The sequence below is a fragment of the Mya arenaria genome, chromosome 2 (assembly GCF_026914265.1).
Source record: "Mya arenaria isolate MELC-2E11 chromosome 2, ASM2691426v1".
Taxonomy (NCBI): domain Eukaryota; kingdom Metazoa; phylum Mollusca; class Bivalvia; order Myida; family Myidae; genus Mya; species Mya arenaria.
In genome coordinates this window covers 70,145,499-70,249,550 of record NC_069123.1, presented here as the reverse complement: position 1 = coordinate 70,249,550, position 104,052 = coordinate 70,145,499, and the positions used below count along the sequence as shown (strand labels likewise).

At 35.9% G+C, this 104,052-nt stretch overlaps 5 protein-coding genes and 1 non-coding gene across 16 annotated transcripts; 3 read left to right on the top strand and 3 right to left on the bottom strand.

Moving 5' to 3' along the window:
• Nucleotides 1-12,176: 12,176 nt before the first annotated feature.
• Nucleotides 12,177-13,292, bottom strand: LOC128216864 (lactosylceramide 1,3-N-acetyl-beta-D-glucosaminyltransferase A-like). The gene is made up of 2 exons (XM_052923564.1): nucleotides 13,286-13,292; nucleotides 12,177-13,018 (listed from the first exon to the last, which is right to left on the bottom strand). Exons 1-2 carry the CDS (start codon nucleotides 13,290-13,292, stop codon nucleotides 12,183-12,185), a joined length of 843 nt encoding a protein of 280 aa, XP_052779524.1. The 3' UTR covers nucleotides 12,177-12,182.
• A 4,574-nt stretch (nucleotides 13,293-17,866) lies between these two features.
• Nucleotides 17,867-25,164, top strand: LOC128244251 (nucleolar protein 12-like). Its single transcript, XM_052962273.1, has 5 exons — nucleotides 17,867-18,020; nucleotides 18,264-18,369; nucleotides 20,713-20,880; nucleotides 24,460-24,545; nucleotides 24,968-25,164. Exons 1-5 carry the CDS (start codon nucleotides 17,935-17,937, stop codon nucleotides 25,080-25,082), a joined length of 561 nt encoding a protein of 186 aa, XP_052818233.1. The 5' UTR covers nucleotides 17,867-17,934; the 3' UTR covers nucleotides 25,083-25,164.
• A 5,692-nt stretch (nucleotides 25,165-30,856) lies between these two features.
• Nucleotides 30,857-51,640, bottom strand: LOC128203122 (growth factor receptor-bound protein 2-like). 5 transcript variants are annotated; one of them, XM_052904408.1, is made up of 7 exons: nucleotides 51,352-51,640; nucleotides 44,684-44,781; nucleotides 43,747-43,890; nucleotides 41,039-41,210; nucleotides 40,306-40,335; nucleotides 38,109-38,183; nucleotides 30,857-34,767 (listed from the first exon to the last, which is right to left on the bottom strand). In XM_052904408.1, the coding sequence occupies exons 1-7, from the start codon at nucleotides 51,427-51,429 to the stop codon at nucleotides 34,594-34,596; spliced, it is 771 nt and encodes a 256-aa protein (XP_052760368.1). In that variant the 5' UTR covers nucleotides 51,430-51,640; the 3' UTR covers nucleotides 30,857-34,593. The 5 variants fall into 5 exon arrangements, with proteins under 5 accessions (XP_052760368.1, XP_052760375.1, XP_052760389.1 ...); XM_052904415.1 differs by lacking the exon at nucleotides 43,747-43,890 and adding an exon at nucleotides 43,344-43,484 and having other exon boundaries at nucleotides 51,352-51,637; XM_052904429.1 differs by lacking the exon at nucleotides 38,109-38,183.
• A 5,116-nt stretch (nucleotides 51,641-56,756) lies between these two features.
• Nucleotides 56,757-80,103, top strand: LOC128208056 (PDZ and LIM domain protein 7-like). 6 transcript variants are annotated; one of them, XM_052911382.1, is made up of 14 exons: nucleotides 56,757-57,040; nucleotides 59,372-59,523; nucleotides 61,851-61,874; nucleotides 67,997-68,093; nucleotides 68,491-68,600; nucleotides 68,917-69,023; nucleotides 72,630-72,804; nucleotides 73,806-73,988; nucleotides 75,810-75,865; nucleotides 76,118-76,382; nucleotides 76,624-76,810; nucleotides 77,092-77,212; nucleotides 77,735-77,850; nucleotides 78,106-80,103. In XM_052911382.1, the coding sequence occupies exons 1-14, from the start codon at nucleotides 56,930-56,932 to the stop codon at nucleotides 78,181-78,183; spliced, it is 1,782 nt and encodes a 593-aa protein (XP_052767342.1). In that variant the 5' UTR covers nucleotides 56,757-56,929; the 3' UTR covers nucleotides 78,184-80,103. The 6 variants fall into 6 exon arrangements, with proteins under 6 accessions (XP_052767342.1, XP_052767359.1, XP_052767333.1 ...); XM_052911399.1 differs by lacking the exons at nucleotides 61,851-61,874; nucleotides 72,630-72,804 and adding exons at nucleotides 61,353-61,388; nucleotides 73,084-73,120; XM_052911373.1 differs by lacking the exon at nucleotides 61,851-61,874 and adding an exon at nucleotides 61,353-61,388.
• Nucleotides 80,104-83,496: 3,393 nt separating this feature from the next.
• On the bottom strand, nucleotides 83,497-102,174 carry LOC128219129 (PDZ and LIM domain protein Zasp-like). 2 transcript variants are annotated; one of them, XM_052926952.1, is made up of 9 exons: nucleotides 101,954-102,174; nucleotides 94,895-95,046; nucleotides 90,145-90,286; nucleotides 89,125-89,402; nucleotides 88,570-88,814; nucleotides 87,076-87,184; nucleotides 86,785-86,870; nucleotides 86,437-86,536; nucleotides 83,497-86,344 (listed from the first exon to the last, which is right to left on the bottom strand). In XM_052926952.1, the coding sequence occupies exons 1-9, from the start codon at nucleotides 102,071-102,073 to the stop codon at nucleotides 86,341-86,343; spliced, it is 1,236 nt and encodes a 411-aa protein (XP_052782912.1). In that variant the 5' UTR covers nucleotides 102,074-102,174; the 3' UTR covers nucleotides 83,497-86,340. The 2 variants fall into 2 exon arrangements, with proteins under 2 accessions (XP_052782912.1, XP_052782919.1); XM_052926959.1 differs by having other exon boundaries at nucleotides 88,705-88,814; nucleotides 101,954-102,171.
• Nucleotides 102,175-103,018: 844 nt separating this feature from the next.
• Nucleotides 103,019-103,239, top strand: LOC128225296 (small nucleolar RNA U3). Its single transcript, XR_008259648.1, has one exon. It is a non-coding gene; the product is annotated as a small nucleolar RNA U3 (small nucleolar RNA).
• The last annotated feature ends 813 nt before the right edge of the window (nucleotides 103,240-104,052 follow it).

The window sequence follows — 104,052 nt, the reverse complement described above, 5'->3', positions numbered from 1 at the left end:
ATAACGGCTCATAGAAGGTATTCATTAGCCAAAAAAGGTCAACAAAAATGCTTTGTTATAAAGACTAGTATAGAAAACTAGGTCAATTTAAAGAGAAAAAAATACTAGTTAACACTATCGAAGTAATTTGATAATTGTATTATCGTGTCACAGTTTTACAAAAATTGGTTAACTTAAATTACAAGTAATATTGACTGATGTTAATTAATTCAAATTGGAGGCATATTGTATTGTGTAGTAATGCTTCTGTTAGCTATTGAAAAGTATATCTTTTGGAAAGGTTATTTAAAGTGTTTTAATTCAATTCAGCGTATACTACATATAGGGTTGCCACGATACGCCAATACCGTATCGCGATACAAGAGCAGCGTATCGCGATACGTACCGCGATATTTTTATGTATTAATAATATTGTTTCGAATTGGAACATTTTTATTCAAAACAGCAAACTGCTTAAACAATTTATAGATATGATATCATATGCTGACTAGAACATATCTAACTAAAAACAAATGAACCAAACACAACAATAAAACCATCACGGAGTTCAAAACTTCTATATCATTTCACTCTTTAATTAGAAATATGTAAACAATTAACACTAAGACCACACATAGTAATTAGACTGTCTCAAGTCCTTCGTTACTTAGTCACATTTCTGACAGTTGTTCTTACAACAGAGTAACATGTCTACAAGATCTGAAGCTAGGCAAGATCTCTGGGCGGTAACTATATCTCCCGCTGTGCTTATTGTTTATCATAACGTAACTATAATGAAACACAATTATTAACTGTTACGTTTAAAAACAACACTATAAACTGTACGAAAACACAAAATTGATCGGTAACAAATTGATCGGTACGGTGAACGGCGATCCGGAGACATCCAAATTATGAAAAGACCGATAAGTTTTGAAAATTGAATTTTAATGGAAAAAAACCGGTACGCTAATGTTGTACCGCGGTACGATTTTTTTTGGCTTCGTACCGCGATATACCGGTATACCGGTATATCGTGGCAACCCTAACTACATACATTATCATCAATGGATGTTAAGCATGCAAAATTAATCGCAGGAAGATAATGAACCACATGTTGTACGTAGAGTCTATTTTTGTTTTCATTAATTAAACAAGTGATAAATAAATAATTTTTCATCAGTACATGTACATAAACTGCTTTTCTTTGGTTGTCTTTTGTGCGAAGAAAAAAGGTCGACGTCGGCAGAATCGTGATGAAACTGAACAGAACCGGGCATTTATTAGGCATAAACCATAAACGTGTCCATAGCGCCCCCCCCCCCCCCCCCCCCCCAAAAAAAAAAAAAAAAAAAAAAAAAAAAACAAACAAAAAAACAAACAAAAAAACATATAATATAAATTCACAGTAAATATTACAATGTGGTAATGATTTGTTTGATTACATAAAAAGATGTACATAATTACATAAGATTAACTTGCATCTATCAAGATGTAGCATTTTTTTACATTTTCAGTGTCGAAATAAGCATACTTCGCATGTTTTCGAATCAAAGATGTATTCTCAGAGCACTTCACAAACTACATTTTTGCTGAACTAACCAGTGGCGATATTATAAAAGTACACACATATTTTTAATATCAGTTTAAAATGGGCATACACGAATTAAAAGGTGTTCATTTTCAATCATATTCAGATTACAATTGACACATTTTATCATATCTAGGTATATTCCTAAATCGTCCTTTTTCCATATATCCATACCAATTTTGCACATGCTGGTCGTATAAGCATTCTATAACTTTTGACTTAGTAATCAGCATGATATCAAGTTAATTGAATCCAAAATCCAAGATCATTCAACCTTTTTTTAACATTCGAACATTAATCTCGGCCAATACAAAATAATCAGTTCAAGCTGTTCACATGAAACTTGGTTGACATGTTACAAAAACCAATATACACAACGCTGGCTCAGGAAATCCCTTTGATGGTCTGAAAAGGCTAGGCGAATCTCTAACCTTATAGGTTACCCAAAAATCTTTGAAGATATTCGCATGAAACTTAAGTTAGAAGTGACAATAACTTAATGTGTTGTAATGCCCATGTAAACTCGCTCATGTTTGGCGCTAAACATAATTATCCCGGCAATTCACCTGAAAGAACTTACTAGTGAATTATGATTTTTAATCTATGATACCGAAAATGCAGCAAAAAAAAATACAATTGGAAAAACAGTATAAAATAACCCTGGTTGTAGTGGGGACCGAACCAACGCCGGTAAGGCCAAGAACCTCCTTAGAAAGCTATGCTTTATCCACTCACCAACAGAGACTCTTACTCAGCAGATGGGTTGCATCACATGATAATCTCAATCAACCAAGATACAGTATTTTGTTGAATAGCGTTATAAACGTTTTTCAAAATCATTGACTTTAAAGACAACATTTGTTGAAGGGATCCAGTGCTACAGTCCAGCATCGGTCCAGTATTACAGTCCGGCATCGTCCAGTATAACAGCCTGGCATCGGTCCAGTATTACAGTCCAGCATCGATCCAGTATTACAGTCCAGCATTGGTCCAGTATTACAGTCCAGCATCGTTCCAGTATTACAGTCCAGCATCGGTCCAGTATTACAGTCCAGTATCGATCCAGTATTACAGTCCAGCAATGGTCCAGTATTACAGTCCAGCATCGGTCCAGTATTACAGTCCAGCATCGGTCCAGTATTACAGTCCAGCATCGGTCCAGTGTTACAGTCCAGCATTGGTCCAGTATTACAGTCCAACATCGGTCCAGTATTTCAGTCCAGCATTGGTCCAGTAATACAGTCCAGCATCGTTCCAGTATTACAGTCCATCATCGGTCCAGTCATTGGTCCAGTATTACAGTCCAGCATCGGTCCAGTATTACAGTCCAGCATTGGTCTAGTATTACAGTCCAGCATCGGTCCAGTATTACAGTCCAGCATCGGTCCAGTCATCGGTATTACAATCCAGCATTGGTCTAGTATTACAGTCCAGCATCGGTCGAGTATTACAGTCAAGCATTGGTCCAGTATTACAGTTCAGCATCGTTCCAGTATTACAGTCCGGCATCGGTCCAGTCATCGGTCCAGTATTACAGTCCAGCATCGGTCCAGTATTACAGTCCAGCATTGGTCTAGTATTACAGTCCAGCATCGGTCCAGTATTACAGTCCAGCATCGGTCCAGTCATCGGTCCAGCATTACAGTCCGGCATTGGTCTAGTATTACAGTCCAGCATCGGTCGAGTATTACAGTCAAGCATTGGTCCAGTATTACAGTTCAGCATCGTTCCAGTATTACAGTCCGGCATCGGTCCAGTCATCGGTCCAGTATTACAGTCCGGCATCGGTCCAGTATGACAGTCCAGCATCGGTCCAGTATTACAGTCAGGCATCGGTCCAGTATTACAGTCCAGCATCGGTCCAGTCATCGGTCCAGTATAACAGTCCAGCATCGGTCCAGTATTACAGTCCATCATCGGTCCAGTCATTGGTCCAGTATTACAGTCCAGCATCGGTCCAGTATTACAGTCCAGCATTGGTCTAGTATTACAGTCCAGCATCGGTCCAGTATTACAGTCCAGCATCGGTCCAGTCATCGGTCCAGCATTACAGTCCGGCATTGCTCTAGTATTACAGTCCAGCATCGGTCGAGTATTACAGTCAAGCATTGGTCCAGTATTACAGTTCAGCATCGTTCCAGTATTACAGTCCGGCATCGGTCCAGTCATCGGTCCAGTATTACAGTCCGGCATCGGTCCAGTATGACAGTCCAGCATCGGTCCAGTATTACAGTCAGGCATCGGTCCAGTATTACAGTCCAGCATCGGTCCAGTCATCGGTCCAGTATTACAGTCCAGCATCGGTCCAGTATTACAGTCCAGCATCGGTCCAGTATTACAGTCCAGCATCGGTCCAGTCATCGGTCCAGTATTACAATCCAGCATTGGTCTAGTATTACAGTCCAGCATCGGTCGAGTATTACAGTCAAGCATTGGTCCAGTATTACAGTTCAGCATCGTTCCAGTATTACAGTCCGGCATCGGTCCAGTCATCGGTCCAGTATTACAGTCCGGCATCGGTCCAGTATGACAGTCCAGCATCGGTCCAGTATTACAGTCAGGCATCGGTCCAGTATTACAGTCCAGCATCGGTCCAGTCATCGGTCCAGTATTACAGTCCAGCATCGGTCCAGTATTACAGTCCAGCATTGGTCCAGTATTACAGTCCAGCATCGTTCCAGTATTACAGTCCGGCATCGGTCCAGTCATCGGTCCAGCATTACAGTCCGGCATCGGTCCAGTCATCGGTCCAGCATTACAGTCCGGCATTGGTCTAGTATTACAGTCCAGCATCGGTCGAGTATTACAGTCAAGCATTGGTCCAGTATTACAGTTCAGCATCGTTCCAGTATTACAGTCCGGCATCGGTCCAGTATTACAGTCAGGCATCGGTCCAGTATTACAGTCACTGGCATCAGTCGAACGAAAGTTTATTCAATAAAAGGCCGTCTAGCCCATAATACATGTTACAATGCAAATCAAATATAACAAAATACATATATGTCTAGTGCTAAAGACCAGCACCATTCCAGTGCTCCAAGAGAACGGAGCATGCTGTTACCGTGACGGTAATAAATGATGGCATCCAAGAGAACGAAGTATGTTGTTATGGTGACGGTAATAAATGATGGCATCCAAGAGAACGAAGTATGTTGTTATGGTGACGGTAATAAATGATGGCATCCAAGAGAACGAAGAACGTTGTTACGGTGACGGTAATAAATGATGGCATCCAAGAGAACGAAGAACGTTGTTACGGTGACGGGGATAAATGATGGCATCCAAGAGATCGGAGTACGTTGTTACGGTGACGGAGAATAAAAATGATGGCATTCAAGAGAACGGAGTACGTTGTTACGGTGACAGTGATTAATGATGGCATCCAAGAGAACGGAGTACGTTGTTACGGTGACGGAGAATAAAAATGATGGCATTCAAGAGAACGAAGTACGTTGTAACGGTGACGGGGATAAATGATGACATTCAAGAGAACGGAGTACGTTGTTACGGTGACGGGGATAAATGATGGCATCCAAGAGAACGAAGTACGTGTAACCGTGACGGGATTAATGATGGCATCCAAGAGAACGAAGTACGTTGTTATGGTGACGGTAATAAATGATGGCATCCAAGAGAACGAAGTACGTTGTTACCGTGACGGAGATAGTTGATGGCACCCAAGAGAACGAAGTACGTTGTTACCGTGACGGGAATTATTGATGGCATCAAAGAGAATGGAGTACGTTTTACGGTGAAGGTGATTAAAATGATGGAATCCAAGAGAACGAAGAACGTTGTTACGCTGACGGAGATTAAAAATGATGGCATCCAAGAGAACGGAGTACGTTGTTACGTTGACGGAGATTAAAAATGATGGCATACAAGAGAACGGAGTATGTTGTTACGGTGACGGAGAATAAAAATGATGGCATCCAAGAGAAACGGATTACGTTGTTACGGTGACGGGGATAAATGATGGCATACAAGCGAACGGAGTATGTTGCTACGGTGATTAATGATGGCATACAAGAGAATGATGTACGTTGTTACGGTGACGGCAATATATGATGGCATCCAAGAGAATGAAGTTTGTTATTATCGTGACGGTGAAAACTAACAATAAATACGCGCCAACAGAATAATGTTCTTTTCATCATTTAGCCGTATTGGCCTATCCAGCACGTGTTAACGTCTAAAAAAGTACAAAATAACTTTTATTTGTTTGGGATAAAAGGGTTCACAAATAAATTAGATGTATAGAAAGATATCTTGAAGCCAAATCAAGAATGCAATTAAATGCAATTATTTCGAGTTCGCATGCAATGCTATCCCATAAACACTTTTTCAAACAACATTTGATAGCTCCCTCCATTAATTAAAATCACAACTGATGGCGCATTTGCACAGCTATTACACGGAATGCTTTATCATGTGTCTTTTCAGGGACGTTGTGAATTTGTAAACATATAAATCTTTAATGCCCTTTTAGGCGCTTCCAACATATATAAGACAGCTCTCTCACTCACCAAACCTATATGTTCAGCTACCTTATCGACTGCACAGATCTTGTTCACCACTTCAAACAACTACCAAGGGGAAGGATATGTAAGTTTGTTTGTTTGTTTTTGTCTGAAATATGATAATACATTAAACATGAATTTTGATAAGAGATATCGCTCTGAAACTGAAACTGAAACTATAAACATATAAATATGTGTGTGCGTGTGTGTTTGCGTGTGCGTGAGTGTGTGAGTGTGTCATACGAGAAAGTCATGCATGTAAAACTGCAACTTATCCATGAAGACGTCCTAGTTAACTGCAACAACATGCGAACTGTCTTCAAGCCTTTACCATCCTTAAATTGTGTATGTATTTAGTTAATTCATTTTCTTTTCAGAAGATGGCAACAATAGTTGCCCTTGTTTTGTGCCAGTTCTTTGCTGCCTTTAACAGCGCACCAACTACCTCTACCGATATCATGGAGGAATATATGGACAAAGTTCTTATGGTCGATCCGGCAGAAGTTCATAACCCACTTATTAACCACCACACGTTCACTTATCTCCTTGATACGGAACCCTGTTCTGACTCTGTATTTACTCTAGTTTTGGTCAAAACCGCACCGCAACACTTCGTAGAAAGGAAGGAAATAAGAAACACCTGGGGATCGGTTAAGAACCACAAAGGAAGGAACATATTATCACGTTTTATTGTTGGAAAGGATAGATATGCCACCAACGACTTGAATGAAGAACTATTTAAAGAAAGTGCCCAATATGGCGACATTATTCAAGGTGACTTTGTCGACAGTGTTAAGAATCAGACATACAAAAGCATTATGGGGTTGTCTTGGTTGAAACAAAACTGTAAATACGCGCAGTATACTCTTTTCACAAACGACAAAACGTTGGTGGATCCATTCCATTTAATTGAATTCCTTCTCGCACGTGAACAGAACCAAACACAAGACTTTCTGTATTGTTCAACTTTCTACGACCATGGACCGTCTAGAAATCCAGCTGATGAATTCTTTGTAACAAAGAATGACTACCCGTATGACAAATTTCCTCCACACTGTGAGGGTTTTGCTTACATTATATCTTCTGAAACTGCGTCCAAATTGTTAGACGCAACAAAATTGGTATCATATCTTTGGCTAGACGACGTTTATGTAACTGGGTTTTTACCATTAAAGGCAAACATTACCCATACGGATATGGTGAACACTCACAGTTATAATCTCATGCAGCAAGAACATATTGACCACGATATGGACACTTCAATGTTTCTGTTTGCAAAACATAATGCATTAAGAACGAACTGGGGTGAGGCTTGGAGTAGAATTATAGTTAACCATAAAAAGAGGTAGCATGCATCAAGGGAGTTCGCTGTACTATTAAGCATACTGAACCATCCCAACCAGTTTGATGTTGATGCAAAATATTTATGGATAACAAAATACAATGTATAACTTTCTTAATAAATATCTCATACATATTTCATGTCTTTGAAGTGCTTTTAAGGTGTTTATGTAAATAAAACAGACGCTTTCAGAATGTTTTGTTGCTGTACGGTTTTATTGGGACCTAATATATGGAGGTGCTTTTTTCTGGTTCTGACTGTCCGGTTTATTCATTCATGACCACAATATATGTTATGATCTTCTAAAGTAGAGTCACGCATAACAAAAGGCAGGACACATACAAACATACACAAATTTAGCGGTAGCACAAAAGGGTTGTTTCATGGTCTTGGAACGCTCAGCAAAACCATTTTAGGCCAAAAAAAACGGAATTTTTACATCACACCTAGCGAAACACCGTACCACTTGGCGTAACTTTTTGCTTGAGCATTTTGGTCATCTATTTTTCAACGTTTACATCTATCTGAATCGATACTGTGTTTTAGCTCGTTGATAAGATAGCCAAACTATTGTAATAATTAGCGAACACTCCCAAATATTACAATACCTAGCAACCTCTCCTAAATAATGCAACAACTAATGCCCTCTCCCAAATACTGCAACAACTAACGAACGCTCCCAAATATTGCAACAACTAACGACCTCTCCAAAACACTTCATCAATTAACGCCCTCTCCCAAATACTGCATCAACTAACGAACGCTCCAAAATACTGAAACAACTAACGACCTCTCCAAAATACTGCATCATCTAACGCCCTCTCCTTAATACTGCAGCAACTAACGACCTCTCCAAAATATTGCAGTAACTAACGACCTCTTCAAAATATTGCAACAACTAATTACCTCTCCTAATATTGCAACAACTAACGACCTCTCCAAAATATTGCCACAACTTACGACCTCTCCAAAATATTGCCACAACTTACGACCTCTCCAAAATATTGCAACAACTAACGACCTCTCCTAATATTGCCACAACTTACGACCTCTCCAAAATACTGCAAACAACTTACGACCTCTCCAAAATATTGACACAACTAACGACCTCTCCAAAATATTGCAACAACTAACGACCTCTCCAAAATATTTGCAACAACTTACGACCTCTCCAAAGTATTGCAACAACTATCGACCTCTCCCAAATACTGCATCAACTATCGACCTCTCCCAAACACTTTGCATCATTTAATGACTTCTCCCAAATACTGCAACAACCTACAACCTCTCTCCAAAAATGCAACAACTAACGACCTCTCCCCCAAAATGCAACAACTAACGACCTCTCCCAAAAATGCAACATTTAACGAGCTTTTCCAATTACCGCAACACCATCTCTTTTAAATGTTACAACAAATAACAACCCCTCACATATATTGCAATAATTAGCGATCCCTCTTTATTACTGATACAGCTAACGACCTCTCTCAAATGCTGCAACAACTAACAACCTCTCCCAAATACTGCAACAACTTACGACCTCTCCCAAATATTTCAACAACTAACGACTTCTCTTTTGAAGAAATCGGCATTCTCTTTACGAGGTCCAGAATTTTACTGCTACAACTATACTGTTTGACAAATATTGGATTGAAGAAAAAAAAAATTTGAAGACGCGGTATATGTGTATCCTTGGTTACAGTTTACATCTGCAAGTCAATCTTTGCAGCATGCCGTCTTCAGTTTTTAAGTTTTATAATGTTTCTAGAGTTCAACATATTTAACCAACTCATATGATATGCATAATCATGCCTAGAAATCTGCTTCACATGATCAGTATACTTTTTGACTTAAAGTAGTTTCTAATATCCGGAATAACCCCAACATGGACTCGAACTCTATGTTTGCCTTCCTGTTCAGATACAATATATTTGTCATACATATTGTATGTGCCTTTTTGTATCTCGCTATACTGAATAGACACATATTTAAATTAAATATCGATTCGGAAGGATGGAGGTGATATAGAAAACAACAACAGCATAACAGTAAGGTTGTGTGTATAACCGAACCTTATACGTGACGAGTAAATGGTCACACCTGTCAGTAGAACAAATAGATTATGGGTCAAACTATTATCTCAGTTTTGTGGTCAGGACTAGTTGTGTCCATAGAAGTCTCTTAGGCCAGAAGATCAAGGTCATTATCATAAGCACACTCAATTATTAATGCAAGATAATTTCGTACTGGACTAAAATAACTAAGCACTATGACACACCTTATTTCAGAACAATCACATACATAAAACCTTCACGATATACAGAGATTTGATTAATCAAATAACATTTAATGAATATTGACCAATCAATACTAATTTTGCTAACTTTGAAGACGCCTAATAATTATTATATTAGCCTAAGCAGGCAATTTCTTAAGTCCCTTATTGCAGGAACTTGCTGAGCTCAGTTTTTTTCTCTTTATAATTTGCGGTATAATAACTTATTTTAAACATTTTGAGACTTAAAAGTTAACTTATATTTATGATTATTACACTACACTATACATGTACCAATTTTTATATGTCAAATTCAAATTCAATATGTATTTTGGCTAATTGAAATAAGCTACTTATTCCTGTTAAATTAATGAAGTTTCGAGAAATCGGGGCCATATGTTCAAATAAACGCATATGTACATGCGAATTTGATGGCCCATTTAATGGTTATACATTTGAAGTAATACATAATAATAATAATAATAATAAATAAATGTTTTATTTTTCATATAAGTACCATGGTTAAAACGGAAATTATAATATTATATAAAAAAAAAATAAAGAGAAGGAAAAAACGGTTAACGTTAGTATTGGCTAGATTCGAACTCAGGACCTTTTGGTCGCTAAATCTGCAAGTAAGTTCCAGGGGCCAGTTTCACTAAGAAAAATTAGACGAGACTATATTCCCGCCTAAAATCCCTTAAACCAATCAGACTGTTATAATAACAATCCAATCAGGCGGTCGAACATTCTTAGCTAAGTTGCGACATAAGTTCATATGTGGAATCAGGCGGTCCTGTTTACACACGCTATCCAGTAATCAATCCACATATGTCCAGTAGAAAATGATAGGTTCTCATTCGCTAAATTGGGAGGTTTAAATAAAGGGTTAAGCCTGACTTCAATGATCTCAAATCTGTATACACGTGGCAAATGGCCGTACGTCGATTTTTTATGTTGGCCAATGTACAAAAAATATTTAGCAAATTAATGAAACTATGGCAGTAAGGACATGTTCTTTGTTTTATTTCAATTTCCATATAATGAACCTTCTCGATAAGTCGTGGTACTAGAAGTATCTACAAAGCAATCTAATATTGATATATATGTACTAGGAATGTTTGTTGTAGTATATTGTTGTGTGTCGGACGTATTTGTATGGCTTCGGTCCCTGAGGGTTTACACATGATCTTGGTACAAGGTAAGACTATTGGGCTAGTCCCTGTTGTTTTTATTGTTTTAATACAAGTATCTTGAATATAGATACAGACGTTTAGGGTTTTCAATACTCATACAGTACTTGATATCATTAGAACGTTCAAACGCTCTTTTGAATATACTGCTGTGTGTTTGAAAGATTTACCAAAATGGTTAAATTATACCTGTGTTTTGAGCCCATATTGTGTTATATGTACTTGAAAATAAATTCTACCATACGGGCAATATGCAATTATCAATGTATTTTTAGAAATTTAAAAAAACGGGCGAAGATAAAATGCCTGGATGGAACTTCTTTTAATGGTCACCATTATAGCATATCAACGAATTATTAACAGGAACTGGCCATTGGTTTTCCGGTTTTAGATCAAACACCTTGGTCACTTCTTACTACGTGTTCAGATGGGCTACGAACTATTTTTTTTCTCTTGGGTGGACGTAGAAAAGGAACAACGAATATATAAGTAATGTTTTAAATACAGCAGTCAAACACATGCATGTGTGTATGAAACCTAGGCTGTACGAAGGTGTGTATAATCATTGAAAAAGCAACAACCAAACCTACACCAGGACTGAAGGGTTACACGTGTCAGGTTTAACATTAACATTAACTCTGTTTTACGGTCAAGTCTATTAGAATGATAGAAGCCTTTTTACATGGTCACAAACGTCATCATTAGCATACTTCTGGTCGTGATAAAACTATGACCTTTTCTCCAAACATAATTTTATGTAATAATAATAATAATAATAATAATAATAATAATATAGTTACTAGAACAGTAACCGAGGTGAATATCATGATTACAATGCATGAGGTAGTGTTGTCTTCAAGTTTCATTTTTTTCATGCACGCTTCAAGTCAAGCTACTTTGATCGCAATTGGGAAACTAAAACAATAAACCATTTGAACGATAGGATTTTAGATCTGTCTTTCAACTACACAGCTTTGGTTTTAGATTTTTCGTATACGAAATATTCTAATGCATAGAAAATTCTATGAAAAAAGAGGATTTTGTTTCCCGATCGAGAACAGAGAATGAGAAATCCCTTTGTTTCTCGGTCGTGCAATTTCCTCCAATTCTGGTATAAAAATAAGTAAAATTTATATTTCTTGAGTGAAAACATAAATGGACAGTATATTTTTACATGAGAAAAGAAATAACACGAACAAATGTCAGTGTTCGAAGTTACAATCGGGTTAAATAAAAGTGAAACACGGACAAGCACAGAGCACATACAGTGGTGGGCATTTTATCACTTTTTATGAAGAGATTTAATATCATCCCATGCCCTGTCCCAATTTGGCCTCATGCTGTCATATTTAGCAAGCAAAAACAAAGAAGACTGAACTATTTTTGAAAGATTGTCAGTATCTAATAATTTATATGAATGACCACTCTCCATATTCGTGTGTGTTATCCGTGCTTGGATAGCCGCAAGTCCTGTTAGATAGACATCGTCAATCCAGTATATCTTTACGGTTTCTGTTGCTTCATATAGCTTTTTACTGACATCGTAGGACATGATGTACGCAAATCCTTCGCAATAAGGTGGATACTTAGAGTAGGGATATTCAGTCATTGGAACAAACCACTTATCATCAGAGCGTCGTATTGGGCCTTGGTTCCTAAAAGTTGAGCAATAAAGGAAATCCTCGATATCACCATCAGGCGACCTTTGCAACAGGTAGTCCACAAGATGATACGTGTCAATAAGTGTGTCATCGTCAACTTTGAGCACAAACTTTGTGTGGTTGCAAAACTTGTGAACCCAGTCGAGTCCCATCACGGTTTTATATGTTAGGTTTCTGTATGAATCTAAGAAATTACCCTGTATGATATCGACGTATTGCTTACTTTCACTTTCAATGTGTGATTGCAGCTTGTCATCCTCGGTCTGAGCAATAGCAAAGAGAGTCACAACCGTAGCTCCGGAGTGAAATCTAACAGATCCCCATGTGTTCCGTATTTGCATTCTTTCCGAGGGTTTGTCTGGAGCGCTGTTAACCAAAATAACAGCGAGGACATTTCCGTTGCAGGCGTATTTATTGTTCAGAGTATATTCGTACTTGTGTAAATTTACATAGACATCTTGCAAGTCATCTCTCACAGTATCAGAAATATAGTATCGATAACTGTCTCTAGAATTCAATTCCTCGGGAGTCCTCTCCTTCAAGTCAGACTTTGTTTTGTTAGAAATGTTCGGAAGGTTTTCGCGTAAAGCTTACAGCGTCGTCTTTTGCCTGGTCTGTAAAATGTTTTGACTGGAACGTATATTTCCTTTGAAACGAAGCAAAGTTGCTTGATATCCTTTTGATTTTCGCAAGGCTCTTATCTTTTTCTAATTGTCTCAAATGCTCCTCATGTCTTATGTGTCCTTCCCAAGTGAAGTATATTGTTTTTTGTACCAGGAAGATTAGGACCACTGCACACAGTAGCACCCCTACTTTTGGTCTGCAAGACATTGTCAGAGTTCTTCTCACTGAAATAAAATAAAAATCGTCAGTCTTCTACCATAAACATATCTGTTTTAAAATATATTAATGCAAACTTTGAATAAAAGACAAAAACAACCTGTTTACAAGTTCTTTAGATTTTGCAATTCGTCTCATTTGTATAAAAATATTCAGTTTGCAAACCATTTCCGTATATATTCAGGAAACGTGTTTTAAATAATATTTGCAAAGCATGGTTTTACCGTAAGTACTTACATGTCATCTGGAATTAAAGTGTAGACATTCCACAGCACGCAAAACAAGCATATGTCCACTACATCTTAACATACTGGTTGTATATTCCAAAGATATTTATCCATATACTCTGTCTTATCTGAGTGCCAAGTTTCAATGATTCTTACGTAGTTCCATCAGGTCGCTTTTATCATCTGTCGACTAACAACCATCAGGGAGAAGGGGCGGTTACAAATTATCGACATTATAACGGATTGTAGAGTCTATACGCCTAAATCATTGCTTAACCACGACATAACGTTTTGCATTGATTTTACTGCATTAATTAATCTTAAGAAACAGTCTTAATCGATATGCACAATGTATATGCGCTGATAATTTAACTCGAATACGTTAAAATTTAAAGATGCACTATTATTCCCAAATAAGATTTAACATATTTAATAAAATTGTTTTAATTAAAAAAGGATGAACAAATGTCGAAAACAATGGTTCTAAAGACGGATACCAGTTTAATTTGAAAGAATTGTACAGAAAACACGGTATTTCTACCTTATGAAACAATAGTAGATCATAGTAAATCTATTAGCACTCACCAGGCATTTAATATTTTAGCGTTTTCAGCTATTAAATACACGGTTATAATATTGTTATTAGTAGTTAATATTTTTTCCATAAATGCATTATTTAGGAAGTGGTCTAAGAATATCACTCAAAATTTATTTTTTTGTTATACATGTGTATGTATTGATTATGAATAAGAGTGTCACTTTAAAAATAAATGGTAAACACCAAATCATACTATTATTATTATTATTATTATTATTATTATTATTATCATTATTATTATTATTATTATTATTATTATTAGAAATAATAACAACAACAACTACAACAACAAAAGCAACAACAAGAGCAATAATAATAATGATAGATGTTCACATTTAGTACTATCGGAACAATCAAAATTGCATAAAACACTGTAACTTTGGAACAACCCTTTCATTCTGCACCATATCAGGACCAACGAATCGCTGTTAACGGCACCCTGGACAAGGTGATTTCCACACGGGTTGGCTAGAACGCTGTAATGATACCGATCACGCGAATGCCAAATTAAGTATTCATTACAAATAAAAGCTCCACGATTCGAGACCTTCTGATAAAAAATGTATATCTTCTTTACATTCAAAGAAAACAACAACACAACAATACCATATGGACAGAGAAACGATACATACACAACTTATAATATATATGTTTATATGAGGTCATATGGAATATGTATATAACATTAACATTCTACTTTTATATATTGCGTTGTGTTGAAAAAAATATTTTTCAGTAGATTTTATATTTACTTGGCCATAAATACGTTTTGAAGATACATATTTTTTCACAATTACCTTTTAATTGTGTTAAAATAAATAATATAAATTTGTTATCATCTGGAACGGAATACAACTTTTCATTATGCTTTACAAAATAAATTTGTTTTCAAATCGTGTTAGAAAAAGATATACATATATTGATATATATGTAAATGTATTTGTATGACAGAATGAATGAATAACAACGTGTCGTACATACATAATATACACTGCTAACGCCAGTCACAGACCTTGTTACTTGAAAGTAATGCATGATCAATTACATGTGATGTTATTTTGATATGTATGTTTTCTTTTTACAATATATGAAATGCCTATATGTAACAAATAAGTTCTTACAAAATTGTTATATAAGAGTGTTGTACTTTTATGTCATCTGTTTAGTAGACAATATGGAAGTGTAATACACACATTCCATTTGATAAGTGTTCCCTGAAAACAAAATTCAAAATTTCCATTTGAAACGCAATATGTTGACGCATCGCTTGAATCAGGCACCAATTTAAGAGCGTTTACATTGTTATACACGAGATTAAGCTTTTTGTTGTAGCTGCCATCGTCCCGTGCTACTTCCTACCTGAAATGGACATGAATGTGAATATTTCATGGGTTAATTAGGTGGAGTTTTATAATTACACAGAATGCCCTCTCTATAGTCATGAAAAGGACCCAAATAGTTAGCCTATAGTAGAACATGATTTGAGCATTGACGTCTCTATCAACGAATCTATAATTTATCTGTGGTCCAATAACTGTGGCATTCAAGAAGCATTACCTGACGCAAGATATCATTGTATGAAAGGTGACGATGACCTAAGTGCACATGGGTGATTCCAAGATTTCGCGTTAGAAGGAGCAACCATAAATTCAAGAACCAAACAGTACATTTGTAATTTTAAATATGGGCATAGGGGGATGAGGGTCTGGGTGACCTTCACTAATATGTTGGCTAATAACAGTCTGCAATGATGAATTTGGTGTATTTTTCTCCCTCAGATATTGATTTTTATAACTTCTCTGACAATATTAAGACGGGGTGGTGGCCTCCACCACACATACACACAAACACTAAATCCGCTAGTGGTGCAATGTTAACTTAAAATATATTTCTAGACTCGCCCATACCTGGTACTGCTTTATGCACAAACTACGGAAACATGCACCACGATGAAGCTTATAAATATTTTAGTAGGGTGCTTTGTGGAAACGAGGTTGACTGTGTTTACGCAGACACACCCTACACGAGGGTTAGGAGTGTACAATTGAGAGGATTTGTTAATAAGTTGTGATTTTTTGGTCTTTGCGAGATATAAGTTAAGAAAAAAATGCTATTTAATACGGTGTCCCGTTAGGGTCAGCGCGGTTTCGCGCTATCGTTCTAAGGGCGAAATCGCGAAAACACGATACCTTGACGCGAAAACACGATGCGATAAAGCGAAAACACGATAAGAGATCGCGAAAACACGATGCGAAAAATATCGCGTTATCGCGCTATTAATATCGTGTTTTCGCGTTTTCGCCCTACTGACCGCGAAGGCGAAAATACGAAAACACGATGGAGACAAAGCGTAACACACACTGAAACATAGATAACTTTTCTTTTACTACACCATTTTAAATGAAACAAAGGGCAGTCTATGCCTTTGAGGAGTCCCGCATTTGCTTTATTATCGGAGTTTGATATGGTAATAAGTTTCATCAAACATTTCGACAAACCTGTTTCCAAAATCATGTTTTGACAGTACTCCTTCAGACTGTTGTGGAAAGGTTTGTCGAAGTGTTATAAGAAACTAATCAATTCTGGACCGAAGGCAGGGCTCTATAAGCGGCGAAGATTGCGCTTTGTTTCATTAAAAATGGTGAAGATCTTTGTTTAAAATCTTCATTCGAAGCATAAAAAATGCCTTCCGACGTAGCATTATGATGTAATTTATCACGTGGTATACTCACACTGATGTCGGCAGAAATAAATCCACGTTCTGTACATGTAGGCGATGCGTGGACCCTGCAATTTTGGACCGGGCCAATATCTGTCTATATTCTTAAAAATTTATGTCAAAACCCTGCTGGGTTAAAAAAAAAAAATATGCACTTTGTACTGTATAATACAGTACAAAATGCATATTTAAAAAAATACTTTTTCAATATTTTTTCACATATTCGGTATTAGAATTTTTAGTGAGGAATTATAAGATTTTTTTTGATTTAAAAAAAAAAATGTTTTGAGTTTGAAAATCCGGTGCCAGTGGTTCAGATTAGGTTAGTAAAAGAAGTTTGATAACTCCCTTCAATGGCGAGACAGTGTTCATTCTGACTGACAGCCTACATGGTTGAACTGTTTCAGGGTAGGGCAGGCCACTATGTTGGGTGGGAAGTTGTTCCAATGGAAGACAGCTCTTGTGAAGAATGGGATTTTATAGTTGTCTGTGGTAGCAGATACAAATCTGTAAGAGGAGCTGTGATATATATAGTGTTTGGAAGGGTCTGTCATTGCGATAAGGTAGCCCCCAGAGATGGGAATGGCAATATAGTTCATGTGTTATTTTGTACATAATAGAGTGCCTATTATCTATTCTTCTATGATCAAGTTACGCCACTGTTGAGACTGCATCATGTCTGTGACACTTGATCCATAATCATAATTGGCCCATCAGGCACCCATTCATGAGACAGATTCAAGTTGGTAGTTTATAGTGAGTATCAGTGAAAGGACACCAAACTATTCAAGCAGGACCTTTCTGCCGACTGGGCCGTTTGGCCCCATACCGCCCCAGAATAAACAGTTTCCCCCATTTTCTATTTTATTGTACGAAACGAAAAGTAACATAGGGTACCAGTTTACAACAAGACAAAAGATTTGGTTCGAATTGAGTGAGTGCGGATTGTACCTTACTGTACACCACGTGGTTTTGTTTACAAACAAAACATGGGATTCGACAAAAAGAAGAAAAAGTTAAGAAAAAAGAACAGACAGACTAAATCTACGATAGTTTTTGATGAAAAGGCTAGAAAGTGGGTATTTCCAGATTCTTAACTTCACTTTTTCGGACATAAATTTCTTCCCTAATTGTTTTATATGTGAATTGACTAGTACCTGGATAACATCTGTTTTCGGACAGCATAAACAACCTGGTCCCTGCGCATATAATACTATTGCGAACATTTACAGCATTTGCATAATGATTAGAGGATTTTTCTTTTACAGGTACACGTTATTCATTTTAATATTTTTTTACGTTGATTTTGACATTTCAGGGACTATCTGACTGGTTTTAGGAAAAGAAAAGATGAAAGAAGGAAGAAGGCGCAGGAACAAGTTCAAAGAATGATTAAAGAAGATAGAAAACTTTTAAAGCAAAAGGTGATTTCTTTTTTGACAGTAATGTCACAGATTGAAGAAAGCAACGTTTAGGGTTTCCCTGAACCTAGTCCATATAAACAGCCGCTTCAGAGTCTTTGAAGATTTTTTATTTGGCGACTCTACGCGTCCATATCGCACTTGTTGTTTTCCTAGCCAAGAATGACAGGTCCCAGTGCTAAGCATATTTAGCGGAAAGATAACGGGCACCTGCTGGATGGTTTAAAAATGCGATGCTTTATTGACAAAAGTCGATCTGAATTAAACTTATTATTTGTGTTTCATTAAAAACTTTTGTGTAATAAGTAAAAGGTATTGGCTAAAATAATTAAAGTGTTATTCAACAGTAAAGTGTTTAGTATTAAGGAGGTTCAGTTCAAGAATATATTTGACATTGATATGAAATAGTCGACTTGTGGCATTTAGGGAACATAATGAATATCCAAATGTTAAAAAAGTTACCTAAATGCGCATTATTGTGGCTACCCTGAACCAAACATTATGTACCAAGGACCGGGGGTATACTGGGGATAGCCGGGGAAATGGGCCGTGTTTTTATCCCTCCAGTGCCGCGTGCATGCGGTGGTTTTGTCGCGCCCAAAATAACGGGGACTGGTCCCTGGGGTGTGGAGGCATTTGGCAGCGATTTAGCCAGTAGTTTGTTCCAGCAGGATGGGGATTTTACCTTTGGCTGGACTGAAAGCCAAAGTCTCGCTATTCCCCAAACCTTGGAAAGCTATGGTTACAATTGACTGATGCATTAAGTAAACCTGCCATTCACAGCTGCAACCACTCATTTTTAAACCTGGGAGGATAAGGGTGCCAAGTGTGGTGTTCGAACACACAACCGCCGGAACAATAGCACAGTGTTCTTACCAAATAAGTTCACTGAGAGGCTGGTTATTACCCACACACTCTACAACTGCAAATCATTATAAGTAGTAACACTAAATCAGTGAAAGCATGTAACATGCAGGAAATGTCTATAAGTGGTCAAATTCTGTCCATGAAGTTGTTGCCTCTGTACTGCATTAGTTACACAATTATGGCACAAATGGAGGACCACACAAGCACAGCTGCCAATGTTGTTTTTTTGGGTTTTTTTAATGACGTGCATTATTTAGTGAATGCAGTTTCCATCTATTTCATATCTATGTATCAGAACAATTCAGAGACTGAGTGAGTTACAAGGAGATTTTAGTGAATATCTTTGCTATTTAACAAATCTATACTTACCTTGAAGTTTGTTCTTTCACGTGCCCATTGTAAAGCACTGACACATGGGACTCAACTTTCCTGGGTTTTTACTAGTATGAAGTTGTTTGCTACAGAAGACCCTCTCTCATGCCAAGTGCCTTGGGAATTGAGCCTGGGACCTTCCATGCACTTCCACTAGTAGGCACTACAGTATCAGGGTGGTTTATGCATCTAATGGGCCCCAACACACCATAATAAACTTGCTGACAAACTAAAGTCTCTACCAATAAATACTATCTTGAAACTGTGGACTGGTGCCTGAGTTTTAAACAGTTTGAACTTACCCAATAAGTTATGGTGATACTTCTGATCTTTTTGACAATAATAGTTTTTTTTATAATTTTGCTGGTTGCTATTTACATTCATCAAATTAATGATTTTAATCAACATAAAATCTAACACACTAAATTTTGCTTAAAAAACACTGGCATAGTATGTCAAGCCAGAAGACATTTTATCAATGATTAACTTGCGGACTTGTGCTAATTAGAACACTGATTGATTTGTAAAAACAACACCAAATTCCCAATACAATGGGTACTGTATGGGTAGTTTCCCCAAAATACCTCCTTCCAAAAAATGATTATTTTTATTATACCAATGAAATGCTTTAGTGAGGCAGTATATCATGATATGGGCTACAGTTAGTATCCTCATATTATTAAATTAAATAGAGGATAATTGTTTGTTTCAGTGTAAGATCATAATATCTTTCACCAAGTGAGCACCGTGATGTTCACAAGGTTTCTTACACTGAAACAAACAATTTTTTTATATGCCTGAAATTGGCATTAAAGGTAATTTAATTACACATATTTAGAAAAATAGGCCAATTTGTATGTGCACATAATGTAATTTTGGAAATAATGGCGTTGAAATTGTGTCCCAGCCTTGTGTGCGCGGACTTTGATTTGAAACTGAGAACAGACTTAAATTTCAAAAGACAAATATCCAATCGATATTTTCAATGATTGAAGCTATGAAATATCAATTTTATTTCACAGAAAAATCTCTATAAACCACTTGAAAACTTCCTGCAGCTTAAAAACCCCAATCTATTGCAACTAGTTCTTGACTCTTCTTTTACAGATGAAGGAGTTTGAAACGGTGAAGACTCGGTACCAGCAGTTGCCCACAGATCTTGAGCTGATTGCGGAGAGACAAGTGACAGAACTGCCAAACCATACAGTCACCATCACAGACATTTCTGATATTGACCTTGCTGGACATGCTGGAACAAGGCTTGGACTAAACCAGGTAAAATGATTCATGTCAGACATCTCTGATTCAATCTTGCTGGGCATGCTGGCACAAGGCTTGGACTTAACCAGGTAAAATGATTCCTGTCAGACATCTCTGATATTGACCATGCTGGGCATGCTGGCACAAGGCTTGGACTTAACCAGGTAAAATGATTCATGTCAGACATCTCTGATATTGACCATGCTGGGCATGCTGGCACAAGGCTTGGACTTAACCAGGTAAAATGATTCATGTCAGATATCTCTGATATTGACCATGCTGGGCATGCTGGCACAAGGCTTGGACTTAACCAGGTAAAATGATTCATGTCAGACATCTCTGATATTGACCATGCTGGGCATGCTGGCACAAGGCTTGGACTTAACCAGGTAAAATGATTCCTGTCAGACATCTCTGATATTGACCATGCTGGACATGCTGGCACAAGGCTTGGACTAAACCATGTAAAATGATTCCTGTCAGACATCTCTGATATTGACCATGCTGGGCATGCTGGCACAAGGCTTGGACTTAACCAGGTAAAATGATTCATGTCAGACATCTCTGATATTGACCATGCTGGGCATGCTGGCACAAGGCTTGGACTTAACCAGGTAAAATGATTCCTGTCAGACATCTCTGATTCAATCTTGCTGGGCATGCTGGAACAAGGCTTGGACTAAACCAGGTAAAATTATTCCTGTCAGACATCTCTGATTCAATCTTGCTGGGCATGCTGGCACAATGCTTGGACTTAACCAGGTAAAATGATTCATGTCAGACATCTCTGATTCAATCTTGCTGGGCATGCTGGCACAAGGCTTGGACTTAACCAGGTAAAATGATTCCTGTCAGACATCTCTGATTCAATCTTGCTGGGCATGCTGGCACAAGGCTTGGACTAAACCAGGTAAAATGATTCCTGTCAGACATCTCTGATTCAATCTTGCTGGGCATGCTGGCACAAGGCTTGGACTAAACCAGGTAAAATGATTCATGTCAGACATCTCTGATTCAATCTTGCTGGACATGCTGGCACAAGGCTTGGACTAAACCAGGTAAAATGATTCCTGTCAGACATCTCTGATATTGACCATGCTGGGCATGCTGGCACAAGGCTTGGACTTAACCAGGTAAAATGATTCATGTCAGATATCTCTGATATTGACCATGCTGGGCATGCTGGCACAAGGCTTGGACTTAACCAGGTAAAATGATTCATGTCAGACATCTCTGATATTGACCATGCTGGGCATGCTGGCACAAGGCTTGGACTTAACCAGGTAAAATGATTCCTGTCAGACATCTCTGATATTGACCATGCTGGACATGCTGGCACAAGGCTTGGACTAAACCATGTAAAATGATTCCTGTCAGACATCTCTGATATTGACCATGCTGGGCATGCTGGCACAAGGCTTGGACTTAACCAGGTAAAATGATTCATGTCAGACATCTCTGATATTGACCATGCTGGGCATGCTGGCACAAGGCTTGGACTTAACCAGGTAAAATGATTCCTGTCAGACATCTCTGATTCAATCTTGCTGGGCATGCTGGAACAAGGCTTGGACTAAACCAGGTAAAATTATTCCTGTCAGACATCTCTGATTCAATCTTGCTGGGCATGCTGGCACAATGCTTGGACTTAACCAGGTAAAATGATTCATGTCAGACATCTCTGATTCAATCTTGCTGGGCATGCTGGCACAAGGCTTGGACTTAACCAGGTAAAATGATTCCTGTCAGACATCTCTGATTCAATCTTGCTGGGCATGCTGGCACAAGGCTTGGACTAAACCAGGTAAAATGATTCCTGTCAGACATCTCTGATTCAATCTTGCTGGGCATGCTGGCACAAGGCTTGGACTAAACCAGGTAAAATGATTCATGTCAGACATCTCTGATTCAATCTTGCTGGACATGCTGGCACAAGGCTTGGACTAAACCAGGTAAAATGATTCCTGTCAGACATCTCTGATATTGACCATGCTGGGCATGCTGGCACAAGGCTTGGACTTAACCAGGTAAAATGATTCATGTCAGACATCTCTGATATTGACCATGCTGGGCATGCTGGCACAAGGCTTGGACTTAACCATGTAAAATGATTCCTGTCAGACATCTCTGATATTGACCATGCTGGGCATGCTGGCACAAGGCTTGGACTTAACCAGGTAAAATGATTCATGTCAGACATCTCTGATATTGACCATGCTGGGCATGCTGGCACAAGGCTTGGACTTAACCATGTAAAATGATTCCTGTCAGACATCTCTGATTCAATCTTGCTGGGCATGCTGGCACAAGGCTTGGACTAAACCAGGTAAAATGATTCCTGTCAGACATCTCTGATATTGACCATGCTGGGCATGCTGGCACAAGGCTTGGACTAAACCATGTAAAATGATTCCTGTCAGACATCTCTGATATTGACCATGCTGGGCATGCTGGCACAAGGCTTGGACTTAACCATGTAAAATGATTCCTGTCAGACATCTCTGATTCAATCTTGCTGGGCATGCTGGCACAAGGCTTGGACTAAACCAGGTAAAATGATTCCTGTCAGACATCTCTGATATTGACCATGCTGGGCATGCTGGCACAAGGCTTGGACTTAACCAGGTAAAATGATTCTTGTCAGACATCTCTGATTCAATCTTGCTGGACATGCTGGCACAAGGCTTGGACTTAACCAGGTAAAATGATTCCTGTCAGACATCTCTGATTCAATCTTGCTGGACATGCTGGCACAAGGCTTGGACTTAACCAGACTGGACATGCTGGGACAAGGCTTGGACTTAACCAGGCTGGACATGCTGGCACAAGGCTTGGACTTAACCAGGCTGGACATGCTGGCACAAGGCTTGAACTTAACCAGGCTGGACATGCTGGCACAAGGCTTGGACTTAACCAGGCTGGACATGCTGGCACAAGGCTTGGACTTAACCAGGCTGGACATGCTGGCACAAGGCTTGGACTTAATCAGGTGAAATGATTCCTGTCAGACATCTCTGATATTGACCTGGCTGGGCATGCTGGCACAAGGCATGGACTTAATCAGGTAAAATGATTCCTGTCAGACATCTCTGATATTGACCTGGTTGGACATGCTGGCACTAAGCTTGGACTAAACCAGGCTGGACATGCTGGCACAAGGCTCGGACTTAACAAGGGCTGGCACAGGTAAAATAAGTCATGATGCCTTAACCATGTGTTACAAAGTTTTTATTTTTTCCTTGACTTTCATGCTTGCTAAATATACAGTGCCATTTATTTACACTTTTTTCCAAGATCATGATTGTAATAGCAACATGTAAGTCAATATTGGCAACTTGAAACAGTGGTAGCAGTACAATTGGTTGAGTTGCTTATCCCCCAAGACAGTTGAGACAAAAGTTTGCCAAGTACCAGTAGACAGCGCAGTAGCAAACTCACAGAAAGTGAGACTGAGTCTGTGTCTTTTTAAACAAAAATTGTAAAGAAGATTTGAAGCTCGAAACAATTAATCCGAGTCCAGCCTCAGATTTAAACTGTTTGTAACCACTGCCCAAGGCTAATTAATTCAAAGTCTTATTGTAATGGCTGTTTCAGGTGCTTGATTCAGGCAGTGAACACAATGATAGTGAGCCTGAGGAGGAGAAGCCAGTCTCTCTAAATAAACACGACAAGGCTCTCAAGTAAGTAGGGAGTAAAATATTAGTTATGTTATAAGAATAAAGGCAAGGTGAGGCGAAGCATTATGTATCTGTCATTGAGCCATGATGAAATTTTACATAAAGATCACTGTTGATCAAATTGCCCTTTAATAGTGGAGAATCTCAGAAATATGGCAAGTGTAACCAAGTGACCATGTTTTATAAATATTGAACTGGAATGCTTAAGTTTGATTACAGTGTCAATCAACAGTTCAGTCTGCCAGGTTAATGCCATATATGCAGTAAAATGATCTTATATTAAACTTAGATAATTAATGTTGTGTCATACGATCAAAGTGCAGTAGTTCTAAATTGCGGGCAAAAATTGGGATTGTATGTTATTTCTGCTTAAAAAGGCAGTTGTTTCTTTAATACCATAATATGCATGTGTTATATTTTTTCAGGAGCATCAAGACCAAGATTTTCAAAACATCAAAACACGTAAAAAAGAAGTCACAGAAAAAGACGACAAAGACATTGTCTAAGAAGGAAAGGCACAAGAAAACTTTCCAAAATTAACATCCTAGTTTTCAAAATGTTGACATTAAAATCAGTAAAACTTATTTTTCACCTAATTTAAATAAAACGGAAACAACACCTCTGTATGGCCTTGACAATTAAGTCCTTCACCTTTAAAGTCCCATAGCTTTGAAGGCCCTTAAGCGGTGTTTTTTTGTGTATTCAAATGTAAATACTTTTGTGAAAATTTCTTAAAACATATCAAGGTTATAAGTTAAGACTTGAATATAGTTTTCTAAATTTAATTTTAACAACTGTAAATAAAAAAAAAACATCTGCCAGCGGCATTATTCAAAATGGTGGTACTCTTGGTTGGCATTTTAGGACTTTATGCCACAGTGCACACTTAATTGAGAGGGTTTTTAGTACTTTTTGCTATTAGGTAGTTGGATAATGAGAGGCTTTCATGTGGCCCATCTCGGCCGCCTGTTCATTTATGTTTTTACTGAATATGAAAACATGCACTTGTCAAAGCTTTAAGGTACATTGTCGAAACATGTGCTCTGCAGGTCATCTCGGTGGTTCAAGCATTTGGGTCAAGTTTATCATAAATCTTTCAATTGTGTGAGAAGTAATGAAAGGTGTATATAAAATGACTGTCAGACCTGGCAGGTACATGGCTGGATCATGTAGGTGTTGAAAAGTCAAATCAAAGTCCTTCATTCAGTTGAGGAGTTGAGGTTGTTTCCTGAGATCTGTCCAATAGTCACTTTCTTGGCTTTGAACTTCTTAGGTTTTAGGTTTTAATTCAATCATTATTGTTCACATTTTTTTCAAATGAAAATTTAGATATATAATGTAAATAGCATCTAGGAAAGGACTTACAAACTGTTTTGTTTTTATGCCCCCGAAGGTGGGCATATTAAAATCGCACCGTCCGTCCGTCCATCCGTCCGTCCGGCTCTGTTACTTTCCCTTGTATGGACAGATTTTAAAATAACTTGCCACATGTGTTCCACATACCAAGACAACGTGTCGCGTGCAAGACCCGTGTCCCTACCTCAAAGGTCATGGTCACACTTAGTGTTTATTCACAATGGAGTGCTGCATATAAGGACATAGAGTATAGGTTGTCGTGTCCGGGCTGTAACTTTCCCTTGTATGGACAGATTTTAAAATAACTTGCCACATGTGTTCCGCATACCAAGACGACGTGTCGCGTGCAAGACCCGTGTCCCTACCTCAAAGGTCAAGGTCACACTTAGTGTTTATTCACAATGGAGTGCTGTATATGAGGACATAGAGTATGGGTTGTCGTGTCCGGGCTGTAACTTTCTCTTGTATGGACAGATTTTAAAATAACTTGCCACATGTGTTCCACATACCAAGACGACGTGTCGCCTGCAAGACCCGTTTCCTTACCTCCAAGGTCAAGGTCACACATAGTGTTTATTCACAATGGAGTGCTGCATATAAGGACATAGAGTATAGGTTGTCATGTCCGGGCTGTAACTTTCCCTTGTATGGACAGATTTTAAAATAACTTGCTAAATATGTTCCTCATACCAAGACGACGTGTCGCGTGCAAAACCCGTGTCCCTACCTCAAAGATCAAGGTCACACTTAGTGGTTATTCACAATGGAGTGCTGCATATAAGGACATAGAGTATAGGTTGTCGTGTCCGGGCTGTAACTTTCTCTTGTATGGGAAGATTTTAAAATAACTTGCCACATGTGTTCCACATACGAAGACGAACTGTCTCGTGCAAGACCCGTGTCCCTACCTCAAAGGTCAAGGTCACACTTAGTGTTTATTTACAATGGAGTGCTGCATATAAGGACATAGAGTATAGGTTGTCGTGTCCGGGCTGTAACTTTCCCTTGTATGGACAGATTTTAAAATAACTTGCCACATGTATTCCACATACCAAGACAACGTGTCGCGTGCAAGACCCGTGTCCCTGCCTCAAAGGTCAAGGTCACACTTAGTGTTTATTCACAATGGAGTGCTGCATATAAGGACATAGAGTATAGGTTGTCGTGTCCGGGCTGTAACTTTCCCTTGTATGGACAGATTTTAAAATAATTTGCCACATGTGTTCCACATACCAAGATGACGTGTCACGTGCAAGACCCGTGTCCCTACCTCAAAGGTCAAGGTCACACTTAGTGGTTATTCACAATGGAGTGCTGCATATAAGGACATAGAGTATAGGTTGTCGTGTCCGGGCTGTAACTTTCTGTTGTATGGACAGATTTTGAAATAACTTGCCACATGTGTTCCACATACCAAGACGACGTGTCGCGTGCAAGACCCGTGTCCCTGCCTCAAAGGTCAAGGTCACACATAGTGTTTATTCACAATGGAGTGCTGCATATAAGGACATAGAGTACAGGTTGTTGTGTCCGAGCTGTAACTTTCCCATGTATGGAAAGATTTTAATATAACTTGCCACATGTGTTCCACATACCAAGACAACGTGTCGCGTGCAAGACCCGTGTCCCTGCCTCAAAGGTCAAGGTCACACATAGTGTTTATTCACAATAGAGTGCTGCATATAAGGACATAGAGTATAGGTTGTCGTGTCCGGGCTGTAACTTTCCCTTGTATGGACAGATTTTAAAATAACTTGCCACATGTGTTCCACATACCAAGACGACGTGTCGCGTGCAAGACCCGTGTCCCTGCCTCAAAGGTCAAGGTCACACTTAGTGTTTATTCACAATGGAGTGCTGCATATAAGGACATAGAGTATAGGTTGTCGTGTCAGGGCTGTAACTTTCCCTTGTATGGACAGATTTTAAAATCACTTGCTACATGTGTTCCACATACGAAGACGACGTGTCGCGTGCAAGACCCATGTCCCTACCTCTGAGGTGAAAGATACACTAAGTGTTTATTCACAAGGGAATTCTGAATATAAGGACATAACAGTGTAGGTTGTCAAGTATGGGTGGTATTTTTTTATGTTCAGAGGCAATTTAAAATAACTTGCCATATTTATTTGACACGTAAAGGCAAGATCAACTTTTCATGTACTGACCTTGTTCGTAGGTCAATGTCACATTCGGGGGCATTCGTCACATACTGTGACAGCTCTTGTTAATACTGCCCTATTCTAGTTAAACCGTTAATTATGCCTCTCAAATTTCTATCAATATTTGATCACTGTTTCGAGACTAGTTTTCAGTAATTCTGGATCATTTGTTTTATAACTTCCTTTCTTGTATTTTCGCACTGCTGACATGGCATACTTTCAACGCACCGCTTGGTACATTTTTCACAGTGAAAATTTAAAAAGGCAGAAATTGGCAACCATTGTATATAGACAAGGATTCAGCAACTGGATGTGTTGCTTGTTGTGACCACCAATAATTGTTGAGGTAATGTCACAATAGCTGACCTTTATTGATTGTAAAAGCTCAAATGTACTAAAACCGATTTACAGAAAAAATTATAAGAGTCTTAACTGCCTTTGACCAATGGGTGTAACAAAGATATGATACTATGCATAGTCATTCAAAAATAAATGATTGGAAGTGCCTGTAATTCTTGTTCGGTTCAAAATTACCGTTTACCCTAGAATAAATAAGGGTTATGTACCGACCATGACCAGTGTGCAAACTATACACATTGAGTGGTTCAAGTCATTGTTAGAAACACTAGAAATCTGATTGGGACCATGAACCTGTCAAGTTGAAATGTGTGCATCACATGCTTGACCAACAGAATAAATGATATATGGCCTTGACACATACTTTGTTACCAAGCAGTGGTGTTCACCTTGAGAATAGAACATACATTGTTGTGAAATTCCTTCATTGATAACAGTAAAGAGCCCAGACATTACACAGCTAGAACAAAATTTAATTCAATATTGTACTACATTTCCCTACACTTTTATCAGAATGGTTACAATTCAGCACAGCTTAACCATCAATTCCTTGCTGGCTGATAAATATCAATTTTACTTACACTGCAAGGTGGTTATTGAATATTTCCATTGACAGCATGGTACTAGTGTTTTAGCCAGGAATTAAAAAGGGCAGGGTGGGCCAAAAAAAGGGCAGGGTGGGCTAAAATAGGGGCATGGTGCTTTCTTAAATGGGAAAACAATGCGCACAATATAAGCTTTGCATTGTTGTAAAACGATCATGTACCTTATCAAAGCACATGCATGTTCATGCACACATTGTAGTAATATCCCTACTGAATACTCTTAATTCTTTTTTCTTGTTCATTTTCACTTCAGACACTTTCTTTACCATCTCGGGCTGTTGTCACCAGGGCTCTCACAAGGCTGATTTTTTGGGGAAGTCACTTCTCCCACCAGTCAAATTAGGGAGAAGTGGGGAGACGAGATACTTATCTTTAAACCTGAGATAAATATTGTACCATGCCACAAAACTTTAAATTCACATTTACTTTGATTGCTTTTACTAGATGGAATGTTAAAAAAAGTGTTCTTGTTTGGCCTATCAAAAGTGTACTTGTCTATAGTCTCCTTTTTGCAATGTAAAGTTTACCTCCAAAAAAATGTATAAAAAAAAACAAAGACAGTTAAAAAAAAATACCATTACAAAAAATCAGAATGGCCTTATATATGAGCTGTTAAAAACATTTAAGTGCAGGGGGCGAATCTTGTTTTGGTACGATCAGGATAGGGTATGAATGTCACATGCAGCTTTGCTGTTGTTTTCTTGTCTTTGGTTAAATAAATTTTAATATGCTGACATTTTAAAACAAAATGACATTTAAAATCTCTATCCTTCATGAAAAACTCACTAATACTTAATAATAGAACTAGAAAATCGAAAAATAAACTCCGAAAAATGTTATGACAAAATGGCGGTGACTCGCCGAATCTTCTACTTTTAAACATCGTACAAATGAGGAAAATACTGTAAGTAAAAGCTATATAAACCAAATAAAAAAGTTTTGAGATATCAAAACAAATTTTCATTATGAACATTCAACACAAAAACTATCAAATATTGGTCATGAAGTCAAGTATTTGATTTTCTTAGGCTAATAGCGCCACCGTCTGTTTTTCAATGACCGTCTGCTTCAAACGAAACACTGTTCTAAAAAGTGTGCCTTGTTTTTACACTGCAAGTATCAATTGTTTACTAATACTTGACAGCATTTTTCATCCTTTCTTCGCGTTTTCCATCGCAATTTAACAAACTTTTAATCATTTGACCAGTGTCTTCTCTGATTGGTTAAAATGGGACGTTTCAATAATTGGATGATAGACGACCCAATTGTGTGATTAGGAGATTACCGATTATAAATTGCTAAATTAATTAAATTTGTAACAACATCGGCATCAAAGATCGACATTTAGAGGTACAACTTCGATGTCTCAGACAAGGAATAATGTGTCATAATGAACATCAATTAGCACCCTGATTATAAGCGCGAACTACCGTTAATCAGACCCGCGGTGATGACGGTCATGTGCCTTAGAACCGCTGATCTGTGACAGATTAGGAAACGGCGACATTGACCAATGAAATAGTTTTAGGGCGTAACTTTGTGATAAACAACGATCTGAATGGCCAGAAGGGCGCAAGGGGGCGGGAAAAAATATGACAGGGCGTGTAAAAAGGGGCAACGGGGCGGGGTCAAAAAAGGGCAGGGCGGGCCGCCCTTCCATTCCGCTTTAGCTAAAACACTAGGTACAAAACAGTGATGGCACCCGCAACACTCTTCATTGAAACTAAAACCTCATGGTGCACTGTGCTTGTATATAACTTTAATAACTCTGGTTGTAGGTGCAGTAACAACTTATTCAGTAACTCGTTTTTGCTTGTTGAAAATAACACATGACAAGGATGTATTTATATTTTATTGTACACATGGCAGCAATGATCAGAGTATGTACAATGTCAGCATACAAGCTTGTAACAGAACTGTTACTTTCCACATAAGAGAATATAGAGGTTAGCTGGGGAAAAGCTATTTCATTGGTCAAAAATTCAATCATGCAATCATGTAAAATATGCAAGTACTATTTGATGAAAAGCAACACTGTCACAAAAATATTTCATCTCTAAAAATTCTAAACAAAACACCGCTCTAAAATCAACACCAATAAAAACAGTGCGAGTGTTTGTGTGTATATGATAAGTCTGCTGTAAAAAAGCAGGTTATTTCATCTTTAAAAGCAAAGCATTGATTTTAACATGGAAAGGTCACTACATTATACCAAATAATTATATACCAGGAATCTCATGGTGCAAATCTGTGAAAAACTTGACAGAACACTTTTAAATCCCTTCTCAGTATCTGCATAAGTATGTTAAGCTTTCACCAGCAAACTAAATACATTTAACTAGCTCTGGATTTGTTTTTCAATAATTAATCACATCTGTCCCCACAAATCAATGAATATGAGGTTTCCATGGAAGTCATTTACATACCGGTACTATTTACAAGTATACATGAAGGATCCCACTTATCAAGAAAAATGTGACAAAATATCGAAAGATCGCAAATATCAGTTTTATTGTTATGATGTTAGACATAATTTATGTTTCAATTTTAAAATTCAAATGAACTTTATCATATATGATCAGTAAAACCATTTACGGTATCTTGAAATGCAGTTCTTCACTTCCTAGTATGATAGATTTGTTAAAAAAAAATCTTATCAATCCTAGTGTTGGATACACTGGTTGAGAAGTTGGAATCAAAGTGTTAAGCTAACAACGTAATCAAAGTGCAACTTGCAAACGATAGAGATAGGTATTTGGGGGGGGGGGGGGTATACGTCACTAAAAAGGTACTAGTTTATCATATATGTTCTGATTTAAGTTGCTAAAATAAAAACCAGTTTCTTCCTTACAATGTTTTAATTCAAAACCCTGTGTCATGGAAATCTTAGTAATAAAGTTTTTTGTTTTTTTTATTTTATTTAACTTGGAATATTTAGGTGATGCTGATAGGCATATTTTCAAATTAAGCAATCATTTTCTGTATTAAAAACAGTATCAAATAAACATAAAAACTTCCTTTTGTTGCAAAATTTTATGATTATATTATATCGATATAAATCTGTTTGAAAGTATATATACTTGTCAATATATTTAAAAATAACCATAAAAATCTACAATAGATTGACCAATGAATCTACAACATTTTGTTCATGAAATCTACAAAAGCTAGTTTTTGTATATGGTAGACGTACATTATGAATAAGTCAGGTTATGTTATATCCTACACAAATACAGGTCATAAAGAAATCATACATACTTCATGAAGTTCAACTATTATGTTACATCAAATTTTAATATAAAACACACAATCATAACAAGAACACTAACAGAATATTATTAAGCACTTAATCTGTCAATGTAAGACACAACATGACCTTCAACTTTATATCTTAGGAGACCAGCTTTTAGCTAAAAATTGAACTCGGATAGCAACACAATCAAAATTAGGAAAAATGATATAAAGTTTGAAGGTCATATGGATACAAGACAAACAGTCAACTATGCATATTTTTCAATCTCCTTTGATCAATATTTAAACATATTTGAAATAGTCTTATATCTATGTAGACTTTCATTTCTTTAAAGACCCACACTTGCCTGATACTCATTTTTTTTTTACTATTTCTTCACAGCTGCCGAGACAGGAGAAGGTCTCACCCGAAATGAATGCAAAAACAATACCGGTACCCTAATTAAGGACAAGTTACATTCAATCCTCCACACAATTATTTCTTTAGTGAATGTTTTGAAAAATAAGCACAGCCAACTGTTTTGAAATCTGCACAGATGTCCAAGAAAACACAGTACAGATCTTTGCTATCAGACATATCACATCAATGGCTAAATATCATCTAAAATTATGATTGTTTGATTATGTATGTCCAAAAAACATACACTAAAATATTTATGGTTACTTGTTAATGATTTTAAGGAAGTCCTTTCACCAAATACAATGTCAACATAATAATATGTGCCATGGTCAGCAACTAGATTCCTACAGAGGAACACGGGTTCATGAAAAATATAGATATTTATCCATTTGCAAAAAATAGTTGTATATTAATTATTGACATTCATTTTCTTTCTGAAACACACCGCAATCCGAATAAAAAAAATATGTTTAAAAATTAGAAAATGATTGTTCCTCCACAGGATTTATTTTGCTGAGAACATCACCTCTAAACAGGATGGACACAATGAACATTGAATGAATCTAAAGTATTATGCTGCTGATCTAGCCACTGCATGGCTCACATTTATATAATGGTTTTGGAGTCATTAGAAATAAGTTCTAAAGATTATAAAAAATCTTCTCGATTATTATCTGTCTGAGAGCACACTAGATGATTTTAAGAAAACAGGAAATAAACACAACGATTTTTGTGAAACCCTTTCTAGTCAACATATGGAAAACATGATTGTACATTTGTAAAATCATCATCAATTTTGAATGTCTTTGGTAGAAAAGTCATACAATTACATTAAAACAGCTGCGACACATGGTTTTGTGTCTAAGACATGCATCATCCGATTTTCTTATTTCATTTGCTATACAGATTATTTCAGAAAGTAGTGATGAAAAATATTCGAGGGTATATTCAAAATCAACCAAAGGTGTGTACTTAATTTGACATGACATCACAAATAAAGAGGTATAGTGAAACAGCAAACATTATTATGTCATCAATACACAAACTGGCTTATGCTTTTAGTGTTTGATATGACTTGGAATCTTTATAAAGCATAAATTAGAAATGTTTTAGGCTTCAGTTTATATTTTAAACAATCAGGTCATTGGTCATTAAGGATATATGGCTGTTATTGTTTTTGAATCCTAAAGAAAATGATGCGATTTAATATTTTTCATTCAAAGAAAGAAGTTTTTAAGTAATTATTACACATTAAAATAATATTTCATTTACATTTTGTATTAGAGTCTGGAGGCTCAAAATCGTATGTCGCGGCTCAAATATACTATTAAAAGCAAGGATTTTAAAGTTCAATATATGTATTGGAACATATTAGAGTTTCAATAGAACAGTAGGATAGATGAGCTTTATCTGCACACAGAATAACAATGAATATTACTGTGTTGTATTATCCCGTTATACTTGGTATCGGCAAGAGATGGTGAATACAATTAAGTCTCTATCATTTTCACCATCCCTGCTCCTATGGTAACACAGTGCAAATTGAGACTGTCGCATCAAAGAGGTCCTACAGAAAACTGAGCAGCCTAAGAAGAAACCAAAGCCTTACATTAATGGACTCGCTAGGCAAAGGAAGCCATATGGACACCTTCAGTGTCAGCTCTTGTCCAGATCTACAGACATTGGCCCTCCTTGTAGGAAATATCTAGACCTAACAGTTTATAGCAAATTTCAGTAACAAAATAAATTATCTTATTAAGATCACTTAAAAAATCAGTCTGAAAGAAAAAGTCGACCAGGAATCAATCCTTTTGTAATTTTTTCATCACTATTTCATTATAAAATTTTCTTATAGAAAATATATATTTATTACAATAACAATAAAACCAAGTCTTTATGCCTTCTGTGTTAAATAGAATTCACATATCTTTCACATAATTAGCAGGGAAAAGTCCAGCTTCCTTTGTTCGCGCGTTGGTTCCCTTCCACCAGTGTTTATCCACCTCGTCTTCCACCAAAACTTCATCGCCTTTCTTCAGATACACTTCCCCAGGCTCCTGTGGCGTGAAGTCGTACATCGCTGTAACCTTTTTCTGCAACGAAATACACACAAGCATTTATTATAAATGCCTAAGGAAGAAGTCATTAAGTATTGGAAGCAATACAATAGTCCCCTACCAGTTTTAATGGCAGTTAAAAATAATCTGAAATCACTTGCATGAATATGCTTAACATTTTATATCGGTATTTCGACCACAACTGTATTCCCAGCACCTAAACAAGCAGCTGTTTGCTGTAGTTCATAATATGTACAAGCTCCTAGTTGCCCTCTTACCACATACTCAAATTCATAGTACTAGCTTGCATTATCTTTGTGATATCGGAGAATGCAGTTTTACCAGACAGATGAACAGACATTCACACCATTTCTATTGCCATTGCAACCATATAATTGTCCGACCTAACAACTTAATCAATGTGCATAATTTTCTTATTTCCCTCTATCCACATACCAAGTTTCATGAACATAGCTTTAATACTTTTGAGTAATGCGCAAAGCCCACATCCAGCAGTGTTTGACACTTATTTGTTCACAGGGATCCTGAAGGGGACACCAAGAGTAAAATCAAGTATCCTTTCCTGGAAAAAGGTGTACCTTAAATGTTTTCGTCAATTTGTGAAAAAATATGTCCCTTCAAAGTTCTTGTCAAGGTGTGATTTTGTCTATGTGTTTGACCCTTTTCAGGCAGTCGGAGGCAAGTATTTCTCTTTTAGGATTATTTAAGCAAGCTCTAAAGCTGTTACACATAAAAAGAAAAAATATGTAGAAAAAGTGTATAGGGTCACAAAATAAGACTAATCACAGGGATACATACATGATTGTTTCAAGACACTAAATAGAGAATAACATGCTTCTAGCACTTGTTATATGAGTGACTGATATGCTATGGGTATGAATCATGTGTATGAAGTGATTTGAGTGCGAATCGCGTGTATGAAGTGATTTGAGTGCGAATCATGTGAATGAAATGAATTGAGTGCACTCATGTGTATGAAATGAATTGAGTGCGAATCGTGTGTATGAAGTGATTTGAGTGCGAATCGTGTGTATGAAGTGATTTGAGTGCGAATCAGGTGTATGAATTGAATTGAGTGCGAATCATGTGTATGAATTGATTTGAGTGCGAATCGTGTGTATGAATTGATTTGAGTGCGAATCGTGTGTATGAAATGATTTGAGTGCGAATCGTGTGTATGAAATGATTTGAGTGCGAATCGTGTGTATGTAATGATTTGAGTGCGAATCGTGTGTATGTAATGATTTGAGTGCGAATCGTGTGTATGAAGTGATTTGAGTGCGAATCGTGTGTATGTAATGATTTGAGTGCGAATCGTGTGTATGAAATGATTTGAGTGCGAATCGTGTGTATGAAATGATTTGAGTGCGAATCGTGTGTATATAATGATTTGAGTGCGAATCGTGTGTATGAAATGATTTGAGTGCGAATCGTGTGTATGAAATGATTTGAGTGCGAATCGTGTGTATATAATGATTTGAGTGCGAATCATGTGTATGAAATGATTTGAGTGCGAATCATGTGTATGTAATGATTTGAGTGCGAATCATGTGTATGTAATGATTTGAGTGCGAATCATGTGTATCTAATGATTTGAGTGCGAATCATGTGTATGTAATGATTTGAGTGCGAATCATGTGTATATAATGATTTGAGTGCGAATCATGTGTATGTAATGATTTGAGTGCGAATCATGTGTATGAAATGATTTGAGTGCGAATCATGTGTATGTAATGATTTGAGTGCGAATCATGTGTATGAAATGATTTGAGTGCGAATCATGTGTATGTAATGATTTGAGTGCGAATCATGTGTATGTAATGACTTGAGTGCGAATCATGTGTATGTAATGACTTGAGTGCGAATCATGTGTATGTAATGACTTGAGTGCGAATCAGATGTATGAAATGACTTGAGTGCGAATCATGTGTATGAAATGACTTGAGTGCGAATCATGTGTATGAAATGACTTGAGTGCGAATCAGGTGTATGAAATGACTTGAGTGCGAATCATGTGTATGTAATGACTTGAGTGCGAATCATGTGTATGTAATGACTTGAGTGCGAATCATGTGTATGTAATGACTTGAGTGCGAATCATGTGTATGAAATGACTTGAGTGCGAATCAGGTGTATGAAATGATTTGAGTGCAAATTAGGTGAATGAAATGCATAAGTATGCAACAGTTGTTTTTTTTTACATGCACTGGAAACTATTTTGGTTGTTTTAAATTGTAAAAAATCTAGTATATGGTGAATACGCAAACCAATTTCGTCTACGCAGACTGGTTTGGAATCCGTTGTCCAACACACTTGCTCACAGTTAAATATGTTTGTTGCATTATTCAGGGTTCAACACTAACTTTATTTCCAAGGGATCCCTTTGAACATTTCATTGCTACATGTTAGTACATAAAAACAATTATCATGTTAGAACAGCTCTCCAATTCTGTAGCTTAGTACTTTTAAAGCATTCACAATGAAAGCACATCAGTATGAAACAAGAGAATAAAATGCTTTGAGAAGGAATCATGGTTTGAACATTGAACAGTGTTGCATTGTTTGCATTTCTTGGCAATTTCATAAATAATAAAGGGGATTGAGACGTTTAAATCACTGGTGTGTTTTCGGATTTATTTTCGTCCAAATAATAAATATCTAAATTCCCATTGTGTAAAACAAAAATAAACCAAAAGACGACTTGAAAAACCATCAGTGTACACTATAGGACTTCTTGTGCTAACCAATCCAAAAATATGATCATTTTTTGAATTATGAACTGATTTTTGTGACTTTGCTTTTCAATCTTTCTGTTGAAAAATTATGGTGTCCTGTCAGGACACCTGAGATTAAAGGTTCTGAAATTTGGTGTCCTGCGGATCCCAGGACACTGTTAATGTTGAACGCAGCATTTTTATTGTTATGGTATCCAACCCACAAAGATGTGAATTTGAGATGCATGGAGACCCGATATTATTTTGGTATCATTTGAAAGGTTTTGCGATTAAAAAGGAAATTTTAGAAAATTATCGAACAAAAACCAAAAATGTTGGCCTTCGAAGATTGCAAAATGGGTTTTTCCATCAAAATTTGGTTGCAAAAATAAGCTAAATATATCCACTGTATTATTTATATGTAATTTATTCTGCATATTTATAATCAGCAAGCCAATACATTTTTGAATGCTGCCAAATTAATATGAGGTCACCAGATATCACAACTATACATCAGGTTAACGGAGCTATCAGAAAACTAGCTTTTAGTGGGTTGGATTACATAAGTTTTAGTAAAGAAAAACATTTTTTTGGCTTATATAAAACTTTGTGCAAGAAAATTATAGTGTCCCGACAGGATACCTGACTTGGAAGTTCTGGTATTCCTCTTTGAAATTTGGTGTCATCGGGATCCCGGGACCCCGTTAGTGGTGAACGCTGCAATTAAAGTGTTTTCATTGCAATAGAAACCATATTTCTATGTCCGACTAAAAATTCAAATGTCTTACATATTACTCTTTTCAATGCCTTCTATCCAACATTCATGATTGAAGCACACTTATGAATTATGCCAAGATCCACTTCATGTGTGAAATTCACAAGGAGTTTATTGCCATAGCAACAACATGTTTTGTCTACTGAATAAAATAAATTGACCCATATACTACCATTATGCACTCTATCCACTTATTAAATTTCGTGAACAAAGTTTTAATACCTTTGAGTTATGTCTATATCCAGTAACAGTATTTTTGTAACAACCATGTGGTAAGACATATTTTTTGTCAATGAAATCAGTATCAATCTCCTTTATGTCCACTTACAAACTTTATTAACCTAGCATTAATACTTCTTGAGATATTTCAGGATCAAATCAAGAAGTGGTTTTTCACTATTTTTGTTAACATAGCAACCACATTTTTTGTACCGTATCCAACATGGTGCACAATCTCCTTATTGCCCTCTATCCACATTCCACATACCAAGTTTAATGAATGTAGCTTAAATACTTTTTCAGAAATAGCATAATCTGGTTTTTCATGATCAAGGGTAACCGAGGTAAAACGGGTAGGGAACTTTAAAAAAAATAGTGAAGTATACTAAAGCTACCAGTACATGTATGTAAGTGATTCAACAAGAGAACCACAGACGGAAAGCTTGACTGTCTCAATCAGTTTGCAAGTCATGGGTGAATTGAAAGAAACAATCATAGCCCTCTAATCCTATAATCTATCTATATCATAAATTCTCGTTTGGTTATTTACAGTGCTAAACACATGAATGTTGTAATATAATGAGCACATTTTTTATCTATAACATACTGTCAAGAGTTATCAGAAATTTATATAAAGACATTATTTCATGCAATGCCATTGTATTATTATAAATATACTTCAACCAAGCCTAATGGGAAATCCCCATTCAAGTCAAAGGAGGAAGATAATTACTGAATCATGATGCCCTTTAAACATTACAAGTTCAATGCAATATGCAAACACTACCTGTATAAAGAGGGTTGGAAGAAAAATACAAAAATGAGCGACACAAAAGTTCCCCTTTGTTATAATTGCAATCAGAAAAACATGTCTGAACAAGAACTTATAGGAATAATTGTTATTTTTCAGTTGTATGTGTGAGAGAAATTTAATTAATTTCAAATATGACTGCTATATGATTATCATTTATGAACTACATCTGCTTCATTATCATTGTTTATCTACAAGATATGGACTATCTACTGCAATGCTGACTTGAAAATATAAATGAGCGACATTACAGAATCTAATGTTTAGTTTGGTTTAGTTTATTCTGTTTATCCTCCAAATGTGAAGAGAAGTATAGTTTATATACACATACACAAATATATACAATACAATACAAAGTATAGACATAGAAAAATAACAACAAAAGACTTGTCATTTTATAGAGCCATTGGCGCCTATGTTAAATGTTGATGCCCACAGACCCCGTGTAATTTTGGTATCAAAGGCTAGTGCTTGCTGATTTCTATATCAAAAATATATGTCTGAAAATGATTCACAGATCAAGTTATAGCAGAATAAATCTTTACTTTCTATTTCAACTTAAATCAGAGTGGCATGTTGTGCAATATTTCAAGGCCAAAAAAGCTGGTATAGTGTTAACATATTCATTCTCAACACTTAAAACTCCAATGAAATGATATCAAAATAATACCATGCATCAAACATTTACAATATTATACATTGGATAGCATTATGATCCTTCAATCATTAAATACCCCAAAATATGAATTAAATATAATGCTTCCTTGTTTAATGTATATATATCTTTTGCAATGCTGACTTAACCTGACTCTGAAAGTATAAATATATGACATGAAATTATACCATTATGATCATTCATTTAGTTAATACCCTGAAAGTATAGAAATGAAGAATAAAACAACCGCCACACTATGCACATATATCTAGACAGTTAACAGTGAAATAAGGGATGTCCATGCTTGATAACATTCATGCATAATGTCCTTAACAGGTACGGTATGTGAAGTGGTTTCACTAGGAGCAAAAATATTTACCAGACATGATAGCCCTGTACTCTGATCCCCCTAGGTGACAAATGACAAATAAAAACAAAATAAGCAAGGAACTACAACAGATCAAGGTAATTTGAGTGTACACTCACACTAAAGCTGCAGTAAATGAGTGGGAGCTTTTTGTTAGAGCTTTATTTTGGAATATTTTTTTAGATTTTTAAGACTGAAAAAAGCATCCATTATTTTTTTTTCATTACTGTAAAGAATAATTTCAGTTAAAATTTCAATAACTGATTGCAATTCAAGGGCCGTAACTCTCTGGAAAGAATAAAGCAATACAACATGATGAAGATATTATACTAATTAACACTGGGACCATACACTGCTGTTGCTTATGGTTAGACAGTCTACATGGGCAATTTGCTCCGATTTTGACAACTCAGGTTTTACTGGAGATCATGCAGTTAATGGAATTCATCTTAAATATTATAGGCATAAACAATGTAACCAAGTTTTTTTAGGCTGAATAAGAAATGTGGAAAACTTGGTCAATGCTCTGTACACAAAGGACCATAATATTTCCCATGAAATGACGGGCGTTTAAAAAGAGAACAAAATAAAACAGTTGTATTCATGCTATTTCTACATAACTTAAATGCAGAAACAAAGGAAAGATAAATATTCTAGTTAAATAAACACTATGCTTTTCAATCTTTTGAGGCAAAATTAACCTAGATAGTTTGTTAAATATTACATGTAAATAAAGTAAAATCACCTGTGCAGCCAAGTTCTTCATATCCCTTAGTGTTATGCTCTGTCCTCGACTGACTGAGGCTCGCCGATGGTATTCTATTAACTCATTTATGGAGTTAAACTTCACTACCCATAGGAAATATTTGCCAGCTCCATCTCGGAGAATTTTAAAATGTTGAACTCCATCTTGAAATCTGAAAAAAAAAAAAAATTATCAACTGACTTCTTTAGTATAAACTTTTAACATTTATATTTTGTGATAACATCTAAGAGAATTGTCCTACTTAAAATACTCCGGCTAGTATACATGTAGGTCTATGTGAAAGGAGCAAGCGTAAAGGTAGATAATATAATTTCCAGCTTTTAATAAAACATACTAGCATTCAAATTGCCATAAATGGAACATCTCAGTGGTTTCTACAAAATAAAGAACTACATGTAGTGTTGGGAACCATTCTAACATTTACTTTCTATTATCAAATGTTAAATGTTTAATGATCAATTAATAATCATAAATGTTTATGCATGTACAAACATCTCCAAGATTGCATTAAGGATTCGTTAATTTATCATTACATAGTTTCTGAATGGTCTGTTATGTTATGTTACATGAATTCATCTAGCATTTGTAAATTATATAAGAAACACATTGAAGTTAGAGGAAATGTTTTGTTTTGAAAGATTTCAGCGAAACAGAAATGGTCTAAAATCATAAAAAGTCTCCTCTTACAGAACTACCGTCAACAATCGATTATGATGAACTCCCCCAGTTGACAATGACAATGGAAGTCACTGAATACATACCATGTGTGTACTAGCAAAGTGAACATGAGACAGTGTACTAATACATACCATGTGTGTACTAGCACAGTGAACATGAGACACTGAATACATACCATGTGTGTACTAGCACAGTGAACATGAGACACTGAATACATACCATGTGTGTACTAGCACAGTGAACATGAGACAGTATACTAAGTTTCTTGTTTATGTCTTCAAACATTTTTTTTTTCTGCGGTAAAAAAAACAGAATAATCTATTGTTAAGCTTGGTGATTTTTTTCCAGACCATTCTCATTAAGATTTTGTTCTAATAATGCAATTATGAATTAAATACAGTGGAAAACTATCAATAAAAAAACGCCTTAAAGTGTTTCATCTACATGAGATAATGATAAAATTCCTGTACTGTACTGCATTTCAATGCATTTCCTTGTTACTACAGATATTTTTATCTCATTTCCTTTACAGTTTTCAAAACATACTGTACCACACTTGATGTAGACTACTTCATCTAAATATTTATAGTGCATACTTGTGATAAAATATACATGTTTTAGGCTGTGATAACAAACTTCTACTCTGAAAAGAGCTTGTAGTACATTTGTAAGATATAATTGACAATGACACGTAAACTTTTTTTATCGATTAGAAACAAGGAAGAAACTTGCTGCATAAACTTTTCTAAAGTTGCATGTGCAATAGCACAATTGTTCAAATAAATCAATTGCATGAAAAGTGACTACTTAAAGAAGTGGGTGGAGTGGGGTAAAACCAAACTTACAATATCATGATAAATGTAATAGGACATGATTATTCTACAAAATTCATGCAAATAGCTACATATTAGAATACACTGATTTAAATGCAAACATTATGGCAAATTTAATTGTTTCTGTATTCAAACAGTAGAAACATTTAAAAGCTGTGTTAATTATTTCACTACTTCTAATTGTATACAGAATGATGCGCTCTAACTCCCAAATAAGCAGTACCACAATTAATACAATTGTTTTAATTTATTGATGGATGATTTAAAGATGAAAAAATATCGAAAACAGTGGTTCTTATGAAGGATACTGTGTTTAATTTGAAAGAAATGTGCAGAAAACATGGTATTTCTACCTTATGAGACAATTGTTGATCACTGTTAATCTTTTAGGACCCACCAGTCATATAACATCTGTGTGTTTTTCGGTAATTAAATAATTGTTACAATCTTGTTATCAGTTATTAATATTTTCCATAAATGCAACTAAAATTGAGCATGCAGAATGTTTGAAATGTTAGTATTTAATCTTTGATTTTCCATATTATTATACAAATAAACATGTACAGGAAGTTTGTTAAATGTTAATGAGTCAAAATATATCAGACAGGGAATAACATGAAAACAGTCCTTAAACCACTCACACATATAAGCCTCTACTATAGATCACCCCCTGGTTTGCAAGCCTTAATGCAGAGAGAGGAGAGGGAGAGAGAGAGAATGATGTAGGGGGAGGTCTGGCTTCTGTTACCATAGCAACAGGCAGCTGCACTTACTTGACAGAGAGGGAGAACTCCCCGGGCTGACTTTCACAGCCACGAACGAGAAACGCCCCGTCCGGGTGTGCAAATTTCCCACCACTCTTTTCCAAAAGAAAACTCTCTGCATCTTGGCGTTTGATATTCCCTTTAAACCACCTAAATATAGTGATAATGCAAGTAGTCTTTGCAAAAAGATTTTTGTGCTTTTTGTGACATGTTTTTGTAGTGTGCACATGCAAAATATGAGAAGGCATAATTATCCAGACAGCTCAACCTATTACAGCACATTAATAAACATGAATGACTGGGCCAAAACTGGTTTGCTCATCTTCTGTTTGCATGTACACACTGTGGGTCAGGGTTAACTTGTCTAGGCTAGAGGGAATGAGACGACACCCATCACTACACCGGGACTTACTTGACGGACATAGAAAAATCGCCTGGTGCACTTTCACTGTTCCGGACTAGAAATGCTCCATCCGGATGAATAAACTGTCCATTATGATTTTTTTGTAACAATAATTCCTCAGCTTCGTTTCTTTTCATGCGGCCATAAAACCAGCTAAAAGATACAAAGTGCAGTTAGTATGAGACTGACGACATCTGCAGGTTCTTGGGCAAAGGGGAGATCATAGCTACCAATAAACAACATTTCACAGAAACACAACAGCTGCAATAAAATAACATAATTACCAAACAAGTTGTCGCTTATGATCTGGTATTTTAGTTCATTTAAATACCGAGTTGCATTCATTCATTCAAGATTTAACGAACAAAGCATGTGCCAGATGACTCTGAATACATACATATATACACTATTACACGTACACTTATGATAAACAAGTGAAGATGTCAACAGATAACTGTATGTTGGAAAAGATAGGTGTGTTACAATGGCTTACTTACAAAATGATAATTTGTTATCTTTTTAGCATGTTACCTGACCAATATCCTTGATATTTTCAGTTTTAGTCTCTGTATCTTCACTCAGAAATAAAAACAAGAGTGACAGAGAGCAACCACCAACGCTCATATGATGATTCTGCTTATCCAGCATGAGTGCTGCATAACTAAACAATAATTGATGCCAGAGTTATGGGCCTTAATATACCAGTTCCCATGCTTCTGCAACATACAAACCAAGTTTTATTTGAATGTCTAAAATGTTTCTTCTAGTAATAGCCTGTATGAAAATGCCAATGACACCATGGCTATGAGAAAACCATGACATGTTGTTTTTGTTTTTTAAAAGGCAGCCACAAAATCAAGAATAAATACCACAAAAACCCTAAAAATATTATCAAAAGTGAATCTGTCAAATGCTAAGTTAATAATTAAATTCATTTATATCTTACTCATGTGGCTTCAGGTCTATGTAGTTATTTGGTATATATCCTTCGCGTCCATTGAACTCTGCTTTATACCAGTTTTGGTCATCTTCTCGACTCAATATCTGTAAAACAGACCAAACCATTCAAACACAGAGACATTCATGAATCTGGCTGTTCAAACCCATAGTTTTCCTAACTATCCCATCTGTAATACTATTGACAATTTATTAAATACATAGTAATACAACCTATCTCTAATTTTAATAAGCATTTACATGATAAGTAAAATGTAATTGTAAATCAGCTTGGAAAACAAGATCACGATGTCAATTATCACCAACTTCAATGAACCCTGTAACAACTGGGGCCAAGATTATGAATAGTCTCGAGTCATAGTTTAGACTCAAGACTCAAAATTGCAATCTTTGTAACTTTTATTCTAGCATAACTCTATATATTATAAATAAATCATATTATTAGTTGAATGTTTTACTATTAATATCTGGAATAAAGATGAGTTTTTATTCCTTCCCCAAAATGCTTGTCTGAGCCTGAGTCACACTCAACTTAAAGGGGTTTCTAAATTTGTTGAATATGTGTGCACCTTTTAACCATTTGTGATATTTTCACACCAATTGCTGAAGATGTCATTTTATTTGATGAATGACAGATTAATCGGCAGGCAACAGTCTGGAGATAAAGAGAGCATGTGCCCAACGTGGAAATATACTTTAAACCCAAGACCTCTGTGTCTTAATTTTCCAGGGAACCTGAAGGGGCACCAACAGTTGAAATCAAATGTCCCTCATTGAAATCAGGTGTACCCCTCACAGATTGTTTGTGAATATCGCCTTGATATCTTCTTAACTTCAATGAGTTTGTGGAACATTCCTGTTTTACCAAGAATATCACAAGTATGGCGTAGAAGCGCTCTTTACTTACATGTATATACTTTATTATTATTTTAGTGTCTTACTGCACAAAATGTTCAGAGTGATAATTATATGAACAAAATTCTACTAGTACAAGAGTTAGTTGTTTGCATGCCTTGGGGGATTTATCCTTGTTTTGGTTGTTTGAGAGGCTTAAAATTCTATATATGAAGATCTGTTTTCATTCATAACATATTATTATTATTAATTACAAATAAATCAATTGCAAATCCACTTCATCTACAAATATTCAAAAACGGAAGTTGACTATCTTTAACTTCCTGTGCTAAATTATCCTGACATAAAAGTGTTTTTTCCATTGGGAAATACTGTCTGCTTGTAATTTTCAAAGCTACAGTGGCTTAAATATGCTTTAAAATGTGCCAATTACGATATTCAATTGTACAGTGAGTTGCAATGTTAAGAATCAATTTACAACCGTTTCAGGAACAACCATTTTGATCAAAATGAAGATGGCTTCCAAATCAGTGTACCGGGATGTGATGTGATTCAGGTGAAGGGCTGAAACCATTTGGTGATGCATAACTGACTTTTAAAGGGGCAAGTCACCAGATTGTCTCAATAGCAGCAAATATATTATTTTAACAAAACAAGCCTATAATTGTCAATAAGATCTAGTATGAGGCAATTAAAACATTCTTATACTTATTAAAATTATATTTTGTCGCCATGATGAATTACATCATATATGCTATGTCGGAAGGCAACATTTTGCTTAAATTGAAGACTTAAAACAAAGATAACTTTTCTTTTACTACACCATTTTAAATGAAATAAAGGGCAGTCTTTGTCGCTTACAGAGCCCCACCTACGTTTTATTACCAGAGTTTGGTAAGGTGATTAGTTTCATCAAACACTTTTGACAAACCTGTTTCGAAAATAATGTTTTTACAAAGCTCATTTAGACGGCCGTTTTGTGAAAAGGTTTGTTTAAGTGTTTTAAGAAACTTAACTCTTAATCAAACTTTGGTGAAAGACCAAATGCGGGGCTCTGTAAGTTTTGTAGACTGCGCTATGTTTCATTTAAAATAGTGAAGAAATAGTGAAGTTATCTTTAATTAAAGTCTTCAAAATATTGCTCTCCGATGTAGCATTAAATTTATGACCCAATTTATCACGTGATATACACATTCTGGTCATGTTTGTAGTGTAGAGCAGATTAAACATAAAAATGCCTAAACGCTTTAACCGTGGCAGTGCGTTGTTTGTGAAACCAAGATTTCACATAAGGTTCCAAATGCAATTGCATTTGCTTATTATTCCATACTTTAAATTAGTCTTTCAAGTGACTGATACTCCATGCTTGTGATTTAATTGAGTTTCTACATAAAACAAGAGATGTTTGTCAAACATTATGCCCCCCTGAGGGCCATGTTGTCAGGATTATATGGACAATTGAATGAAATATGCATGGACCGAAATGACAGCTGGTCTGTCACTGACATTGGATGCCGTTGAGACAGTTTTAAGATTATGACCATTCAAAGTGTGAGGAAAGAGTGTGTTAGGACCATGACCTTTTAGGAGTCATCAGCTTGTCACAAAAAATCTAAATGTCAAGTTTGAGGGCCATGGATGCAGGCATTGACAAGTTATCACACAGACAAGATTTTTTCGTTCAAGGTCACTATGACCTTGACCTTTGACCCTATGACCACTAAAATCATAAGGAGTCATGTACAGATCAGACGCAACATCAAGTCAAGTTTGAGAGCCATGAGTGCAGGCATTGCCGATTTATCACTCGAAACATTTTCGCATTCAAGGTCACTGTAAACTTGACCTTTGACTCGATGACTCCTAAAATCAAAAAGGGTCATCTTCTGGTCAGGCCCATCTTCCATGTCAAGTTTGATGATCATAGGTTCAGGCATTGTTGAGATATCACTGGGAGAAAATTTGTTGATTTTTTTGCGTTAAGTGTTACTGTGACCTTGACCTTGGCCCGATGACCCCCAAAGTCAAGAGGGGTCATATACTGGTCAGGCCCACCCTTCATGTCAATTTTGATGACCATAGGTCCAGGAATTGTCGTGTTTACTTTCAAGGTCACTGTGACCTTGACCTTTGACCCCTTAAATCAATAGGGGTCATGAACTGGTCAGGCTCAACTTCCAAGTCAAGTTTGAGGGCCATGGGTGCAGGCATTGTTGAGTTATCATTCTGACAACCTTTTACCATTCAAGATCACTGTGACCTTGACCTTTGGCCCGATGACCCCCAAAAACAATAGGGGTCATCTACTGGTCAGGCCCAACTTCCATGTCAAGTATGAGGGCCATGGGTGCAGGCTATGTCGAGTTATCACTAGAACAACCTTTTACCATTCAAGATCACTGTGACCTTAACCTTTGGCCCAATGACCCCCAAAGCCATAGGGGTCATGTACTGGTCAGGCCCAACCTCCATGTCAAGTATGAGGGCCATGGGTGCAGGCATTGTCCAGTTATTACACGGACAACCTTTTACCATTCAGGGTCAATGTGACCTTGACCTTTGGCCCAATGACCCCCAAAACCAATAGGGGTCATTTACTGGTCAGGCCCAACTTCCATATCAAGTTTGATGACCATAGGTCTAGGCATTGTTGAGTTATCACTCGGACAAGCTTTAAAATGATTTACCATTACAGGTCACTGTGACCTTGACCTTTGACCCGATGAGCCCTTAAATCAATAGGGGTCATCTACTGGTCAGGCCCAACCTTCATGTTAAGTTTGGTGACCATACGTCCAGGAATTGTTGAGTTACCACTCGGACAAGCTTTGGTCTACCGACGGACCGACCGACATACCGACATGCCTGTGCAAAGCAATATACCCCTCTTCTTCGAAGGGGGGCATAATTAATTCATGAGCACGAATACACCATTTTTAGATGTTTATGTAAAATTGTTTTACTATTACATGTTTTTTGGTTCCTATCTTACCTAATGCCAAACATCTATGGTCCCCCAGCTTACTTGGGGTTTCTAAGTCCCTCAATGAAATATTGGTCATGGTGCACAAAAAATGAATCAAGAACATAAAATGGGTTTAAATATTCTATAAAACAAGAGCTGTCACTCAGTCAGTGTGCTGGAGTATTACCCTGCATTTAAGTTTAAGATTGCAAAGTTTGATGAACTATGCATGGATCACTGCAAAATGAGATTACATGCAAACCCTTCACCAGAATTTCTAAGTAAAACAATTATATAGGGGCAAAATTTGCATTATATGTAAGATAGAGACTATTAGAGTTATAAATCACACTTGATTTTATTAAGTATTCAATACAATACACTATTTACTTATATATTTTCACTAAATAGAGTTATCTAACTTGGTTATTCAAGTAGGTTGGATGGTTGAGTTCCATTGTGTAAAGTCTCAATGCAATACATGAAGAAATTGATATATCAACCTATAAGAACTTAAGTGACAAACCTTAACCAGAATTTCTTATTTAATAATAAAAGCAATAATATGCCTTATATGCAAGTTTATAAGAATTCGCATTATATGCAAGATTTTAACTATCTTCCATGGCCGAGAGGGCAAGTTAAGTTCATCCCAATTGAGCGAAGGGTGTTTTGCGGAAAAAAGGGTTACCAAGTTTCCACAGAACACCCTGCGCGAGGATTGGGATGAACCTATCTTACAGGTGCCAGGGCTTTTTCTGCCCATTTTGGGGGAAAATACCCTAGACATTTTGGGAAAACTTGCGTCGCGAAATATGCAGAAATTTGAAATTTTTACAGTCTCCTGCGAATGAGGATATTATTAAATATTAGTTTCTTTTCCCTTACAAAAGACATGAAAAGGCTGAAATATGTTCTTAGGAGAGTGCAGCATTATTCCTTGAATGCAACTTTTTGATAGTGCCATTTGAAGCGAGAAATACTGTAAGTAATTTGGATTTTAAATATTGCCACAGTATATGGTTTCCAGGATGCTACAAATGACAATCTTTAACAAGGGAGGTAATTGTGTGAAGACAATAATAGGGGAGTTCCATACTGGTACTTTTTTATCTTTGCCCTGGTCAAGTATTCCAGTATGGCCCAATCTACTTAACAGAGATGGCAGAAATGGTTATTTAACTTGATTAATGCAGTAGGTTGAATAATTGGAAAGATACTGAATTAAATGTGGCTACATGTAAAACCTTAACCACAATCAAAAGTTGAATAATAAGGGGCCATAATTTGCATTTAATGCAAAAAAAAAGAGTTAAATAACTTGGTTATTAAAGGTAGCTGGATGATTGAGTATCTTTGTATAAAGTCTCAATGCAATACACCATGTATTTGCTAAGATATTAACCTTATGTCCTATGTGTGATTACATGAAAAACCTTCACCAGAATTTCTACATATCTTAAGTTTCAATGTTTGCTGAAATAATAACTTAAGGTGCATACATGCATAACCTTAACCAAGGTCTGGCACAGACGCTAAGGTGAGTATAGCTCTTCTTAATCTTCGAATAGTCGAGGTTAAAAGTTATTATAATGGATATTTTGACTAATAATTAGATCTAAAAACAAACTTATTTAAAATATACCATCATTTACAAGCAATAATGCAAAGTGAGGGATCATTAGATACCTAATTCTTATGAAAAGTCAGAAAATGCATCATTTTGCAAAAAGAAATTCTGTAGCAAACTCTTTGAATATCCTCATTCTAAAGTATTCCTGGAAGGAAGTGGGCCCAGATTGGGATCAAACCCCCAACTGCTAGAACACTATAGCACAATGCTCTAACTAACTGAGCTAACCGGGTGGCTGGATCTTACTCACACACACTAAACTACTCCCCCCTTAACCTTACAGGCCATTCCAGACCCAGTCACTCTTGCCTTGTACTTCTGACATGAGTAAAGTAATCATTGGAGGAAAAGTTTACTCAGTGTGGCATTGGAACACTAGCATGATGCTCCAATGCACCAGTCAATTGTTACCACTGCCCCCCTAGATCTGAGGTTAAAGCCGGGGAAATGGGCTGTGTTTTAACCTTCCTGGAGGCCCTGCAGTGCCAGGTGAATGCAGTGGTTTTGTCTTCACGCCAAAACCAGCGGGGAATGGGCCTTACCTAAGGTCCCTGGGGTGTGGGGCATTTGGTGGCAATTTTACCAGCAGTTCGTCTCCACAGGGTTAGGATTTTATCAGGGCTTGGCTGGACCGAAAGTCAAAGTCCCTGCTATTACCCAGACCTTGTGGGGGGGGGGAGGGGGGTCAAATTGAGCAAATTGAGACTGGTGCATAACTAAGCTAACCAGGGACAGCTGGTTTTTACCCACACATACTACAGGTCTATTCAAAATATAAAATTTAGAAGGCAAAATACAAAATATACCCATATCAATCTAAATATACACTTTCTTATTATACTTTTGAATAAGATGTATTTTAGTCTTAAATACCTCACTCTAAATGAACAAATGAGTAACTGTCATTTCCTGTATGAGGTTTTTCATAAATAAAAGTCTTTAATAGGAACTGTTAATAAAACAAATGATGCAAGAAAATGGTGAATTAGAAGGATAACAATCCATAAGGCATATGGTATTATATCGAATAAAAACAAGCTGAATTCAGATTCTGGGTTTTTTTGGAATAAAAACAGGAAGTTCATTTGAGGATCATTGACATGTATAATAGTAGATTGTTTCAACAAAGAAAACCTCAAAATTATCCCACATGATTACGTCAAATACGAAGTAGAAGTAATGTAAATGCTTAAACATAAATGACCTTTAAAACATCTCCTTTAGCAAAGCTTAATTCGTCATCAGCTGTAGCATTAAATTCATGTTTGGCCGTGGCCTCCATGTTGGTTTTGGGCAGTCTAGTAAATATTCATCCGCATGAAAACAAATTAAATCCTGAATGAACACCGACACTCTTCAACTAAATATTTATTCTTTACAATAATTCTACAACAATTCAGCAAAATAACTGGATATAATTTTATTTTTATCCACACTTAAGATTTCATTGAACTATTTCCACACTAAAAATAGTTCTTATTTTGGTACTCATAATAATATTTTGTGTAGGAAATGCAAACTAGGTACAAGACGATACTTTCAAAGGCCAAGTCTGAAAAATGATCGGGAGCTTACAGCTTTTTCATTTTAAAAAGCATTTTGAAGAAAATACGAAAACTAATTTATGCTAACCCACCAAAATATTGGCATCGCATTGTGTCACAACAACACAGCTTTGTCTGGACAACTCCCCTGATACTTTACTGGTTTATAATAAATCAAACTGATCAGGTGTACTGCCCTCCTTGCCATTCCCCTTCTATACTTCAGTACTGACTTTGCCATTTCAATTGCCAGAACTATAAACTTAAGTACCTGTCCCTTTTGTTATTGTTCTAAAGTTTATTAAAGTTTGCCTGCCTTTATTTGGCTGCATTATGCTGTAACGTGCGACGTCAAAGACGCAACAAATCCCTTCAGAGGGTGTCTTTATATACACTAAATTCTCTATCCACACAGAGCATATTACCAGCCAAGTAAACATACGTACTATGAACTTACTTTCGTCTATAACGGAATGTTATACTATGAACGCAAATCCGCCGCCTACAGCGGACCGTTATACTATGAACGCACATCCGCCGCTTACAGCGGACAGTTACACTATGCACGCACATCCGCCGCCTACAGCGGACCGTTACAATGCCCCGCGGCCTGTCCCATCACAATTGTAGTGTAACATTAAGACTACACTTAATAATCTTTCATTTTATTTATAGTCCCATTTGAGAAAATTTAGCAATAAAATGATGTCCTGCTGTGTCCATTTCATGACTCGTCTAGCTGGGCACACCTGTCACACAGAAACGAACAAAACCCTACCAATTTCGTCTGTCTACTCAAAATTCTATTAACGGCAATTGTTTTTTTTAATGCAATCAACACACATTAATTATAAATGCAAGCATACTTATTGAAAAATATACTTTATCATATATTTTTTAAATGAAAACAATAGCATTATTAATTTTGCCGTCCTATTCTTGAAATAATACTTTCAACATCTCTCTTGCTGTGATATTGTTTAATGGCACGAGGATCAGACTAACGCTCTCCTGGTTAAATACCACTATTTGGAACATCCACGATGTTTTATCAGACGAAAAACTCAGTAATGAATCTTTTTCAATTCATTTCACAACAATGCAGTTATATATATCATAAATAAATCATTATAACCAATGTACCGATGTTGACAACTATCGAGAGTACTAAAACTTACCTTTGTGATCGGTCTAGTATAAGCTGCTGTTTTAGATGACCGTTCTATACCCAAAGAATCAAATCTGTTTACCTATTGTCCAGTTGGTTGCCCATTGGAACAAAAGCAGTTCATGCATATTTTTAGACGGAATTAAAAATAAATTCCAACCTTATGGGATTTTTGACGGTTTAACGAATGGGTAATTTTACTACAAGAACAACTAAAATGAAGGAACTCGGTTGATGAACTTCGTCAAACACTTATTCTTGATTTTGAACAACTAAATAACATCTACTCGCTCACGTCGGTATATGAGGGCAGAAAGTTCTAGTTTTCGTAAACGGTCCTCAGAAGTATGCTTTATTAGGAATAATTCTGTGCAATCTTTTTTTACTAGTTCTATGGCAACAATGTCTTTTTGAGCCATGACAACCAAAAAATGGATTGAAAAAGAACATATAAACTGAATCAGTCAGTAATTCTAGCGTCTATTATACCAGATGCATAATAATAAAAGAATAATACCGTTCAAGTAATTTCTATGAATCTAAATTAACTGCATATGAAATGTTTTCTTTAAAATACACAAATGGCATTTTCTAATGAAACTTATTGTTTTTTTCTGCATCTCAGTTTTTATGTAGAGTGCACGTAATGGTATGGTGTCCCGCATCGTATCTGTCAAAAAATGGACACCAATACTGTTTTATTACCAAGGAAACAGACTCTAACGTAAGTGTATAAAATGTAAGCTTTAGTCAAAATCGAGCTTAAGGAAATTTGTTATCATATATTATAATAATATACTTTTTGTCCATACAAACTAGTACAGCAGTTTTATCAGACTCAGCTGTAAGAATCAGTTCTGACAGCCTAGAATGGATTTATTGTAATAAGCAGCTCCACCCCTGATGAACTTTTTAAACACCCGATCTTATGACGGAACCTAGAATGGTATATTATGGAAATTTCTTGTTGTCCGTTCGTCCTTCTATTCGTCTTTCCGTTAGTTTCAACCTAAACACGCCTGAGCTCAAAGATCCCTTGTTTCAGAATAAGGTTGGTCATTACAAATAGATGCCCCCTATTGAAATGTATTGTTAAAGTCACAATGACTTATATATATGTAGCTAAAATGATTTGCGATCAATAACTAAAAAAAATGAGCACAGCTTCTATATTACTAGAAAGTTTACCATGGCATATACATTTAGATGAATTACATTTACGTGACCTTGATCAATAAAATGTTTTGGTCAATAACATGGAAACAACTCTAAATTTCACAAGGAGATAAGTCCTGACAATAAGGTGTCCCCTATTACATGATTTCGAAGTCAAAAGGTGAAGGTCAAAACGACCATTAGCAAGAGAATTCTTCCGAGCAATAATTTAAAGCGATGTGGCTCAGGTGGCATGTTCTAAAACCTGACTCAGCATTTTTTGTTGGGCCAGGCCGTGCCAGATTTTATTTGACACCACGCCTATAGCGATAAGGATAGGCCTACAGTTTCACGTTGCCCTTAAGTAAGGCCCCTCCGACAAGTACACAGAAGCAGATGATATTGATATAGAAGTAATACCTTAAAATCTGATAAAAAAATGCATGTTACGTGGTAAAACATTGCAATAAAAGCACCTATAACATTAAATTATTACATAATTATTAATGTCTAAACTTTGGTATATTTTTTATTTCTAAACAACATCGGAATTTTGTTACAGTAGACAGGCAGTCTCTATTTTAAAACTCAAATTTAGAGAAACAAAACATGTATGAATTTCCTTTACGAAAATAAGATCTACGTTTGTAGATCAAATGTCAAAACACAATGGATTTTGTTGTTTTTCTTTCTTTCTCCATTATTTAAGAATCACCTCTTTTATACAAGTTTAATGTACAAGTATTAAAATTAATATAACTACCTTAATGTTTACATCAATGAACTAATGTTCATATTAAATGAAATGCAACACTGTTCTAAGAAGCAACATAGAAGTTAGAATTTATCTAAGTCATCATAAATGACAATTTGTTATTTACAAAGATGATTATTTTTTATCTGTACGTATATTCCTTTTTTGTGACCAGTAGACATATGATATTAGTGGGGGGTTTCTAAACTTAATGAAAAAAAGTAACGCAAATCAACTGAATTGTCTTTTCATTTACAGTATGTCAAAAACAACAACTCAAAAGCGAATGTATATGTTTCGGATTTAAATCTTAACACACTAGAATGAAACAAATTTCAAAATATATGTACAAATAAATGGCAAGATCTCGTCAATATTATACACTAATAGTCATAATGATAGTTCTTGTTTGAAGACTTACGGAAAATATACGTATATTAAGTACTGATGCATTAAGACATATGGAGGGTTAAAATAGTCTACTGAAAGGTTTTTCTGTTATCAAACAAATACAAAAGAAAAATGCATAAATTGCGCAAAATGCCAGTATTTCGGATTTCCAGTATTCAGTTAAGAGAAACATGTTTTGCGTCAAATATATAAAAAAAACAACGTAACTGCACTACTGTTGAGCAGTGCAGATTGTCGATGGCCATGGCGGATAGCAACGGGCAACTGATAAGCCCCACCTAATCTGGACGCTGATTGGTAAGTTGGGTATCGACTGGCTAGTTTGACCGACAGGTCGCGTCATGTTAATCACAAAATTGTCAGTTGATTTAGTTTAGTTTAATTTAAATCAGTAAAACACCAGTAAAATACAAATAGTTTTTAAAAAGATGCAATACAAATAAACTATCAATTACATATTTATCTACCAAAGCTTAGGATAATTTGTATTATAAAATGATATTATGAATGTTTTATTGACAATGTTGTTGATAATATATATTATGTATGTCTGTATAAAGTGAAAACACCTGGTTAGGCAATTAATGCTCCCCTGCATGGTTTTGAATGATAATTTAAGTTACCGTCAAATCGTATAGGTAACAGTTAAAGACATACGAAAACCTTATGACCGGATTAATACTCTCAGTCATTTAAATGGGCATCATATTTCTTTTAATTAAATTGCGCTGTTATACAATTTCAGTCCAATATGATGTTCCTTTCACATTCTTGATAGCTTTATAAAAAAGTAAGTGAATATTATATTAAACATGTAGTTTAATTTCTAAATAAATGTTTATCATTGTGTCACAGTCAAAGCTTGTACTCTTAATATGTATAAAATCTGGCCTGGCCTGGCCTGGCCTGGCCCTGCATGGCCCAATTCAAAATGTTGAGTGAGCAGGCCAGACCAGGTCAGGTCTTAAAATATGCCTGCACATGTTCCCTTTATTTCAGAAGACGATTGGCCTAAGTAAATGCTCCATACAGATTTTGGATTCAAAAGGTTGACCTGTTAATTTTGTTTCACTACATGTACATTTAAAATAGCGATAGGAAACTTATAGGAATAAGCTCGTTTCGAATTGTTTGTCACAGACTTCTATTGCTCCGCCTTGTGGTAAACTATATTTCGATCTGGGTAAGTACCATCTTACATTTTTTTAAATCCATATTAATAAAGGGTGATAATTCGCCCCATTTCAAGTACGCCTTTTATCAGATTATAACGGTCTTGAAATGACCGTTCTTATTCATCAAAGGTTTCATAAAGATAAATATGTGGCACACGAAGTATATCATCCCTCTGCTGTACGAGAAATCTTTTGGAAATGTTTCAAAATGAGAAAATAGATTTTCATGAAACTTGTTAAATGACAGTACAATAAGAAACTAGTCAGAACTCCTTTTTTTAAAAAAATCAACAATTTTGACAGGGCAAATATCATTTCAGATACTTAGGGGAGGTCACTGATAACGACTCGAGAATAAGAATCTTTGGATAACTAAAGATCTGTTGTCTGCTTTACTTACCTCATAATCGCTGAGAAGGTTGTTTCGCTCATTTCAAGCGCTTACGGCTAAAGATGTTAGATGGTTGTACCGTGTGCAAAAGTTGACAGCTGAGTAGGAAATAAGTTTTATGGAGTGAATTATTCCAATACAATACAAGGATTTATATGAAGTGTTACCGTTAAACAAATTGAAAATGTCGATTTTGACTTTAGAGGCTAAACTAGAGAGACAGGACTCTTCAACGCCATGGGGTTTTCGAATGCAAGGAGGAAAGGACTTCAGTAGTCCAATCACGATTGCCCGTGTATGGAAATTTCTACTTTCACTTTCATGCATGGATTGTCTGATTGTCGCATGCTAGAATGAAGATTACATGTCATGGAGGGTGGATACTTTTTTGTATTTTACAATGATAAACAAGATGCAATCAGTGTTATATAAATATGTAGTATATCTCCATATATGATATATAGTCCAAATAATTGTACGTTGACAGATAATTTTTAGATTTTTGATATGGCAAATCCTTCACGTACAATTTGTTTAGTATCAAAAGTGGGTAGTTGTTCAGATCAGAATTCCGGGTTAAAGCATATAGCGTCTATAAAATATCATAGAAACAAGAAATATTACCAGATAATGTTATTTTACATTAGTTCCAAACACAAAAAATAAATATCCAACTTATAATTATGAGTTTGACAGCTTTTCTTCATTTCATTCTGTCAAAACATAACGAAATATACATGAAGGGCACCTGCAAGGCTTCAGGGCACAGTTTTAAATCGCTCGGAACATTTCGGCCATGGCTGAGTTGTTACAATTGTGCAACGAGGTCTATTTCGAAGCTTTGTCGGAGTTATTACGATTGTATCGAGTTGTTCCCCTTCGCATAATTGTTTTCTGTGTCAGTCAACTTTCGTTTTATTGGAAAGGTAAACAACTTGTTTTAATGCATTAAATGCTTGTTTAGTGCAAAATAACATTTCACTTACATGGTAAAATATGAATATAACTCTTTATGATCAATTTTAACCATAAAATACTTCACTTAAAACAATTTCAATATTTTTAAAACACCCCCGTTTTTTGCACATTCCCGCTTAGACGTTAGGGATTGGAAGAATCCCGTATAACACGTCTATTATTTTGGACTAATATGACATATTGATATTGAGTTTCATTGAGAAAGAACTGTCACATTGAATACTTTCTTGATTTGACTGCCTTAATCGGTAATTGTGCGTTACTGATTGTAAAAACAAAGGTCCTCTCTTGTAACAGATAGAAATTATCAACTGTAAAATATAGTATTGGAGAAATTCCAGCACTTAATTTGATACTGAACTGTTGGCATATAATGCTATTGACCGACACCTGTTATGATGTAACAAATAGGTCAAAATAAATTTAATATATATTATAGATGAATCTGAACTCAGCTCATTTTGTGCTTGTATATATTTGACAACAATTATATCCCTACATAGGTTCACATGAAACTTCTTACAACTGCAGTAACAGAATTTCACAGAAACCAAAAGCAGGGGTGTAGCTCAGGCCAATTTTAATGTTACCCACCTGCAGCAGAATCTTTAGGCCTCTGAAACCTTTGCCCTCCCAATTTAGCTGATTTGCAGATACCTTCTATTTATTCGTACATACAAGTCAGGCATGTTACAATTTCCAAGGCCGAATAAGAATGTTGAAGTTAACTCAAATTTTGATGACAATGAAGGGTAATACAGCAGCTCTTTGAGATGTAGATTCAATTTGCTTAAACAGGTATTCAGCATATCCTCTTCTCGCATATTGGCAACCTGAACATCTGCATCATGTAACAGTATTGAATGAAAATAGTACAGGTAAATGAGGTATGCTGATGCCAGCAAAGAGATATAAGTTATTTTAAAAGAATTATATGATTTATTCTTGTATGTGTGTTACAATATATATAAGTTATTTTAAAAGAATTATATGATTTATTCTTGTATGTGTGTTACACTCTAGCTCCTACATATTGCATAATATATCTAGTTTGTAGGTTTGTATGTTATTTAGAGAACATTAATTATTAGTACCGGTAGGTCAAATGATGATTTAAAAGTATGATCTGTTTTCCGTATTATCCATTTTTAATAAATAATATAACATGAGATCAATTAAAAGTATGAGAACATACAGCACAGTGTATGTAAATGACTTGGCACTGCCTCAAAAAGACAGAAAAGAAAACAAATTGGGAAAGTATTGTACCAAGAAATTTACTGTTTACAGTGTATTTATATAAAAAAGTTAATAAAGCAGTTATGATGCATTTCCTAGACAATTCGATCACTGTGTCTGTCCAATGTTTTTCCTGTCAACTGTTTGTAGTCCTTCATATTACAAGTATTACATAATGCAACACTTAGGATCAGTTGGTTCTGGTATAGCATTTTAGAAGACTATATATATATGCCAGTGTTTTCATATAAATATTGCGAGAGCAAGGTCAGATTTGTTTTCAATAACAGCCATCATTTATTTTTTGTACATCATAACCTGCTACAATATACTGGTCATGTTTGTTTTTCTGCTTGTATAAATGAAATCATCCACATTTAGCTGTATTTAATTGTTTCCATTGTTTCAGGTGAATCCTGGAAGTTTAGCTGCTAAATGTGGGCTTCAACAAGGAGACATAATACTGAAGATTGGCAGCAAGTCTAGTGATACGCTCAAACACAAAGATGCACAAGATGCCATCGTATCATATGGCAACAAACTAGACCTTCTTCTGCAGAGGTAGAGCTATTTTGATTTGATTTGTTTCTTACAAGTACATGAAAAAAATAGTATTCATAATATTATATCTTAATCTCACTAAAGATATTATCAAATTAAGGGTAAAAGGCAGGTCTTGAAATAATGGAAATTTAAAATGAGTTATATTAAGATGTGTAATTTTCACAATCAAACTAAAGATATTTCCAATTAAGGGGCATTTAGCAGGTCATGAAAGATTTGAAATGTTATTAGTAATACACCAGTCAATTGTAACCTTGCCTGGTCTGGTGAATAGCGGGGACTGCATTCACTCGGCACTGGGGGGCCACCTGGGAATTGAAACATGGCCCTTCTTACCCACTATCTCTGGTATACCCCCACAGAATCTGATCAAACTCATGACATTAATTATTTTACATATATATATATATAATATATTGTTTCTGTGTACATGTGTTATTTTATAATGTAGTTTTGGGTTTAAGGATATTACTTTGCTTTTTATATATCATGTATATCATTACAACATGTCTGAATTGTTCAGATAGTTATGAATTATTTACACACAAGCCTTAAACTCATTGCCTTTAAGTCATACAGAAAGATCAGCCACACCCCTGAATTTCAATCGGTTTTTTATGATCAATGATTCAATCTATTTTGAGATTATGAGTGTCGCATACCTCTGTTATGATAGGTACATGTAAGTGCAGTGGGCTTTAACTACACGCTCTTAAGTGTCTTATCAAATAATTAGAAGAGGCTTGTTTTGAACATATGTCACTTGTGACCCAATTTTCATGTGCATTTGAATTTGAAAGTACTCTGTAAACAGATAGTGTTAGTATTGAATTGGGTGAAAACTATTTGAGGATGGGTTTCATTTCATTAATTAATTATTAATTATTGCATTTAATATGTTTAGTTGGTTTTACATAACAAAAGTGTTAGTCATGAGCTCATGGCCATGTATACCTTTACTCTGAAGGCTGAAATATATCCTGTCGTGATTTGTGTGATTAAATAGTTTCACCAAACAATGTCAATATTGTGTAGACCCAAGAAAAAAGCGTTGTTGCGCCCAAGTTTGATTTAACATTTGCAAATGATTTTTATCTGTTAAGCTCACTGCTGAAAGCCAGTACTTTGGTGTGTTAATCATAGAAGAATACATGTATATTTACATTGTTTGTGAAATCATTGAAGTACACCATTTTTCTAATGAATTATCTATTTTACAGTACACTTAGCCTAGTGTTCACAACGTTAAACCTTGATGTATCATTTTAAGCAAATGTAGTGATGCAAAGCGTTATCCTTTGGTAGAGGTCTCCCAAGCTTGAAATCACAGCCTGCTAAATTTGGTTGTATCTGAGCATAACGTCATGTGAACTATTATTATTATTTTGCATATAAAAATGACACTTTAATCACATGGACTCAAATGCAATATTATGAAAACTGTCACAGGCATGTTTAGTTTTATTCATGGTTTTACATACCAGTACTGAGTAACCTAAACTGTTACTTTTTTGCAGAAAGAAAGAGCAGAACAAATCACTTAATGAATTGAAACAAACAGATATCCTTATTATGTATCTGTTAGATATCTGACATGAAGTAGCATTTTAATGATTAAGAAAGAGGCATGGAGCCTTCATAATCATTTAAATGAGTGGATGAGTGGCAGTAGGCGGACCTTTAAAAACCCGCGAAAGTTAAAATTCTTAATGATTCAGCCTAGTTCTTAATTTCATTGGCTGAAAATTTAGTCTATATTCTAAAGATTGTTATATGATATCCATCCTGTATTCATTTTGTAATTAAATTTCTTTGCCCTGTAATAGAATACGAGAAAAGAAGAAGACACAAAATGGTTTTGGGTAAGTGAGTGTACCGTGGTAGGAGTATCCGGAATGTTTGAACTGTTTTTAGTTTCCTATCATAGATATTAGGAGAGAGAAGTTTTTGTTGTAGAAAATAATGGATGGCATTTTAATGGATATGTTGATGTTTGCAGATTTCAAGAAACAAATTTTGGCAAATTCTCAAAGATTTTAAAATAAACTTCATTGGAAATTTAAAATAAATTTTGCTAGACTATCACTTTGTCACTTGCCAAATTTTTTGTAGATAAGATTTATAAAATAGCTGAAGGGTAGAGTTGGGATACCTTAACTTATTTTTTTTTATTTATGTTTTCTGTGCATGCAATAATCAGATGTGTTCTTTTTGTTTTTTCATGTGCATTTATAATGTATTTAATATAAATGTGATACTATATTTATACTATACTATATTTATGACCATCATTTTAAGTGACTTCAGTATATATTTTCTCATAGGTATGACTACCACATGAGTCATAGGTAAGTTGGCATGGTATTTGCCGTACTGTGGAGCAGAGTTTTCGCAGATGAAATTGAGCCCTCCTTTCCACATTGACATGTGCCATTCTCAACCCATATCCATTGTCATGTATGAAGGACACAATTGAAAAACTGGTATATATTTCCTGATTGCCATGGAAACTGAAGAACAAGTACTGTATTTCATTGTAATGTTATCAGCTTCGTGATTTCATATTTCCTTATTGATAATGATAAGTAAGACATGGCATTTCAATCTGCTTAGGCTAAGTGTACTGGTTACCAGGGCCATGATTACAAACAGTCTCAAGAGTGAGTTCAGACTCAGGTGGCAAAACACCAAATCATCATTTCATTGTAATTTTTTATTATGCCCCCACAAAGTGGCGGCATATAGGGTTGCCCTTGTCCGTACGTACGTACGTCTGTCTGTCTGTCTGTCTGTCTGTCTGTCTGTCTGTCTGTACGTACGTACGTCCCGAAGATTGTTTCCGATCTAATTCTTAAAAACTGTTTGTCCAATCCTCACCAAACTTTAAACACATGTTTGTGACCATAATAGGAGTTACGGCCCTTTTTTGCCAAAAATACTTCAAAAATATATGTTTCCAATCTAATTCTTGAAAAGTATGTGTCCAATCCTCACCAAACTTTACATACATGATTGTGACCATAATATCTTGATCAAGTTCGATAGCCATGGAAATCGCTTTTGTCATTTAGGAGTTACGGCCCTTTATTTGCAAAAAAAGACTTGAGATTATCCTGAATAATCATTATGGCTTATTTTCTGTGACAAAAAATCGAAGTGGGGGCATCCGTGTCCTATGGACACATTTCTAGTTGTGACTTTTTTGTAACACCAATGGAATAAAGAGATTCTTGGAGATTTAATGTACATGCTTTTCTGATGCTGAGTCTAGACTCAAACTTAAGACTGTTCGTAATCATGTGCCCAGGTATCGGTGATGGTAGAAGTTGTCTGTTCAACTCTCAGCATACACCTTTCATATTCTTCTGAATCACATTGATTGAAACAAGCAACTTTAATTGAGGAAACTAAGGATTTACCAGTATACCATGTGCCCACCTTCGTTTACTTTACAATCTCATATAGATAGTTAATGCACAGGGTTTTGTTTTTGCACTGTGATCCCAATTCTACCCTTCATTGTTTTATTGATAATTGATATGTAAAAAGCATGAATGCATTTAAATTGTGTGTACTTGAAAGCATGTTTGCAAGATGTTTGTGGTTATAAAATTGTATGTGATGTTTTAAGGTATTTTGATTTAAGAGTCATGACTGCTGCTTAGCAATGGGTGATAAGACCGATTAACATTCTTCATAGGTTGTATACTTTATATTATAATAATGTTCTGAATGTATTAACATGAACCTGTTGTCTCAGTTATTCTCTTCTGATGCAAGAAACAACTACTGATCATTTATTGCTGTAATAAAGAAGAGCCTGAATTCATAATTTTTATTTGAATGTAAAATGTTTTTTTCGATATCTATTGCGCTTCGATGTTTATATACAGGTGGGAAGCCCATTGCCAGAGACGAGAACTTGCTTGCCATAAAATTCATTGCAAGTTATTTTTGTTTTCCCAATCACAAGTATGCTATTTGAGCTGCTTGCCAAAAATATTTTTTTGGAATTGTAAGACAGTTTGCTGTGGTATGTTTACATGGTTGATCTGAGGTTAAATGTGAAGAACTTTCTCTTACATGTACATGATTTTTTTGCAGACAGACACTTTTGCTGAATTCTGAGTTTCGTACACAGCTCACCCAAAAATCCTTTGACTGCTTCTGAAACTGGTTTTAAACTTTGACAGTATACTGTTTAATAGACACATTTTGTTAACAATGTGTTCATATGCAAAGTAGCCAACCACAGTTTGCTACTGGTCAGTGATGCTATAAAATCAACTTATCAATTACTGCTTGGCGATGACCACATGAACTGTTACGTCTTGCCAACCTGTCTATAGCAGAAAAACAAAATCATGGTTCACATTTTGTACTTGATATACAGAATTCTATTCCAGAAGTAATAATAGTAGTGTGATTTATTATGTCTGTAATGATATTGTTTCTGTACTATTAATATGAGTTTTCTAATTGCAAATCACATTAACATCAATAGAAAACTGCTGAGGCAGCAATAATGTAGCTGGCACAGCAGAAAGAATCATTATTGGCAAGATATTGATCAGGCGTGCATTGAAAATCTGCAGAAAACGGATTCACTTTTATAACATTGCAGGGGCTTTGGAAGTTCTTCTTTGTCTTTTTTAACTAGAGTTTATGAATGTTTGATTGATGACAATTACTGTAGATCTTGAATGTCTTAATAATAGTCAACAATTTTCACATTAAGAATTCATACTCCTGTAAATGGTCTTGATTTGAAGGCTATTTCTTCTAGTCCTGTTGGAACATTTGAAGCTTTACACCTTATGTTTCACATAAATAAGAGGGCCTGAAATCTGCAATTCTGTCTAGCCCTTTATGATTCAGCAGCTATTATAGATGGTAAACCAGTTATTAGTCTCCTGTTGTGTAGTATGATTGTGTCAATATGATTCCCCCTGTTCAATCTCACAGGTACTGGTAACATGCATTGTTTGTGTATGGAAATAATTTGGCACATATGTTTTAACTTATCTAATCTGAGAACAGCATTCCACAGAGGTAGCACCATCACCTACACGCCTTGGGGAAGAGATAGTAGATGTTAGCCTGGCCTTAAGGGGGAACTAAATCTGTCCTGATTGACTTTGAACATATTGAAAAGGACAGCAGCCAGTGCTCAAGACCAGGGTCACCAAAATGTATGATGGTCAGCAGCAGGGCTTCCAAAAGTTTGAAATCTCAACAGGGCCCTTCGACCGCTTAGAATAAGGACATGACTAGGTCACTTATCAGGAATTTTATGGCTTTCGTGGATTAACTATCACATCTTTAATGACTTCGTAGAAAAAGTGTGAAAATTGTTTACATGAGAAAAAAAAGACATCTCTTTGATGTAATAAAAACAGCCCAGTCAATTGAAGTTATTGTGGGTATCGCCCTTTAAGGATGTCCCCTGATATTTTGGAATGTGTGAAAGACAATGGTAAAAAACTTTTGCAAATATTTTAAGTTCAGTTTCACTTATTCATAACTTTAAGTTTTAAATCATGTCAAGCCACTCTGATGTAAGGTACAGAGGTGTGCCTCCAGATGCCTGCTGTCATGATGGATCATTGTTTGATGAATGTTATTGTAACTTTGTTTTCTAATATAGCGATCTTTAGTTGTTAATAACCCAGATGCACTTAATGCATCATGGTTGGTGAGTATCTTAGATCTTCAGTATGTTTACAGTTATGTTGGTCAGATATGTTACCATTTCTAGGAAATGATTTGCACATTGCTATCAATATCATATCTGATTATGAAGTAAATGTCTTGCACATGCACATTCAGTGCATCAGGAAATTTCTCTGATTGGCAATGAATCAAATGACCTTTGTTAAATCAGAGGGCAGTTACATAGAGCAAAAAAATAGGAAGTTGTCATAGTAAAGACCTCTGCATTAGCCAGTTTGTAATGTTATGCCACATCGTATAATAATATCAGTGGTGACTTTTACAGCTTGTCCATTATTTCTCATAAGACGGCTGTGAAATGAAGAAACTGTTTATTTTCTGCATTCAGCAAATAGCATGTCAGAATCAATTAAAATCAAGTTTCTATAAATTCAGTTCACTGACAATCTACTGCTAAATGGCTATTTAGCACAAATTCTTAAAGCAAACATTTTCATTATCTGCTTCCATTTTTCGTATCACTTGGATACTTTGGATATAAAAGCTTCCGAAAGTATTCTTATTTAGAATTTAAATTTCAATCTCTAGCTTTAAAAGTTACATTCTTTAGATATGATAGTGGGCTTAACAGGTTTAAGAATGGTATTTGTAGCTTTCACAGTGGGTATTTTGATAACAAACCAGGTCAGGTTGGGTTCAGGAAACATAATGATGTTTTCTGGGTAATTTTAGAAAATTCTGAAATATTGACATCTCTTAACATATTGAACAAACTTAAATCAATCTTTTTGAGATGATTTCATTAGTTGGTAGCATATTTATCCCAGGTATGCGTTAGAAAGACTGTTTTCAAAGTTTTCTGCACTGTTATGCAAAATAATGATTGCGCTACACAGGAGGTCATATACTTTATTATGATCAGATTTCCATTTCTAATTGCTGCGAAATAAAATCTAAGCTTAAATTCTTAAGTTTAAATACAATGTATGTTGTAATGGATTCCTGTCATGTACATGTACTATACTAATAATGTTATTTCAGTAGGGTAAGAGTGATGTAGGTGTTTGCCTCTCTACCATGAGGTTGTGGGTTTCAGCTCTTCCATGGGCATATTTTCTTGGCCTCTGAAAGTGGACACCGAACAGGAGTTGGGTACCAAAGAAATAGGCTCAACAGGGATGCATGCATATCTGAGTTCTAGCTGTCTGCAAGCTGCAAGCTTAAATAAAAAAAAGTGTAAACTAATTCTTTTAAATGGAAACACTCTGTATGGCATATGTGTAATTAGTATTTTATGGCAGTTTGAACACCTAAGGCTGAGGTATACAATTTTCACCATAGATAATAATCTTAGATAACTACTTCTCTGTAATGTACCCAGGTCTTGTATGAAATTCCAGCCTACCATGAAGGCATTGTAGCTGCCTGAAGTAACTACAACATTCCTCTCTCTCTCTGCCATATAACTTACCTGGAAAATATATCACTTTGGTGCAAAACTATGGTATTTGGTTCAGATTTGTTTGAAAGTTAGCCTATTTATGAGATATCTCTGCACTCCCACATTAGCAGTTCTGGGTACAATATTGTTGGCAAGGGTGTTGTGGAGATGTTTAACAGCTGAACATGAAGGTGAAATCTGGTCATGTGTTTGATGTATTGATGGGGAGATGTTCAGTAGTCTGTTCCACTGTTGGGAGGCCTTTCTTGTTTTGAGATTTTGGACCAAGCACTGTCCTATTGGTTTTTTCTAGCCTTTTTAAGACCTTCATAAAATGGGTTATTTGTTAAACTTACTGCTAGTCAATAGCGGTATATTATGGTATCATTTGTATTTACCACTCTTAAATTTGCCGAAATTGTAACTGTATATATTTTATGCCATGTTAAATGTTTGCTTGATGAGATTCAATCTATTGCAGTTAATTTTGGTGACTTCTTTCATTATCCAACTGACCTGACATGGAGACTTGATATCAGATACTTTATCTATGGATATAATTAAATATTGCATAACCCATCATATTACCACCAAATACCAACCTGTCTTTAATAGTTATACTACAATAGGTGACTATTGTGTATATCTTAGCCTTTGTCTGACTGGTAATAATGAAATGTTTTGAAAAACCTTCCAACCTTCTAAAGATAATCAGTTTGTTCTTCACTGATTTCAACGGTGAAGATACTAACTGACATATGCAAGACATTTAGACATTTAGAAGACTTTCAAAAAGTTGTTTTGACTGTATGCCTTTGCATGAGAGTTTGTTTTAAAAAGCATGTCCGTGGTATAGACTATAATGGTTTGTTTTCAGTTGAAAAGTTGACTCACAATCAATTTCCTTTCATACATGAAACATATCTGACTCACTTGATAAATGTTGAGGGTGTGTTTGTATAAAATATTGACGTTTTGAATTTCACACTTAAATGGCTTAAATAAAAGATACCCACACGTTTTTGAAACCACCTTTTTTTCCTAACTTGCATGACTAATACTTTTTGAGGTTTTTTTGAAGACTTGATAGATAAATATATATTTAAAACATCTGATGAAAATCATTCCTTTGTTACCCTATGAATACATTGCCAAAATCACTTAATTTGTTTTTATAAATCCACAGTAACTACTCTGAAGGTCTCTCAGGCTCCCTCTCTGTCAAAGATCCATTGTCCATTTTTATTACATCTTGTCACAATGATGACAGGTATGTATAAATGTGTAAAAACCTGCAAACCAAAACATTATGATTCTTTCTGTGAATTTAATGATGAGTTTCCTTATTTTTTCCAGAGGTGGAGGTCCTACAGCTCAGAGTTATGACACGTTCGCGGCCCCAACCATTAGCTCTTACGGATCTGGAGGCCCGCCCGCCGGCCAGCAAAACCAGGTTGGAGCAGATCTTGCACATGTAACCATATGTGATGCATAGTGTCAGTGCACAGTATCAGTCAGCGAAATTACACTTTCGGATGAACAGGCCCGAATTCGAATTCCCGAAAGTCTGGCATCTATATTTTTAACAAACCCTGCTATATAAAACCTAATTTGAGCAAGCATGGACTTTTTTACCGGTGCAGGGCTTGATAGCTTGTGTTAATTCCAACCACTGTAGTGTTAAGCTTAGAAATCAATCGATTGATAATTGTTAAAACTTTTATCAGAATTGTGTTAACCTCCTTATGATTTCACTTTATATCTTAGTTTCAATGGAGTGCACAAGGCATTTGTACCACTTTGGATCAAAAAGATTAACATGTATTTGGTATACTTTCTCAATATTTCAGGTGTACAATGCCGCACCTAAGCCATTCAACTCAGCTCCAAGCAAGCCAGCACCGTACAACCCAGGCGCTGTTGACAACATTTCCAAGGCCACAGCCACTATCAATCTAAGGTAGTCTTCAGTTTATAAACAGTACCGTAATGACAGACTTCAGAATGCAAATTTAAATGAGGGTATTATTCACAATTCTTCGTATTGAAATATATAGTTCCCCTCTCATCAGGCTACTGTTGGACGTTTAATGCATACTGTTAACAAAATCAAGTTAAATTGATGCATACTGTTAACAAAAACAAAGTTAAAATGTTTACAAAATATGGATGTAGCACTTTTCAGTAAGATAGATCATATACAGATTACTTATTCTGACAACTAGTAATGAGTCTTGAATGGCGAGTTTCAGTGTTGATTCTGTATGTGTTTCCAGTCAGCCTAGTTACTCCAAGTACCAGGAGGTGGAGGAGCCCGCGGGTCAGCCTTCACACCAGTCTCGCTCCTTCAAGTTCCTCCAGAACACTCTTGACAGTGGCCAGGGTGAGTCAATAGAACGTGAGGCTTTGACCAGCCTTTAAACTCAAGCGTCAATAACCCTTGGGTCCAAAAGTGTCAAAATAAAGACATAGATCAATGATGAAGGTCTATTTAGAATTATTAACCGGAGAATTTGGGTGAAATGGAACATTTGTGGAGACATCCATGATGGGACCCAGCATATGGTCTGGTATGCTCATAATTAGGTCTGGTATGTTCATGATTAGGTCTGGTATGCTCATGATAAGGTCTGGTATGCTCATGATTAGGTCTGATATGTTCATGATTAGGTCTGGTATGCTCATAATTAGGTCTGGTATGTTCATGATTAGATCTGGTATGCTCATGATTAGGTCTGGTATGCTCATGATTAGGTCTGGTATGCTCATGATTAGGTCTGATATGTTCATGATTAGGTCTCGTATGTTCATGATTAGGTCTGGTATGCTCATGATTAGGTCTGATATGCTCATGATTAGGTCTGGTATGCTCATGATTAGGTCTGGTATGCTCATGATTAGGTCTGATATGTTCATGATTAGGTCTCGTATGTTCATGATTAGGTCTGGTATGCTCATGATTAGGTCTGGTATGCTCATGATTAGGTCTGATATGTTCATGATTAGGTCTCGTATGTTCATGATTAGGTCTGTCTGGAAGGCTGCCGCTCCTCAGACGATCCGGCTAAGTCTCTTTCTAATCTCAGACAGTTACTTCTTGGACTGAGGAATGACTTTATATTTCTTGTCTGATTTAATAACAAGAAAAAAGCACAAACCTCACTGTTCACTGTTGTTCCCCTGTTTTCATGGCATCATAAAATTTGGCCATGACAATGAAATACCTCAGAATGAATATGAATGTGTTACACATACATGACGTAGAAAAAAACCCACAAGTGTGGCATTTTGTATCAAGCTTTCTTAACTGTAAGAAACTCGATGAGAAAAGTTGGGGACTGTTACCTTTTCAATCGGAGGAGTCCTCAATCAGTGAATGTTAAGAAACTACTCATTTCTCGCCAGTTTTTTTATTATGTCTCCCCCTCTCTGGGGGAGACATATTGTTTTTGCCCTGTCCGTCAGTCCGGTAGTCCGTCAGTCCGTCAGTCCGTCCGTACGTCACACTTCGTTTCCGATCGATAACTGGAAAACCGCATGACCTAGGATCACCAAACTTGGTAGGGAGGTTGGTCGTGAGGTGTAGAGGATCCCTATTGTTTTTGGGGTCACTAGGTCAAAGGTCAAGGTCGCGGCGACCCCCAATATAAAAAACATTTCTGCTCAAAATCTTGAGAACGGTTTGACCTAGGTTCACCAAACTTGGTAGGGAGGTTGGTCGTGAGGTGTAGAGGATCCCTATTGTTTTTGGGGTCACTAGGTCAAAGGTCAAGGTCGCGGCCACCCCCAATGTAAAAAACATTTCTGCTCAAAATCTTGAGAACGGTTTGACCTAGGTTCACCAAACTTGGTAGGGAGGTTGGTCATGAGGTGTAGAAGATCCCTATTGTTTTTGGGGTCACTAGGTCAAAGGTCAAGGTCGCGGCGACCCCCAATGTAAAAAACATTTCCGCTCAATATCTTGAGAATGGTTTGACCTAGGTTCACCAAACTTGGTAGGGAGGTTGATCATGAGGTTTAGAAAACTCCTATATTTTGGGGGGTCACAAGGTCAAAGGTCAACGTCGCTGTGACCTCTAATGTAAAAAAATATTTCCGTGCAATATCAGGAGAATGCTTTGTTCGTTTCCGATCGATAACTGGAAAACCGCATCACCTAGGATCACCAAACTTGGTAGGGAGGTTGGTCGTGAGGTGTAGAGGATCCCTATTGTTTTTGGGGTCACTAGGTCAAAGGTCAAGGTCGCGGCGACCCCCAATATAAAAAACATTTCTGCTCAAAATCTTGAGAACGGTTTGACCTAGGTTCACCAAACTTGGTAGAGAGGTTGGTCGTGAGGTGTAGAGGATCCCTATTGTTTTTGGGGTCACTAGGTCAAAGGTCAAGGTCGCGGCGACCCCCAATATAAAAAACATTTCTGCTCAAAATCTTGAGAACGGTTTGACCTAGGTTCACCAAACTTGGTAGGGAGGTTGGTCATGAGGTGTAGAAGATCCCTATTGTTTTTGGGGTCACTAGGTCAAAGGTCAAGGTCGCGGCGAACCCCAATGTAAAAAACATTTTCGCTCAATATCTTGAGAATGGTTTGACCTAGGTTCACCAAACTTGGTAGGGAGGAAGTACAAATTTCATGTCCATCATTGATTATTTCTCACCTACGACCACACAATGGGGGAGACATGCGCTTTTTCAAAAAAGCAATCTCTAGTTTATTTTTATTTTTACTGCCTGTGCCTGTGCAAATTGGGAAGAAAAGTTGACTTTGGGAAAATACAAAATCAGGCCAAAATAGCTAATATAATGGTAAATATTCATACTCTAACTTTTTTATGCATACATCATGCTTTGAAAGAGTAAGTTTTGTCAAGATTTTGTTTATATTTAAAAAAAAACTTTCTTTTTTTATTCTACATTAATCAAATTTGGCAAAAAATATGAACTTTTGGTGAAAAATGGACATTTTTTCGCAAGGGGTAACAGCTTTTAGAAGGCAGTAACTTGCACCAAAAAAATAACTGCTTGCTATGATTGTATGACAATTATGGTCAGATTACTTATTTCCTTCAGATAAATAACACCTTCAATCTTCATTCCTTATTCACTTCCATTTATGGGGTGAATATTTAGTTGTTATCTATGGTGTTAACCCAAGATATCTTTAAAGTTGTGGGTAGCAATGAGCTGTTAATAAACATTTATCAGATAATAAATGCCCTTCCATCAATAAACTAATCTAATTAGGAGAAGTAGATCAATGTTGCCTTATGAAGATATGTTTAATAGTCTATAAAACATTATAGACATTTAGAAAACCTAACAGAGCAAGTCAACTGTGTAGAAAATAACTTTGTTTGAATATGCTATGTCAAATTGTTGTGATATACTAAACATATAAAAACATAACCTTATTTCGCTTGTGACCTGCATACATATAATGAAATTGTAACTCTAAATATTAAATTGAAAATTAAGCTACCAGCTCAATATTCTGAGTTCAAGATCTATTTTTGCATAAAGAGACAAGTCAAATGTTTTTAGCTAAAGAAATTGAGTGTAATGGAATCAAGTTTAATAGACAATAATATTGTCCAGATAGTGTCTCAGCTGGTATGTGTTTAAAGTAAGACTCGTATTTAAAATCAATACATACACATGTATCACGCGCATAATTTTTGAGTGATAAACCTAAAAAACTTACTAAATAATGCATTGATTTATAGAAAATAATAATTACCGATAACAAGATTGTAACCATGCATTTAATACCTGGAAACACACAAATATTAGATGATTGGTAAGTGCAAAAAGATTTAAAGTGATCAGCTTTCATCTTATAAGATAGAAATACCATGTTTTCTAAACTTTTCTTTCAAAGTATCCTTCATAAGAACCACTGTTTTCGAAATTTATTCATTCTTTTTGGTAAATTAAAACAATTGTATTTGGGAGTATGAGTGCATCTTTAAGAAATAAAGAGCTTCCTTACAGAGCCACCATCAGCCCTGCGCCCCACAGTTGACCTTCGTCGGAGCCCCTCCCCTAACACTATGGTAGGGGCAGGCACCAAGGGCGGGGTGGTGAAACAGTTCAACTCTCCCTCAGGGCTCTACTCAGCCACCAGCGTACAAACACAGATGAATATACCTGCCAACAATGACAATGGGTAATTGTCACCTGGGATACTGAGCACCTGTTGTTTATGTTCCTCAACAGGAAGTGATGTCATACTTACTCCAAATTCACTTCATCAAAACCTGGCCAAAAGGTTTTAAATGTCTGATAATGGTCAGTCTTACCATATTGTTTTTACAATTGCCTTGTCATTTCTGATCTGTAATTCAATTTGAAGCCTTTGGAGAGAGTATGACATTACAAAATATTAATGAACAAGCACTATTTATATGAATAACCATCTAAATTGAGTATTAATTAATTGTTACAGAGCCCCCACAGAGCAGCCCAAATGCTCCATGGAAGAGGTAAAAAGCATGGAGTTATCTCCCTCCAGTGCTCTATTCATTGAAGAGTTGTGCCCCTTAGCGTAGTTCAGAACAAAGTTCTTCTTTATGTTCCATAGTTTTCTCGAAATTGCATGAAGTTTTGAGTATATTCTGCAATTTTATTGTAGTTTGCATGGATTTCTGCAGCATTTAAAATTTCCTCCTTATTTTTTATTAATATCAATAATTATAACAGAAGTACTTATTTTAAGGTAACTATTTCAAGGTTTTGATTCCCTTGGATAACTGAGTACCTGAAATGCCAAAATTTCAATGTGGAGAATATATTCAAAAAAAGTTTTAGGTAAAAAAGTGTTATATTGCAGCTGTAAGACTTATAGAGTAAATATGATATATTACATATGATAGTATAAGAACATTCTATATTAATTTTATATTATATGTACCATGTATCATTTATATTCAGGATCTTTCTACCATCATATTCAATAGTCTATATTACATAGAACAAAACTGTATTGTAGACCCTTACATAAATGTAGGATATAATGCAGGTGTTTTGTAAAAGATTCTTTTTACAGGTATTTCATCATTAATCATATTGTCACAATTAAAAGTCTGAAGTAACAAGTTACACCCTATAACCCCCTTTAACATCCCTGCATGTTATATAACTGCATGTTCGAGTTACTTGTTTTTACAGGACAAATGGACAACAACAGGGTGAGGAAGTTCAATATGATGCTCAGGGTAAACGTTTGTACCGCCCGTCAGAAACATTTAAGCTCGTGCGTGAACAGGAGCATCCAGAGGAAAATTCCACGGACGAAAAACCGCAGGAAGTTAAACAAACACGCACAATTAAAGTTTTAGAAAAACAACTTGGGTAATTGTCTTTAACTCTTAGTTACTCTTACTATGTAACCAGAGCTGATAAGAGAGGGCTGAACTCTTGCTCTATTATTATGACTTTAATTTATCAATATAAATTTTGCTAAAAGTTTGAGAAGAGGGTCTGTTGACGTCACATGCAATTTCTTATAACACACATTCAGTTTTGGCAATGAGTTCTTTTGAATAGCAATCTGAATAAACAACAAATGGCAGAGTTCTGTTCACGGGTTAAGTACAGATGTTAGCTTTTCATGTACGGTGGATTGATTAAAAAAAATTTTTTTTAATATATCTAGTATCATTAAATGTAGTAGAAACATTTTCCGCTATTTGGCCTTTGCAGAGAATCGTATAAGCCTTGTTCTGAAGCCCACTTCACACCAGGTCAAAATGCTTACACTACTGGGGCTGAGCCTGTATTGTATTCCCCTTCTGAAACTTTCCAACTTGTGCATGAAAAAGAATACCAACGGTACAAGGCTGTTATACAGTCTCCTGAGCAGTCCACTACTTTTAAAGCAATTGAACGCCAGTTATGGTAACAGACATTGGCTAGAAGGGCAGAAGGCTGAAATATTTGGCTAATAGTATACAGAAATGCACTTCTTTTGGTTCCAAGCAGAAATTCAATCTACGTACAGAATGATGAAAATGCATGTAGTATTGTGTGCATTCACATCTGTTTTGCATGCATAAACATTGAAATGTTATTAAGTTCACAGTCCACTGAGTTTAATCATGTTTGAATGCATTTCTGTATGAATTCGTTGTGAAATCTTTCTGATTTAAGCGCGCAGTCTGTGTTTAATATTTGGAGGATTCACATAAAAGTGATGTTTGTTTTTTTGCTTTTACCATATTTGTTTCAATAGATGTGCAGTGTGTTTATCAAATTTTACCGTATGGGCTAATTCTAAATGAGTAAAGATTTTATGTAAACTTACTATAACAAAGTTTGGAAGTGGGTTATATGAAAGAAATCAGGCAGTGAGCTTGATATAAAATATTGGAAGGTATGATGTTTACAGCAGAAAAAGATGCATTTTTACTGGCAATCAGTCTTGTTAGGCAACGTTCAATTCCCAGACCCACAAAAAATGCCTGCGCTACTATTTAATAGGGAATGTGCATCTATAAAGACAAATATGGTATACTGGCTGAGCTGTGTTGCTAAATTGTTGCTTTTTTACTTGTTTATGACATTTATATAGAAACAACAGTGAGGGATGTTTTTGATGCTGTCTTCTGTTTTGTTGTCTAGCAATAAAAGGGCGGAGCAATTTGGCCTAATCATGTGATTAATGTATGACAGGACCTTGTTAAGCCTGTTCATAGTTATATATATATATATATCTAATGTTAAATTATTAAAACAAAAGATGGTTTTAAAGATGAAGAGCTTAAATTAAATCAGTTATTTTCTATCAATCTATTATTGATTCTTTGATTTGTTATCAGGGCTTGCATGATCACTGGTAAATTAATGTATTATTATTAATGGCCAGAAGTTAGTCATTCAAAAATAGACAACAAAACTTGCTTCATGTCACTTAGATGAGTCTATTATACCAATTAGATTTCATGTTTAAACAATGCTATTTTGCAAATTAATTTTATAGTAGAGACAAACCTAAGATATTGTAAATACTTTTCCTGTGGATTTCATGAAAATTAGGTACCAGCTATACTCATTTTTAATGATTTTTTTATATTGATATATTGTATTAACTGCTTGTTTGATTCACAAAATAATTTTGTAGCATTTTGTAAGTCAAACAAGCCAGACTGTTAACATAATTGTTTCATATTACAGTGAGGGATCTGCCCCAGCCCCGGCCCCTGCAAAGGCCCCTGCAAAGGCCCCTCCAGGTAATGTTCATTTCTAATTTTTTACAAAACAATAAAAGGAATCAAATTGTAGAAAGTTTGAAAATTTATCTTTTTGCAAAATAACAAAAGTTTAAAGGGATCTTGAAACATTTTTATGGCAAAGTTTAAAATAAGAACTGACTATAAACATAACTTTCAACACGTTGACACGCTTAAAAATTGGAATAAAATCAAAACACTTAAACACATATTAATAATTATTGCTTACATGCCTTCTTACTATTTATCCAGCTCCCAAGCCTGGAGTGTGGGCACCAGGCCAAGGTGCCCCAGCGGCCCCTCCTGCTCCACCTGCCAAGGCTTTCAACCCCTCAGCTGCCCCACCTTTTACCCCAGCAGCTGCCCCACCTGCATCACGCCCCCAGGCCCCTAAAGCTCCCCCCTCAAAACCTACGGGTGTGGGGGCTATGAGGGGTAAGATTGGGGACGCTGTGGTGAAGACAGGGGCAGACGCTGGCAGGGTGCCCATATGCCATTCCTGTGGTGGACCCATTAGGTAGGGGGTAGAGGAAATTTGATCAAATTATTTTAATTACATACATGATATCCTTAGTGTGTTTGTCTGTACTGATAGCTCATGTCATATTGAATAATTATATCAGATTATAAATATTAAAGAGTAATTAACGTTAAACCTATTGCCTGATTAACCCTTTTTTGGCATTGTATTATTGTTAAAAGTGTAATTGTTATGCATGGTAATTATCATACTTAATCAAGGCGCTACCACCTTTCAGAGGGCCATTCGTGACTGCGATGGGTAAGAGTTGGTGCCCAGATCACTTCATCTGTGCCAACCCTCGCTGCGGCAACAAGCTGATGAACATGGGCTTTGTCGAGGAAGGTGGATTTATCTACTGCGAGAAGGACTACGAGCTTTACTTTGCCCCACACTGTGCCAAGTGTGACGCCGCTATTGTCGGGGTAAGGGAGCCATTATTAAAAGAAAAGTGCATTAGTAGCTGACACCACCATGACTTGGGTAACCATGACACATCGTTGTGCTGCTAGGTTGTCATCGCATGCTTTTCTCTGTTATTGAACTATTCCTTTTACTTAAAAAATAGTTTGAAAGGTTTTACAGAGGTCTGGGACTCATTGTTTAACTTACCAAACATGCTTTACCTGTCCTTACAGTATTGACCTGGATAATTATTTATGTCAATACTTATTTGGTATTCATTTGATGGTTGCCCCTATTCCAGGAGTGTGTGAATGCGTTGAACAAGCAGTACCACCCCGCGTGCTTCCTGTGCTTCAAGTGCAAGCAGCCGATTGGAGGGACACAGTTCCACCTGGAGGATGGACACCCATACTGCGAGAATGGTATGAGATTTTGGAATGAGGGGTATACTGGGGTGTGTCACTTGTGGAGTGGGTTTCGCCTGGAGGGGTAAGAGTGGTGTTGTTCTTTTCTTATAAGTTGGATCAGGGTAGTAGGAGAATGGTTGGTGATGAGTATGATAATAATGAAATGAGGGGTCACTGGGGATCTTACTATTCAGTATTAGGGTTGTATTGTCAAGAACTGTACAGTTGGGCCTGTTAAATGGGTGTTTTTTTACCAATAGTCATAATGCTGTACTTTTATATAGAATAAACTTGTACTTGTTGGAGTATTTAATGGATGATAATGTAGAAATAAAGAATTGAGAATGATATGATTAGAATAATAAGTGATTATGAATGTCTTCAAATACCATTTAAATAACAGAAACTTCAGATTTATAAAAATCAATCTGACTTAAGAAATACTATGTTGTTATAATGTATAGTTATTATAATATATAGGGCTGAAGTCAAGCTCGTACATCAGCAAGCCTTTTAACATTTTTACCACTTATTCAGACTGGCGCCAGATGTACCAGACTATGTGCACATCCTGCAACTTCCCCATTGAGCCCGGCGATAAGTGGGTCGAGGCAATGAACAACAACTACCACTCGGAGTGCTTCAACTGCTCTGTAAGTACACTATAGCAGTCACATGGCTACTACTTTTGATGTTGGGCTAGTTCCATTTCCAAAACTACTCTGTTACTGGTACATGCATTAGTGGAGCTTTTGGGAAAAATCAACAGAAAGTTTAGATAATTATTAGTATGTACATGTAGGTCTGTGGGATAATCGTTGTTCATTGTTGACGTAGTCTTTGTTTTAATTCTTAAGTAAAAAGTATTTATTTATCATCAATTAATATTATTTGTTATATTTTTTCAGACTTGCCAGGTGAATTTGGAGGGTCAGGCATTCTATGCAAAGTCTGGAAAGCCGTACTGCAAAAAGCACGCCAGTTAAACGTGGCATATCTAGTGGTGTTTAACCTAGGAATCTTCAAGTTGTGTGTAGCCTTCTTTACCTTAGTGCAAGACCTTCCTACCCATGTATGCAAACAATTACATGTGTTAAAATATTGAAAAACTTACAATTGAGCAATTGTTATATGTTTTGATGATCAATTAATCTTATGAAATGCCATAAAGTAGGAATTAGGATTGATTTCGTTTAAGACTTAAGTTTTGATATTTTAATTAATTGTTAATACCCGTTACAAAATAAAAAATGAATTAGATCACGCTTCAATCTTACAGTTGTTAAAACTAAGTATTGTCAGACTGACACTGATAAAAGGAATGCGTGTTGATGATGGGGATATTACTTGATGTACAGAAGCTAGAGTAGTGCAAGTGTAATGTGTTCATAACGCTAGATTTACCACAGTGCTCATCAAAACTATTGAGTGCTACTAGAAAAGGAAAATAATTCTGGCTTATAGAAAATCAACTGCACCTTACTGCATGTTTTTAGACTTGCATGTACTTTAACCAGCATTGTTTATATCACTTAAGGGAAAATTGTAGAATTTTACTATGCCATTCATGGTTATTATGCATAAATAGAAAATTGTATATGTGACTGCGCAAGAACATAGTGGTAAATCTTATGAAGCCTTCAGTCGGTGTAATAATGACTGTGTTCACATATATTGCATTTTGTTAGCTACACCTTAATTATCATTCTAGCATTTATATGTTGTAGCATTATTATGCTTCAATAAGTGTTATCATGTAATTATTTATGTAGGCATTGCCCAATGGTTTTCTTGTGTAAACATTTGATGTGCATATTTTTAAACTAGTATTTATTGTAACCTCCTTTGCTATAGTCATTTGATGTTTTTACACGTTTTAGGTCATGGGGTTGATTGAATACAGCATAATTTTTGTACAATTAAGAATATATTATACCTTTTATAACCTTGATTATTATTACACAATCAGATGTTGATCATTTTTTGAATGATTTGTATGGACTTTTTATACATTCGTTTGTGATACGTTTTGATAAATGCTTTTGAAATAGGCCATTGATTCTTACCGCACATTATGGCTCATTCAAATCATGCAGTGTTAGAATCTGGCATCAGCTATCTATGAATGTGCCTTTTAGAATATTTTATACCGCGCTATATCCAATCTTCATATCCTCGATATTCACGATAAAAACGTTGCAAGCCATCACGAAACTGTATGTGTATCCTAAAAAATCACCTAAATACGTGGGAATGTTTGTTTTTTGTTTTAATTTATACATGTAGATAACATAGGGTATTGCAATGTACAGAAATGTTGTATTTATGTCATTGTATACATGTAAACATGAAATATACCATTGCTTTACTTTGTTTTACTGTTGTTATATTATATACGTGAACACATTTGGATAAATGTTAGTGCTAGGATTGGTAATGTTTGAACAATTGATGGGACATACCACATTTCTTAATTCTGCATATCAAGAGCCAGTGCCTTTAATAAAAACGTGAATCTCAATGTTGGTAAAGCCGTGTTCATGACTCGATTACAATCAAGCCTTTGTTATTTTGCTTTGATATTATACGTTATATAACACCATAGGAAATATTACTCGACAGCAGCAATGAAATTTCAATTTTGTTTATGGATGTTTTTCTATGCAATTGAACAAACATGTAACACCATTTGGTAACATTAGCCTCTGCGTAAATTGAAATGTGCTTTTTATTAACTTATTGATTCTAATACAATTTTGTTACTTGTTATCTATCTATTAAAACTTGGACATCTTTAATGATTGTTAATGTGCTGTATGATTTTGAGTTTTGTTATGCTTCCATAAATAGTTGACCTTGGATTGATGTAACAATAATAAACTTTAAAATAAAATTATCATACTTTGTGCTTTCTCCATCCTTTCCTTCTTTCATGTTTTCAACTTTCATCTCTACAAGTGGCTTTTGAGGAATTTTCTCTCACAGAATGCTTCATTTTAACCTCAAACACTTCAGCAATCTCATAGCTTCAAGATAGAACTAGATTCTGGATGAACATTTTACATTAAGTAGTAATAATGTCAGATGTCTTATCATTCAGACTATGGTATTGACTTAGGCTTTTATTTTTCTGTCCCAATTTTTATAGATATTGAAATGCGGTCACACACAAGGAAGCAGTGGCTCTAAGACTGACTGGCTCTAACTCCTTAGCTTCAAATAGTGTGATTTTCAAAGTCACCGTATGCATGAAAGATATGAATTAGTTCCCTGTCAACAAAGTTTGAAGGAGAGTATATTGGAGTTGAAAATATATATAAGAAAGATATGATATCTGTTGGTCAGTTGGTTGATCTGTTGGCGGGAGTTAGTAGAGCAAACTTCTTTACACAGATTTAGGGTTGTTAGTCGGATACTTGGTAAACATGATGATGGGTAATTGTGCCTGACCGTTTTTGTGACTTGTGGCTGTTTTGTCTTTGCGTAGTATGCCGTTGAATATGATTTTTACACTTTTGACTATTTTGGAGTTTGTGGAGCAAACTACTCCCACTGTTTGTGAGGTATCATTCTGATACTTGGGACACATAACCACCATGATAGGTAGTAGTGCCTGTATCTTTCTTGACCCATGGTAAATCACATTTTTCAATGACCCCTGCCATCTCCTTTCTGTGCCCTTGTACATCAGTTCAACACCAGTCCTGCTATACTGAAGATTTTAGATTGATCTTGTGGCAAATAAGAATTAGTTTCCTTGATGTTATCTTAAAAAAATCTTATTATTTTAATCGTATTTGCCCAGTCGATCAATAACATCCTGTGTCAAATCTGCATACTGAAGTAGTATGTTAGTTTGTATGTAAGATCTCGGGATCAATGTCAGATGGTCAAAACAATCGTGTTAATATTTTGATAGTTAACTGCATTTTATGACCCCTGGGGTAATGTTCAGAGCTATTATTTCTAAAAAGACATTCAGAAAAAAACTAACTTGTTGTTTACCAGGGAAAACAGGTTGCTTATGAAAATACATCTACAAGTAGGCATTTATTTGGGGACCCTCAGTTTAATGACAAACATGAAGTCAATGATTGAGAATACGAAAAGGAAATCTTAACTCTTTCTGAGATTATTGGTTAATTATGTTGTGCCTTGAATAAGTCCGTTATTATGTGGTTGTCATTTGTGTTCAAACTCACACATCAGATTTACCACATCCTTCCAGTGGTTTACCTCACCTCAGCCGTTGGTGAACCTCATCTAAACAAAAAATGCCAAAGCCAACACTCATACACTTAGTTCAGCCTCAAATCTGAGCTGTTGTCTCCATGTTCTCAATAGGGGAGCTTTCATTGCCAAAATGCTATGTATTGAAGTTTACTAACAGCAAAAAAAAGTGAGTTCAATAAGAACATTTTCTACTCTTCAGGCCCCAATTTCTCTAAACTTCTAAGTCTATTTTTAACAGGATTAAGCTAATCTCACTATTTTTGTTTTTCTATAAAATGTGTTATATTTACTTATTCAATAATTTATCTAAATCCATTTTCAGCGAAATCTGGGCCAGATGTTCAACTCACACATTTTTTATATCAATACAATTCAGATACATTGGGGAAACTCTTCACAACAAGGCACACTTATTCAGATTTAAAACCTGCTTTTTAGCTCCCTTTACCACAATGTGCTTAATAGTAAGTTTTTGTGACAGGAGACTGTCCGTCAACATTTTTCTTCAAGCAACTTTATGCCTAAGCCACTTGGCTAAATGCAACCATATTTCACAGGAATATTCTTTGGATGATCCTCTTTCAGATTGCTTCAAATAAAATGTTTCCACGTGTTGCCATTGCAACCAAAAGATTTTTTTTGAAAATATTCACCTCAGAAACTGCGGATTTCAGATTTCAAAATAACTTCATATGAATGTTTTTAAAGTGGTCCTTTATCAAATTCATTCAGGCCATGTTGATTTGAAAAATAACTTGGCTGACAGGGGGCTAGTTCTCACCATACGGACAACTTTGAAAATATTCTCCTCAGAAACCACAGGCCAGATTTCAAAATGATCACACAGAAATATTCCTAATGTTGCCCTTTCTCAAATACTTTCAAGCCATGTTGGTTCTTAAAAACTTTGTGGTCAAGGGGTGGGGCTAGTTTTCACTATATGACTTTATATAGAACTTTTGAAATCTGAGACAATTGAAGCATCAATTATTTCTTGTCAGAAACCATTGTCCCTTTTGAAAATAATTGCACATAGATGTTCCTCTGCTAACCCTGAACCACATACTCAGGTGAGCATAAAGATCCATCTTGGCCCTCTTGGTTGGTTACAATATACCTTTACACAGTGACTATATTCCTCTAGCAATTAGTGTTGTTTAATTAGAAAACAATCATAATGGATAATGAAATCCAAACAACTGATAATCAAGTTAAATATAATAAAATGTATTTCCATACTTAATATTGGTATATAAATATATTTTAAGTTCATTTCAACAACTTCTATCTCTTCAATATTTCAAAATTGGCCCAACATATTGAATGACATAAGAAAAAAAAGAAAAAGGATTTTTTTTCCCATTATAGCACCAACTTAGATGTGCGAGGTTTTGCCTCAACAAATGACATTATACACATAAATTTTATGTTTCCTAAGTTATATAATCAAGTTCTAGGGTTATCGATTAACGCTGTTTTTTTGTAACCATTGACAATTGTTTGATAATAATAAATCACTACCAAGTATATATTAGTACATTGTACTTCACATTGGTTGTTTATAACTTTGGGGCCTCAAGTGGTTGGAATGTTAATAAAAGGTTACTTAGCTACACTTGATCGTTTAACCTCCACTGACATCAAGTAATATTTATCTACATTGAATAAGAAATGATAGTAGTCCATCTAGCTGAGTGTCATGATCAAATTATATATGTATGTAAATAGTTAAGGTCATAGGTGGCAGAATCGGTCAGGAAGGTGATTGGTTTTTTGTTTGCAAAATTATATACATATCCTTTAGCGATAAACTGCCACCTGTGGTTAAGATATTCACGTGTAGAAAGAGTATCAGGCTATTTGAGCTTGCTTAAAATTTCATTGAAGTTCAAGGTAATAAATGGAATGGGTTTATAAATAATTCAAAAATTACTAGACCACAAATATTTTTGATATGCGTAATAAATGAAGAATTATTTCTATGGATTAATCAACGCACAAAATGACTCCAAACATTTATTAGCATTCTCCTGGAAGATATAGCATAAGAAACAACAACAACAATATGAAAATAAAAACAATTTATTCATATTCTAAAGAAATATAAGAATATATTGCAGAATTACATACATGTTTTAAAAGCTAGTGTGGCTGTATAAAGGGGCCAACAAGCAGCAAAGCATTGTTACCATAACATAGAGAACACAACTGCTTTGTCAGTAATATTAAATATTTATTATGACTTTAATTTGTTAATACCCCGAGACAATGTGATGAAAACAGTCCAAAAAGATTTCTAAACTTTAAATGACAACCCTATCAACACTTGAACGCTGTGAATTGTGTAAGGAATCATTTGGTATTTAGCTATCTTTCCTCATTTTAATAACAACTAGAGCTGTCACAGGAGTGACGAATACCCCCAAATGCCGCCTGGACACAGGAATGGCAAACCATTCCTTTAAAAAGAGGCCATAACTCCAAGGTTACTGCACACTGCATCTTCTTTTATCATGCATGTATTGTTTGTCCGGAAACCGTTTTTCTATTTTCGTAACAGTGCACAAAAACCTTTACTCCACTGGCCCCATTTTCAATCACAAGCATTGTCTTCACAGAGGCTGCCTATACAGCAAGTTTCATCACAATATCTCATGCCCAATTAAAGTTATGAAGCAGAAACCATTTTTCTATTTTTAGTAACAGTGACCTTGACCTTGGCCCCACCAGCCCCAATATCAAACTTGACCTGTATCTTCTGAAAGGTACACCTGTGTACCAAAAAATGTTCAAATCTGTTAAGCCTTTCATGAGTTATCGTCCGGAAACCATTTTTCTATTTTTAGTAACAGTGACCTTGACCCCACCAGCCCCAATATCGAACTTGATCTGTATCTTCTGATGTTACACCTGTGTACCAAAAATTGTTCAAATCTGTTTAGCCTTTCATGAGTTATCGTCCGGAAACCGTTTTTCTATTTTTAGTTACAGTGACCTTGACCTTGGCCCCACCAGCCCCAATATCGAACTTGACCTGTATCTTCTGAGGTTACACCTGTGTACCAAAAAATTTTCAAATCTGTCAAGCCTTTCATGAGTTATCGTCCGGAAAACGTTTTTCTATTTTTAGTAACAGTGACCTTGACCTTGGCCCCACCAGCCCCAATATCGAACTTGACCTGTATCTTCTGATGTTACACCTGTGTACCCAAAGGTTTTCAAATCTGTCAAGCCTTTCATGTGTTATCGTCCGGAAACCATTTTTCTATTTTTAGTAGCAGTGACCTTGACCTTGGCCCCATCAGCCCCAATATCAAACTTGACCTGTATCTTCTGATGTTACACCTGTGTACCAAAATTTTTTCAAATCTGTCTTGCCTTTCATGAGTTATCGTCCGGAAACCGTTTTTCAATTTTTAGTAACAGTGACCTTGACCTTGGCCCCACCAGCCCAATATCGAACTTGACCTGTATCTTCTGATGTTACACCTGTGTACCAAAATTTTTTCAAATCTGTTAAGCCTTTCATGAGTTATTGTCCGGAAACCGTTTTTCTATTTTTAGTAACAGTGACCTTGACCTTGGCCCCACCAGCCCCAATATCGAACTTGACCTGTATCTTATGATGTTACACCTGTGTACCAAAAATTTTTCAAATCTGTCTAGCCTTTCATGAGTTATCGTCCGGAAACCATGAAAACCGACAGACCGACCGACCGACCGACCGACCGACCGACCGACAAGCTCACTCCTATATACCCCCTCAAACTTCGTTTGTGGGGGTATAATAATTCTCAATATCATCATAAGTGATATTATTTTTTTATCTTTTTTATAGTTGTGTGAAGGCCAACATGAACAAAACTTTGAAAAGCTTGCATTGTATTTTAAATACTTGCTAAAAGTTTGATTGTCAGTTGGTCAGGTTTATTTTCCAATCATAACAGTTTGTTCAGAGAGAAAATAATGGCATTAATAGCTGGCGCGAGAGAGGTGGGGAGCAGTGGGGAGGGACAATCGTAAAATATCACTGTAACATCATAAAACCTGTACATATTACAAAATAATTTAAATATCAACAAACCATTCATATAATGACATAGCACCAGTATACAAACATATACAAATCACAAACATTAACAATAAATTGGCACTTAACGATATACATGTAAATTCATACTAAATATCTCTATCCTTTATCATCCTGCCATATTCAACGCACTTTTGTAATTGTACCTTTTTTTTCAATTAATTTATTAACTTTTTTGGTTAATTGTGGTGGCTACAAGAATATGCTCTATAAAAGACTACTGCACTAAACAATATGCAGAGTGAGGATGGCCAAATGTTTGTGCTCATCAAAATGTGTGGACATGGATCAGTTAAAGGTAAAATAATATCATAAACATTCACTCTTAACACCTTGTGCAGCATATATATCACCCCAGAACTAAATAGGTTTCACTAATAACATGCTTTGGAATAAAATGTGTGTTATCTGTGTTGTGAAAATGGCTGTTGATTCAGAATTACAATTAAATTCACAAGTATGAACTATGATTGAACAAAACTGTGTTCAGAATACTTCCTGTATTTTTGACTAGAGTTACCATCATATTCTGTAATGTTGAAAAATGACCAATAAGAACATTAGTATTCATAATTCACAATTAAATATAATTCTTTCAAAAAGTACCCTTTTACAATACATATATGAACTCGTATGGGATTGGATAAGTTTATGAAATGTATTACATACAAAAAAATGTAGTATACATATTATTTATTTTTTTTCTTAAATATAGAACACACAATGAATTGTCGGGGTCATCAGGTACACACTGGTTACTATGGAAACTACTTCACTCATCTGGATCTGAATTCATATATTTTAGTCATCATTTGATCATTTATCTGAAAAATAGAAAAGAACAAATGACATTGATTTGTATACATTCATTGACAACAGGACTTATTTTAACTCACATCATTAAAATCATTATTACCTATAAACAGCTCCTGCATATTTCATGTTCTCCCCTGGAGACTGGGCTGTCTGCCTCGCATGAATCTCGCAGTAAAGTTGACCCTCAATCATGAAATAACCTGCCAGGAAAAAATCAAAGTGCCATTATAGTGAACCCAAAATTTGGGATAACATTTTAATGGTTACAAAAATAAACTGTTCCATGTAAATCTTCCATTTTGAATACTAAGCCTCTGCCAAGAATTTATATCATTGCCTTTATGCATAATTTATCATAATTCAAGGAGGCACATAAATTATATACAGAATGTTAACATTCCATTGAAATAATTATGATGTAAAAAGCAAATATTAATGAGGGTTTTACCTTTCTGTTTCAAAAAGACCCCGCATCTGACACATTTGAAGCATTTCTCGTGATATGGCATTCCCTTGATTCGCACAAATACACCCCTGAAATATACAATATACTATGAATATGAATTTGATTATAACAAACACTGCATACACATGCAAATGTTGTCTTTTTTATCAATTTTCCATCTGATAACCCTATGTAGTTAGTCACAAAATTTAATTTGAAATAAGTTTGACTAATTTTTATTTTTTCAATTTTTCTTGGAATACTTAATTAATATTTAACTGAAATTGAACGTACGTGACGAGGTTTGTGCAGCCAGTACAGTGCATGTTCTCCTGCTTGGGAGGTGGGGCAGGGTTTGACATTGCTGTGGGAGCCGTCACAGACCGGAAACCAGAGGGACCACCTGTTATGTGGGGAGGTAAATCATGAATGAAGAGCTACAATTACTTCTCAATGTTCTTTGATTTTACAATCAATATACATGTTAATGACTTGCTTTAAAGCATTACAAAATGTAAACTAAAAAGTCCTAGTAGCTACACTGTATGCTCTATTGTTAAATTTTAGTTAAGCATATCAGTAAACCTTGTTTTTTTTGTACAAGTTTAAACTGACTTGACTTGTATAACAAATCCTTATAAGGTCATTTTACTCAAATTTAGAAATCTTGATAGTCATGGCTTTTTTATTTAAAAACTGCTTAGTCATTATCGACATTCACAATGACTCATTTTAATAAAAAATGCTTTCATTCAAGCCAAAAAACTATGTGGTAATTTTATATGGAAAAACACTATTTGATATACCTCCTCAACCAAGTATAATTAATTCATTAATATTATTACTTTGACACTTGAACAAAATACACACATTATTTATCAAATACCTTAAGTTTTGAATGACTTTCCTACGCTTTATGTAACAGTTAAACACGACAAAACATGCATGGATTCGAACGTAGAAATCTAATCAGTGACAATGTCAATGTGTTATATGAATAATATTTATGACTGAAAATATTGTCAACAGTAAAATATATGTAGGTTTATAAGAGCAAATAGGCCATTTAATAGGGGGAAACAACATCCTGCCAGAACAAAACTCATGCCAGAATAAAATTCATAGATCAATCAATTAGTGAATTAAAGCTCTTGGTCTAAAGCACAAAGAAAACCAACAAAAAATTGAAAACAGAAAGAAAGTAAAACTATGTTCTTTTGTTCAGTATACAGTGCACTCAAGAGAAACTGTTAACGAATGTGAATCAACATTGCTGACAATATTTATTGATGCATGAACCAAATCTTACATCATAAATTACCTATCAACCTGTAACATTTAGAGAGATATTTCAATCACTTACATAACAGACAAACAAGATTTCCCATTGCTCATAAAATGTAAATTGTACACACTAACATTTAAAAAGTTAACGATGAAGAACAAACAAATTTATAGCTTTTAAAGGACATTTTAAGCAAATCATAATCCTCCTTTTGAATGATAAAAATCCTTCATATAACGTAAATATTTTTTTGTTTTAAATGACATCCTAAAGAACATCTACCAAAATAAGGAGAAATACAGACACAACCTTGGTCTTATTAAATTTTGCAGCCTTATGACCAAGAATTCTTCCTACTGAAGTTTAGATTTCAGTTATAACTGTTCTGAGAAATATTAACCTTTTGTGTTTGATTTCTGATATTTCTTCAACCCCTTACATGACAAAATATCAATCACAAATACTCAGAATGAAGAAACAAAAACAAACCGCAAAACACCTACTGTTATTAATTGTTGTGTTAGTTTGAGAATTTTCATGCTCGTCACTATTCACTCCATTCTCTTGACCAGACAAGCGTTCATTGGATTCAGATGGGCTGTCAGGCAAGCCTGTGGGTGACTCTGATGCCTGTTCACCTGAACTTGGGGAGCCATATTGTGTTCCAAATGACTGATTGGGGTTTGAGTCGAGACGTTGGTAGGTTCCTGTCATCTTAGTGCCGAGAGGGGCATCATTCACATCAAGGCTTCAACAAAATGTAAGAAATGTGAGTATAGCTTTGAACCAAGTTTTCACACAAGATATACTTATATATTTTATTCCCAGCAGGTGACCCATCTTCTCTCATATTTGATAACAGTTCCTTAATTAAACATATCATTCAAAATGCTCAGATTGATGTTTATGTTTTTTGCATGGACTCAGACGCAAAACTAAAGAAATTATAAATCAATTGGTTGATAAAGACCAAAGTGGGCACACAATTGTAATAAAAATAAGAAGAAAATTATAAACATCAAAAGATTTTTGACTAATAGAATCATGATCATCCTTACTTTTCAATTTCCTGCTGAATGGCAGATGTCTGTGAAGAGTATGTTTTGGCAATGTTACTTGCTGAGTACAAGCCAATGGGAGAATTAAACTGAGCATGTACTACATTGGGCACAGCCCGCTTTGGTGATTCTGGGGCCTGCTGCTGATATTGCTGCCCATAGTCAGGCTGTGCACTGCCATACTGTGGCTGGGGTGGTTGCTGGGGCTGCATCTGTAACCGGGCACCCCCGAATGGTTTTGCTGACCGGTTGTATGAGCTTCCAATATTGGATGACTCCTGCAAAACAAACGACAGCCATGATTCAAGAAATATTTTAATAATTATGGGATTTTTAGCATCTTTCTGCATCTTGCATTTAATAATATAAGAAATGTTTAAAGTTTTTTTGTTAAAGCTATGTTCCAAAAATACCCAAGGAGCAATGGAAATTACTTCAGAAGGTAGTATTCAGACAATATGTGCAACTCTTACAGCAGACTTGTTTGTTGATTTTTATGCGATTCCAGTAGACAGGTTTGTCAGTATATACGTATGCAATCGGACTGACTGGTTCGTTAGTGTAAACATATGCGATTCCAGCAGACTGGTTTGTCAGAATAAACATATGTGATTCCAGAAGACTTGTTTGTCAGTGTATACATATGTGATTCCAGCCGGCCGGTTTGGTAGTGTATACAAGATTTCTTCAGACTTGTTTTTCAGATTATAGGTACATATGTGATTTCAGCAGATTGGTTTGTCAGTGTATACATATGTGATAACAACTGACTGGTTTGTCAGTGTATACATATGTGATTCCAGTAGACTGGTTTGTCAGTGTATACATATGTGATTCCAGTAGTCTGGTTTGTCAGAATATACATATGTGATAACAACTGACTGGTTTGTCAGTGTATACATATGAGATTCCTTCCAACTTGTTTGTCTGTGTATACATATAAGTTTCCAGCCAACTGGATTGGCCATGTAATTATATGTGATTCCAGCTGATTCTTTTGTCAGTGTATACAATACTCACATCTACTTGGTCCCTGGCGAGGGAGGTTTTCTGGACAGTGTACAGCTGGTCCCCTGTGGCTGTCTGTATGGGCTGGGGCTTCTCGGTTGGCATGAGATCAGACATTGGTGTCACCTTTGGGCGCCAGATCTGTACAGCGCCCCTGTAAAATGAAAAATAAGACATGATTTAGTCTTAAAGTTACAAACAGGCCTTTTTTATCCCAAAAAACATAAAAAAGATGATTAACAAACTGTAATAGGTTTCCTTTATACTTTTCTCTAAACATCTGACAATGTATTCTGTTTTCTGTAACAGTTTTAACTCAACATTTTATTATTAACAAGAGCTGTCACAGTATGTGACGAATGCCCCCGAATGTGACATTGACCTATGAACAAGGTTAGTACATGAAAAGTTAAAGATCAAACAAATACATATGGCAAGTTATTTTAAATTGCCTCTGAGCATAAAAAAAATACCCATACTTGACAACCTACATTCTTATGTCCTTATATTCAGCATTCCATTGTGAATAAACACTTAGTGTATCTTTCACCTTAGAGGTAGGGACATGGGTCTTGCACGTGACACATCGTCTTGGTATGTCGAACACATGTGGCAAGTTATTTTCAAATCTGTCCATACAAGAAAAGGTAACAGCCCGGACATAACAACTAATACTCTTTATCCTTATATGCAGCACTCCATTGTGAATAAACACCTAAGTGTGACCTTGACCTTAGAGGTAGGGACATGGTTCTTGCACACGACACGTCGTCTTGATATGTCAAACACATGTGGCAAGTTATTTTATTATCTGTCCATACAAGGGAAAGTTACAGCCCAGACACGACAACCTATACTCTATGTCGTTATATGCAGCATTCCATTGTGAATAAACACTAAGTGTGACATTGACCTAAGAAATAGGGACACGGTTCTTGCACGCGACACGTCGTCTTGGTATGTCGAACACATGTGGCAAGTTATTTTAAATTCTGTCCATACAAGGGAAAGTAACAGCCCGGACACGACAACCTATACTCCATGTCCTTATATGCAGCATTCCATTGTGAATAAACACTAAGTGTGACCTTGACCTAAGAGGTAGGGACACGGGTCTTGCACGCAACACGTCGTCTTGGTATGCTGAACACATGTGGCAAGTTATTTTAAAATCTGTCCATACAAGGGAAAGTTACAGCCCGGACACGACAACCTATACTCTATGTCTTTATATGCAGCATTCCATTGTGAATAAACACCTAAGTGCGACCTTGACCTAAGAGGTAGGGACACGGTTCTTGCACGCGACAGGGTTCGAATTTAACTTTGAGGAGCACTCGCAAGATTTTGCGAGTGCTTTTTGAGGCAACTCGCAAAATGTAAAAAACAACTTGCAATGTTATTATTTGCTTTATTCCCTTATAATATTGTCTAATTAAAGTAGATGTATATTTACACCTAAGACATATTATGAATATTAAAAATATCAATCTTGAGTGACTCAACTACTAGAACTTGTTGATGGCTTATTCTTTTTGTGGGGTACAAATGACTCATCGGATGCTGGCCGCTTTTTTGATAACAAATTGTTCACTTTGAAGGGGGGGGGGGGCAATACTCATACGGCAAGCACGCTGCAGATTTCATTAAGTCTATAGATAAGTATTAAAAACAATAACATTATAAATTTAAAATGAATAAAAGCAACAGTAAATGTAGCGTGGATGCTTTGGACTATAAAATTTATCTATTTGTCTATTCACTTTGACAGTTGGGCGGACATTCAAAGGTTGATGGGTTTTACTTATAGTGCGCGAAAGCCCTAAATTTAGCCAATGATTGAGCTAGGTGATTACGTCATTTGTATTCACTTTGTATAATGCACGCCTCGGAGCATCCCAGAAAGATCCGAGTATTGCCTTTTCCGTATTTGTTCTATTTTTGAAAACTTACTAGAGCGTGACTCCGTACTGACTTCTCTGGTAGAGTAAACATTCCACTGATATAGGCTGTTTACACTCGACTACGTAGCGGAGTTAAGTTCATGTTTATTCTACTTTCCTTTTAACATTTTGTTGTCTAGAAAAAGCCACTCGCAGAATTTTGCGAGCTTGAATAAAAGTCACTCGCAATTTGCAAATGTCGCTCGCATTTTGCGAGCATGCGAGTCTAAATTCGAACCCTGCGTGACACATCCTCTTGGTATGCCGAACACATGTGGCAAGTTATTTTAAAATCTGTCCATACAAGGGAAAGTTACAGCCCGGACACGAGTTACTGAGCCGGACACACGGACGGACGGAAGGACGGACGTACCGACGGACGGACGGACAGACGGTGCAATTCTAATATGCCCACCTTCGGGGGCATAATAAAATAGTATAAGATAGACATTTAAATACTGTGTTCAAATATTAAAGAGAAGAAAAATGTGAGTATGTGACATATTCAAGTTAAAACCTGAATGTTATATATTATATACCGTTAGATACATATAGGACAGCACTTTAAAGCCTATATTTTCTACGGGCAGTTACTTAGACTTTACCTTCTTGCAAAAACAAGTGAAAACAGCAACCACAATATAGGTTGATGGGAATAAATAGTTATTAATTAAATTTAATGCAATATAATGTCTAACTCATTTGAGTTAAATGATCAAAACCAGAAAAAGCCTATGCCGTTTGTGAACAGATAAAAAAAATAACGATATTTTGCCCCTTATTAACTGGGGAATTTGAGGCCATGAATTAATTAAAAAAACACATTTATAAAGACTAATACTTTTTTTTATCTGTGCACAAATCAATCCATTTTTTTGTTTTTTATCATTCTAGTCAAATAGTTGAACATGATAATGTGTTAAGATTAAAAAAAGATATTTTTGCATCAATTTTTATTGTGTGTCTTGTGTATGCCTTATTATGACTTACGCTGTTTTTATTTTCTACCATACCTATATTTTCGAACCAAGAGATACTTGCAAGTTGTATATCTATTGTTACAATGTCAAACCATATAGTACACCCTGTGTAAAACTTGATGCACCGCTGCACTTTATCATGATGCAAGTACATCATACTGTTTACATGTTTAGATACAATAAAGTACAATCAAAACATGGCTTTTTTAGCACTTTTTCACTTTTTGTTTGCTCCTTTTCAAAGTGAAAGAGATGGCCTTTCACTTGGCACATTTTTGGCCCGCTGCTTTGTAAATTGGCCTTTCACTAGGAAAATGTAAAAATGAAATGGCAGATATCACATACCATGTAGAAATTTCAGAAACAAGCGAAAAATAATTCCCCTACACATGTATGTCTATGTGTGCCAGGTATATCATAAATTGCAAAATAAGCATTATTTTTTAAATTACTTTACTTAAAGGGCATCATTTATCATAAATATTAAGTTTGTTGGGTATAAAATGAGAAATGTTTGTGAATAACACATAAACAGAATATCAACATTATTTTTTTCTTTTCTTTTGGGGATTGTAAACCTATTATAAAGGTTACATGGAATGCATGTTGGCAGCAGGACAAGTTGTGAGAGGGAGTGGGTGGAATGATGTTGTTACCTACCTGCTACACAATCATACAGATAGCATCTTGAATGCTTCAAATAATTATGTTCTTGTTCAACAGTTGGTTTTTCCAAGAAAACAACTGATGGAGGTTTTTCAGACTGCATTCACACGTTTTTATAGAATGTATGTAACCTATATTGTGTCCACTCTGTTAACGCCTGGTTTTCAAAGTTGGTTTTGCATATTTAACAGACATGGCAATGTTTTCTTGATCATGAAATCATTTGGTTTAAAAAAAGGTAAATACTTTCAAACATTGCTTTAACATTATTATTTTCCACAATTGTAATACAGTACAATTATCATTTTAAATGAGACAAGGGTTATTCATCATTTGTTTTGAGATCAACCCAATTCCAAAAACAATCTAATCTATAATATAAATTTTCCTAAGCACGAAAAATAGATGAAACAAGACCCCTCATCTCAAGATGAAACATGATAAACATCACCTTGACTTGAATTTTACCAGTTCTTACATGAGCTATACTGTCATTTTCTTAAATATTACCATAAACGAACAAAATTGTTAGTTTTAAATTATAAACAGTCATCTGTACAACCTTCAAATGTTTCACTTGTATGAGCCATAAAGTGTTAATTGTTCATCAACATGGAATTGTAGCGGTTTTATATTAAAACAGCCCAATGGTTTTTTTTGCATATTTTCAGCAAGGCAATGATGAATTTGGAATGCAAGATCATCAGCTAAAAAATAATATTATGAAGAGATAAGAGTGAACAGGAATCACAGCTTGCTGAAAGACCAAGTCCTTCAATGATGGGTGCAACCAATCATGGTTGGAGTTTCAATGCAAGATTATCACAGATACCCAAGTACTTTCTTGATCAATATGATCAGAAATGAGATTATCATTGATCTGGCAATGAAAACAGATCATAAGGGAATGTAACAGCCATTGATCTTAGCAGGAAATTGTTGAGGCATTTATTCGCTAATTGCGCACAGCTGAGTACTTGGTTATAACCCAAGCAATAAATAATTCCATTGCAGAATATAGAGACAACTCCATTGAATACACAACCGATACACCAATAATACAACAATACAGGTAGATAAACATATTATCGACATTTCCTACTGTTAATTAGCAACAGTCATCCAAAGTCTACTCAGGATTATTTCCTGGCTGATAAGCCCCTCCAAACATACCTCATGACCACCATGTCTATATCATTGCATGAGCGGATGATCTCCATTTTTGCCTGTTCGTGCGTCAGTCCATCTGTGTTGGTCTTGTTGATGGTGATGATTCCATCTCCAGCTCGTAAACCACATCTGTCCGCCACACTCTTGGGTTGAACCTGGAGAGGATGCAACATTTTTAGTTTTCAGCAGTTTTTTTTATATGATATTTTTAGCAACAATTTTAACCCAATTCGAGTGTTACCATACAAATTCTTTTATGGTTATACATTGTATGCCATAAAACTAGTTAAAATTAGGACAACTTGCAATAGTATACATAGGATTTTCCTTATAACTAAATACTTATGTGAAAAAACTACAGAAACTCAGTGGCTAAAAGTTTAAACATAAACCCGGTTTAATGGCACTGGGTAAATGCCAAGAACAGCACAAAACTCCACAAACAGCACAGTGCATACATATGATATATATATAAAAAAAACTAGGTATGTTTAATTATCAAGGATTGTAAATTGATTGATTATAAACTCAACTTACTAGATCAGTACAAAACCATTGCCTCACAGTGTAACAAAACATTCGGTATATATATTATGTATTTACACAGAAAATAAAATTAAAAATGCAATAAGATATATATGTTTATTGTTTAACTTTAAAAATAGATAAAAAAAATAAAAAAATAATTATCATTCATTTTATAAGATTGATTAGCACAATTCAAAGAAACTGCAGGTTTGCAACACATTCTCTCATTCTTGTAGTGATTGATTGTACAAGCCACATTTGTAAACTGGTGTTAGTTAGGTGAAGCCTTGATGTTTTCTTTTAACATTTTTCCCATACCTCTTAAATGATTGAAATATTCACAGCTGTAATTCAATGAACCTCAGTAGTCCGTTGGAATGTTGTTGATTTCCGATTTTTGAGTGAGTCTACTTGATATACTCTCCCATCCAATATGGAATGTAGTTGTATAAGTGAACTAATAGTGTCTGATGTTCAATGATTTTTGATGTTGAAATGCTTAGTGACCCCATAATATTCGGCATCATATGGAAAGTTTAAAGCTTAGCAAAAGAATATGTCAATATTATGTGTAAAAAATGAATTGTTTCCACTAACTCTTCCAATACTATTTTTACACTTCATTTTGCCATAATATTGATTTTTTTGTTGTAATTTCCTTAAAAATGTGCGTTTATTTGAGTTAGTTTAAACATTATATATTTTACAATGATTGTGAAGAAAGCTATGATAACTTATAAAGTCACTCTCGTTGGCACAATGTTGTGCGAGAGGGTGGTCTTGTGTTGGGGGGGAAACCGGAGTACCCGGAAAACCCCCACTTTTCTGGCTTGGTGACCATTAACCAAACTCACATGTTCCCAGGCAGGGAATTGAACCTGATTCAGCGTGGTGAGAAGCCAGTGCGCTAACCACTGCGCTAACCGGACAACATTTATTTGAGTTAACATGTTAAAATTTGACCAGTTTTATATTTAAAATTTTCTATAATAGAAGGCTTTCAAGTGACCAATAACAATAGTGTTAAAAGTAGGAGGATTTTTTGGATGAAGTAGGGTTAAATAGGAATATTAATAGCAAAAAGTAGGGATAGTGAGGGCTCTTTACTTACTATTTTAGATGCAAATAAATGACTACTAAAGCTGTACATGTAGTTATCTTTGCTTAAAAGAACAGTGTTTCAAGAGGGATTCAGCCACAGGATGAGGAGATGAACCTGGTGTCTCTGACTTGTCAACATGCACCACTCATTCTCATCATAGAACCCCCCTTGCAGCATTGGATACCTACTGCATCAAACTAATTATATAGAAATACTCGAAATGGCTTCTTACAAAGTTATAAATGTTCTTATGTAGTAATATGGACTGTTGTTAGAGATAGTGTAGAAGTAACACTTCAGTAGAAATCTAGACAGTGGCAATATATGGTAGCGGTGGTAACACTTCATGTAGGAATATGTACAGTGGCAAGATATGGTAGCGGTGGTAACACTTAATGTAGAAATATGGACAGTGGCAAGATATGGTAGCGGTGGTAACACTTCATGTAGTAGTATGGACAGTGGCAAGATATGGTAGCATTGGTAACACAACATGTAGAAATATGGACAGTGGCAAGATATGGTAGCAGTGGTAACACTTCATGTAGAAATATGGACAGTGGCAAGATATGGTAGCAGTGGTAACACTTCATGTAGTAGTATGGACAGTGGCAAGATATGGTAGCATTGGTAACACTACATGTAGAAATATGGACAGTGGCAAGATATGGTAGCAGTGGTAACACTTCATGTAGAAATATGGACAGTGGCAAGATATGGTAGCAGTGGTAACACTTCATGTAGTAATAATGACAGTGGCATGATATGGTAGCGGTTGTAACACTTCATGTAGAAATATGGACAGTGGCAAGATATGGTAGCAGTTGTAACACTACATGTAGAAATATGGACAGTGGTATGATATAGTAGCACTGGTAACACTTCAAGTAGAAATATGGACAGTGGCATGATATGGTAGCGGTTGTAACACTACATGTAGAAATATGGACAATGGCATGATATGGTAGCAGTTGTAACACTACATGTATGGTAGCAGTGGTAACACTACATGTAGAAATATGGACAGTGGTATGATATGGTAGCAGTTGTAACACTACATGTAGAAATATGGACAGTGGCAAGATATGGTAGCAGTGGTAACACTTCATGTAGAAATATGGACAGTGGCAAGATATGGTAGCAGTGGTAACACTACATGTAGAAATATGGACAGTGGCAAGATATGGTAGCAGTGGTAACAATTCATGTAGAAACATGGACAGTGGCAAGATATGGTAGCAGTGGTACAATACATGTAGAAACATGGACAGTGGTATGATATGGTAGCGGTGGTAACACTTCATATAGAAATATGGACAGTGGCAAGATATGGTAGCAGTGGTAACACTACATGTAGAAATATGGACAGTGGCAAGATATGGTAGCAGTGGTAACACTTCATGTAGAAATATGGACAGTGGCAAGATATGGTAGCAGTGGTAACACTTCATGTAGTAATATGGACAGTGGCAAGATATGGTAGCAGTGGTAATACTACATGTAGAAATATGGACAGTGGCAAGATATGGTAGCAGTGGTAACACTACATGTAGAAATATGGACAGTGGCAAGATATGGTAGCAGTGGTAACACTACATGTAGAAATATGAACAGTGGCAAGATATGGTAGCAGTGGTAACACTTCATGTAGAAATATGGACAGTGGCAAGATATGGTAGCAGTGGTAACACTACATGTAGAAATATGGACAGTGGCAAGATATGGTAGCAGTGGTAACACTACATGTAGAAATATGGACAGTGGCAAGATATGGTAGCAGTGGTAACACTTCATGTAGAAATATGGACAGTGGCAAGATATGGTAGCAGTGGTAACACTACATGTAGAAATATGGACAGTGGCAAGATATGGTAGCAGTGGTAACAATTCATGTAGAAACATGGACAGTGGCAAGATATGGTAGCAGTGGTACAATACATGTAGAAATATGGACAGTGGTATGATATGGTAGCGGTGGTAACACTTCATATAGAAATATGGACAGTGGCAAGATATGGTAGCAGTGGTAACAGTTCATGTAGAAATATGGACAGTGGCAAGATATTGTAGCAGTGGTAATATTTCATGTAGAAATATGGACAGTGGCAAGATAGTGTAGCAGTGGTAATATTTCATGTAGAAATATGGACAGTGGCAAGATAGTGTAGCAGTGGTAATATTTCATGTAGAAATATGGACAGTGGCAAGATATGGTAGCAGTGGTAACACTTCATGTAGAAATATGGACAGTGGCAAGATATGGTAGCAGTGGTAACACTTCATGTAGAAACATGGACAGTGGCAAGATATGGTAGCAGTGGTACAATACATGTAGAAATATGGACAGTGGCAAGATATGGTAGCAGTGGTAACACTACATGTAGAAATATGGACAGTGGCAAGATATGGTAGCAGTGGTAACAATTCATGTAGAAACATGGACAGTGGCAAGATATGGTAGCAGTGGTAACAATTCATGTAGAAATATGGACAGTGGCAAGATATGGTAGCAGTGGTAACACTTCATGTAGAAATATGGACAGTGGCAAGATATGGTAGCAGTGGTAACACTTCATGTAGAAATATGGACAGTGGCAAGATATGGTAGCAGTGGTAACACTTCATGTAGAAATATGGACAGTGGCAAGATATGGTAGCAGTGGTAACACTTCATGTAGAAATATGGACAGTGGCAAGATATGGTAGCAGTGGTAACACTTCATGTAGAAATATGGACAGTGGCAAGATATGGTAGCAGTGGTACAATACATGTAGAAATATGGACAGTGGCAAGATATGGTAGCAGTGGTAACACTACATGTAGAAATATGGACAGTGGCAAGATATGGTAGCAGTGGTAACACTTCATGTAGAAATATGGACAGTGGCAAGATATGGTAGCAGTGGTAACACTTCATGTAGTAATATGGACAGTGGTGAGATATGGTAGCAGTGGTAACACTTCATGTAGAAATATGGACAGTGGCAAGATATGGTAGCAGTGGTAACACTTCATGTAGAAATATGGACAGTGGCAAGATATGGTAGCAGTGGTACAATACATGTAGAAATATGGACAGTGGCAAGATATGGTAGCAGTGGTAACACTACATGTAGAAATATGGACAGTGGCAAGATATGGTAGCAGTGGTAACACTTCATGTAGAAATATGGACAGAAACAACATATAGAAGCAGTGGTAACACTTCATGTAGAAATATGGACAGTGGCAAGATATGGTAGCAGTGGTAACACTTCATGTAGAAATATGGACAGTGGCAAGATATGGTAGCAGTGGTAACACTTCATGTAGAAATATGGACAGTGGCAAGATATGGTAGCAGTGGTAACACTTCATGTAGTAATATGGACAGAAGCAAGATATAGAAGCATCCCTTTATGAACTACTCTGGAAGGAGGCAGAAATAGCAGCAGAGGTAACCCATGAACAGTTTTAGTAGCAGTGGTTACACATATTAACAGTGTCAAGGTATGGTAGCAGTGGCATCAATGCATGTAGGGATGTAAATATGGACAGTATCAATGCACAAACTGATTTAAATGTTATGACAGTAGCAAGGGATAGTAGGTACAGAAACATAAGGCAAAGTAATTCTAGCAGATTTATATCAATATGGTGCCATTTTTGAAACAAGTTTGTTTTGTTTTTACAAAATTGCAGTACAAATATGTTGTACATGTAGCAAAAACAGTTTATCAATAAACATCTGTTTCCATCCTAAGAATGTCAAGTATAGCGTTAATCCCTTTTTCTAATGCAAATTAAACCTGCACTCTCACAGATTGAATGTTTTAACAACTTTTTTTATTTTTTGTCTTGGAACTACCCAATTTTTGCGAAAGTCCATGGAAACCAGTTAAGTAAGATCACAGAATTTTATATTTAAGTTCAAAAATTGATGTTTTGTGCATTTTTCTTAAACTGTTACTCCATAAAACATTAATTTTCGAACGGAAATATGAAAAACTACGATCTCATTTTTTGTCAGCAATTTTATATCATTGGTTTGCAGATATATATGCAAAAATTTGCTCTTTCCAAGACAAAAAATAAAACAAAAGTTGTAAAAATGGTAATTCTGTGAGAGTGCAGCTTTAATTTCAATTTTGACTTTTTCAAAGTTTACATTTTATGTGATTATTCTTATTCATACTGCTTATAAGCATTAACATATTTTGCCCCTTATAATGTGAATTGGTAGTATAATGTACATAATAAATGTAACAAATTTGATGTCAATGACAAGGTATTTTTCATACTTTTCTGGCCCATGGCATGCATGTATTATATTACCTATAACATAATCAGATCTATCTTTGCACATCTCTTTATTTTGCTTGGATTTATCATTGAATACACTCATTTTATTCTGCCATTGATAGCAGTAATCCGACCCTAGCAAAGGAATGTAATTGAAGACTTGATGAAAGCTGAGTTGCAGATGAAATCAATATCAAATTAAATAGCTCCTGTCAACAAATTCTGATCTATAATCAAAATTCAATGTACAGATACCTTCGTTCTCTTAAATCTGTTACCCTGCTGGTCTTACATGTCTGAATGTGACACTCGCTCCAGGTCAACAGGTCAAACTTAACCATGTTTTTGATATTATACTAAATTTCAATATTTTGATAATAAACAATTTCAATGACATGGATAGACCTAGATTTTAACAAAATCTTATACATGAGATAATGTTTTACAATAATATACAAAAGGCAAATACAAACAATATTTGAACATTTTACAAAAATGCCCTTGTACAATTATTGTATCTAGCTCCTCATGTAACTGTCATGCTCTAGTTCACATATATAGATAAACAAATGAGCATAATAGGTACATGTCTAATTAATGGTTATTATGTTTAAAACCACCTGTAGGTGCTATGTATGTGTCAGATTTCATAACTGGGAAACAAGGTCATATATGCCTGAAAACAACATTTTACTGATAAGCCAACATCATTGAGGAGGAAACGTGTGAATGCTCACGGAGACAGTGTAAACAACATAATATTCAGGAAAAACAATTATAATCTCTGGCAAGTATTGGTTGCTTAGGTCTATGATAATGAGCCTTGCTTCCTTATTTAGGTTGTACACCTGGAAATATCCAGCTTTCCTCTGGTGTACTGTTACAGATGCTGTCTATTATACTCCCACAACCACAACTATTACCTGGATCTACAATTTGCTTATTAAATGAAACCTGGCCATTTTAATTGGATTTATACAAGTTAAATCGAAAATCACAACAGGTAGCAAGTTAAAGCTAGGTTGCTAATCTAAATTATACGTTGTAAGTAATCATTTTACCTACTTCAAAGTTATCGGAGCATAGAAGCGGTTGTTAAAATGTAAACACAAAGAATGCTGCTCCTATAAGCTTTAGAAAAAAAACTCACCACTTGAACAGAGAGTGGCGTGTTGAAGTCCACGCCACCCTGTAACCGAAATCCCCATGACAGGCCCGAGTCTGGCCTTTGCAGACGCACCATGAAGGTTTCCGGCTGTTCGTCTCCCATAGTTATTAACTCCAAAATGAAAATATCCGAAAATGCAATTCCACTCTCTCCTCCTCACTCGCTAAGTACTCTGACTAAGAATGTGAGACACAGCTGTGACGTCAGAGCGCGCGATAGCCTGGAGGCGTGGCATACGGTGCTTGAGCGCTCGTGCAAAACCTGGTTTAATTTCAAACTTAAGTCGTTTCCGTATCCACTATTGTAATACTTATGTTTGTTTTTTTTTCAAAATCAGGAATTAGTGTATTGTAATACTATATCTAAAACATATGGATGACACATGCGAATTCCTGTGGGAAACAATTGATTGATCCTGTAAAGAGATAAGCTATTGTTAAGATGTATTTTTCAATCGTCGCAAAGACTTCTCCTTTACGTAATCATTCATGTGACAAATTAACTTCGCGCAAGAAATGAAAGACTGATAACAATTTTCAAACTCTAAAACAATGTCTAACTTTGTAGAAATGCTTTTAGAATTAGTGGTTTAACACGTTTTGTTGAATTTTAAATGCTGTTAACTTCATAATTATTGTGGTTCCATAGTGGTCAAACAAAGGTATTAAACCTAAGTTTATAATTCATTAAGTAAAGTTAGAGTTTGACATATGGTAAGCGAGGTAACTAGTATTTGAGCTGTTCTTCGGGCTCAGGAGTTAGTTACCGGCATTTAGTTAATAGTCACTTGTTTATTTTAAACCCACGTGGTATTTTTATGTCAATGTGGCTAGATCATATTTGTAATATATCAAACGTATAAGTAATTAGTACAGTAAATCTGGATTTCTTGTAATATTTTCTCAAGTAGAAAATCATTAAGAATTGTGTATTATTTACTTTAACAGTCAAATAAAATGTTTTAAATTGATCAGATATATGTACTTGTAAACATCTTTAAAATGAATTAGAGTTTTCCTATAGATCACACTCAAACTCACTAACAATAAGACCTTACTCTTAGGGATCATTTCTATAGTAAGTGTCGCCAGGACGTCAGGTAAAACTGACGGGACCTAACACCACGAGGACGAGACAAAGTGCACCCTTCTGAGCGCGAAGCGGGCAGGGACCGCCGCTGGTTCATAGCGGCACGGCTCCTGTCATTGATGAACGTTCCTCTCCTCCTTAAGCGGGGAGATGGAGGAAGGGTGCACATTCTGAGTGGTGCTAGAATTGAAAAAACAAAGTAAGTCGTACATAATATGCTATATCTTTATTCACGGCACAACTAAAGCTAACACTTCTCTATACACTGAAAGTCGCCCACACACTACGAACATTTTGTAACTCCCAGACAAGACTAGGGAAATAGTCAAAATCTTATGCGGTCGGGAATGTCGTCCTGCCTTAATCCCGCCTGTTTTTTATTACTTTATATTATCTCCTATTTTCCATCATTTTTAATAAGCATGCTGTGGTGTCATCACAAAGCAACAAGTTTGGAGTCAATGCACCGTTGTTGCAGGGGGGTACACGTATTCCGAATCTGCAAGGGTTTAAGTGAGGTTTTGGAGCTTGATATGCAAGATGGCGGCGAAACCATGACGAAATAGGACTTTTGGAACCTGTTTTCGCCTGGTAAGTGGAATAAAGTATATATTTCAAAAATATCATGACGCGCATTCGGCTCTACAATTACCATGCCTCACTCGGCTTTTTATTTCATGCGTTTAGGTTACGGAATAAAAAAAGTTATTGAAGGAAAACCTTCGGCCAGTCTGTTGTTTACAAATGTGGGAAGCGAGAATTTGATACTTTTTATGACGTTTAAGTTCCAAAAACACATATTTTTGTAATGGTTTCTGCTTTAACATTATTTAAATGCGGTATTTTAATTTCCTGACAATTCCTTTGCTGTACGTAAGAGCCGTTCCTTTGCTGTACAAGAGCCTTCATGGTTATTTTATTTTGGTTTAACCACCTAAATGTGTGCTGAAAATAGTTCAACCACCTTTTGGCATCTGCACTGAAAGACACTT

Bases quoted from the DNA above. Each gene is read 5' to 3' on its own strand.
- LOC128244251 (XM_052962273.1), top strand. From the start codon at position 17,935: ATGGGATTCGACAAAAAGAAGAAAAAGTTAAGAAAAAAGAACAGACAG. The intron at 18,370-20,712 runs GTGATTTCTTTT...CTTCTTTTACAG, and splicing joins GAAAACTTTTAAAGCAAAAG to ATGAAGGAGTTTGAAACGGT. The intron at 24,546-24,967 runs GTAAGTAGGGAG...ATATTTTTTCAG, and splicing joins AAACACGACAAGGCTCTCAA to GAGCATCAAGACCAAGATTT.
- LOC128203122 (XM_052904408.1), bottom strand. From the start codon at position 51,429: ATGGAGGCCACGGCCAAACATGAATTTAATGCTACAGCTGATGACGAA. The intron at 44,782-51,351 runs GTCATTTATGTT...TCTGTTTTACAG, and splicing joins CTAAAGGAGATGTTTTAAAG to ATATTGAGTCGAGAAGATGA. The intron at 38,184-40,305 runs GTAAATATTTTT...CTTTAATTGCAG, and splicing joins GTACAGGGCTATCATGTCTG to CGTTCACCACTAACGGGGTC.
- LOC128208056 (XM_052911373.1), top strand. From the start codon at position 56,930: ATGTCGATTTTGACTTTAGAGGCTAAACTAGAGAGACAGGACTCTTCA. The intron at 61,389-67,996 runs GTAAGTGAGTGT...TATTTTTTCCAG, and splicing joins AAGACACAAAATGGTTTTGG to AGGTGGAGGTCCTACAGCTC. The intron at 77,851-78,105 runs GTAAGTACACTA...ATATTTTTTCAG, and splicing joins CGGAGTGCTTCAACTGCTCT to ACTTGCCAGGTGAATTTGGA.
- LOC128219129 (XM_052926952.1), bottom strand. From the start codon at position 102,073: ATGGGAGACGAACAGCCGGAAACCTTCATGGTGCGTCTGCAAAGGCCA. The intron at 90,287-94,894 runs GTATGTTTGGAG...TTCATTTTACAG, and splicing joins ATAGACATGGTGGTCATGAG to GGGCGCTGTACAGATCTGGC. The intron at 89,403-90,144 runs GTGAGTATTGTA...TTTGTTTTGCAG, and splicing joins TCGCCAGGGACCAAGTAGAT to GAGTCATCCAATATTGGAAG.